Source organism: Pan paniscus, chromosome 7 (genome assembly GCF_029289425.2).
Source record: "Pan paniscus chromosome 7, NHGRI_mPanPan1-v2.0_pri, whole genome shotgun sequence".
In the NCBI taxonomy this organism is placed as follows: Eukaryota; Metazoa; Chordata; class Mammalia; order Primates; family Hominidae; genus Pan; species Pan paniscus.
The window spans coordinates 31,106,698-31,250,876 of NC_073256.2; the positions used below are offsets into that span (position 1 = coordinate 31,106,698).

General features: G+C 42.4%; 2 protein-coding genes, 2 long non-coding RNA genes and 2 pseudogenes across 5 annotated transcripts in view; 1 reads left to right on the top strand and 5 right to left on the bottom strand.

The window, feature by feature from the left end:
• Positions 1–7,520: 7,520 nt before the first annotated feature.
• LOC117981342 (olfactory receptor 7E24-like) lies at positions 7,521–18,389 on the bottom strand. The gene is made up of 3 exons (XM_034965658.3): positions 18,266–18,389; positions 15,520–16,430; positions 7,521–7,916 (listed from the first exon to the last, which is right to left on the bottom strand). Exons 1-3 carry the CDS (start codon positions 18,387–18,389, stop codon positions 7,521–7,523), a joined length of 1,431 nt encoding a protein of 476 aa, XP_034821549.2.
• Positions 18,390–28,146: 9,757 nt separating this feature from the next.
• Positions 28,147–29,164, bottom strand: LOC100991414 (olfactory receptor 7E24-like; annotated as a pseudogene).
• Positions 29,165–32,232: 3,068 nt separating this feature from the next.
• LOC129398544 (olfactory receptor 7E24-like) lies at positions 32,233–40,386 on the bottom strand (annotated as a pseudogene).
• Positions 40,387–53,698: 13,312 nt separating this feature from the next.
• Positions 53,699–87,307, bottom strand: LONRF1 (LON peptidase N-terminal domain and ring finger 1). Of its 2 annotated transcripts, none has more exons than XM_034965667.4 (12): positions 86,481–87,307; positions 74,943–75,061; positions 72,648–72,770; positions 69,781–69,930; positions 68,686–68,926; positions 68,487–68,550; positions 67,071–67,185; positions 63,526–63,647; positions 60,973–61,131; positions 60,700–60,862; positions 57,526–57,678; positions 53,699–55,053 (listed from the first exon to the last, which is right to left on the bottom strand). In XM_034965667.4, the coding sequence occupies exons 1-12, from the start codon at positions 87,199–87,201 to the stop codon at positions 54,895–54,897; spliced, it is 2,289 nt and encodes a 762-aa protein (XP_034821558.1). In that variant the 5' UTR covers positions 87,202–87,307; the 3' UTR covers positions 53,699–54,894. The 2 variants fall into 2 exon arrangements, with proteins under 2 accessions (XP_034821558.1, XP_034821557.1); XM_034965666.4 differs by having other exon boundaries at positions 68,487–68,583.
• A 10,854-nt stretch (positions 87,308–98,161) lies between these two features.
• The window catches only part of LOC130541735 (uncharacterized), a 46,243-nt gene continuing 225 nt past the window's right edge, over positions 98,162–144,179 (bottom strand). The window contains exons 1-5 of the long non-coding RNA XR_008955830.2: positions 143,990–144,179; positions 120,644–120,756; positions 110,550–110,653; positions 100,042–100,226; positions 98,162–98,909 (exon numbers count right to left, since the gene is read on the bottom strand). The exon at positions 143,990–144,179 is cut by the window's right edge and continues 225 nt beyond it. This is a non-coding gene — a long non-coding RNA (uncharacterized LOC130541735). The remainder of the gene's footprint in view (positions 98,910–100,041; positions 100,227–110,549; positions 110,654–120,643; positions 120,757–143,989) is intronic.
• The window catches only part of LOC130541736 (uncharacterized), a 24,348-nt gene continuing 6,715 nt past the window's right edge, over positions 126,547–144,179 (top strand). The window contains exon 1 of the long non-coding RNA XR_008955831.1: positions 126,547–126,724. This is a non-coding gene — a long non-coding RNA (uncharacterized LOC130541736). The remainder of the gene's footprint in view (positions 126,725–144,179) is intronic.

Consider the following 144,179-nt stretch of genomic DNA (forward strand, 5'->3'; position numbering starts at 1 on the left):
GCTGGCCATGATGGCACCCGCCTGTAGTCCCAGCTACTCGGGAGCCTGAGGAAGGAGTATCATTTGAACGCAGGAGGCAGAGGTTGCAGTGGGCCGAGATCATGCCACTGCATTCCAACCCGGTGACAGAACTGGACTCCATCTCATAAAACAAAACAAAACAAACAAAAAAAAGTAAGCTTTTTTTTTTTTTTTTTTGAGACGGAGTCTCGCTCTGTCGCCCAGGCTGGAGTGCAGTGGCGCGATCTCGGCTCACTGCAAGCTCCGCCTCCCGGGTTCACGCCATTCTCCTGCCTCAGCCTCCCGAGTAGCTGGGACTACAGGCGCCCGCTACCACGCCCGGCTAATTTTTTGTATTTTTAATAGAGACGGGGTTTCACTGTGTTAGCCAGGATGGTCTCGATCTCCTGACCTCGTGATCCGCCCGCCTCGGCCTCCCAAAGTGCTGGGATTACAGGCGTGAGCCACCGCGCCCGGCCAGTAAGCTTATTTTTAAGCCTGAACAAGTGTAATGATTTAGGGGTTCTGCAAACACCGCCCCAATCAGGCTACAAGATGTTGTGGCAGCAATATTTACAGCCAGTCACTCCTGGCCGGCTGAGCCACTTTTCAAAACGCCCTTTCATGGCTGTGCAGAGTGGCTGGCTCCACTGGCAGCCGGCAGAGCCATAACTCACACTGTCACCACTGCCCTCAAACCTCTTCGGTAAGCGTTTTGTTTTTTTGAGACGGAGTCTTGCTCTGTCATCCAGGCTGGAGTGCAGTGGCACAATCTCGGATCACTGCAAGCCCCGCCTCCTGGGTTCATGCCATTCTCCTGCCTCAGCCTCCCAAGTAGCTGGGACTACAGGCGCTCGCCACCATGCCCGGCTAATTTTTTGTATTTTTAGTAGAGATGGGGTTTCACCGTGTTAGCCAGGATGGTCTCAATCTCCTGACCTTGTGATCTGCCTGCCTCGGCCTCCCAAAGTGCTGGGATTACAGGCTTGAGCCACCGCGCCCGGCCTGGTAAGCACTTTTAATCAATGCAACAGGAATAAACATTTGCTGCAGAGCGGCAATGTGCAGGGAGGAACATGCTTCCACTCAGGATCAGAAAGCAAAACCTCCTGGCTGTTTGCATCTATGCAAGAGCTCACAGGAAAAGCCCTCTGTGTGGCTGCCAGCCTCACACACTCCCCCCAAGGGCTGAGTTTCTCTTTCCATGTTAATCTATGCTCTGACGTGCCATCTGTCAACCACCACACCATTCTCAGTTGACATTTCAAAGCATCTTTGCCCTGAGAATGGTCACCAGCCCTGCCCTGCAAGCCCCCAGGTGACGATGAACTTAAATGAGAGAGAAAACAGGTTTCAGGGTGGATTTCAGTTCAGCATCTTGGAGTCTCTGTGTGGACATGAAATCTGTCTCCCCAGCTGTGGGCTGCATCCTTGTTTGTCATCTGGTTTGGTTCTAGGGGACTTGCAAACTCGTGGGCACCTTTGCAATTTGTCAAGAAGCTGCACGGCCCTTCCAACAAAAGCAAGGAATAGGAGCAGAAGCCCAAGGCTTCAGATCAAGGTGCAACTTAAAGCAGCCTCAGTGTAAAAGCAAACAAGAGCCAGAGGGATGCCTAAGGCAGAGTCTAGACCCCAGGGCAGCTATAAGTCAAAGAGAAAAAGAGAGAGAGACAGAGACAGAAAGACAGAGAGAGATGGGAGGAGACATGAGGCACCCAGGCCTCTGGATCAAAATCCCTACAAGAGGGGCCTCCTAAAAATGCAGGAGGCTGAGGTGGGTGCACACAGAAGTTCAAGACTAGCCTGGGCAACACAGCAAGACAGTGTTTTTACAAAAAATACAAAAATTAGCCGGGTTTTGTGGTGTATATCTGTGGTCCCAGTTACCCAGGAGGCTGAGGTGGGCGGATGGCTTGAGCCCAGGAGGTAGAGCTGCAGCGAGCTGAGATAGCACCACTGCACTCCAGCCTGGGCAACAGAGTGAGACTTCATCTCAAAAAAATTTTAAAAAATTTTTAAAAAGGATCACCCCGGCTACTTGAATGGGTAATAAGAAGGTAAGAGCAGAAGCAAGGAGACCAGCAGGGACATTCTGCAGGTGGGAGTCCACAGTGACTCAGACCAGGCTGGGGTTGAAGACTGGCTGAATTCTGTATATATTTTGATGATGAAGCAACTCACCGACTCTTGAAGAGTGGGCTCTAGGAGACTGTATTTTTCACGGGCTCTCAGAGGATTCTAATGCAGGCTGAAGTTGAAGAACTGGTTTAGGTGAAGCTTCTGTTTCATCCTTGGGGAAGTACCTACTGACTTTTCTGTAAGCCACCTCAAAAGAGGTGCTAGACAAGATGTGCTCCAATGTCTGAACATGTGTGCACAGCTCTAGAGCCAACCTCAGGACACTGAGTCAAAGGTTAGGAGTAAAACAGTGAACAACCACTGTCCTCTTTTCAATGAGCTTTGCATTTAATGAGATAAATGAAAAGCAAAAATAAAAAAATCATTTTCAACTCAGAATGGTAAGAGTTATGGTGACAGTATGCCTAGGGCAATGGGAGCACATAGAAGGGGCACCCAATCGGCCAGGTACAGTTGTTCATGCCTGTAATCCCAGCACTTCGGGAGGCCAAGGTGGGTGGATCACTTGAGGCCAGGAGTTCGAAAACAGCCTGGCCAACATGGTGAAATCCTGTCTTTACTAAAAATACCAAAAAAAATAGCCAGATGTGGTGGCGGGCACCTGTAATTCCAGATACTCAGAAGGCTGAGGTGGGAGAATTGCTTGAACCCGGGAGGTGGAGATTGCAGTGAGCCAAGATCATGCCACTGCACTCCAGCCTGCATGGTCAGAGAGAGACTCCTTCAAAAAAAAAAAAAAAGAAAGAAAAAAGAAAAAGCCCGGAGGTGGGTGGGCGTGCAATCTATATGAGGTTGTGAGAAATCCTTCTCCACCACAGGACTCCTTAGTTGAAGACTAGAAAATGGTAGGAACTAGCCAGGTCGATAGGAGAGGTGTGGAAGGTCATTCCCAGCAGAGGGAAGAACAGGTGCAAAAATCGAGACGTGAGAGGGTGAGGAGCTGAGAGATGTTCATATAATTGTAAAAAGTGACTAATATAGAGGTAAGTTGGAGCCAAATCTTAAAGGCTCTTTGTCGTGTCTATCCTGTAGACAAAGGGAGACAGTAGATGTTTTTAGGCAGGGGAGTAGTGATCCACTTTGTGCTATAAAAAGAGCAGCCTGGCTGGAGGAGAGTGGGAGGTGAGTAGACCAGGTAGGAGGCTGCAATACACCAAGTGAGACAAGATGGTTGGCTGGACCAAGGCTGTGGCAGTGAGGATGGAGAGGAGAGAGTAGACTAACTTGACTGAGAAAGAGGGAGGAATGAAGGAGGAGGCCCAGGTGTTTTGGAAGCTGGCTGGATGGTGATGTGAATCTGACGTGGTGAGCCCAGGCAGAAGAGGAAATCAGGAGAGGCAAGGTAAGATGAGGTCAATGCAAGACAGACAGCCAAGTGGAGATAACAACTGGGCCGTTGGATTCATCAGCCTGGAGTTATACAGAGAGCTCTGGAATGGAAATAAAGAGGAAAGGACTTTGGGAATAGGTGAATCCTCCCAGAATAATGTGTAGAGAAAGGAGAATAGAACACAGGGGACAGAAAAAGGGAAGAGATTTGTTATTAAAACCAACCATCCATCAGACATCTTCCAATAAAACACTTGTTAGAGGTTTCCTCAGTGTGAGTTATTCAGGACCAGAGCTAAAGACCATATTCCCAATAAAATCACTGGTGGGAAGGTCTTCATGAAAACATTTAATTCTGCTTTTAAAACAACAACAACAACAAAAAGGCTTTAGCTACCGCACAGACCCTGGAGCAATGTTTCGGCAAGAGTCTATCAAACACGAATCTGATCTGACTCAAGGAGGTGTCATATCAAGTGTAAAAATCCAATTCCAATGTCCTTAAGAGCCTTTCTGCCAGGTACAAGACCCTAATCCAATTGAAGTGATTTTCTATTGATTAATAGGCTGGGAATACACAGGTTGTTTGTTTTTGAGATTTCCCTCCCTGTGCCTTCATGCCAGCTGTGAAAGAGTCAAAAGGCTCCTAACTGTCAAAATAAAAGTGACACTTGGTCACAGAGGAAACAGATTATAGGTCAATCACATTGATGACTTTTTAACTATGAGAAGCCATTAATGTTACTGAATAAGCAAATCTGTTTACATAACCAGATTTTTATAGGCTAATGGGAATAAAGGTTTTCCTAAGTGGGTGATTTGTACAACGATAGCCTTTGGGTCTCTGATGGAACAGCTCTGATGAGGAAATGTTCCTTTAATTATGTGGAAGGCGGAGACACCTGAGGCACATTAGGCTGGAGACAAAGATGTTTTGGCGAATTCAATTTAAGCTTCAACATTAAAGTTATTTTCTTGAAAAAAAACATATTGCAATAATGAGCTTGTGTATGTCAACTCTATAGTGGAGGTAATAATATCTAGAGAGAGCATGTCCCATCTCCTCTTTTTAATGCTCATTCGAGTAATACATAATGCTATAGAGAGAACCTTTCTCTAATATGTGCTTCATCTCAGGCTAAGTGTGTTTTGGGCAACTGTGCTTCATGGAAAAAAAAAGGTAAAGGATCTAATTGGGGAGCCATTCACAAAAGTGTTACCACTTGATGTTTTTTTATACTCTGAGATTTCTTATTCCCAGTGCCTACCAGGAAAGGACTTTCTGGAGAAGCTCAGATTAATCACTCCTTATGAAAGGTGACAGCATGCTGGCAGCCCTCACAGCCCTCATTCGCTCTCAGTGCCTCCTCTGCCTGTGCTCCCATTTTGGCGGAACTTGAGGAGCCCTTCAGCCCATGGCTGCATGGTGGGAGCCCCTGTCTGGGCTGGCCAAGGTTGGAGCTGGCTCCCTCAGCTTGCAGGGAGGCGTGGAGGGAGAGGCGTGAGCCAGAACCGGGGCTACACATGCTGCTTGCCTGCCAGCTGAAGTTCCAGGTGGGCATGGGCTTGGCGGCCCTGCACTAGGAGCTGCTGGCCGGCCTAGCCTGCCCGGGCAGTGAGGGGCTTAGCACCTGGGCCAGCCGCTGCTGTGCTCGACTTCTCGCCGGGCCTTAGCTGCCTCCCCATGGGGCAGGGCTCGGGACCTGCAGCCCGCCATTCCTTAGCTTCCCCCCTCTGCGGGCTCCTGTGCAGCCCGAGCCTCCCCGACGAGCACCTTCCCCTGCTCCACGGTGCCCAGTCCCATCGACCACCCAAAGGCTGAGGAGTGTGGGCGCACAGAGAGGGACTGGCAGGCAGCTCCACCTGCGGCTCCTGTGCGGGATCCACTGGGTGAAGCCAGCTGTGCTCCTGAGTCTGATGGAGACTTGTAGAACCTTTATGTCTAGCTAAGGGATTGTAAATACACCAATCGGCACTCTGTATCAAGCTCAAGGTTTGTAAACACACCAATCAGCACCCTGTGTCTAGCTCAGGGTTTGTGAATGCACCAATCAACACTCTGTATCTAGCTACTAGGGTGGGGACTTGGAGAACCTTTGCGTGGACACTCTGTATCTAGCTAATCTAGTGGGGACGTGGGGAGCCTTTGTGTCTAGCTCAGGGATTGTAAACACACCAGGGTGTAAACGCACCCTGTTGAAACATACCACTCAGGCTCTCTGTAAAATGGACCAATCAGCAGGATGTGGGTGGGGCCAGGTAAGAGAATAAAAACAGGCTGCCCAAGCCAGCAGTGGCAACCCGCTGAGGTCCCCTTCCACACTGTGGAAGCTTTGTTCTTTTGCTCTTTGCAATAAATCTTGTTGCTGCTCACTCTTTGGGTACACACTGCCTTTATGAGCTGTAACACTCACCGAGAAGGTCTGCAGCTTCACTCCTGAAGCCAGTGAGACCATGAACCCACCAAGAGAAAAGAACAACTCCAGACGTGCAGCCTTAAGAGCTGTAACACTCACCGTGAAGGTCTGCAGCTTCACTCCTGAGCCAGCGAGACCACGAACCCCACCAGAAGGAAGTAACTGCGAACACATCTGAACATCAGAAGGAACAAACTCCAGACACGCCACCTTTAAGAACTGTAACACTCACCAGGAGGGTCCGCGGCTTCATTCTTGAAGTCAGTGAGACCAAGAACCCACCAATTCTGGACACACTTATACACTTGGAACTGGGAGGTCTGTATGGAGCAAGTGAAGAAATCAGCAGAGTGAAGATAGAGGGAGAACAACATGATGGGGGAAAGCAAAGTTACTGCCATGTGGGTTTCAATTCTGCCACTCATGACTGAGACCCATGACCTCCTCTCTCTAGGACTCTGTTGTTCTTATCTGTAGAGTGGAGGAATAGAAGGGTCTTTCAAAGTATTAACATTTCCTGACCTATCTGTAAAACACTTTCATTCAAACTGATGGGAATCTTGACTACTTTGCCAAAAGGACATAATAATCATCAAGCTGAATGCACCAAACAACATTGCCTGAAACTATCTAAGCAAAAACTGAGAAAGTTACACAGGACAGACAAACCTCCTATGAGAGTAAGAACTCTTCAGCACATGCTTAGTGTGTCAAAGACAATGCTGTGTTCACACCATTCCTTTTCCTCTACATGCAGAAAGACTACATTTCCCAGCCTCACTTGCAGTTAGTTTCGAACCACGTGACTGCATTTCCACCAGTAGGAATGTAAGAAATCACTTCTGGGCCAAGGTTATCAAAGGCAAGTGTGAGCTATGTTCCCTCTCTCCCTATCCATATGGCTGCAATTGAAAAACTCTGAGATGGCAGAATTAAAAGATGGAAACCTGCAGAATCTCTGAATCACTGTTGGACAAGGGCCCCCAAGGAGAACCCCTGCCCTGCACCAGACTATACTATGGGTGCCAAACCACTGAGAGTTCAGGGTTTATTCGTCTCAGCAGCAGTCTATTGTTACACTGACTAACATCCTAAGGTTTGAGAGATCTAGCATATTGTTAACTGAAGCTAGATTTCAATTACACTGAGAACCTTATCTATTTAAAAATAAAAACTCTCCTAAAAAAAACAAATAATCCACATTCCTTTTAACCACATGTGGAAAATTTGCAAAAAAAAAAAAACTGGCCACATATTAGGCCATAAAGAAGTCTCAACAAAATCCACTATACGATTGACATTGTCCAGACCACATTTTCCTGACCATAATGCAACAAAATGAGAAGTCAACAGCAAGAAGATAGCTAAACACAAGCACACATTTGGAAAATTAAAAATATCCTTTCATCAGTTAAATGAAAAATCACAATAGAAATTACTAAACATTTACAACAGACCGAAAATACAACTTTATGTATATACACATATATACATATATATATGTATATACACATATATACATATATATATGTATATTTATATATATATATATATATGTATTTTTCTTTGTGAGTCTTCCAGCTTTGTTCTTCCTTTACAAGGTTATCTGGGAAATTCTGGGTTTCCTGCAAATCCTCATACAGTTTTATGCTGTTTGTTAATTTCTGTGGCTGGTATGAACTTATCGTAGTTCTCATAGACCAGGGTTTGCATGTCGCTGTCTAGAGCCCGGATCTGCTGCACCATGTCCGTCTCACTGTCCTTCAGCTGGGCCAGAGGGCACTCTCTAGGCAGCTTGTCTAGGTAAACTTCTGGGTCGAACTGCGCCCCGTTCCGATCAGTGGGGTCCAGGGGGTCTGGACTCGCGGGGAGTCCCACCGCCTCCCCTTCCAAGAAGCCGTTGTAAAGCTTTAGCATCCTGTGCACCTTCCGCCGACACTCCGTGAGCCTCCCACTCGGGCCCTTCTGGGAAGTCCCCAGGTCCACACCCCGGGCTAGGCCCAGTGACAGCTGCCGCTGCCATAGGTCCAACTGCAGCCCATGGGCGTAATTTTTATATTTTTAAGTTGGATACATGGAGCTACTTGGCTTTTGCTTTCATCCCACTGTTGAGGAAAGAGGTGGTTGCTTATGGTACCCCTGTTTTTACTGCAACCTGTAATGGATGAGAACCTCCCTGTTGCAGAGAGCAAAACACTGAACTAAATTGTGCTGTAACACAGCTCTGTGTTGGCGGATTGGTAGTGATCATGCAAATGCTTGCAAATTTGCACAGTGACAGACACAATCGTTTGGGCAGCTGTTCACTATAGGAAAAGGCAATTGACTAAAAGTCAGTTACTGAGCTATCTCAATACTTTCATTTCATTTTAACTTTTGCAGTAGGGTGCAATTAAAGGAGAGAAAGAAAACAAAGTGATAAGTGTAAGATAATGTACACACATGTGTAAAAAAAGTGACAAGACAGGATGACTATTTGTCTCTTGGTTAGCTCCTTGGGCTCTATGTCTCCTTCCTCAGAAAACCTCGTTTTCCTTTGTCCACATTTGTTAGGGTGGATAATCCAGGCGCCTGATCCCCCATGATGGAAGCCAAAGACGTCCCTGGAGGCGCCTCCCGCTGCATCCCTTCCTGCACTGCCCACATGGACACAACTCAGCCGATTAGACTTCCTCTCAGAACTTTAGTCTTGAGCAAAGAGATTAAAGGGTGAAGTGACTGAAGGTATGCCCTTCCAAAGTGGTACGTGAGCTAATGGCTAAAGTTTGCCAAGCCCATCCAATCACATTTTTTCGTAATTTTTATATATTTATTTTTTTGAGAGAGATTCTTGCTCTGTTGCCCAGGCTAGAGTGAAGTGGTGTGATCTCGGTTCACTGCAACCTCTGTCTCCCGGCTTCAAAGGAGTCTCCTGTCTCAGCCTCCCCAGTAGCTGGGATTACAGGCATACGCCACCATGCCTGGCTAATTTTTTTTTTTCTATTTTTAGTAGAAACAGGGTTTCACCATGTTGGCCAGGCTGGTCTTGAACTCCTGACCTTGTGATTCGCCTGCTTCAGCCTCCCAAAGGGCTGGGATTACACGCGTGAGCCACCACGCCCAGCTTCAAAAAGTTTTAAGCAAAGCTCAGAGGTCTTAACCACAGGCACATCGGAGGAGCATTTTTGAAACACTTTCCAGCTTCCTCAATAGGAATGGAAGCCAAACTCCGAATTGATGACTCCTTTGAGGAAGTCGAGAGCTGTAAGGAAAGCCAGGAACAGGGGCAAGGGAGAGATGCGTCCCGAATGATCCTGTGCCAATTCTTTCTGGAATCCTTGATGTGATCTCAGCTGCCCTTTCTATACATGACACAGTGATTGTGGCACCCACTGGTCTAGCTGTGGTCTCCAAGGGACCCCCAAAGGGAAGGGCTCAGGGAGCAGGGCCATCAGCCTGAGTGACAAGGATTTGAGAGGGCAGGTTGGATGCAGGGACAGGACTGGCCAAATGCCACGTGTCTGGACTTAGACTGCCTGGTTCAAATTGGACTTTGCCCTTTTTGACTTCGTGATCTGGTACAAGCTACATGAAAATCCGTTGCGCCTTTTCTAGTCCGTAAAATCATCCTGAAATGTGCACTAATAACGTGGAGACTATGCAGATGAAATGAAACAAGCTGCATAGAGCACAGAGCTCAGACTCTGGCCTTTAGGAAGCCCTCAGTAAGGGTTCATGATGCCATGGTGTCTGTCGTCATCCTCTTTATCCTCATCATCACCTTCATAATCTCTTTGTTGTTCTTAGGGAATAGTTTAGAGGGACTGATCCCCTGCTATCATGGGTGAGATGTCTATGAAAAGGACAACTAGTGGGGGAGGAAAGCAAAATTTTGAATAAGATTTCTGAGACCCCCACCACAACCAAGAACAGAAACTGCACAGTCTGCTGAGCAGAGAGTTGCATATTGGTCTCATCCCATCCGCCCATCACACTGTCCTGTTTGTCCTGAGGATGAGGAAACAAACAAGACTCCAGACCATCCCTCAGTGTTCACTTGAAGGGGTGACCTGCCCCTCCACACCTATGGGTATTTCTAGTCGGGTGGGATGAGAGACTGAGAAAAGAAATAAGACACAGAGACAAAGTACAGAGAAACAACAGTGGGCCCAGGGGCCTGGCGCTCAGCATACCAAGGACCTGCACTGGCACTTGCCTCTGAGTTCCCTCATTTTTATTGATTATTATTTTTATTATTTTAGCAAAAGGAATGTAGTAGGAGGGCAGGGTGATAATAAGGAGAAGGTCAGCAACGAGCATGAGAGCAATAGAATCTATGTCATCATGAAGTTCACGGGATGGTACTATGACTGAACGTGTACGTAAGCCAGATTTATGTTTCTCTCCACCTAAACATCTCAGTGGAGTAAAGAATAAAAAGGCAGCATTGCTGCAAACACGTCTCGCCTCTCACCATAGGGCGGTTTTTCTCCCATCTCAGAACTGAACAAATGTACAATCAGGTTTTATATCGAGACATTCAGTTCCCAGCGGCAGGCAGGAGACAGCGGCCTTCCTCTCTCTCAACTGCAAGAGTCTTTCCTCTTTGACTAATCCACCTCAGCACAGACCATTTACGGAGGTCAGGCTGGGGGACGGTCATTTCTTTCTCCTCCCATGAGGCCACTTATCAGACTATCACATGGGGAGAAACCTTGGACAATAAGCCTCTTTCAAGGGCAGAGGTCCCTGCGACTTTCCACAGTGTATCTTGCCCCTGGTTTATTGAGACTACAGAATGGCGATGACTTTTACCAAGTATACTGCTTGGAAACATCTTGTTAACAAGGCACGTCCTGCCCAGCCCTAGATCCCTTAAACCTTGATTTCATACAACACATGATTTTGTCAGCTTCAGGTTGGGTCAAAGTGGTTGGTTAAAAGTGACTGGGGCAAAGCTACAGATTAACAACATCTCAGCAAAGCAATTGTTGAAAGTACAGGTCTTTCTCAAAATGGAGTCTCTTATGTCTTTCCTTTCTACATAGACACAGTAAGTGTCTGATCTCACTTTCTTTTGCCTACATTCACTGAACTGCCCTTCCCCTCTGCTGGGCCATGACCACGGAGAACAGGTCCACTGTTCTCCCTGCGTGGTGCACCATGGAGGCTCAGACTCCATCCTCAAGGCTGGCAAGAAGACAGGGTGAGACATCAGCCCCCTCATACAGGTGACAGGAGTGGAGCCCACAGGACGGCAACCTCACACTGCAGGGCTGGAGGGACAGACTATTTACTATCCTGTGGCCTGGGAGGCTCAAGGCACAGAGCTCCTCATTAGCCAAAGTCGCCCAAGTTCCCCAACCTCTAAGGATTTCCTCATAATATTGCAAGAAGAAGAAGAGAAAAGTGAGTGCCTATAGAAGCTTTGGGGCTCTTCCTCTAATCAGGAGAAAGCTGGTGGGTATTCTTCGCTTCTTTCATTTCTTTTTAAACATCCAACTGCTTCAATTTTTGTCTTCTATTATGGGAAAATATACCACGTATAAATATTAAAAATTATATATACATATTAGTTCATATAGAATGGCCACTATAAACATTTACAATTTCCACTCTTTTTCAGTTAACAGTTTAACCACATTAAGTACGTTCACATTGTTTAGCAACCATCACCGCCATCGTCTCCGGAACAGTTTTATCTTTCAAAATGGAAATTCCACCCATTCACCAAGCTCTCCATTCCTCTCTCTTGTCCGCCCCTGGAGGCCACCTTTCTAGTTTGCAAATCTATGAGTTTAACTACTCTAGACACTTGATAGATAAGTGGAATCATACCGTGTTTAATTTTTTTGTTTTGCATACATAGTCTTTCTCTGTCGCCCAGGCTGGAGTGCAGTGGCGTGGTCTGGGCTGACTACAACCTCCACATCGTGGGTTCAAGCGATTCTTGTGTCTCAGTCTCCTGAGAAGCTGGGATTACAGGCGTGCGCCACCACGCCCTGCTAATTTTTGTATTTTTAATAGAGACGAGCTTTCACAATATTGGCCAGGCTGGTCTCGAACTCCTGACCTGAAGTGATCCGCCTGGCTCAGCCTCCCTAAGTGCTGGGGTTACAGGTGTGAGCCACTGAGCATGGGCCTGTTTATCCTTTTGGGATTTATTTATTTCACTGACGATAATGTCTTCAAGGTTCATCCATGTTGCGGCATGCGTCAGAAGTGCCTGTCTGTTTTTTGTTGTTGTTGTTTTTTGTTTGTTCATTTGACTTTGTTTTGTTTTGTGTTTCCATGGAGTCTCACTCTGTCTCACAGGCTGGAGTGCAGTGGCACAATCTGGGCTCACTGCAACCTCCGCTTCCCGGGTTCCAGCGATTCTTGTGCCTCAGCCTCCCGAGTAGCCGGGACTATAGGCACAGGCCACCATGCTCACCTAAGTTTTTGCATTTTCAGTAGAGACAGGGTTTCACCAAGATGGCCAGGCTGGTCTTGAATTCCTGACCTCAGTTGATCTGCCCACCTCGGTCTTCCAAGACGCTGCGATTACAGGCGTGAGCCACTGCACCGGCCAGAAGGGCCTGCCTTTTGAAGGCTGAATAGTCTTCCATTGTATGAAGGAACTGCAGTGTGCTTTTTTCATTCATCTGTCCACGAACCCTTGGGTTGCTTCCACATTTTGGCTGTTGTGAATAATGCTGCTATGAATATGGGTGTACACAAATCTGTCTTCCACTCCTGTCTTCTAATTCTTTTTGGTAGGTACCCACAAATGCAACTGCGGGAACATCTGATCATACTCTTTCTAATTTTTCCAGTAGACGCCATACTATTTTCCCCGTTCCTTCACGGTTTCACTTTCCCTCCGATCATATGCGAGCATTCCTATTTCCCTCTAGTCTCACCAATGCCTGTTTGTTTATCATATCCATCCTAATGTGTGGTGTCACATTCTTGGTTTGATTTGCGCTTCCCTATGATGAGTGATTTTGAACATCATTTTAGATGCTTATTGGCCATTGCGATATCTTCTTTAGGGACACGTCTTCTCAAGTCTTCTGACCATTGTTGATGGGATGCTTTGGGTTTCTTGTTGTTTAGTTCTAGCTGTTCTTTATATACGATGGCTATCAGCCTCTTTTCAGATATATGCTTAGCAAATATTTTTCCTAATCCATGGGTTAACTTTTCACTCAGATCGCAGTGTTTTTTCCTGTGCAAAAGTGTCTGTCATTTAGATGTAATCCAAGGAATCTAATTTTCTTTTGTTGCCTATGCTTTTGGTGTCAAATTCCAAAGAACATTGCCCAATCTGATGTCATGAAAGCGTGGCCAATGTTTTCTTTTAGGCGTATGATACGTTTAGTGCTTGGGGTGAGGTCTTTGATCCAGTTTGTGTTAATTTTTGCACCTGGTGTGACATAGGGTCCACCTTCATTCTTCTCCATGTGGAAGTCAAGTTTCTCCAACACCATTTCTTGAAAAGGCTGCTTTTCCACCAATGAGCTTTCTTAGCACTCATGTGAAAAATCATTTGAACATATAGGTGAGAAGTTATTTCTGGGCTCCAAAGCAAACAAACAACAGACAACAGATAAGGATACAGCGTGGGTCGGGCGCGGTCGCTCAGGCTTGTAATCCCAGCACTTTGGGAGGCCGAAGCGGGCGGATGATTTCAAGAGCAGAAAGAGAAGAGCTTAAAAACCATCATAATGAGAAAGTTAGGAAGCTTCTTACCAAAGCATCTGGAAATATGCAAGCAATTCTTGTGAACTAAAATTTTCATACTGTACTATCAAACACTAGCACTCACTTATTCCATCTTTCTGTATTTTGGGACCCAATTATCCACTTGTCTTCATTCCCTACCCACCCCTTTTCTTCCTAGCGTCTGCTAACCACCTTTATACTCTCCACCTTCCTGAGATTCCTTTTGTGTGTAGGTGTGTGTGGGATGGAGTCTCTTTTTGTTGCCCAGGTTGGAGTATACAGGCACAATAGGGGCTCACTGCAATCTCCGCCTCCCGAGTTCAAGCGCTTCTTGGGCCTCAGCCCTCCGAGTAGCTGAGACTAGAGGCACGCGTCACCATGCCTGGCTCATTGTTTGTGTTTTCTGTAGAGACGGAGTTTCACCATGTTGGCCAGGTTGGTCTCGAACTCCTGGACTCAAGTGATCCGTGCGACTCGGCCTCCCAGACAGCTGGGATTACAGGCCTGAGCCACCACACCTGGCCAAGGTTTCCTTTTTTCTTCCTACATAGAAGTGAGGACGTGAAATATTTGTCATTCTATGCCTGGCTTATTTCATTTAATATAAAGACCTGGAATCTCATCCATTTTGTCTGCAGCGGAGAGAAGTTTCTTCCTTTTTAGGCTGACTAATACTTCATTGGGTGTGTGTACCACAGTTTCTTCATTGAAACTAATTTCTGAAGAGCAAATATTTTTAAAATGTCTCGGAATGTGAAACTTCAGGGATACTGTGCCTATTTTATTCTGTTCTGTTTCCCATCTTATGTATACGCAAGTGTATAACAAAGCAGCAATCAATGTGTGTATAAATCTATAACTTCAACAAATGTAAAATGTAAATGCTAAGTGGTGGCTGGGCGCGGTCGCTCATGCCTGTAATCCCAGCGACTTGGAAGGCTGAGACAGGAGAATGCTTGAATACGGGAGGCAGAGGTTGCAGTGAGCCGAGACCGTGCCATTGAACTCCAGCCTGGGCAACAAGAGTGAAACTCTGAATCAAAAAAAAAAAAGGAAAAGAAAGAAATAGAAAATGTGAAATGGTAAGAAAAAACAGCATAATAAACATTTCTATGGTGTTGATGGACAATGCATTTGAAGATAATATTTGAAGAAATCATATTACAATTAATTTCTGTTCTTACTCATTGGAGCTTGATGCCTCTAAAAACTTCGTCATTGGAACCACCTCTGGTGCTTTAAAAGAAAAAAAAAAAATCCACACACTCACACAGGTGCAAGGAAATCAGAATCTCGCGTATTGAGACCCAGGCCTCATCATTTGTAAGCTCCCCAGGTGATTTAACTCAAAGCCAAGATTGAGGAACGGCGACATGGATCTCTACACAGAACCTGCCTATATAGATTCTCTAGAAGCAGTTTATAAAGAAATTCCACATGAACTGTGGAAGAGGATATGAATTTGATGTACAGTATGTCCTCACTTAACATCTTTGAAAGTCTCTTGGAAACTTCACCCTGAAGCAAAATTATGTATAGTGAAGCCACTTATTTTTCTTCAACAGTATAACTACACAACTTTGAACAACCAATGCTGTTGGAGGACCCCCTGTACATTGTTTCCATAAAGTCAGTTTTCAGGGAATTCCAAAAGGAAGTGAGGACTTCGTGTATATAAAAAGATGGTTGTGATTCCACCTGGATGACAGGGTTATTCCTCAGAAACTAAAAGAGGCCGCCTAGTTATAGAGGATTCTGTCATGAGGTTTCTGCTAAACCAAGGATCTCAGAATCCTCACCCATTCCAGTTAAAGGCATAACGAAGAAAGCAATATTCACAAAGGAAATGCGGAAAGGAATAAAAGGCATCAAGGCCACAAAAATAATGTGACTAAGGGACAGGATTTGCAGATGTAGAGATTTAATGTGGTTGCCCTTTCTCACCCACACAAGAAAAAGGATGGAACAGATCATGAGATTCGACTGTTCTGCTGCGCAGCCTCCGCAGGGCACTTTGTATGTCCCTGTTTCTCAGGCTGTAGATGAAAAGGTTCAGCATGGGGGTGACCACAGCGTACATCACTGATGCCACCACACCATTCCTGGGGGGTGGTGAGACGGCTGAAGCCAGGTACATGCCAATGACTGTTCCATAAAACCAGCAAACAATTGCTAGGTGAGAGCCATAGGTGGAGAAGGCTTTATACTTCCCATCTGACGATGACATCCTTAGAATGGAGGGGACAATTTTATAGTAAGACAAAAGGATCCCTGAAATGGGAAGAAAACCAAACATAGTACTATCGAAATATATGAATATGCTATTGATGACGCTGTCAGAACAGGCAAGGTTGAGAAGTTGAGAGGGGTCACAGAAAAAATTAGAGATTTCCACATTCTCGATGATGGTGAATTGTAACACAATCCAACTGTGCAGCTGGGAATCCAACAGGTTAAGGAAAAAGGACACCAAAACGAAGAAGACACAGAGGTGGGGATTCACTATGACTGGGGAGTGCAGAGGGCGACAGATGGCTACAAAGCAGCCATAGGCCATCACAGTCAGGAGCATGCCTTCTATACATGCAAAAAGGAGCAAGAAAGACATCTGTGTCAGGCAGCCCACATGAGAGATGACTCTCCTATGCGCCGGCATGTACACAATCACCTTGGGAACCTTGGCCAAGGTGAAACCGATGTCAGCCCAGCACAGGTTGGAGAGGAAGAAGTACATGGGGGTGTGGAGGGGGGAGTCAGAGCTGACAGCCAGGATGCTGAGCAGGTTCCTCAGCACCGTGACCAGATTCAGGGACAGGGACAGGGACAGCAAAGCGAGGACCGGCTGCAGTTCTGGATCCTCTGAGAGTCCCAGGAGGAGGAATTCTCAGACCCCTGTGAGATTCCGTGGCTCTGTGTGTCTTGGACACCTTGAGAAGGAAAGAGGATTGGAAAAATAAAAGATAAAAACGAGCCCTTAATGCTGGATGCAAGCAATTCACAAGGAACATCTTCACACTTGCGGATCATACACCGCCAGCAATGTTTCTCAGTTGTGACAATTCCAAAAATCTCAGAATTATTACGTGATTTGCTTTTTTGCTATACAAGGCTTTCTGTACATACTACTTTAGAGAAAATCCACCGAAGAATATTAGAAGACCAAAACGTTATATATAACAAATCCATGATCTCAATAAAATACAGCCTACTCTTTTCAGAAAAAGTATAATGCAATGAAAATGTCCTTCTCTCTTTTAGAAAAAGATCTCAGTCTAATTGAAAGAAATTAAGAAGACGTGAAATACACTCCACTTTATTCTGACACCGTGCTACAACTTCCACTGATGTAGAATATGTAAAAGGACGACACAAGAGCAAGGACCCCATTATCTGAAAACGAAATCGAAACTTATAGTTCTCAATCGGAAGACCTTTTCACAAGCCTGTTACTTTTCATATTTATTAACATCCTTCGGTTTTCTGACATCATTTCTTCATAAAAGTACACGCACACTCAAAAATGGGAGCTGTTTCCAAATGAATTGAATCTATAACTCTTGGCCCAGCACCATGGCCCACACCTGTAATCCCAGCACTTTGGGCAGCCGAGGCTCATGGATCACCTGAGGTCAGGAGTTCCAGACCAGCCTGGCCAATAGGGTGAAACCCCGTCTCCAGTGAAAATAAAAAAAAATTAGCCGGGCGTGGTGGCGGGTAACCCTAGCTATGACAGCAGAGTGGGTGTACACCCTGATATTATTTGTAATATCCTAGAAAGATATTGCTCCTAATATCACGGTGTCTCTACACCCTGTGATATTAATTGTAATATCCTACAGAGATATTACTCCTAATAATACAGTGGGTGTACACCCTGTGATATTATTCATAATATATTACAGAGATATGACTCCTGATATCACAGTGAGTGTACACCATGTTTGTGCACCCTGTGATCTTATTTGTAACAACTTAGAAAAATATTACAGCTAATATCAAAGTGGGTGTACACCCTGCGATGCTATTTGTATCTACTAGGTAGATATTACTCCTAATATCACAGGGAGTGTACACCATGTGTGTACAGACTGTGAAATTATTCGTAATACCCTAGGAAGATATTACTCCTCATATCACAGTGGGTGTACACTCTGAATGATATTTTTTTCTAATATCCAGCGGGGAAGAGGATGATATTGCTTCCAATATCACAGAAGGTGTACACCCCCCAGTGATATTGTTCTTAATATACAGGGAAGGAGAGGATTACATTATTCGCAATATCACTGGGGGTGTACCACCTCCCACCGGGATATTGTTCTTAATATCCGGAGGTGGAGAGAATGATGTTACTCCCAATATCACAGGGGGTGTACACCACCCCTGTTTGTAAACACCCCTTGTGATATTGTTCCAAATGGCCTATGAAAGAGTACACATGACTCCCATTATAGCGGGGGGTGTTCAGCCCTGATGATATTGTTTTCTAACATCCAGGGAAGGAGAGTATGCTATTACTTCCAATATCGCAGGGGTTGTACACCCTTTTGCGTTTTTGTGCCCAATATCCGGGAAAATAGAGGATGATATTGCTCCCAATATCGAAGTAATTGTACAGCACCCCTGTGATATTCTTCCTAATATCCAGAAAGGAAAATAATCATATTACTCCCACCAGCGTAGGAAACGTATACCCGCGCTGTCGTATCTTTCCCAGTATCCAGGTGGGGAGAGGATCATATTACTTCCAATGTCGCAGGGTGTGTACAGCCCCTCTGTGATCTCGTTGCTAACATCCAGGGTTGGGGAGGACGACATTACTCCCAATATCGCAGGGGTAGTACAACCCCCGTGACCTTGTTAGTCATTTCCTGGGTGGAGAGGATGATCTTACTCCCAATATCGCAGGGGGTGTACACATCCCTGTGAAAATCTTCCTATATTCAGAGGGAGAGAGGATGATATTACTCCCATTACCACAGGGGGTTTCCACAGCCCTGTGATACTTTTCCTAATATCCACAGGGAGAGAGGATGATATGACTCCCAATATCGCAGGGGGTGTACACAACCCTGTGATATTGTTCCTAACATCCAGAGCGAAAGAGGATGGTATGACTCTCAATATCGCAGAGGGTGTACACCCCTCCTGTAATATTGTTCTGAATACCCTGGGAGGGAGAGGACAAGGTTACGTTGAATATCGCAGGGAATGTACACCCTCCCCCTCTGATACCCTTCCTAATGTCCAGGGGAAGAGAGGAAAATTTCACTCCCAATATCACAGAGGCAGTACACCCCACCTGTGATGTTGTTCCCAATATGCAAGGGGGGACAGGATGATACTACTCTCAATATCGCAGGGCTGTTCACATCCCCAGTGACATTTATTCCTAATATCTAGGGGAGAGACAATTCTATGACAGCAAAGGTCGCAGGGTCTGTACATCCCTTCCTGATATTGTTCCTAATATCCAGGGGGGAAGAGGATAATATCAAATACGAAAGGGGGTGTACATTCCCCACCCCTACGATATTGTTCTTAATAATCGTGAGGGGAGACGATGATATTACTCCAAATATCGCAGGGGTTGTTCACAACCCCCTGTGATATTGTTTCTCATATCCAGAGGGGGAGAAAAGCATATTACTTCCAATATTGCAGGTGGTGTATACCCCACGTGAAATATGGCACCGAATATCCGAAGAGGGAGAGGATGGTATTCACACCAGTATCGAAGTGTGTGTACACGCCCCTTGTGATATGGTTTTTAATATCCAGTGGGCGGGAGGATGATATTAGTCCCAACATCCCAGAGGGTGTGCACTACCCCTGTGATATTGACCCTAACTTGCAGAGGGGAGAGGATGATATCACTCCCAATATCTCAGAAGTTCTACATCCCCCGTGACATTGTTCGTCATATCCAGGGAGGCGCAGGATGACATTCCATTGAATTTCGCGACAGGCCTACACGCACAGTGTGATATTGTTCCTAATATCCATGAAGGGAGAGGATGATATTACTCCCAATAAAGCAGTGGGTGTACATCATTCCTGCGTTATTGTCTCTAATATCCAGGGCCAGGGGAGGGGGGGAGAGGATAATATTCCCTCAAATTTAGCAGGTGGTTTGACGCCCCTTGTGGTGTTGTTTTAAATATCCAGAGGGGAAGGCAATAGTACTATTTTTGATAGTCCGATTCATCCGCTCCACCTTTCCAGAACTCTGAGGCCAGGAGGCGGCATGCAGTTTCCGTGTGATCCCCAATACCCTTGCCGTCTTCTGTACCAAGGCAGCCAAAAACGCAGGCCCATTTTCTGAGCCGATCCGTAAGGGCGGTCAAAATCTAGGAATCACATCTCAAAGAAGCACAGGGGTTACTTCACGAGCTTTCTCAGTTCGTGTTGGATAGGCCTCCACCCACCCAGAGTAGGTATGCCCAGGAACTAGTACATACTTGTTACCGCCACACTTTGGCATCTCTGTGAAGTCCACCTGGAGACCTTCAAAGGGGGCTGCTCCATAAGCTCGTATGGCGGGCGGAACGGCTGGACCTTGCCTCGCCTCATGCTGTCGCAGGTAACACAGCGCTGCCTCACCGTTTTGGCAAGGGCTGAGAAAGGCGAGATGTAGAAATACCGGCCTAACAACTTTTCCAGTGACTCCTGACCTCGATGGGTGGTTTCTTGCACAGCCAGTACAACTGCAGCTCCTAGCAGCTGTGGCACAGCTACTCTCCCATCTGGTAACCGAATCCATCCTTCCTCCATCACTTGTCCTTCCCACTACCTGGAGAAAGTCCTTTTCTTCTTTAGAAGAAGTATGTCCAAAATCAGGTGCTTGAGGAAGCACTGATGCCCAGAAGGGGGCAGATGCTGCTTTTCGAGCCTCTGAGTCAGCGCGGGAATTCCCCAAACCCAGCAAGGTGGAAGCTCGCTGGTGTCCTCTGCAATGCACAACTGCCACCTTGTGGGGTTTCCATACTGCTCCTAATCATTACAAGATTTCTTCTTGATATTTTCTGTCTTTTCCCCCAGAGTTCAGTAGGCCCTTTTCTTTCTATCACGCTCCATGCACTTGAAGGGTTAAAAAGACATACCGAGAATCAGTGTAAATGTTGACAGTCTCACCCTCAGTGGGTTCTAAGGCCCGAATGAAAGCAATGAGTTCAGCTTTCTGGGCTGAAGTGGCCTGGGGCAATGATCTGGCTTCAACAACAGTGTCCAGGGTTATCACTGCATACCCTGTACCTCTCTCTCCTTGGGGGTTGAAGAAGCTGCTCCCATCCACATATAGTTCCCAGTCTACTGATGCCCAAGGCTGGTCCCGGAGGTCAGGTCTGCTAGAGTCAATTGAGTCCAACACTTCTACACAATCAGGCTTGACAGGGCTCTCTGATACCGGGAGCAAGGTGGCGGGGTGTAGGGTGTTACAAACTTCAATGGTTATACGGGCATTTTCGCAGAGCAGTTTGGTACTTGGTGAGTCTGGCATTCATTAGCCAATGATGTCCTTTAGTACTCATTAAAGTCACCACAGCACGGGAGGCCTTTATGTTCAGATTTTGCCCAAGAGTCAGCTTATTTGCTTCTTATACTGGCAGGGCAGTTGGTGCCAAGGCCCTCAAACAGGGGGGCCATCGTTTAGAAACCCCATCTAGTTGTTGAGAGAGGTAGGCCACCGGCCTCGGCAAGGGCCCCACAGTTTGGGTTGAAATTCCAGCTGCCATCTTTTCTCTCTCTGATGCATACAATAGAAAAGGCTTTGTCAGATCGGGTAGCCTCAGGGCTGGCGCTGCCAGAAGTTTTTCCTTTAACTCATGAAAGACTTGCTGTTGTTGGGATCCACATTCCAAAGGTTCCCTGTCCCCACCCCCTTTGTGACCTCATACAAAGACTTGGCTAATAGTGCAAAGTTTGGGACCCACAGTCTACAAAACCCCACAGCTCCTAAGAATTCTCTCACCTGCCTTCTGCTCTTAGGCTTTGCTAGATGGCAAATGACCTGCTTTCTTTCTGATCCCAGGCTGCGTTCCGACCCCTGTCGGATAGTAAATCTCAAGTAACGTACCTGCTATCAGCAGTTCTGAGCTTTCTTCTTGGACACCTTCTACCCACAGTCCTCCAGGTGCCGGTGTAGGGCATCTGTTCCCTTGGCACACCCGACTGCCATGGGGTGTCCCAGCAGAAGGTCATCAACCTACTGGAGCAACACGCAGCCTAGGTCTCTGCTGGGAAACTACTGGAGGTCTCGAGCCCATGCCTCCCCAAAGATGGTGGGGGAGTTCTTGAACCCTTGGGGAAGCTCGGTCCAAGTGTACTGAGTAGTGACACCTGACTCCGGAACTTCCCACTGAAAGGCAAACAGCTTCTGCCTCTCAGGGGCTAATGTGATAGGAAAGAAAGCGTCTTTCAGGTCCAAGCAGGTGAACCAGCTGTCCTCACCTGGCGGCAACCCCAACAATGTGGACGGGTTAGGTACTGTTGGATGTAAAGTCAGTGTAGCTTAATGAAGCAAGCGCAAATCCTGTACCAGCCGGTAGTCCTTGGTCCGTGGCTTGGGAACAGGCAGGAGGGGAGTGTTCCATGGAGACTGACAAGGAACAATCGTTCCAAAAGTTCTTAGGTGCCTTGAGATGGACCTGGATACCTTGAAGGGCTTCTCTGGGGACCGGCTCCTGTTTTTGCCTCACTGGCAGGGCCCCAGTCTTAACTGGCCAATCCCGGAGGGTTGTCTTCTGCCCGTACTCTTGGCCAGAGCTGGTCTTCTCTCTTGGCCCAGCTCAGTTCAGAAAAGTCTCCATTCCACCTTTCGGGGGACCGTAAGGGTCATAATGACTCCCGTTCTGGGTAACCTTAGCAGCGAAGAGGCGTGCGCTGTCAAACAGATAGTGGTTCTCAGCTTGCTGAGCAAGTCCCTTAACGAAAAGGTCAAGGGACAGTCAGGCGTGTACCAAAACTGATGAATGACTTTATGTCCTCCTACAGTACAAGTCCGAGGCAAGCAGAAAGCTTGCTTTGCTGAAACCCCCTTGGCTCCAATGACGTCAATAGTCTTTTTGGATAAAGGGGTGACCGGGGCGGTTACTATCGAATGTTCAGCACCGCTATCTATAAGAAAGTCAATGTCTCCACCCCCGACTGTCATTCTGACCGGAGGCTCTTTGGGGACGCTTGAGCCCGGTCTCCCTCAGTCCAAGAACCCTTCTGCCAGGTTTAGCAGGGCCCCCTCTTCCTTGTCCGGGGCGTCCTGCTCTGAGTCACCTTGTTTTCTTTTCAGCTCAGGGCATTTGTTCTTCCACTGTCCTATTTCTTTAAAATCAGCACACTGGTTACGCTGCAAACTCTCACAGCCAAGCTGAGTTTCTTTCCCAGGGCCCTCCTTCCCTTGCCTCTTTGAGGGGGAGCCCTCTGATTGATGCAGCTGACACACAGGTCGGCGTGTCGCCGGGCCTGACTTCCATTCTCTTTGTTGTTTTCCTTACGGCTTACTGCATCCCTGTTTACAAACACCTGGCTAGCTATTTCTAGTAATTGGGATGGATTCATCCCTGCAAGCCCAGCCTGTTTCTGCAGTTTTCTTCTCATGTCTTCTGCGCTTTGATGGACTAAAGCCATGTGAATCATGCGCTGATTTTCAGGGCTATCGGGATCAAAGGGAGTATACATACGATAGGCCTCCAACAATTCTCTCTCGTAGAATTGTGCTGGACTTTCTTCTTCTCCCTGAATGACCTCAGAGACCTTGTTAACATTTGTGGCCTTCTGAGCTCCCCTCATTAATCCTTCCAAGAGAGCTTCCCTGTCTCGGTTTAGCCTTGGCATATCCTCTCTTCCATGTGGGTCCAACTGGGGGTCGGTTCCTGGCAACTGGGTCCTTCCATACTCTTGGGGGTTTTGATAATCAGCTGGTGCATGTTCCTCTAGCCACTTAGTTGCTGCTTGGAGGACTCTCCGCCTTTCTTAGCTGTTAAAGAGGAACATCAGCCACTGGTGCCAATCAGCCCAGGTGTGGTTTTGGGTCTGGATAACAGCTCGGAGCAAATCAATTAGGGATTGTGGCTTTTCGGTATAGGGCGGTGTATTGTTTTTCCAGTTGAGAAGGTCGACGCAGGTGAAGGGCTGGTACCCAAAAACACGCCTCTCCACCACGTGACCATCCTCATCTATCCCAGTCTACCGCTGCTCTCTCAGGGGAATTTGTGTCCCCGTTTAGGGTCATAAACGAGCTGCCGAGGGAGGGGTGCAATGGCGCAATGCGACCTACCGCAATTAATAATCTCAATTATTAATTCACACTAATATTTATCAATATTAATAACCCATAATATAATTTTTAAAATCAATACTGATAATGATAATTAATATTAAATATTTATGCTAACGATAATAATACACGGTTACCATTAATGACTAATGAGGCCTGATATTAATAACTTGATTTTATCCATTAGAAAACATTAATAATAGCTCCTAATAATTCGTGTTAATATTAGTAATCTGAAAACTATATTAGCAATTATTTCTTAATATTAATATTAATATTGGTCATTCATATTGATGTTAATAATAAATGAGGTATAATTCATGCTCATATTACACCCTAATACCTGAGTGGGTGTACACCCACCTGCGATATTGCTCCTAAAGTCCAGTGAGGGAGAGAGTATGATATTAAGTTCAATATCGAAGTAGGTGTACACACAGCCGGTGATATTGTTCCGAATATAATCTCCAGGGGGTGGAGTATGACGTTATTCCCAATATATCACTGGGTGTGCATCAACCCGTTGATTTTGCTCCTAATATTCACTGAAGAAGAGAATGCTATTACTCCCAAAATAGCAGAAAGTGTACACCCCCGAGTGAGATGGTCCTTAAAAATATTCCAAGGCGGAGGGGGTGATATGACGACATATACGGCAGAAAGTGGACACCCCCAAGGATATTGTAGGCATGATCCTGGAGGGAAGAGAATAATATTACTTTCAATATCACAAAAGGTGGACATGCCCCCAATGATATTGTTTCTAATTGCAACGTGGCACAAGAGGACATGACACCCGATATCCCAGGGAGTAGAAACAGCCCTGAGATACTGTACCTAATATTCAGGGAGGAAGAGGATGATATGACTCCCAATACAGAGGAGTGTACAACTTCTGTACATCCAGGGTGTACACAGGTCTGTGAAACAGTTCATAATCTGCAGAAGGGGAGATGATATTACTCACAATATGATAAACAGGCTGAGAGACCACCGCGAATCCTAAGAGCCAGGGGGGCAAGAGGGGCTGGCTCTTACTCCCCGCGTCGCGGGGGGCGCCTCCCCCCCTGCGACGGGGGTCCTAAAAGAGCCAGGGGGGCAAGAGGGGCTGGCTCTAACTCCCCGCATCGCCGGGGGCGCCTCGCCCCCCTGCGACGGGGGTCCTAAGAGAGCCAGGGGGGCAAGAGGGGCTGGCTCTTACTCCCCGCATCGCGGGGGGCGCCTCGCCCCCCTGCGACGGGGGTCCTAAGAGAGCCAGGGGGGCAAGAGGGGCTGGCTCTTACTCCCCGCATCGCGGGGGGCGCCTCGCCCCCCTGCGACGGGGGTCCTAAGAGAGCCAGGGGGGCAAGAGGGGCTGGCTCTTACTCCCCGCATCGCGGGGGCGCCTCGCCCCCCTGCCATGTGGATCGTCATATCCAGGAGGCGAGAGCGGGGTGATATGGCTCCCCGCATCGCGGGGGCGCCTTGCACCCCTGCCATGTGGATCGTCATATCCAGAAGTCGAGAGCGGGGTGATATGGCTCCCCGCGTCGCGGGGGGCGCCTCGCCCCCCTGCGATGTGTATCGTCATATCCAGTAGGCGTGAGTGTGGTGATATGACTCCCCGCATCGTGGGGTGCTCCTCGCCCCCCTGCGATGTGGTTCGTCATATCTAAGGGGGGTAGTGGGGAGTGATATTGCTCCCCGATTTTTCTTTGGATTCTTTCTGTACTGCCACCCTCGTTTCACGCCCTGGCCCATTATCTTCCACATTCTAGCAAGATGCGGCTGCTAAAGTCGCAGGGGGTATACACCCTTCAATATTTTTCGTAATTTTGTTGGGGATTGTTAAACCTGATATCACAGGACTCTTTACACTGTGATGTTATTCCCAATATCCTAGCGGGTCATTAATAATAATGTCACATTGTGTGTACACTTTGTGATGTTACTCTTGTTCTCCTAAGCGGAGGTTACTTTTATTGTCACATAGGGTATGTTCCCTTTGATAGTATTCATAACATCCTAGAGGGATGTCACTTCTTATGTCACAGGGTTTGTACACCTTGTCAAATTACCCGTATTATCCTCATAAGATGTCACTGCTCATATCACAGAGGGTGTACACTCTGTGATCTTGTCGTCATATTCTAGGGACATGTTACTTTTAATGTCACAGAGGGTGCGCCCCTTGTGAAATTATTCGTTATAATTTTGTGGGATGTTACCTCTAATGTCACACGGTGTGTACACACAGTGATGTTTCGTGCAATATGCTATGGAAATGTTACTCGTAATTCACAGGTCCTGTACACCCTTTAATATTCTTCGTAATCTTCTAGGAAAATGTTACTTTTAATGTCACAGGGCCTGTAGACCCTGTCATAATATTTGTAATATCCTAGCGAGAGTTCACTACTAGTTTCACAATGCGTGTACACCCTTTGATATTATTCGTAATGTCCTGAAGAGATGTTACTACTGATGTCCCAATGCAGGTACGTTCTCTGATTTTATTAGTTATATCCTCAGGGGATGTTACTTCTAATGTCACACGGGGTGTGCTCTCTGTGTTCTATTTCGTAATATCCTGGGGCAATATTACTTTTAATGACACAGGGGGTGTACACATTGTGATTTTATTTGTGGTAATCTAGAAAGATGTTACTCCTAATGTCAGAGGGCTGTACACCCTGTGATATTATTCATAATTTCCCGGGGGTCTATACTCCTATTGGCACAGTCGATAACACCCTGTGACATTATTCGTTAACATTCTAGCGAGATGATACTCCTCATGTCACAGGTGGTGTACACCCCGTGTTATTATTCTTACTATTCTTGGGGGATGTTACTCCAAATGTCACAGAGATGTACACCCTGTGATATTATTCATATTGTACCAGAGGGATATTAGCACTAATGCCACGATGCGTGTCCACCTTGTGATGTTATTTGTCATATCCTGACGTCACAAGGGGTGTGTTCCGTGTGATATTCTTCCTAACATCCTAGAAGGATATTGCTCCTAACGTCACAGGGTGTGTACACCTCGTCACTTCATTCACAATATCCTAAAACTACGTTATTCCTCAGGTCACAGAGGGTGTTTACCCTGTGATATTTTTCCTCTTAATTTTGTAGGGTTTTACTCCTAAAGTCACACGGGGTGTACACAGAGTCACACAGTGATATGAGTTGTAATAGTCTATAGACATGTTACTCGTAAATCACAGGGTCTGTACCTGCTGTGATATTATTCATAATATTCTATGGGAATGCTGCTACTATTGTAACAGGATTGTACACCCTGTGATATGACTCGTCATATCCCAGAGGGATGTTACTACTGATGTCACAATGCCTGTACAGCCTGTGATATTATTTGTAATATCCTAAAGAGATGTTACTACTAAGGTCACAATGCATGTACACCCTCTGATATTATTAGTTATATCCTCGGGGGATGTTACTCCTAATGTCACACGGGGTGTAATCCCTGTCATATTATTCATAATATACAAGGGGGATGTTAATTTTAATGTCACCGGGGGTGACATTACGCATTAAAAATGCGTATTCCACGCCTGTGACACTATTCCTAATAAGCTAGGGGCATGCTCTTCTGAATGTCACATGGGGTGTACACCATGTGTGTACACCTGCTGTGATATTATTTGTAATATCCTAGGCAATGTTACTCCTGATGACACAGGCGGTGTACACCATGTGTGTACCCCTCCTGTGTCATTATTCACAATATCCTAGGGGGATGTTTCTTTTAATGTCACAAAGAGTGTACAAAACGTCATAGGAGGTGTACACATTGTGACGTTATCTGTAATACCCTAGAAGGATGTTACTCCTAATATGTCACAGGGGCATACACAGTTTGATGTTATTTATAATCTCATAGAGAGATATTACTTCAAATGTCACAGTGGATGTACACACACAGTGTATACCCTGTGATAGTATTCATAATATCCTAGGGAGATACAACTCCTGATATCACAGTGCGTGTACCTCGTGTGTGTACACCCTTGATATTAGTCATAATATCCAGGGTAAATATTACTCCTCATATCACACAGAGTGCACACTCTGTGATATTTTTCATCATACTTTAGGGAGATATTGCTTCTAATATCACAGTGAGTGTACCCCATGTGTGTATACTCTATGACAGTATATTCTATATCCTAGGGAGGTATTACTCCTAATATCACAGTGGGTGTTCACCCTGTGATATCATTCTTATTTCACCTTGCTGCCTTTTTTAACCCACACTGCAAAAGGAATGGAACAGATAAGGAGATATTGACATTAGACTGTTCTGCCGTGCGGCTGCCGCAGGACACTTTTAATGTCCCTGTTTCTCAGGCTGTAGATGAAGGAGTTCGGCATGGGGGTGACCACCGTGTACATCACTGAGGCCACTGCAGCCTTTCTCGGGGAAGATGACACATCTGAACTGAGGTACCCTCCAACGCATCTTCCATAAAATCAGCAAACAACTGACAGGTGAGACCCACAGGTGGAGCAGGCCTTATGCTTCCCACCTGATGATGAAACCCTCAGAATGGAGGAAACAATCTTATAGTAAGAGAAAAGGGTCCCCGAGATGGGAAGAAAACCAAATATGGCAGCAGGGAAATACATGATTATGTTATTGGTGAGGGTGTCGCAACATGCAAGATGGGGGAGTTGAGAAGGTTCCCAGAAGAAATTAGGAATTTCCACATCCTTGAAGCAGGTCATTTGTAAGGCAATCAAGTTGTGCAGCTGGGCGTCTAAAAGACTGAGAAAAAAAAAAAGACAACAAAACTAGAAAGCCACAGAAACACGGGTTCATGATGGTTGAATGATATATAGGGTGACAGATGGCCACAAACGGGTAATAGGCCATCACACTCAGGAGCATGTCTCTCTTCCATGCCTCCAAAAATGGCAAAGAGGGACATCGGAGTCAGGCAGCCTGCCTAGGAGATGAGTCTGCTGTGAGACTGGATGTCCACAATCATCTTGGGGACCATGCTGGAGGTGAAACCGATGTCAGGCAAGGACAGGTTGGAGAGGAAGAGGTACATGGGGGTGTGGAGGTGGGAGTCAGGGCTGACGGCCAGGATGATGAGCAGGTTCCCCAGCACTGTGACCAGGCACATGGACAGGAACAGCCCAGCAAGGACAGGCTGCCGTTCTGGATCCTCTGAACTTCTAGGAGGAGGAATAAAGCAACATCTGTTAAATTCTGCGGGTATGTAGAGATTGGACACCTTTTGCCTAGGAAAGAGGGTTCAAAAATCGGAAACAAGTAAACCAACACCCAGCATCGTGTCTGCATTTTGGATAGAAGCAATTCACAAGTAATGTTTTCAGATTTCAGAGCAATCCACACTCAGCAATATTTTGCGGTTCTGACAAACTCAATTGTCTTCTAATGCTTTCATCATTGATTTTTGTGTTATTCACTTCTTGCTGTACACACCTGTCTTAGAGACACTAGATTCAAGAATGTTCCAAGAACCAGATCATCATATAGAACAAATTCACAATTACTAGAAAATACAGCCTATCTTTTCCGAAGAAAACTCTGTAATGAAACCATTTTCCTCACTTTAAGAAAAAGGTTATTCTAATTAAAGGAAATTAAGAACTCATTTTCTTTGATTCGAATACACTGATACAAATTCCCTTGATGTAGAAGATTTATAAGCACTGTATAACAGCTGAGACGATGCCATCTGGAAATGAAATGAAAGTTGATAGTTCATAAGCAGAAAATAGTTCCACAGGCCAGATAGGTCCTAGTGATTTTGTCATTATGTTTTCTGACTTTTCTCCTTCCAGAGAGTAATTGCTTCCTCAAATCGGTGGGTCTTGTTTTAAAATTCATGGAAGCTCTAACTCCTGTCCTTAGCTTCGGTGGACTTAGAGTTTTCATCAGAACATTTGGCCGGACGCGGTGGCTGACGCCTGTAATGCCAGCAGTTTGGGAGGCCGAGGAGGGCGGATCATGAGGTCAGGAGATCAAGACCATCCTGGCCAACGTGGTGAAACCCCGCCTCTACTAAAAATACAAAAACTTTGCCCGGTATGGCAGCGCGCGCCTGTAGTCCCAGCTACTCGGGAGGCTGAGGCAGGAGAATGGCTTGAACCTGGGAGGCAGAGGCTACAGTGAGCCGAGATCACACCACTACACTCCAGCCGGGGCAACAAGAGCAAAATTCCATCTCAAAAAACAAAAAATAAAAAACACGCACTCTGTCACACTGATGTCACACTGATGACAGCCAATTTTTGTGAACCAAGGAAGTGTCATTTCAATAATTCACATAGATTTTTACTTTTGCTGTCTCCTATATCCCAAGCAAGATATCGGCTCTGGGGAATCAGAAACAAAAGAGACTCACTTGTTCCTCTCACAGTACTCAGTACTTACTGAGAGAAGGACAAAAAAAAAAATGTCCTGCCTGGAAGGCAGGGAAACCAGAGCTTCAGGTCAGGGGATATTTCTGTTGAACTGTATGGAGCTTAAGCTTAAAATATTAACGAAGGGCACCCACGATCGGTTTAATCATCGCTCACTTCTATTGGATCAACTAGAAATCAACTCAGATGAGAGTGCTGAGTCCCAGAGGATGGACATCTCACCCCTTGCCATACAGATAAGTAGAAAGGGTGGTACTGAAAATTAATGGGCAGACTCTAAGTCCCAGGTACTATACTTGATAGTCTCCCAACTCTCAAAAAGTTGTGGGTTTTTTTGGGGGGGTTTTGTTTTTGTTTCTTTGAGATGGAGTCTCACTCTGTTGCCCAGGCAGGAGTGCAACGGACAGATCTCTGCTCACTGCAACCTCCGCATCCCAGGTTCAAGCTGTTCTCTTGCCTCAGCTGAACACCTGACCTTGTTATTCACCTGCCTCAGTCTCCCAAAGTGCTGGGATTACAGGCATGACCCACCGCGCCCAGCTTCAAAAAGTTTTAAGCAGAACTCAGAGGTCTTAATCACAGGCACATCGGAGGAGCATTTTTGAAATGGTTTCCAGCTTCCTCAATAGGAATGGAAGCCAAACTCTGAATTGATGACCCCTTTGAGGAAGCCCAGAGCTGTAAGGAAAGCCAGGAACAGAGGCAAGGGAGAGAGGCATCCCGAATGATCCTGTGCCCATTCTTTCTGGAATCTTTAATGTGATCTCAGCTGCCCTTTCCATAATTGACACAGTGATTGTGGCACCCACTGCTCTAGCTGTGTTCTACAAGGGACCCCCAAAGGGAAGGGCACAGGGAGCAGGGGCATCGGCCTGAGTGACAAGGACTTGAGAGGGCAGGTTGGATGCAGGGAGAGGACTGGCCAAATGCCATGTGTCTGGACTTAGACTGCCTGGTTGAAATTGGACTTCACCCTTTTTGACTTCATGATCTGGTACAAGTTCTATGAAAATGCGTTGCTCCTTTTCTAGTCTGTAAAATCATCATGAAATGTGCACTCATAACTGGGAGACTACACAGATGAAATGAAACAAGCTGCATAGAGCACAGAGCTCAGAGCCTGGCCTTCAGGAAGCCCTCAGTAAGGGTTCATGATGCCATAGTGTCTGTCGTCATCCTCTTTATCCTCATCATCACCTTCATCCTCTTCTTGTTGTTCTGATGGAATAGTTTAGAGGGACTCATTCCCTGCTATCATGGGTGAGATGTCTATGAAAAGGATAACGAGTGGGGGAGGAAAGCAACATTTTGAATGAGATTTCTGAGAGAGACCTCCCCACCACAACCGAGAACAGAAACTCCACAGTCTGCTGAGCTGAGAGTTTGCACATTGGTCTCCTCCCATCTGCTCACGGCACTCTCCTGTTTGTCCTGAGGAGGAGGAAACCAAACAAGGCTCCCGACTGTCCCTCAGCACTCACGGAACCGCCCTTCCCCTCTGCTGGGCCATGACCACGGAGAACAGGTCCACTGTCCTCCCTGCGTGGTGCACATTGGAGGCTCAGACTCCGTCCTCAAGGCTGGCAAGAAGACAGGGTGAGACATCAGCCTCCTGATACAGGTGACGGGTGTGGAGCCCACAGGACTGGAACCTCACATGCAGGGCTGGAGGCACAGACTGACTATTTACTATTCTGTGGCCTGGGAGGCTCAAGGCACAGAACTCCTCATTAGCCAAAGTCGCCCAAGTTCCCCAACCTCTAAAGATTTCCTTGTAATTATGAAAGAAGAGAAAAGTGAGTGTCCACAGAAACTCTGGGGCTTTTCCTCTAATCAGGAGGAAGCTTGTGTGGATTATTCGCTTCTTTCTTTCCTTTTGCAAGATCGAAGTGCTTTTGTTTTCAACTGTTATGATGGGAAAATATACCACGTATACATCTTAAAAATTATAAATATATATTATTTCATATAGAATGGCCAGTATCAACATTGACAATTTCCACTATTTTTCAGTTTACAGTTTAATCACATTAGGTACATTCACAGTGTTTAGCAAACATCACCGCCATCATCTCCAGAACAGTTTTATCTTTCAAAATGGAAATTGCACCCATTAACCAAACTCTCCATTCCTCTCTCTCGCCCACCCCTGGGGGCCACCATTCTATTTTGCAGCTCTATGAGTTTAACTACTCTTGACCCTTGATATAGGTGGAATCCTACCGTGTTTAATTTTTTTATTTGTTTGTTTTGGAGACAGAGTCTTTCTCTGTAGCCCAGGCTGGAGTGCGGTGGCATGGTCTCGGCTGACTGCAACCTCCACATCGTGGGTTCAAGCAATTCTTGTGTCTCAGTCTCCCGAGTAGCTGGGATTACAGGTGTGCGCCACCACGCCCAGCTAATTTTTCTATTTTTAATAGAGACGAGCTTTCACCTTATTGGCCAGGCTGGTCTCGAACTCCTGACCTTAAGTGATCCGCCTGCCTCAGCGCCCCAAAGTGCTGGGGTTACAGGTGCGAGCCACTGAGCCTGGTCGTGTTTATCCCTTTGGGGTTTATTTATTTCACTGACGATAATGTCTTCAAGGTTCATCCACGTTGCGGCCTGTGTCAGAACTTCCTGTCTGGTTTTTTTTGGTTTCTTTCTTTCTTTCTTTCTTTCTTTCTTTCTTTCTTTCTTTCTTTCTTTCTTTCTTTCTTTCTTTCGTCTCTCTCTCTCTTTCTTTCTTTCTTTCTTGGTTTTGTTTTGTTTTGTGTTTACATGGAGTCTCACTCTGTCACACAGGCTGGAGTGCAGTGGCACAATCTGGGCTCACTGCAACCTCCGCCTCCCGGGTTCAAGCGATTCTTGTGCCTCAGCCTCCTGAGTAGCTGGGACTATAGGCACAGGCCACCATGCTCGTCTAATTTTTTGCATTTTCTGTAGAGACAGGGTTTCACCAAGATGGTCAGGCTGGTCTTGAATTCCTGACCTCAGGTGATCCGCCCATCTCTGTCTTCCAAGATGCTGGGATTCCAGGCCTCAGCCACCACACCTGGCCAAGATTTTCTTTTTTGTTCCTACATATAAGTGAGGACATGAAATATTTGTCATTCTCTGCCTGGCTTATTTCACTTCATATACAGACCTGCAATCTCATCCATTTTGTCTGCAGTGGAGAGGATTTCATTCCTTTTTAGGCTGAATAATACTTCATTGTGTGTGTATACCACAGTTTCTAAATTGAAACAAATTCCTAAAAAGGAAATATTTTTAACATGTCTCGGAATGTGAAACTTCAGGGATATTGTGCCCATTTTATTCTTTTCTATTTCCCATCTTATGTATATGTGAGTGTATAACAAAGCAGCAATCAATGTGTGTATAAATCTCCAACTTCAAGAAATGTAAAATGAAAATGCAAAGTGGTGGCTGGGCGTGGTCACTCACGCCTGTAATCCCAGCACTTTGGGAGGCTGAAGCGGGTGGATCACCTGAAGTCGGGAGTTGAAGACCAGCATCACCAATATGGAGAAACACTGTCTCCACTAAAAATACAAACATAAATAAAATAAATAAAAAATTAGCAAGGCATGGTAGCGCATGCCTGTAATCCCAGCTACTTGGAAGGCTGAGACAGGAGAATTGCTTGAATATGGGAGGCGGAGTCTGCAGTGAGCCGAGATCATGCCATTGCACTCCAGCCTGGGCAACAAGAGTGAAACTCTGCCTCAACAAAAAAAAAGAAAAAGAAAAGAAATAGAAAATGCTAAATGGTCAGAAAAAACAGCATAATAAACATTTGTATGGTGTTGATGGACAATGCATTTGAAGATCATAGTTGAAGAAATCAGATTACAATTAACTTCTGTTCTTACTCATTGGAGCTTCATGCCTCTAAAAACTTCTTCATTGGAACAACCTCTGGTGCTTAAAAAAAAAAAAAAAAAAAACCACATACTCACACAGGTGCAAGTAAATCAGAATCTCAGGTATTGAGACCCAGGCCTCATCATTTGTAAGCTCCCCAGTTCATATGACTCAAAACCAAGATTGAGGACCAGTGACATCGATCTCTACACACAAACTGCCTAAATAGATTCTCTAGAAGCAGTTTACAAAGAAATTCCACATAAACTCTGGAAGAGGATATGAATTTCATGTACAGTATATCCTCACTTAACATCTTTGCAAGTCTCTTGGAAACCTCAACTTTAGGCAAAATTCTGTATAGTGAAACCACGGATTCCTCACCAATATTATAACCAAACAACTTTGAACACACCAATGGTGTCGGAGGACCTGCTGCACATTGTCTCCATAAAGTCAATTTTCAGGGAATTCCAAAATGAAGTGAGGACTTCGTGTGTATAAAAAGATGGTTGTGATTCCACCTGGATGACAGTGTTATTGCGCAGAAACTAAAGGAGGCTGCCTAGATATAGAGGATTCAGTCATGAGGTTTCTGCTCAACAAAGGATCCCAGAATCCTCACCCATTGCAGTTAAAGACATAACAAGAAAGCAATATTTGCATAGGAAATGTGGAAAGGAATAAAAGCCATCAAGCCACAAAAATAATGTGACTAAGGGGCAGGATTTGCAGATGTAGAGATTTAATGTGGTTGCCCTTTCTCACCCACACAAGAAAAAGGATGGAACAGATCATGAGATTCGACTGTTCTGCTGCGCAGCCTCCGCAGGGCACTTTGTATGTCCCTGTTTCTCAGGCTGTAGATGAAAAAGTTCAGCATGGGGGTGACCACAGCCTACATCACTGATGCCACGACACAATTCCTGGGGGGTAGTGCCACAGCTGAAGTCAGGTACATGCCAATGCCTGTTCCATAAAATCAGCAAAGAGCTGCCAGTTGAGAGCCATAGGTGGAGAAGGCTTTATACTTCCCATCTGATGATGACATCCTTAGAATGGAGGGGACAATTTTATAGTAAGATAAAAGGATCCCTGAAATGGGAAGAAAACCAAACATAGTACTATCGAAATATATGAATATGCTATTGATGACGCTGTCAGAACAGGCAAGGTTGAGAAGTTGAGAGGGGTCACAGACAAAAGTAGAGTTTTCGACATTCTTGAATAAGGTGAATTGTAACACAATCCAACTGTGCAGCTGGGAATCCAACAGGCTAAGGAAAAAGGACAGCAAAACTAAGAAGACAGGAAGGTGAGGATTCATGATGACCGGATAGTGCAGGGGGTGACAGATGGCCACAACTCTGTCATAGGCCATCACAGGAGCATGTCTTCTATACATGCAAAAAGGACCAAGAAAGACATCTGTGTCAGGCAGCCCGCATAAGAGATGACTCTGCTATGTGACTGCATGTCCACAGTCATCTTGGGAACCGTGGCCGAGGTGAAACCGATGTCAGCCCAGCACAGGCTGGAGAGGAAGAAGTACATGGGGGTGTGGAGGTGGGAGTCAGAGCTGACAGCCAGGATGATGAGCACGTTCCTCAGCACCGTGACCAGATACATGGACAGGAACAGCCCAGCGAGGACGGGCTGCAGTTCTTGATCCTCTCAGAGAGAGTCCCAGGAGGAGTTTTTAGACACCTGTGAGATTCCGTGGCTCTGTGTGACTTGGACACCTTGAGAAGAAAAGAGGATTGGAAAAATGAAAAGATAAAAACCAGCCTTAATGCTGTGTGCACATTTTGGATGCCAGCAATTCACAAGGAATATTTTCACACTTGAGGACCATACACCGTCAGCAATATTTCTCAGTTGTGACAAACCCCAAAATCTCAGAATTATGACATGATTTACTTTTTTCCTCTTCAACTCTTTCTGTACATACTACTTTAGAGAAAATCCACTGAAGAATGTTAGAAGACCAAAAGGTAATACATAAGAAATCCCTGATCTCAGTAAAATACGGCCTACTCTTTTCAGAAAAAACAAAATGCAACACAAATGTTCTTCTCTCTTTAAGAAAAAGATCTCAGACTAATTGAAAGAAATTAAGAAGCAGGGAAATACACTCTATTTTATTCTGATACCGTGCTACCAATTCCTTTGATGTAGAATATCTCAAAGGATGATACAAGAGCTAGGACCGCATTCTCTAAAAACGAAATGGAACCTTAGAGTTCTTAATCGGAAGACCTTTTCCCATGCCAGTTACTTTTCACATTTATTATCATCCTGAGGTTTTCTGACATCGTTTCTTCATAAAAGTACATGCACACTCAAATATGGGAGCTGTCTTTCCAAATTAATTGAATATAGAACTCTTGGCCGAGCGCGATGGCTGACACCTGTAATCCCAGCACTTTGGGCAGCCGAGGCTGATGGATCACCTGATGTCAGGAGTTCCAGACCAGCCTGGCCAACGTGGTGGAACCCCATCTCTAGTGAAAATAAAAAAACATTAGCGGGGCGTGGTGGCAGGTAACCCTGGCTACTCGGGAGACTGAAGCAGGAGAATACCTCAAGATATTGCTCCTGACATCAGAGTGGTCGTACACCCTGTGATATTATTTGTAATCACCCAGGGAAATACGATCCCTAATATTACAGTGGGTGCACACTCTGTGATGTTATTTGTAATGTCCTAGGAACATATTATTCCTAATATCAAAGTGGACGTACACCATGTGTGTACACTCTGTGATCTAATTCGTAATATCCCAGAGAGATATTTCTCCTCATATCACAGTGGGTGTACACTCTGTGATATTATTCGTACTATCCTAGAGAGATATTGCTCCCAGTATGACAGTGGGTGTACACCCTGTGATATGATTCATAATATCCTAGAGAGATATTACCTCTAATATCACAGTTTCTGTACACCCTGTGGTGTTATTTGTAATATCCTAGGGAGATATTATTCCGAACATCACAGTGCATGTACACCATGGGTGGACACCCTGTGATGTTATTCATAATATCCTAGGTGGATATTACCCTTAATGTCACAGTGCGTGTACACCAGGTGTATACACACTGAGATGTTACTCGTAATATCCTAGGGAGAAATTACGCCTAATGTTACAGTGGGTGTACACCATGTGTTTCTATTCTGTGATGCTATTCATAATATCTTAGAAAGTTACTAGTCCTAGTGCCACAGTGGGTGTGTACCATGTGTGTACACTCTGTGATGTTATTCGTATTATCCTAAGGAGATAGTTATAATATCACCGTGGGTGTACATCATGTCTGTACTCCCTGTGGTGTTATTGGTTACATCCTGGGTTGATATTACTCCTAATATCACCATGGGTGCACAGCATGGGTGTACATTCTGTGATGTTATTTATAATATCCTAGGGAGATATCACTCCTTATGTCATAGTGGGTGTACAGCCTTGTGATATTATTGGTAGTATACTTGGGACGTATTACTCCTGTTATCACAGTGGGTGTACACCCTGTGATAGTATTTGTAATATCCTAGGGAGATATTACTCTATACCCTGTGATATTATTTGTGACCTTTTAGGGAGCTATTTCTCCTAAAGTCAAAGTGGGTGTACACCCTGTAATATTCTTCCTAATTTCACTGTGGGTGTACACCATGAGTGATATTTTTTCTAATATCCATTGGGGGAGAGGATGATATTGGTTCCAATATCACAGAAGGTGTACACCCCTCTGTGATATTGTTCCTAATATACAGGGAAGGAGAGGATGATATTATTCCCAATATCACTGGGGTTGTACCACCTCCCGCCGGGATATTGTTCTTAATATCCGGAAGTGGAGAGAATGATGTTACTTCCAATATCACAGGGGGTGTATACCACCCCTGTTTGTAAACACCCCCTGTGATATTGCTCCAAATGGCCTGTGAAAGAGTAAATATTACTCCCATTATCGCAGGGGGTGTTCAGCCCTGCTGATATTGTTTTCTAACATCCAGGGAAGGAGAGTATGATATTACTCCCAATATGGCAGGGGTTGTACACCTTTTTGTGTTATTGTGCCCAATATCCAGGAAAATAGAGGATGATATTACTCCCAATATCGAAGTAATTCTACAGCACCCCTGTGATATTCTTCCTTATATCCAGAAAGGAAAAGAATGATACTACTCCCAACAGCGTAGGAAATGTACACCTGCGCTATGATATCTTTCCCAGTATCCAGGAGGGGAGAGGTTCATACTGCTTCCAATATCGCAGGGTGTGTACACCCCCTCTGTGATTTGTTGCTAACATCCAGGTTTGGGGAGAACGACATTACTCCCAATATCGCAGGGGGAGTTCACCCCCCGTGACCTTGTTAGTCATTTCCTGGGTGGAGAGGATGATCTTACTCCCAATATCGCAGGGGGAGTACACACCCTTGTGAAAATCTCCCTAATATCCAGAGGGAGAGAGGATGATATTACTCCCAGTACCGCAGGGGGTTTACACAGCCCTGTGATACTCTTCCTAATATCCACAGGGAAAGAGGATGATATTACTTCCAATATCACAGGGGGTTTATGCAACCCTGTGATATTGTTCCTAATATCCAGAGTGAAAGAGGATGATACGACTCGCAATATCGCAGGGGGTGTACACCCCTCCTGTACTATTGTCCTGAATACCCTGGGAGGGAGAGGATAAGGTGACATTGAATATCGCAGGGAATGTACACCCTCCCCCTCTGATACCCTTCCTAATGTCCAGGGGAAGAGAGGAAAATTTCACTCCCAATATCGCAGAGGCAGTACACCCCACCTGTGATGTTGTTCCCAATATGCAAGGGGGGACAGGATGATACTACTCTCAATATCGCAGGGCTGTTCACATCCCCAGTTTCATTTTTCCTAATATGTAGGGGAGAGAAAATTATATGACAGCATATGTCACAGAGTCTGTACATCCCTTCCTCGTATTGTTCCTAATATCCACGGGGGAAGAGGATGATATCAAATATCAAAGGGGGTGTACACACCCCGACCCTATGATATTGTTCTCAATATTCTTGAGGGGAGACGATGATATTACTCCAAATATCGCAGGGGTTGTTCACAAACCCCTGTGATATTGTTTCTAATATCCAGGGGGAGAAAATAATATTACTTCCAATATTGCAGGTGGCTTACCCCACCTGAAATATCGCACCGAATATCCAAAGAGGGAGAGGATGGTATTAATACCAATATCGAAGTGTGTGTACACGCCCCTTGTGATATGGTTTTTAATATCCAGGGGGCGGGAAGATGATATGAGTCCCAACATCCCAGAGGCTGTACACTACCCCTGTGATGTTGTCCCTAACTTCCAGACGGGAGAAGATGATATCACTCCCAATATCTCAGAAGTTGTACATCCCCCGTGATATTGTTCGTCATATCCAGGGAGGCACAGGATGACATTCCATTGAATGTCGCGACAGACGTACACGCACAGTGTGATATTGTTCCTAATATCCACGAAGGGAGAGGATGATATTACTCCCAGTAAAGCAGTGGGTGTACATTATCCCTGTGTTATTGTCTCTAATATCCGGAGCCGGGGGAGGGGAGTAGAGGATAACATTCCCTCAAATTTAGCAGGCGGTTTGACGCCCCTTGTGGTGTTGTTTTAAATATGCAGCGGGGAAGACTTTAATACTATTTTGGATACTCCGATTCACCTGCTCCACCTTTCCGGAACTCTGAGGCCAGGAGGCGGCATGCACTTTCCGCGTGATCCCCAATACCTTTGCCATCTTCTGTACCAAGTCAGCCACAAACGCAGGCCCGTTATCTGAGCCGATCCGTAAGGGCAGTCCAAATGTAGGAATCAGATCTGGAGGAAGCACAGGGGTTACTTTACGAGCTTTCTCAGTTCGTGTTGGATAAGCCTCCACCCACCCAGAGTAGGTACGCCCAAGAACAAGTAAATGCTTGTTACCTCCACACTTTGGCATCTCTGTGAAGTCTACCTGGAGATCTTCAAAGGGGGCTGCTCCATAAGCTTGTATGCCGGGCGGAACGGCTGGACCTTGCCTCGCATTATGCTGTTGGCAGGTAACACACCGCTGCCTCACCGTTTTGACAAGGGCTGACAAATGCGAGATGTAGAAATACCAGGCTACCAACTTTTCCAGTGACTCTTGACCTAGATGGGTGGTTTTCTGCGCAGCCAGTACAACTGCAACTCCTACCAGCTGTGGCACAGCTACTTTGCCATCTGGTAACTGAATCCATCCTTCCGCCATCACTTGTCCTTCCCTCTACCTGGAGAAAGTCCTTTTCTTCCTTAGAATAAGTAGGTCCAAGATCAGGTGCTTGAGGGAGCAGAGGGGCTGTGACTGATGCCTGGAAGGGGGCAGATGCTGCTTGTCGAGGCTCTGAGTCAGCGCGGGAGTTCCCCAAACCCACCAAGGTGGAAGCTCGCTGGTGTCCTCTGCAATGCACAACTGCCACCTTGTGGGGTTTCCATACTGCTTCTGAGAATTGCAAGATTTCTTGTGGTTACTTTCTGTCTTTTCCCCCAGAGTTCAATAGGCCCTTTTCTTTCTATCATGTTCCATGCACTTGAAGGGTTAAAAAGGCATACAGAACATCAGTGTAAATGTTGACAGTCTCACCTTCACTGAGTTCTAAGGCCCAAATTAAAACAATGAGTTCAGCTTTCTGAGCTGAAGTGCCCTGGGGCAACGATCTGGCTTCAACAGGTGTCCAGGGTTACCACTGCATTCCCTGCATCTCTCTCTCTTTGGGGGTTGAAGAAGCTGTTCCCATCCACCTATAGTTCCAGGTCTACTGATGCCCAAGTCTGGTCCCGGAGGTCAGGTCTGCTAGAGTTAACAGAGTCCATCACTTCTATACAATCATGCTCGACAGGGCTCTCTGATACCGGGAGCAAGGTGGCGGGGTTTAGGGTGTTACAAACTTCAATGGTTATACGGAGATTTTCACAGAGCAAACTTTTGTACTTGGTGAGTCTGGCATTCGTTAGCCAATGATGTCCTTTAGTATTCATTAAAGTCACCACAGCACGGGAGGCCTTTATGTTCAGGTTTTGCCCAAGAGTCAGCTTATGTGCTTCTTGTACTAGCAGGGCAGTTGCTGCCAAGGCCCTCCAACAGGGGGGTCATCCTTTAGAAACCCCGTCTAGTTGTTGAGAGAGGTAGGCCACCGGCCTCGGCCAGGGCCCCACAGTTTGGGTTCAAAGTCCAGCTGCCATTTTTTCTCTCTCTGATGCATACAATGGAAAAGGCTTTGTCAGATCAGGTAGCCCCAGGGCTGGGGCTGACATAAGTTTTTTCTTTAACACATGAAAGGCTTGCTGTTGTTGGGATCCCCATTCAAAAAGTTCCTGGTCCCCGCCCCCTTGTGACCTCATACAAAGGTTGGCAAATACTGCAAAATTTGGGATCCACAGTCTACAAAACCCCAGGGCTCCTAAGAATTCTCTCCCTGCCTTCTGCTCTTAGGCTCTGCTAGATTGCAAATGACCTGCATTCTTTCTGATCCCAGGCTGTCTTCCCCCTGTTGGATAGTAAATCCCAAGTAATGTACCTGCTGTCAGCAGATCTGAGCTTTCTTCTTGGACACTTTATACCCACAGTCCTCCAGGTGCTGGTGTAGGGCATCTGTTCCCTTGGTGCACCCGACTGCCGTGGGGTGTCCCAGCAGAAGGTCATCAACCTACTGGAGCAACACGCAGCCTAGGTCTCTGCTGGGACACTTCTGGAAGTCTCCAGCCAACACCTCCCCAAAGATGGTGGGGGAGTTCTTGAACCCTTGGGGAAGCCCGGTCCAAGTGTACTAAGTAGTGACACCTGACTCCGGAACTTCCCACTGAAAGGCAAACAGCTTCTGCCTCTCATGGGCTAATCTGATAGGCAAGAAAGCGTCTTTCAGGTCCAAGCAGGTGAACCAGCTGTTCTCAGCTGTCAGCAACCCCAACAATGTGGACGGGTTAGGTACTGTTGGATGTAAAGTCAGTGTAGCTTGATTAAGCAAGCGCAAATCCTGTACCGGCCTGTAGTTCTTGGTCCGTGGCTTGGGAACAGGCAGGAGGGGAGTGTTCCATGGAGACTGACAAGGAACTCTAATTCCAAAAGGTCTTAGGTGCTTGAGATGGACCTGGATACCTTGAAGGTCTTCTCTGGGGACCGGGTCCTATTTTTGCCTAAACCGCTGGGCCCCAGGCTTCACTTCTATGAGTACAGGGGCTTGGTTGACTGCCAACCCTGGAGGGTTGTCTTCCGCCCGTACTCTTGGCCATCGCTTAGCCAGAGCTGGTCTTATCTCTTGGCCCAGCTCAGTGAAGAAAAGTCTCCATTCCTCCTCTCGGGAGACTGTAAGGGTCATAACGACTCCCGTTCCGGGTAACTTTAGCAGCAAAGAGCCGTGCTCTGTCAAAGAGATAGTGGCTCTCAGCTTGCTAAGCAAGTCCCTTCCCAACAAGCTCAAGGGACAGTTAGGCGTGTACAAAAACTGCTGAATGACAGTACAAGTCCGAGGCAAGCAGAAAGCTTGCTTTGCTGAAACCCCCGTGGCTGCGATGATGTCAATAGTCTTTTTGGATAAGGGGGCGACCGGGTTGGTTACTAGCGAATGTTCAGCACCAGTATCTACAAGAAAATCAGTGTCTCTACCCCCGACTGTCGTTCTGACCAGAGGCTCTTTGAGGACACTTGAGCCCAGTCTCCCTCAGTCCAATAACCTTTCTGCCAGGTTGAGCAGGGCCCCTTCCTCCTTGTCCGGGGCCTCCTGCTCTGAGTCACCTTGTTTTCTTTTGAGCTGAGGGCATTTGTTCTTCCAATGTCCTATTTCTGTACAATAAGCACACTGGTTACACTGCAAACTCTGACAGCCAAGCTGAGTTTCTTTCCCAGGGCCCCCCTTCCCTTGCCTCTCTCGGGGGGCCCCTCTGATTGCTGCAGCTAACAAACAGGTCGGTGTTTCCCCGGGCCTGACATTCATTCTCTTTGCAGTTTTCCTCACGGCTACTGCACCCCTGTTTACAAACACCTGGTTAGCTATTTCTAATCATTGCGGTGTATTCATCCCTGCAAGCCCAGCCCGTTTCTGCAGTTTTCTTCTCATGTCTTCTGTGCTTTGACTGACTAAAGCCATGTGAATCATGCGCTGATTATCAGGGCTATTGGGATCAAAGGGAGTATACATACGATAGGCCTCACACAGTCTCTCGTAGAATTGTGCTGGACTTTCTTCTTTTCCCTGAATGACCTCAGAGAGCTTGTTAACGTTTGTGGCCTTCTAGCTCTCCTCTGTAATCCTTCCAAGAGAGCTTCCCTGTCTCAGTTTAGCCTTTGCATATCCCCTCTTTCATGTGGGTCCCACTGGGGGTTGGTTCCTGCTAACTGGGTCCTTAGATAGTCTCGGGGTTTTTGATAATCAGCTGGTGCATGTTCCTCTAGCCGTTTAGTTGCTGCTTGGAGCACTCTCTGCCTTTCATCTCCGTGAAAGAGGAACATGATCAACTGGTGGCAATCAGCCCAGGTGAGGTTGTGGGTCTGGATAACAGCTTGGAGCAAATCAATTAGGGCTTGTGGCTTTTCAGTATAGGACAGGGTATTGTTTTTCCAGCTGAGAAGGTTGGCAGAGGTGAAGGACTGGTACACAAAAATGCGCCTCTCCACTACGTGAGCATCCTCATCTATCCCAGTATACCGCTGCTCTCTCAGGGGCATTTGGATCCCCGTTTGGGGTTGTAAAGGAGCTGCCAAGGGAGGGGTTTCTCCTAAGTCCTCACTTCCTCTCTTGTCTACTCTCGGTGGCCTAGGGATATGCTTGTCTTGCGGAGGCGCGAGCACTGTGGGCTCAAGAGTGGGGAGCCTCTTTCCCTGGTAAGGGGAGGGCACCACTGGGATCACTGGTGCCATCTCCTGCAGTGCATCTTCTGATGCTTGGTGGAAGAGAACTTCAGGAGTTGATTTCCCTGGGTGGGTGGAGCAGGATCCTTCCTTAGGTATCTGTCCCTTTGCTACTAGTACTGTTGCTGCCTGCCCTCTTAGCCACTGTGGGAGGGTCTAGCACCAGCCGTCACCAAGTGTCTATGTATACGAACTGGTCTAGGTATCCTTTACCAGTTACCTTGTGCCACAGCTTAGAAACAAGGGACCTGTCCAGGCTTCCTTCTGATGGCCGACCCACTTCTAATGGTGGGCAATCTATTTCTGACAAGGTTCTGAGTTCCCCTGGTGGTCTAGTGGTTGGGATTTGGCGCTCTCACTGCCGCTGCCCGCGTTCGATTTCTGATCAGGTGAACCATGAAATCAAGTAGGAGGAGCAGGGGACCAAGTCCCTCAGACAGCGGATTCAAGAAGAAAGAGGTTTTTTGTTCAGCCGGGAACGTCGGCAGACTCGCATCTTAAGAGCCCAGCTCCCCGAAGGAAGACAGAGTTCCTGGCCCGTTTAAGGGCTTACAACTCTAAGGGGTTCCACGTGAAAGGGTCGTGATGGATTGAGAGCACATGCGCTTAGAGTGGGGGTGGTTAATCTTTTCACCTCAGGCCGGCTCATCAGTGCCACCGGCTGGTCTTGCCACCGACTTCATTCCTGTTGTTTTTCAACTTTTACTTCCTCCTTCTCTTCAGAGACAGGAGACAGCAGAGAAATGGCTTCTCTCCTCAGGGCGACAGGATGATATTACTCCCAATATCGCAGGGGGCGTACACCACCCTGTGATATTTTTCCTAATATCCAGAGCAAAAGAGGATGATATGACTCTCCATGTCGCAGGGGGTGTACACCCCTCCTGTAATATTGTTCTTCATACCCTGGGAGGGAGAGCATAAGATGACATTGAATATCGCAGGGAATGTGCACCCTCCACCTCTGATACACTTCCTAATATCCAGGGGAAGAGAGGATAGTTTTACTCCCAATATCGCAGAGGCAGTACACCACCCCCCGCCCCGTGATATTGTTCCTAATATCCAAGAAGGGAGAGGATGATACTTCTCCCAGTCAAGCAGTGGGTGCACATTACCCCTGTGTTATTGTCTCCAGTATCCGGGGGCGGAGAGGATAACATTCCCTCAAATTTGGCAGGTGGTTTCACGCCCCTTGTGGTATTGTTTTTCATATCCAGCGGGGAAGACAACAATACTACTCTCAATATCACAAGAAATGTGCATCCCCCTATGATATTGCTACTAATATCCAGGGGTAGAGAGAATGATGTTACTCCCAATATCGTCAAAGTGTCCACCCCCTTCTTTGCTATTGTTCTTCATATATGGAAGGCAAGTATGATATGACTCTCAATATGAAAGGAGGAATACACACCCCTGTGATATTGTTGTCAGTAGGCAGTGGAGGAGAGAACGATATTACCCCCAATATCGCAGGAGGTGTACACCCCTCTGTGATCTTGTTCATAAGGTTCAACGGAAAAGATGATCTTGCTGGAAATATGGTAAATACGCTGTGTGTCCACAGTGGCTGCTAACATGCAGGGAGGGAAGGGGGTTGATATTACTCTGCGCATCAGCGGAGGGTGTCCACGCCCCTGAGATGTGGCTCCTAATATCCATGGGGAAGGGGGATAGATATTACTCCCCACATCACTGGGGGTGTCTACCCCCCCGCGATGTGGCTCGTAATATCGGGGGTGGGGGGGTGATATTTCTCCCCGCATCGCGGAGGTCGCCCGCCCCCCTGCGATGTGTATTGTAATAGCAAGGGAAGGAGAGGAGGATGACATTACTCCCCGCATCGTGGCAGAGTCTATCACAGATCAGGATACTATCCACCCCCTGGGATATGGGGAGTACACCTGCTGTCATATTGGGAAAAATATCATACTCTTCCCCCCTGAATATCAGGAACAATATCATGGAGGGGGTGTTCATCCCCTGCCATATTGTGAGTCACGTCATTTTCTCTACCCCTGGACATTAAGAACAATGTCACAGGGGTGGTGTACAACCCCTGCGAAACCGGGAGATATATTTTCCTCTCCACCTTTGGATGTGAGGGACAATATCACAGGGGAGGTCTACACCTTCTGGATTATTGGGATTAATACCGTGCTGTCCCCGCCCGGATATTAGCAACAAGACCACAGATATTAAGTGGAATGGCACGATATTACTTATCGCAATTAATAATATCACTTTTAATATCAATATTACTTATCGCAATTAATATCAATTTCAATATCAATATTACTTATCGCAATTAATAATTAATAATAGTAATGCAATTAATAATAATCTATAATATCCATTTTAATATCAATATTACTTATCGCAATTAATAATATCAATTATTAATCGATACTAATAATTATCAATATTAATAACTGATAATATAATTTAAAAAATCATACCAATAATAATGATAATTAATATTAAATAGTTATACAAATGATAATAAATGATTCATATTAATGATTAATAACGCCTGATATTAATAACTGATATTGATCTTATTCATTAGAAAACAGTAATGTTAGCTCCTAATAATTAATATTAATATTAATAATCTGAACACTTTATTAGCATTTATTAATATTAATATTGGTAATTCATATTCATGTGAATAATAAATGAGGAATGATGAATACGAATCTTACGCCTAATATCTCAGTGGGTGTACACCCACCTATGATATTGTTCCTAATGTCCAGGGAGGGAGAGAGCATGATATTCCGTTCAATATCGCACTAGGTGTACACCCACCCGGTGATATTGATCCGAATATAATCTCCAGGGTGTGGAGTATGACGTTACTTCCAATGTAGCCCTGGGTGTGCATCCACCCGGTGATTTTGCTCCTAATATTCATGGAAGAAGAGAATGCTATTACTCCCAGTATGGCAGGAAGTGTACACCCCTTCTGTGACATTGTTCCTAATATCCGGAGGGGGAGAGGGTGATATTACTCGCAATATCTCAGGCTGTGTACACCCACCCTCTGATGTTGTTCCTAGTAGCCCGGAAGCGAGAGGACGATATGACTCCCCACACAGCAGGAGGCGTACACCCATCCGGGGATATTATTCCTAATATCCATTGAGAGGAGAGGCATATATTACTCCCAATATCGCAGAGGGTGTACATCCAGTCTTGATGCTGTTCTTAATATTCAAAGGCAGAGAAGTTGATATTACTCCCAATATCACAGAAAGTGTACAAACCCGTGTGATATTGTTTCTACTATCCAGAAGAAGAGAAGATGATATCACCCCCCCACCCCCATCACAGGAGGTGTACACCCACTCTGTGATATTTTTTCCAATGTGCAGGGCAGGGGAGGATAATATTCTTCTTAATAGCACTGGGTTTGTACAGCCCCACTGTGATATGGTCCTTAATATTCCAAGGCGGAGAGGATGATCTTACTCCCAATACCGCAGAAAGTGAACACCACCCCAGTGATATGGTTCCCATGATCCAGGAGAGAAGAGGACGATATTACTTTCAATATCGCATGGAGTGGACACGCCCCCAATGATATTGTTCCTAATTTCATCGTGGGAGAGGATGATACTACACGGAATGCCCCTAGGGGTAAAAACACTCCTGTGATATTGTTCTTAATATCAAGGGGAAAGAGAATGCTATTACTCCAAAGAGTGCAGAGGATGTGCACCCGTCGGTGATATAGCTGGTAATTTCCAGAGGCGGAGAAGATATTACTGACAATAACGTGAACACGCTGTGTGACCACCGAGGATCGTCATATTCACGGGGGGAGAGGGGGTTGATAGGACTCCCCCCTTTTTCCTGGGATCTTTTGTCTACTGCCCCCCTTGGTTCACACCCTGGAACATTGTTTTCCATATTCTAGCAAGATGCCCCTACTAAAGTCACAGAGGATATACACCCTGCGATATTATTCGTCATATTGTAGGGGAATGTTAATCCTGTTGTAACACGACTCTACACACTGTGATGTTATTCCCAATATCCTAGCGGGTCATTAATAATAATGTCACAATGTGTGTACACCTTTTGATGTTATTCTTGTTCTCCTAAGCGGAGGTTACTTTTATTGTCACACGGGATATATTCCCTTTGATAGTATTCATAACATCCTAGAGGGATGTCACTGCTTATGTCACAGAGTTTGTACACCTTGTCAAATTACTCGTATTATCCTTATAAGGTGTCACTCCTCATATCAGAGAGGTGAGATTCTAGGGAATTCTAGGGGATTCTAGAGGTCGTATTCTAGGGAAATGTTACTTTTCATGTCACGGAGGGTGTACACCTTGTGAAGCTTTTCGTTATAATTTTGTGGGATGTTACCCCTGATGTCACACGGGGTGTACACAGAGTGATGTTACGTGCGATATTCTATAGAAATGTTACTCGTAATTCACAGGTCCTGTACACTCTTTCACAGTCTTCATAATAGTCTAGGAAAACATGACTGCTAATGTCACAGGGCGAGTAGACCCTGTCAGAAAATTCGTAATATCCTAGCGGGAGTTCACTCTAATTTCACAATGCGTGTACACCCTTTGGTATTATTCATATTTCCTGAAGAGATGTTACTACTGATGTCCCAATGCAGGTACGTTCTCTGATATTATTCGCTATATCCTCGGGGGATGTTACTTCTAATGTCACACGGGGTGTACTCCCTGTGTTCTATTTCGTAATATCCTGGGGCAATTTTACTTTTAATGACACAGGGGGTGTACACATTGTGATATTATTCGTGATATTCTAGAAATACGTTACTCCTAATGTCACAGGGGTGTACACCCTTTGATAGTATTCATAATTTCCCAGGGGTCTATACTCCTATTGGCACAGAAGATAACACCCTGTGACATTCTTCATCATGTTCTAGCGAGATGATTCTCCTAATGTCACAGGGGGTGTACACCCTGTGATATTATTCTTACTATTCTAGGGGGATGTTACTCTTAATGTCACAGGTGTGCTCCTTCTGTGATATTATTGAAAATATGCTAGCAGGATATTACGACTAATGTCACAATGCCTGTACACCTTGTGATATTATTAGTAATATTCAGGGGGGATGTTACTCCTAACGTTACAGGGGTGTACACCGTGTGATATTGTTCCCAGTATTGTAGGGGGGTGTTACTCATAGTGTCACAGGGGGTGTACACCCTTTGATGTTATTTGTAGTCTTATAGAGAGATATTACTTTAAATATCACAGTGGGTGTACACACATGGGGTACACCCACTGGGATATTATTTGTAATATCTTCGAGAGATATCACTCCTAATATCACAGTGGGTGTACCCCATGTGTGTACACCCTGTGATATTATTTGTAATATCCATGGTAAACATTACTTCTAGTAACCCACAGAAGGTACACCCTGTGATAGTTTTCATAATATCATAGGGAGATATTGCTGCTAATAACACAGTGGGTGTACACCATGTGTGTACACTCCGTGACATGAGATAGCTTATATCCTAGGGATATAGTCCTTCTAATATCAAAGTGAGTTGACACCCTGTGATATCATTCGTAATCTCCTAGAAAGATGTTGCTGCTAATATCACAGAGGGTGTGCCCCCCGTGACATTATTCTTAATATCCCAGGGAGATGTTACTCCTAATGTCACAGGCGGTGTTCACACTGTGATAATATTCGTAATATCCTAAATGGATGTTACTGCTGATGTCACCACACGTGTACATCCTCTGTATTTGTTCGTTATATCCTCGGGCGAGGTTACTCCTACTGTCACATGGGGTGTACTCCCTGTGATATTATTCCTAATATCCTAGGTGGATGTTACTCCTTGTGTCACAGGGGCTGTGCGTTTAGTGATATTATTCACACTATCCTAGAAAGATGTTACTCCTCAGGCCACAGGGGATGTACACCCTGGGATATTATTCGTACTACCCTACGGGACATTACTCCAAATGTCACAGAAGGTGTACACTCTGTGATATTTCTCATAATGTGTCAGGGAAATGTACTCCTAACGTCACAGATCATGTGCACCATATGTGCACAGCCCTTGTGATGTTATTTGTAATGATCTCAAGGGATGTTAATCCTAATATTCCATATGCTGTTAACCATGTGTGAACACCTTTGTGGTATTCTTCCTAACATACTAGAAGGATGTAACTCCTAACATCATATGGGGTATATGCCATATGAGTACACATTCTGTGATATTACTCATAACATCGTAGGGAGATGCTACTCCTAATTTCACAAGGTGCGTACATTATGTGTGTACTCCCCCTCTGATGTTATTCGTAATATTCTAGGGGAATGTTGCTGCTAATGTCACAGGGAGGGTACACCATGTGTATGCAACCCTGGTAATATTATTTCTAACAGCTTGAGGAGATGTTCCTCCTAATGTCACCTGGAGTGTACACAATGTGTGTACACCTTCTGTGATATTATTCGGAAATCACAGAAAAAGATTATGCCTAATGCAACAGGATGTGTACACCGTGTGCGTCAACTGCCTTTGATATTATTCGTAATATACCAGGGGGTGTGACTTTTCATGTCACAAAGGGTGTACAAAATGTCACAGGGTGGGTATGGCTTATGATATCATTCCCAATATCCAGAAGGATGTTACTCCTGCGGTCAAAGGGTTGTACACCCTTCGATAATATTTGTAGTCTTATAGGGAGATATTACTGTAAATCTCACAGTGGGTGTACACTATGTACACTGTGTTTACACTCACTGTGATATTATTTGTAATATCTCAGAGATATTACAGAGTTATAACTCTCTCTGTTATATTAGAGAGTTATATCTAAGACAGTACAAATAATACCACAGTGGGTGTACCTCATGTGTGTACACCCTGCGATATTATTTGTAATATCCATGGTAAACATGACATCTAATAGCACAGAGTGTGTACTCCCTTTGGTATTTCTCATACTTTCATAGGGAGATATTGCTTCTAATATCACAGTAGGTGTACACCATGCACATACATTCTGTGATATGATACCTTCTATCCTAGGGAGATATCTCTCCAAATATCACAGTGTGTGTACACCTTGTGATATTATCCATAATGTCCTAGAAGGATGTTACTACTAATATGACAGAGGGTGTACACCCAGTGGTATTCTTCGTAATATCCTAGGGAGATGTTACTCCTAATGTCACACGGGGTGTACACCCATGATATTCTTCGTAATATTCTAGGGTTGATGTTACTTAAAAAGTCACAGGGGGTATACACCCTGTGATGTTGTTCGTAACATCCTAAGATGTTACCCTTAATGTCACATGGGGTGTACACCCTGTGATATTACTCGGAATATCTTATGGGGATGCTACTCCTAATGTCACAGGCTGTGTACACCCTGTGATATTATTCGGAATATCCACAGAGACGTTACTTTTGATGGCACGACTGGGTCCGCGCTTTGATATTTTTTGTCATATCTTAGGGAGGTATTACTTCGAATATCACAGTGGTTGTACACCCACTGTGATGTTATTCGCAATACCCTAGGGAGATATAACTTTTAATATCACCGTAGGTTTACACACTACTACACAGTGGATCCAATAGGGGAGGGAACAGGTGGGAGCCCCACCCCCTACTGAGTTGGCAGGGCAGGAGCCCCACACTCATGGATGCAGTTGCAGCCACCCAGCTATGGCTCCAGACCTCGGCATGCCTGCACTTCTGGAAGCCCCCCTGGCCCCACAGGCTCAGAAGTGCCTGCTCCTGCTTCTCCCCTCTCCTGACACCTGCTCCAATTCTGGAGCAAAGTTGAGGCTGAACCCGGGTGCTATCTCAACCTGGCTGGATGTGTGCATGCTAGGGGTGGTGCTGACACACCAGTCCCACCACCTTGACCCCCTTTGAATTTTGGGCACCAACAAGCAGGGGTGGGAGGCGAAGGGGGCACTGAGGGCGGTTTGGCACAAGCCTGCCGGTGCCTCTTGGTAGGAACAGCCTGGTTGCTGTGGATGGCATGCTGATGGTGGCAGGATGGAAAAGGGTGGGTCCTGGTGAAACCTCACCTTCAAGCCAGGGATGGCCTGAAGCCTGGGGCCTGAGCTGCCAGTTCCAGCTGGAGTCCACTGCCTGGAGTGAGTACATATGGAGCTTTTTCCCCAGCCCACCCATGGCTGCCCATGGACCGATCAGCACACACTTCCCCTCCTGAGCCCATAAAAACCCTAGACTCAGTAAGACTCAAACAGACCCTCAGGACTACCAGCTGCAGGAAGGAGCTACCCACTGTGGGTCTCCTTGACTCTTCTGGATGACCTGCTTGTGGAAAACAGCTACCCACTTCAGGTCTCTTCTCTGCTGAGAACTGGACACTCTATGGGATGACCTGCCTGTGGAAAAGAGCTACCCACTGAGGGTCTTCTCTCCACTGAAAGCTGGACACTCATCAGGAAGACCTGCCTGCAGAAAGGAGCTACCCACTTCGGGTCTCCTGAGAGCTGTTCTATCACTCAGTGAAGCTCCTCTCTGCTTTGCTCACCTTCCAGTTGTCTGTCTACCTCATTCTTCCTGGATGCAGGGAAAGAACTCAGGACTTGCTAAATGGTGAAACTGAAAGAACTATAACACAAACAGGGCTGAAACACGTACCCCCCTTGCCCCCCAACTCACCACATTGTGGGTGACAAGAAGAGCTACAGCTATTTGGGGAGTCTAGACCTAAGGGGTGCCTAAGCCAGGGCTGTGACACCCTCTTTGGAGCTCTGTGGTTCCTGGCATCTCCAAGCTTCTGGGTGCCACAGTGTTCCCCTTGTCCAGATGTGGGTGCCTGCAGTGGAAGCCACGTGGTGCATCTGGTCCAGCTGCAACCTCGCACGAAGGTGCCCACCCCAACACAGCAGCTGGTGTGCCTGGCTGTGTGCAGTGTCTGGACCCTGCATGCACTTGCCCACACACCCCTCGCTGCTCCGTGCCTGGTTCGCTCTTGGCAGGTGGGGGATCTGGGCTGGTAGCAAAAGCCAAGCACAGCCTGCCAGGCTGAGTGGCCAGAACAAGCCCAGTGGGCATGAGCATTACTCAGGCAGAAGGCACCACCGGCCACAGACATTTCTGGCTGGCAAAGTGCCACCCCAAGGATCCTGTGACAGGAAAATCACTTGAGCCCAGGAGTTTGAGGCTGCAGCAAGTTATGATTGTGCTACTGCATTCCAGCCTTGGCCATAGAGCAAGATCCTGTCTCAAAAAAAAAAAAAAAAAAAAAAAAAAAAAAAAAGATGATTGACTGACATTTGCAAAATCCTAGCTGAGGAACTGGGGGCAGAAACAGTCCAGTCTGTGTAACCAAGAGAAGTCTCAAATGGTGAGGCATCAAAGAAAGAATTTTAGCCTTACCCTAAAGGGACATGGATTTTTAAAAGGTTGAAAAATAGTGCTTTAGGGATGATTCCGAGGCCTAAACCCTCAATAAATTGCTTTTTTTTTTTCTCAAAAAATAAAAATGGCCAAAGTTTTTGGAAACCATAGCATATATCTAATGCCACCAAACCATAAGCAAAACTCATCTGTTCTTTAACATATGCAGTTTGGTTCTTCTACTGACTTGTTTTTATAACATTGACCTACAATTTAAGAAAAAGTATTAGGAATTTAGCTTTTATTCAAAATTAAATAAGCAAAAGCAAAAATTTTAAGAAACTTTTACAAATTACTTACATAAAAGAAAGTTAATAAGGACAGTCACAAATTTGCAACAAATAATTACAAAAGTTTCTAGGGCAGCATGAATATAAACCATGTTGCAGCATGGTGATCTAACTGTGATATGAATAAGGCATAACTAACATTTGCACCGAGACCAGAATTAAAAACAAAAACAAACTTTAAAAGCTTAGTTCTATATTAAACTTCTTCTCTTTTCCCAGATCCTTAATGGGTTTATACTATGCATTTTTTTTAAAACAAACACATCATGTCAAACTATAAATTACATAAATGGGCAGTTAATGTGAAAAGCCCCCTAAAATGTACAAACTAACTGGTACTGAATTGAGTTCTCCCTTTACCTTTATGTACAATTAAATGTAAACCATATTTTCACAGTTTTGAGTGTTTTATGAATAGATGCACAGTACCATGTCAGGTTTACAATTGTTCCTGAAAACTGGCTCTAGGTTCTGCATCCAATGCCTGTCGGCCACTGTGATGCAAGTATTTACATAAATAAGAAACTGTGTCATAGTCAATGGTCAAGACAGTTCAGCAAGAGCAGTATTTCCAACAAAGAATGATCCTCAACACAATATTTTACATACTTGTGCAAATATAAGCATTAGGACAGATATATCTGAGGCAAATTCAATTTGCAAAAACTTGTATCGCTACTCTTGTAAACTTGGGCAATAAATGACCCTCGGCAAGTTCTGCTCTCTATGGCTTTTTTTTTGTTTGTTTTAAAATTTTAAAGCCAGAGAAAATGCACACACACTACCCAACCCCCACAAGCACACAAGCACACACGCACGCACACACGCACACACACTCTCTCACAGACATAAAGAGTTCTTATTTCATTTTAGAGTATGGTACATAGTGCAACTTCACAATGTAGAGGTTCAACACACATTCAGTGCGTGTTTTTCTGTGCAAGTTCTTAGTGGTCTCAATCCTAGTTGAAGGTATTCATTTGCAGAACCACATGATTCAGGAGGTCGAAGGAAAAAGAAAAGTTTCATTAAATTTCTGAAACCAGCACTAGATGTGCAAAGGCAGCAGACAATCTGGCCATCAATGCAGCCAGATTAGGGTAACTTTAAAGGGAGATCCAAAGAGTTAGTTACTTAGATTGGTCTCTAGAAAAATAGGTCAGTATATGCTGTATCTTGGTCAACCGTTCTTTCAAAGACTTCATTGACAAAACCGACAGCTGGTATCGTGGATCTACAGGGAGAACTGCAAGAAGCCACCAACACCATGCAGGTCCATTAGGGGCTGCCTAAAAACAATGGACAGTTTATACCATTAATAAAACAAGGATTTATGTAACAACAGTAGCAAACCACCAAAAAATTACTATTTATTGAGCACTTGTACTATGTGCCAGGTGCTATCTCCAATGTCCTTAACAATTATGCAAAGTATAAAATGGGGGAAACTGAAGCTCAGCAATGTAATGCAAATTGTCCAAGATCTCTTGGCTCATATGTGGCAGAGCCGAGATTCAAATCTAGACCTGACTCTCCACAGTCAACACGCGCTCTTTCCTCCTATTACACTAGCAAGGCTTCTCGACCTCAGGCTACTGACACTTTGAGCCAGATAATTCTTTGTTGCATGTGGCTGTCCTATGCACTAGAGCACATTCAGCAGCATCTCTGATCTCTATCCACCAGATGCCAGTAGCACCTTCCCATCCAGCTGTGACAGCCAAAAATGTCTCCAGGTAATGCCAAATATCCTGTGGGGGCAACATGCCCCTAGTTGACAGCCACTTTCTTGAGCTATAGATTTAAAGCATTAAGAAATGTTAATTGAGATTTAAAATTTCCTCAAAGTATTATGGAACCCTTGGAAAGACAGAAGAAAAAGGCCCCAGCTTCCAATGTTGTTCAAAAAAGAAACATATCTCCAGTGAAAAGGTCCTGGTAATGCTGTGAGGGCTGACTATTGGCTATTGAAACAACTAGAAATTTCCATAGAAGGACTTGTAAGCCACCTTCACTGAACCTTAAATTGCTATTTATCGGACTTAAAATATAAAGCTTCAGAATGACAAAAGGAGCTACAACATCAGTGCTGATCTCAGTAGGCCCCTCTAGAATCAGATTCGGTTTCTATATTTGTGTATTGTCCGCTGTCAGCTAAGCATTGCTACCTCCTCATCTGCATTCCACAGACATTACAAACTGTCTCCTAAAATCCCCTCTGCCATAGGGTTCCAGGTTAGAGTTGGCCGATGAAAGGCACTCTTGTTGGGTGTGGAAGCTGGAAGAGAAGCCATTATCCCCTGAAGATTGTTGCAAAGTGTGGGCAGGAACTTTCCAGAGAGCTCCTGGAAACCCCTTTCTCCACTGCTGTAGACTGAGATAGTGGTGCGGACTTGCTGGGATTCCTAAGAATTATAGCCACTTCCCCACTAGTTCTTCAGAAGCACGCTGTTGGCTGTTTCTGATGCAGGATCTCTGGTGGCAGATTCCCTGACTTCTGTAGGTGACATCCCTGACCTTCACTCCCACAGCTCTCCCAACTACTATATGAAGTCTACATCCTACATCAAACCCTTCATTCTGGGAAAATGAAGGGTGGTTGCTTTTGCTTTCCTGCCCAAATCCTAACTCACACAACACTGCTAACAGAAAGCAGTGATAGAAGACAGGATAATAAAAGGCAAGGGTGGTGAAGGTGATGGAAAAGTTATGCTGAATTTTTCTATAAGCTGTTTTGTTATTTAAAATTTCTTATTCAATATTGTTCTTATCAAAGCCCATTTCTATGATGTTTAATCAGATTCAAGTAATCAGTTAAAACAAATAGATGGCAACTGATAATATGCTAAACAGAATGAATACTAAATTTGGAGATGGCCTAATGTTGGTGTTTCAAGTTCAGGTGAAGGATTCAATTGGGATTCTGACAAATGTAGACCAACCCTTGAAAACGGGAATGAGGCAGTGTGCATTACAATGAGATCTATTATCTCTCCATCTTCACATATTTACTGACAGCCATTCCTTTGTAAAATCTATCACCTTCTAATCAAAAACATTTAATTCAATTCAAAATGCTACGATGCCTAAAACATAGTGCTTTAGTAACTCTATGATTAGATTTTCCAGGAGCCAGACCCTTCTTTTATGCCTCCTGCAGTTTTGCTTGCACAGAAAGTAACAGATACACATTCATTAGACTAAGCTTAAGTGTAAACCCTAAGTACCAGCAAGACTAAAAGAATAATAGTTTCATGAGAAGCGAGGTATTAAACATGAAGAGACAAAAATGAATTGAAGTGGTTGGGTCAAATGTTGGGAGATACAAAGAAAGGTGAGAAAAGATGTTTCAAATATATAGAAAATGGTAAGTCTCTCTGCTGTCAAAGAATAACAGCAACAGGCGATGGGCTCAAAGGCATGGTTAGTTGTCCCACAGTCACAGTTTCTAGATAGTAATATCCCGTTTTTAATTCCTTACCCACTCCTAAAAATCCTCTTAAGGACTTGCTCCCTCTCTGGCACTCTCTCCTACAGGCATCTCAGCTGACACGTATTTCCAGCCTCTATCTGTACGGAATGTAGTGGAGACCACTGCTCTAGAGAACTCATGATTGCAAAGATGAGGTGGGGCTGGGGCGGGGGAGGGGACAGTCAAAGAAAAAGTAGTGCAGAAAGGACAATAAGAAAACAAATGTAGAAGTGTGCAAATTTGGGTTTATAAAAAAGTGACTTTTGGAAGAACAGAAAAGCCACCATACCTGAAGGTTTTCCTCCCTCTCGGGCATTGATCCGAAGTGCTGAAGAATTTGGCTTCGAAATCTGTCTCTTAAATTCTGAAACCAGCTGCAGGCTTGAGAGTAAACCAAATCATGAAGCTCTCTGAGATTCTTAATCTCATCTTCATTCTCAACCTAGAAATACAATAGTCAGTAAGACTTCTGTGTCTAATCCCCCGTCCATATGCCATATGCCAACCGACACAAATGGAAAAAGGAATCAGAAGAACAGGGCAATACCTGTTTCAGTGCTGACGTCCCAGAGAGTATTATTCCTATGCTTTTAATACATATTTCTGTCTCATATAGGGCTGACCAGACTAAAGAAAGACAGCAAGGCCTGACCTATGCCTAACCTTGCTGACTTAGCAGTGCAATATTGCAGAACCCTACAACAGCCCCCAAGTGGGAAGAGTAAGATTGAGAGTGAGTTCTGGTTCAGAGGTCTAATTTGGAATTCCATTTGTCTTTATGGATCAATGGTTTTTAAAAGCAGTGGAACAAAAAAGTGGATGATAGTTGCTACAAAAAAAGAAAAGATAAGTAGTTAGGGTGTAGATGACATGACAGAAAGTAGTAACAGGAGGTGTCCAGGCACAGTTACATCTTTTACTAGGGAACTGGGTCAAAACACAAAAACAAACAAAAAGCTACAACAAATAAGTTAGCATATAAAGCCAGTACGTCAGAGAGTCAATTACACAATGATGAGCTTCTGCTGGCAAAGCCCAAGGCTATGGCTACCTCTGGAACCCCTCAGTGTATTCTTTAGACTACTGGGTCACCAAACTGCAAATGTAAAATTAATTGCATCAGGCTTCCAGCCTGAGATAGAAGAGTAGTCTCAGAGAACACAGGTGGGAAGATCTAAGTTTAACTCATCCATCTTATATTGATTTCTTTAATGCACACTTACATCCCACTTGCTACGTGCCAGGTCGTGCTCTGTCTCATATGCACAAACTCATCTGAAAAAATACCAGGCCTGACTCAGCCTTTCATACTTCAAGGATGACTCATTTAAAAACAACAAAGGGACTCGGAAAACATTTCGAAATATAAAAATAAGACTACAGCACACCAGAGACAAAAAAACAAACTTTTTACTTTTGAAAGATTTGAAATGAAAACTAAAGTTTAAAGAGCATCTGTTTTTTGCATAACAATGTGAATGTACTTAATGCCACTGAAGTGTGCACTCAAAGATGGTTAAAATGGTAAATTCTATGTATATTTTACCACAATAAAAATAAACTTTTAAAAAAGGTAGAGGAGCCACACAATTGAAGAATCTTGGTCCTGAAATGACTATACATGATTCAGGCCCTTGCTAACATACATTGATAGGAGCAAGAAACAAACTTATGCCTTGTTAAATCTTTTTTTTTTTTTAAAGCATCTGCTTTGTACCCTCACAAAATTCAAGAAAACAAATGACAGGATCTGGTAAACAAGGAATGATAACAATTATAAGCGTCTGTGATGAAAAATGGAGCTGGCCAAAAAGCAGGCAGAGACGCTTTTAAAGTCTCTGCCTGCTTTTTGGCCAGCTCCATTTTAAAAGCAAGCTTTTAAAGTCAAGGAACTTTACTGTGATAATTTTAACAGAACTTAAAATTTCATTAGAAGTCACAGAAAACAGAATTAATATAAGAAGAGGAAAATTTGCTATATAAAACAAATTTGAGAAGGTTTTCCAGAATGGACAAGAAAATCATTATATAGATGAAGACATTATGATGAGAAAAGATTTCTAGACATTCCGAGGACCAAAGAGGACTCGTTTATAAATATCATATCTGTAATACTTTTAGAATGTGATTCTATTGCCTACATGTTTATAAGTATTAATACATATAGTCATGTAATTTAGCCATATACTCAAGTGATTTTGTCATCAAATCCAATATGTGAAGACATAAATTTACACAAAACTGAAATACAGTTATTAACTTTACAAAGAAGAACCTTTAGCAAGTGATTCCATTAACCAAGTATGCCTAAGGCATAGATTATATCAATCAACTCAAAATTTCAACTCACACAATACTTTCAGCCAACTGCACAAGACAAAGTACCCCCATAGCATTTTTATAATAAGATAGGACTGCCAACGTCAGACTAATCAGGTTTATCAACAGAGAGCCAAATGGCATAGTGATAAAGCTCAGAGTCTGAGTCAGAGTTTGTTTTAACCATTTTTGTTACATTATCTATAGGCTCTCAGGCAAATTAATTAACACCTCTGAATTGTACTTTCCTCATCTACTATTTCATAGAGTTGTGAAAATTCTATGAGTTAATGTTTGTGAAAATACCTAATGCCAATATCCAATAAATGTTGAGGAAATGAAGGGCCTAAACAGATCAATGAACAAGTGAAGGGATAAGATCTATGTTTTTATAATGCCTTTCCAAAAGAAGTTGCCTTCAATTTGGTATTTGTAGCATCATAAGTCACTTTTCCGGTTCCTAAACTAACTGCAGTAGGTAAACTGGGTATTGCAAACATCAAAAGGGCCACAGTAACCCTATTCTAGAAAGACATCACAAAAACCCTACCCTGTTAAGATATCACCAACATGTACACTGGCAGTGCTTTCTATGTCTGCCCCAGGGTCTTCACACAGCATTCAACTCTATTTTATCATTAAGGTTATCTTAGGCACAAGAACAATCTTAATATATAAAACAATTCTTATAAGATTTGATGTGTTTACATTTACATCAAATTTCAATCTACTAATTCCATCAGCTTCAACTACTAATACCTTCAATAAAACAGGGCAGAAATGTAAACCTTTCAAAACTTAGATGGGTTGGAAGTTCAACTTACTCAACCACTATTGTTAAGTACCTATCAGGTGTATACACACATGCACATGTGTACATATACACATACATTCTAGGCACTGGGCTGGTTGTTAAGCCTGCAGAAATAAAGAGAATCTATGTTCTAGTCTTCCAAGTTCTCTTAGAATGTGCAACAGTTTCAGAGCAAGATACGAAAAACGTAACTTGGAGCACATTCTCATCACAGTGGTAAGGCTGTCTGATAAGAACTGGTTCATGCACCTAGACAATAGCCTGCATGCCTGTACCAATCCCTGGAACAGGATATACGAAAGTATGCTGGCAAAGCACATTTTAAAATACCTTAACATCTTCCAGATATTCAATGTCGGCAGTGCAATATCCATCTTTCATTCCTCTTTTTAAAACCCTAAACCGCTTTCCTCCAACTGTATCAACCACAGACCTTCCATCCGGTAAGAAATGCACGTTTCTAATTTGTAACATACAACCATAATCTGCAAAACTAAAAGAAAACCTTGATTAGTAACAAAGTTGAAACATAAACATGCAAGTTCTCATCCATATTGAGAGGTCTAACATAAACACAAATATTTAGGTTCACAAAAAGCATACCTATTTTGTGTATCACTGACACACATGCCAAACTGTTTGGTTCCAGTCTGTATACTTCTTCGAATCATCAATCTATATCTTGGCTCAAATACATGGAGAGGGCAAGGCACAGTGGGGTAGGCCATAGTGCAAACAAATATTGGAACATTCTTGGTCAAGCTAAGGGAAAAACAGTTTAATTATTAGAATTCATACAAGAAAAATATTACCGAACACACACAAAAAATGAGTGAGGTTTATAACAGTAATGAACTAATGTAAAGCAAAAAAAGAATTAGTTCTAAATAAGGTGGTTTTCATTCTTGGCAAGAACAAGAATCAGCACCCCGTTCATTAAGCTCACACTGATGAAATATTAATACTAAAAATCTGCTGTGATCCTCTTATTTATAAGAGTAAACTGAATTTTAAGATACCAGATTATCTTACAGAGCTAAGTATGTTTATGAATCAAGAGAATTTATAAGTAATATTTTATATTAAAATCTGTTTTAAATATTTATAACATGACAATAAATACCTTTCATCCAAACACTCATAGTTACTCTTAGATAACAAGAAAAAGTGAACTCCCACAATAAAGAGCAAATAATTAAAAATTCTTAGCCATTATTTTCAAACGCAAGGATAAGAAAACATATTTTGATGAGATAACATTTTTTCCAAGTAATTAAAATGATATAACATTTTTCATTGCCAGATTGGTAGAAAGAAAGAGAAGGATAAAGGCAAATGCCCAGTTCTGTCTGAGGTATGGGGAAAATGGCAGCATGGGGGCAGTCTGAAACAGCACAGGCACGCTAAAGAACATGGCTACAGACAGCAGAAACCTTACATTGTTGGCAGGAAATGTTCATGTTCTTGGAACCAACCAGCTTATTTTCAGACATAAGCAGGCAAGTGCTATATGAATGTTCACTGTAGCAATGTGGATAGTAACCAAATTGTAGAATCATAAAGAGGAGACTAGTAAGATCAATTATGGTACATCCATAAAACGGAATACTATGTTTCCATTAAAAGATGATGTGTATGAACTGAATTAGAAGAAATGCTTATATTAATGAGAGGAGCAGGTTTTAGATACTGATCATGAATAACATGATCCCATCTTTGTTTAAAGCCTATTTATACATACTACATTCAAGTTTGGAAATATGTATGCCAAAATGCCAATAGTTGATTCCCTTTGGGTTGCAGATTATGGCTTTTTTTAAAAGCTCATTTGTATTTTTGAGTTTTTTTCAAAATGACCATCAATTACTTATATAAACATAAGGTGAAACATGTTTAAAATATGTGTTTTAAGAAACAGCCCCATTAGCAAGCAGCTGGACACCCTGTCGCTTCTCTTCTCTCCAATGCGCAGCTCTCTCTGTGTGTCTCCCTCCTCTGTCCTTTGAGTCTACCACTCTTCCGTGGGTGGGCTGGTTGTGTCACCATGTTTAAATTTTCAAAAGTAGAACTGCAGTTTTCTTAAATCTAGATGCTTCAGCACTGATCAGAAAGGTTCATAATTGTCACATCATTTTATAAACCACACAATAAAATATCAATTCTGTGAGAAGACAAATCAATATCTATTTCTATAAAGAGTGGAAATCTTTCTTCTGTGGAAGGCACCTGGCTCACTGAAGACATCTGATGGGCACATGTTGATAAAGGAGTCTACAAGCACAGCTTTTCTTAGAAAGTGACATACAAAATGTTCAATTTATATTTTGAAAATCAATGGAAACAAAAAGTTGTTAAAACAGCATATACAAATTATAATTTTGTTTTTTAGTGTGTTCAATTAAAAGAGAGTAAAAGAAATAAAGAAATTAAAAACCCGTTAATAAAATTTAAAGAGACCCAAGTGACTGCACAAGAGGGAAAGACATTTAGGGAAAAGAAAGGGAGAAAAACGGGAAAGAAAAACAGAAAAGGGACAACAAGCAATGCCTGGCCCTGCCTACCCAGCTCCATCAGCTGCTGTGTTCTTTGCAGAGTGGTCTTACCGAATCCCATAGTTACCTCCGAGATTTTCACCCTCCTGACACCAACTCAGTTGTGCTCCCAGTCAGTATCTTCATTAATTGAGGATTTGGCCCTGAACACCCCTCTTGCAATTTCAATCTCAGATCTCAAAGTTTGGAAAGCCCCCTTCCGGGCCTCCATGTGACAGAAAATCCCCTGCTAATCTAGGCTACTGACCCTCAACCTTCCTCTTGCCCTACCATGACACATGAGAGCCGCCATCACCACCAATGTCACTGTCACCAGCGCCCCCTCTCTATTTCCCATTCCACTGCCTGATGGCACTGTAGGAAATTCCTCCCCCGCCTAAAATACTGCTTTAGCCCACAGAGCTGAGTCAATAACTCCCTATAAAACATCCGGCTGTTACCAAGTGAAGTTTTATAAGATTCTGTCTGTTGAGGACCACGGAAACAGACCAATACTTCTTGACTAGACTGAGATGAACTAAAGACAGGATCCAGCTTGCGGTGAGGTTTTTCCTTACTATTAAAGGGTAGTAGTTCATAATTTTTTTTATGAGAAGAAACTTACTGTGAGAGTTCAGCAGTTTCTTCATCATATATTTTTTTTCTCTCAGACAGTTCATCAGGCAGATACTTCACTATTAATTCTTCCAACAGCTGTGTGACACAGTACCTCCTATCTGCTAGATACTAAAAGACAATATTATTTTACATTCCAGCAGTGGTTTTCCTACAGTATAAAACAGGCAACACAGTTAACTGATATATTAAAGCCTTTATTACATACTTATACCATCAATTCTGGATTAATTAGTGAGGGGAACATTACAATGGATGATGCTAAGCAAAAAAACCTGTCTGAGGCTTTGCACAAGAGCAGTAAAGATAGTTGGCTGCAACCTGAACCAAGCCCTGTACAGAAGAACTGCTTCCTGCTGTGACCACAGCTTCTCTATTAGCCGCAGAGGGCCCTGCCCCGCCGTCTTCCACAACAGAGGCCCTTTTCCACCTGACAGCTCATGGGCACTAAACTATCATTTTAACTGAGATACAAAAAGGGGATAAGGAATAAATAAAATAACACATTTGCCTTATTTAAGAAAAGCAAAACATCTGTTTTGTTCCCAATTTCAGACACAGTCTCTAGATAAATTTTCTTTCAGATTTTTCTTCCATTGTCACCCACTATTGAGTAGAGGAGCGGACCTCAACTCTGTCCTTGAGTGACCCAAGGAAGGTGCGTTTCTTGGGACACTATCACTCAGACCCTTATCAAGATATTGCTTTTCCTGTATGATCCATCCACCCCAGCTCTATATAAAATCTTACATTTGCGCTGACCCCTAAATACTCTGAAAAAGTACTATCCTCATGCATTTTTGTGTTATTCTCTATTCCAACTTACAAAAGCCATCTCTCTCACTCCTGCTTATGCAAAACATATCTATCCTTCAAGGTCTGACTCCAATTTTACCTTTTTCACAAACTCTTCCTTAATTATTTTTTTCTCTCCCAAGAACCCATATTTTACTATTTTTACCACATAGTAGGCATTGTAGCGTGTAGTATATGTACACAGATATATTACATCTCTGTAGTTAAACTAAAAATTGCTTAGGGTAGGGCCAGGGACATGGTCAGGGTGTATGCACAGAACTTTGTACAAAGAAAATGCCCAATACATATTTATTTCATAAAATTAGTGAGGAAAACCTCCTGGGAAACTATCACAAGATGAAGCCATCCTTGGATCTGCAGTCAGTAAAAGCAAGGGTTTTGTCATTATCCAATGAAGAGTAGATGGGGAAATGCGAGAGGTTGGGAAATTGGTGGTGGTTTTCAAAGTTTAGCATGAATCACGGCTTGTTAAAATACAGACTACTGAGCCCTACGCCAGAGTCTCTGAGCATCTGGGGTAGGGTCCAAGAATCTATGTTTCTAACAAGTTGTCAGGAGACAGATGCTGCTGGTCAGGGGAGCATGGGGAGAGGTGGCCTTGGGCAGGTAGTATATACACAGATAATAAGTGTTTATCACAAAATTAATCAAATTAGCTATCATAAAAGCAATTCCATTATCATTTTCTATTAAGTTAATAAAGATGTTTAAACATCTAGGGAAATACAGCCACTCTTACATTACTGATAAAAATCTCAATAAATGTAACATTTCTGGGGATGAGGCAATCCAACAATTGGTTTTAAGGGCTTTATAAATATATGGCTTTTGATCCAATAATTCACCTCCCAAAAATTTAACCTAAGGAAATGGTTATTGCCTTACTTAAGAAAAGCAAAACATCTGTTTTGTTCCCAATTTCAGACACAGTCTGCAGATAATTTTTCTTTCAAATTTTTCTTCCATTGTCACCCACTACTGAGTAGAGGAGCAGACCTCAACTCTGTCCTTGAGTGACAGATATATAATATCTGTCATAATATCTTCGATTACATAAAGATGCATAAAATCATTCATTTTAAATGATGTTGGCAAAAGCATAGTATATTAAAAAGAGAACAAGAAACCTTATATATCCAACAACAAAGCAATGTTAAATCACTGGACTATTATGCTGCTATAAAAACCATGTATCTAAAATAGATGGAAATGGAAAAATGAGCAAAATAAAATGACAAGTAGGAAAAATGTAAAACTGAACAGCATACCAATTTTTTTTTAAAGTATATGTATTTTGAATTTACAAATTATACTATGCAGGGTATCTTCAAAGTTGGAAACAGGATATTGCTAAATAGTATGTTAGTTATACTTTCAAAAAATATGCTTAGTATATATTTTTCAATCTCCAGACATTTTTTAAAGAGGGAATATCCCTAATCAAAGCAATAGATCTAATATTATGCCAAAAACCGCAATTACTTTTGCACCAACCTAACAGTTAATCTGGAAAAACAAGCATCATAGTTATCCTGGGGGGTATTTAAATGAAGTCTGGAAAAATAGCATGTTTACAGTACTTCATCTAAAAACATTGAGCATATTAGCTAAAAATGTAACTAACAAACTCTTTTAATAAATTTATCTGATGTTTCCTGACTTTGAGAAAATTCTAAATATGCTTTTGTTTTACATATCAGCTTGTTATATATGTAAGACACATATCAAATATAATAACAGACATGCTATTATGACATCCGTACTGAGTTGTTTTCTATACAGGAAATACTGTATGTATATTCATAACGGTTTTATGAATTTTTCAATTCATATTTGGAAGATACTTTTTTTTAAGCAATCCTGTCAATCATCAGAGACAGAATCACTTTCCCCAATCAATGCTACAAACTGCAGTTGCCTCTCAGAATCATAGGCTTTAGCCTGACAGTAGGTGATCTGCAGTCACTCAAGCATGATTAAGAGGGTGCTCTCTTCTCATCAATTAGAGAAGACATCCACTGAGATCTAGCTACTTTCCTATCATAGGTTATTAGCACTGATCACTGACTCTACAAGAAGGGGAATAGGAAGCTGTACCTCCCTCTCTTCTTTCCAATCTACCACTTTTCTAGAGCTGCATTGCCCAATGTCGCAGCCATTAGTCACATGTGCCTACTTAAATTTAAGTTAATAAAATGTAAATATAGTTCCTCAGTCACACTAACCATATTTAAAAGCTTAATAGGCAAACATGGCTAATGGCTAATATATCAGACAGCAAAGATATGGAACATTTGCATCAATGCAGAAAATTCTATTGAACAAAGTTGTTCTAGATGTTAAGGAAGCTGAAACAGTCCTCACATCTGGCTTATTATTGAGGGTTGGAGGCAGGGCAATAGGGTTTCCCCAATATAGTCATCACCAAAATTGAACTTATCCCTGACCAGATAACTAACCATACCCACTTTTGTTTAAAAAAAAAAATTAAGTACAAGGGGGTTGGTCTTCAGCATCTGTCTTCTCTCCCCCATCCTCTTCAAACTCACTTTTCTCCAGCATTAGCATATGGGTAATAAAACATTATCCTTGTTAGTCACTCAGAATATAGAATGTAATTCTGAACGTGATCATCACTATTTCTATGGCTGAACAGAAACTAAACCATGCTGCCAAACTTAAGACCAACAAACAGACACATATACAAATATTTACCTCTTTTAAGCTTTCTTTGCAAAGAGGACAATATGGTGCATGATCTAAACAACGCTCAAGACAATTCTTACAGAACGAATGTCCGCAAGGGGTTGTTACTGGCTCAAAAAACAACCTGAAATCAACCAAGATACATGTCAGTTTTCACATTAAACTATCCACTGAAAAGGTTGTACTACTTTAGAACCATAACACTAATCTCTATTTAAAGGAGGAAGAAGGAGGGCCCAGCAGGCAGGAGAGGAGGGAAGGGGCAGTGGTAAGTGTAGCCATACCCTCCAGAATGTTTTAAAAGTTCTCCATCAACAAAGGCCTCCTGCCAAAGGCCTAGAGCCAAGGGCCTAGAGCTGTCCTGACTAACGCAACAGCCCCTGGACACTATGGCTACTAATCACTTGAAATGTGGCTAGTACAAGCTGATATGTGCAGTGAATGTAAAATACATACCAGATTTCAAAGACTTTCTGCAAAATAAATAATGTAAAATACATCATTAAAAATCATTAGTTAGCTTTTGTATAGCCTTTAGATTCCCATTTTAATATCAACTTAAAAATGATTCCTTAATAGGTTTATAAGAGCCTTATGATATAAAACTCATAAAAAGAATGATCTAATAAATAATGCAGTTGAATCCTAATGTTAGGCTTAATACTAAATGTATTATTCAAACATTACAGAAGAACTAGTTTTACTTATTTTCTGAAACATGATAGTTTTGAATTTGCTAGAAATAGATTTAGAGGTACTTTAGGGACTGTTTAGTATAATCCCCTCACTTCACAGATGAAGAAACCAAGGCTCAGAATTAAGACTTGCTCAGGAATGTAACTGCTACCAGCCTAGTGTGACCAGCACTAGGCCTCCTGACCCCGTATGAATCTTTTGATCCTACACAATTCATGTAAATGAGAAATGTTATTTCAAAACATTTAGTCTTATAGAATTATAGCATTCTGAATAATGGAAATCCTTATCCTTATGATACTTTAAAAAGACTTCATGGTTAATATACATTAATAAGATAGGATCATATACATAAAATACTAATTAGAATTCATACCCAAATTTAAAACCATGGAGATAGGTAAGTTTCAATAATAATATCACCTATAACTTTCTTAGTACTTTACAATTTCCCAGATTCCTTTTACACTGAAGCCATGTGATTCTCACAACAATGAGGTGTAGGCCACGCAAAGCTTGACCCCACTTTCTAAATTAGGAAACCTGAGGTTCAGAGATTCAGTTATTTGCCCAAGGCATGAAAGGTAAACCCAGGACTAAAATTCATGTCTTTTGATTTTTATTCCAGCACTGTGTTACTTTACATTGTCTATTATTACCTTTATCTACACGGTATTTTATGTACACTAACATAAAATATTCATCTTCTATAAAGTTTTATATGCTTACCTCATGCAGAGAGAACACTCGAAATCTGAGACATCGATTAATTCTTCTGGAATATCACCATAAGCTAAGGAAAACATACAGACTTCATTGGGAGTTTCTATTAAAACAAAGACATGGGGTTTTCTTCCTTAGGAAAAACTTTAAAGACTATTCTGACTAAATAAATTTATTTTATATAAGTGTAGAGCAAAATTTTTACCTCCTTGTTTTTTCAGCTTATTTCTTCCATCTTCATTTACAATCACATCCTGTTCTAAAAGAGACAACTTTCTTTTCAGCAGAACACCTTTTTCTTGAACTGACAGAACAGGTTCTGAGGACACTCTTTTTAAACAGTCCTCTCTGGCAGGCATTTCTGTTGAATTTATAGACTGTGCTGACTGAGCACGGTTTAAGCTTCCTTTGACAGGCTCTGAAGTGACCTCTGGTATTTCTTCACTCTACAAAAATACAATAAACAAAGGTAACTGTATTTCTTTACTATCCTTTATTCCTCTCACCAAGAATCAAACTGAAATGAAATTTCAATGCCTTATAATGCTCATTTTAATGTTCATTTAATAGCACTAACTTGATTCCAACACTGTGACAAGTAAATGATTTTTGCCAGCACAGTTGGCCCTCCGTATCCACAGGCTCTGCATCCGTGGGTTCATCCAACTGGGGATAGAAAATATTCTAAAAAAAAGCCTGAACATATATCGACTTTTTTCTCGTCATTATTCCCTAGACAATACAGTATAACAACTATTTACATAGTATTTACATTGTATTAGGTATTATAAGTAACCTAGAGATGATTTAAGTATACAGGAGGATGTGCATAAGTTATATGCAAATACTGTGCCATTTTATTAATATATCAGGGACTTGAGCATCCTTGGATTTGGTATCTGTGAGAGGTCCTGGAACCAATCTCCCACAGATACAAGGGATGACTGTACTTACACAGCCCTAGAAATCAAGGTGACTTATGTTAAAATGAGGTTTAAAAGTAGTTATGCTATAACACAGCTGTTACTACCCTGAGGAAACATAAATGCAATGTTCTATACATATTTTTAAAGAACTAAAAGTTTTCTTTCACGTGACCTAAAATTGTGATTCATTAGCAAATATTTTACATAAAAGATTTTAGTGTAAAATAAAGGCTATGGAAAAAATTCTACTAAGATAACTAACCAGGTTAAAAGTACTTAAGTAGGTGCTAGTACTTGAAACTAGGAAAGTGAAGCTCTTAACTCGTAAAGAAATGGATACGCTAAACTCATGATAACCTTGTCTCACCCCGTACCTGCTTTGGGCTAGGTTCATTGAGAGACTGAGACTCTTCCATCACTGAAGGAAAATCAAAAGGTCTGTTTTTAGTACATGGTAATGAACTCCAGGAAGATTCCTTCAGGCCTTCTTTTAAGTTTTCAGGTAATAATAAATCACATAAAATCTGTAAGAGAAATATTAAAAGTAGTAGAAAATATAAAATATTTGGTTAATTTTGTATAAATTTACCTAATAAAGAATAATTTGAAAGTTTGCAGCAGACATTTTTTTAATGAGCAGGAGGGGAACAAGGTAAGCAACACTGTAAGTTCAAAAGTCTTGCAAAATTAGGTGTGCCTCATGGGGTCAAATCACCCGCAAACAAATGATTCAAAACTTTGAAAGGAAAGCATGCGACTAGTAAGACTCAGGATAAAGGCCGATCTTTCAACACAAAGACTATAAAAAGATCTTAAAAGACATATTAAATATTTATCTCTGAATCTTAGTGAGCCCTATGCTATCAAAATAGTTCATGGTTCACCTCAATGTATATTTACGAAGTTGGCCTTGGGGCACTTATGTGAACTAAACTTGGACTTCTAACTACAAAACTACAAAATTCCCTGTACTTACACTCAATTTAATTTCTCACTGAATAACTAACCTGTGTGGGCAGTTACTGCTGCCCAATACTTGGTTAGGAGCACCCCATGGCAGCTTCCCTATAATAGCGAGGAAATAAGCTGGGAGACAGCTGGAGAATCAAATTTCTGGGTGCTTATCTCAGGAATATGCCTAAAACTCCAACAGAAACAGGTTAAGATAGGGGAAGAACATGGCTAGAATAAAATGAAAGGGATTCTGATATTTTTGGTGGTCAAACAATCTGTATTTATAGGTACAGCACATATTAAAGTCTAAATTGGAGGTTCGGTTTTTCAGCTGTTATCTTTCAAATACACAAAAATCAAAATAAATCACAAATCATTCATGGAAATATAAACAATGTAGATAAAAGCACGTATCTTTGGTAGGTGCTCAAATACTCCATTTAATAAGCAAACATTTAAAAATCTGTATATACACATTTACATTTCCTCTGTTTTAAAAAATATATTAAACACACATCCACCCTAGAACCCAGCAATTCCACTGCTAAGTTTTTGCCAAAGGGATGTAAAAACATATGTCCACAAAATGACTTGTACAAGAATACTCATAGCAGCTTAGTTTATATCAGGAAAAAATACTGGAAACAATCCAAATGAAAATCACTACTAACTGAAAACCACAAATTCCATTATGTTCATATAATGGAATACTTAAAAAACAATAAAAAATGACTAGATGTATCTAAAAAATATGTTCAGCAAAAAAAAAAAAAAAACCCAGACACAAAACAGTATATATTGTATGATTCCATTCCAATGAAGTTCTAGAATAAGCAACACTACTCTACAGTGACAAAAATCTGAACAGTAGTTGCCTCTAGGAGCAGGGGATGGAGGATTTACTGGAAAGGAGATGAAGGTACTTTCTAGGGTGATGGAAATATTCTCTGTTTTGATTGGGATGCTGTTACACAGGTACATACATTTTTCAAAACTCACTGAAGTGTAAAATCCATGCATTTTATTATATGTAAATTATACCACAACTTAGAAAAAGTATATTGGAGAAAAACAAAACATTGTAAAGCATTATTTGTTTTGCATCTACCTGATCCTATTAACCAGCAAACAAATAGTTACAGAAATAGAAGGATGTCTGGCAGCATGCAAAATGCAGAAACACATGCTCTTAAAATTAAAGTTTGCAGTCTTACCAAGAAGATAACACTAATGAACATGGAACAGTCAGAAAACAGACAATAGTAAACATTTTCTTCTTAAATCAGTGGGCTAGAATGTATATGCAAACAAACCTCATAGAGGCTATACCAATGCCAGCTGGATTCTTAAGGGGGCTGAGATCTGAGAATAATCTCAAAGTTCTCATGCTTCAGGGTACAAAAACATCTCCTGGGATGCTTCTTAAATGACTGCTCCAATTTTAGAGATTCTGAATCAAAGACTTGTAGTTGGTGGGCCCAGGACTCTTTAGGTTTAACATGATCCCCACATGACTCTGACAAAAAGCCACACTCTAAGAAACACTGATAAATAATGTGGCATGTTTTGAGTATGTGCAGGAGAGCATCATGACTGGGACCCTGAATTTGTATTAGCACAGATTTTCTCAAAGAATTTTTCGAAGATATTCTGTGAATAAGTCTTGCAAGAGCTGAGTGCTATTTTATTTCATGCTGGCCTATCAAAAGCTATGAAACATTCTGGAGAAACCTAATTAACTTGGCTTAACCCAATGCTTCCCAAAGTCACTTCATCAGACAGCTCCCTTCCTTCCTCCATCTCCTATTTTTAAAAATTAATTACTAACACACCACAAATAGAACAAAGTATGGAAAGTGACATACGGAGTATTGAAAAAAATAAGGCAAAACAAGTGGACTGAGCAATACTATTGGCAATCCTGCGGAGTAAGCAAAGGTTAGACCTGAAGTAAAAGGCAAAAGGCAGGTCAGTAAGGCTTCTGAGCAGGAACATCGTGATAGTAATGCTTAATTAAGGACCATCAGTCTGGCTCAGATTGAACAAACTATTAGAATACTAACCAAAAAAAATGCATTGAAATATCTGTGAATGAAATGTTTCGATTTCACTAAGAACTCAATATAATACGTACATGAACCTGAAAACCACTCAAATTATCATATTTGTTCCTAAGTTAGATTTATTTACTACTTATGTTCCTATTCCAACTTTTATTAGCTTTTTTTTTTAAACCTGTCTGTCTCTTAGCCCTACCATGAACTGTAATTGTTGGTAAACTGATTACCTTTTGTACTTGCAGCTTTGCAGGTGCAAAATCTTCATCAAGGGCTAAGCACTGAAGAAAGAGTTGTAAGGCATCACCTAAAAAACCGGCATCGCAGAGTACTTTTCCTTTCCTGAAGTAGACCTTCAATAAAAGCACATATATCAAACCTTTGTGGTAAGAATTGCTTTTTAAAAAATCATTATCCAGTAAAGAAAAACAATAGTCTGCTCAGCAGTGCTGATTTTGGGCCGGGTGCGGTAGCTCACGCCTGTAATCCCAGCACTTTGGGAGGCTGACAAAGGTGGATCACTTGAGTTCAGGAGTTCGAGACCAGTCTGGTCAACATGGTGAAACCCTGCCTCTACTAAAAATACAAACATTAGCCAGGCGTGGTGGCATGCACCTGTAATACCAGCTACCTGGGAGGCTAAGGCACGAAAATCACTTGAACATGGGAGGTGGAGGTTGCAGTGAGCTGAGATCACACCAATGCACTCCAGCCTGGATGACGGAGTAAGACTCTGTCTCAAACAAACAAAAAAAGGAAATGCACATTTTGAAATTCTGAATAATTGAGGCCAAAGCATTTTAAAGGCATACCTACACACCACCCTGGAGAAGCACTAACTGGGGAACTGAGGCCCAGACAATGACTTTTTCACCAAAGTTCCACACCAAGTCAGAGCTTGGCAGGATCAGAAATACCATGTCCCCACACTTTAAGGAAATTACTGATTTAAATATTATTGATTTAATAAGAACTGTTTGAGGGAAAAGGAAATTATACGTAAAATTATACTGACTTTAAGAATCCATCAAAATTAAAGAAATATTAAAATGTGAAAAAAATTTTGTCTTAGATTTAGGGCAGTATGGTAAATTTCTTCCAAGTTATTAGGAATGTATAATTGCCCATGCAATTTTTTAAGACAGTACTTATAGACATGACACTTTTCATAAATCCCTTATTTTGTCTTTCACTTTTCTCCTTCATAATGTGAGTTCAGCAAACTCTATGACAAAAATTAGAGTCCTACTAATTATCACTGATAAACCCAAAATTCAGTCTGTGGGTTGGTCCACCAACAAAGTATCAACTGGTAAGCTTTAAACGTTCCTTGCTTATGTGATTAGAATGAAAGAGATTCTTAGTATTAAATAATATCAGAGGAGCCTAAAGAACGTTCTAGCCAAACAGTTTTTTAGCTACCACTTTAATGGCTGAAGAAAACCTTTCTGATTACATCACTTCTGTGGCAAATCCAAAAGATTCCTTTTCAATAGTTTTAAAGCCATGCACACTGACCACTGCCCTCTTATTCTGAATACATCTGCTTTGTACTAACCAGTCATGCCATCATGAGATTTCGTATCATTTCTCTAATTAATTTATACTTTTTAGAGCAGCCTTACTACACTGTCCTCAAAGACACAGTTTTGAATGGAGGGAAAAAGTCACTTAAAAGAGTAACTTATATCTTAAAGAACACATTTGGACTAATTTGCCTTGACAATTTGATAAAAAGGAGAATCTGTAAACTGACTGTATGTTATACACATTCCTAAGTCTTTTTAAAAGCCACATGGGCAAGGCAACTTCCTTTGTCCCTATCTTCTGAATTAAATCACTGCCTAATCATCTAGTTACCATATAATACCTCAAAAAGTTTCCAACTTTAAGAACCTATTCTCTTTCCATTAATAAATCTCATTCAATGAAGTCCAGTTTGTATCCATCTTCACAATATGGCAAGTTGTATTTCTTTGCAGACATTTTGTATAATAAAGTCTTTTTTTTCCTGTACCATGAATTGTTTGTTCCTTATTTATGAAAGAAAAGTCTCTTATAATTTAAAAAATTGTGAGATGATACTCATCCACTCAAAATATTGAACCTAGATTTTTTTTGAGACAGGGTCTGACACCAAGGCTGGAATGCAGTGGCACTTCAGTGGCACAACCTCAATCTCCAGGGCTCCAGTGACCTTCCCACTTCAGCCTCTCGAGTAGTTGGGACTACAGGCACAAACAAGCATGCCAGGCTCATTTTTGTGTTTTTTGTAGAGATGGGGTTTCAACATGTTGCCCAAGCTGGTCTCAAACTCCTGGGCTCAAGCAATCCGTCCAACTCAGCGTCCCAAAGTGCTAGGATTATGGAAATGAGCCATTGCACCCAGGTGAACCTATATTTCTAGAGCACTAGGTATTTTATTTGGAGTCAACCATCTACTTTGTTAAAATTCCTGTGAATGAATGCATGTCCCTTATAGTTAAAATTTTACAATTTATGCAAATATAAAACAGTAATTTTACCTCAGGCCAATCTGGAAGTTGAAAAAGAACTGCATTTAAATCTTCTATGGCTGCTTTAAACTCTTGGAGACCAGCATATGATTCCGCTCTGTAAATTTTTACAATCAAGTCACTGGGCTCTGAAATAAATATTTTATAAGGATATGATTATTTTAAAAAGATTATTACATAATCTACAAAATATGATCATACCAGATTAAGAAATGACTTAGTGATTCCAGGGTTAATAATCACCAAACTAAAGTCTATAAGCCAAAGGCAGTATAGGCACAACCCATTTTACGTGTTGAATCTTATCTAGAAGTTGTATCAAATCATTGTAAGTAGATCATTTTAGTGGAGGAAACTGTTTTCCAGAATATTGTAAATACTTTTATAATATGAATAATCACTCCTAAGAAAACTTTTTTTTTTTAACAAAGGGTAGTCTATAAAGATTTTAAAGACATATTTCTTAGATGTTTAGATTTGCCTTTTTATAGTAAATCTTATATTTTTACCCTACTTTCTAAATCCTCATTTATAAAAATAGCCATACGTGTAACTATTACATATGGAATTCCCACAGTGACAAGGGACTGATAAAGGCTCAATCTTATGAGCATACACAGTAGTCTTGATTCTGGAGGAAATGGGTTAATAAGAGTCAGCTTTTAAGAGATCGAATTTTAATTCCTGCCATCAGCAAAAACAGTATTGGCCCAATTCAAAATATATTTAATTTAAAATACTCCTGAGAAAAAACGCTTTGTGATTCATTTCACTATCATCCACATCTGTACTTAAGAAGCCAAATTATTATCCTATGGCATTCAGAATTTCAGACACTTAGCTGGTTCACTGATATTACTGCAATCAATTACTACAGGTACACAGATTCTAAAACTGATGTCCAAGCAAGAAATTAATTTATAACATAGCAACAAATGACATTAACTTGACTCTTATTTTAAAGCTATCTTTGAGATCTTTCAAAGCATAAAGTATTCATTGTAAGATGGGCATAAAGACCTTAATGCCTCTAAATAAAATTTAATAAAATTTATCAATAGCTGCCGGGTTTACTCTAGTTTTTAGATGATTGCTTTTCTATTGAAAACTCTCACTTGAGCAATTAATTTAGGAAGGCCTCTTTCAGTTGCTGGTGCCTGAGAACTGGGATTACAATGTTCCCAGAATTTTATATCAACGAAAACATTTAAAGAATAAAATTAATATTTTATAAAAATGTTTTACTTGTTAAAAAAAGACATGTCTAGAATATTGTGTCTTGTGCCTCTTAAAGCAATGAAAAATTATCTCTAAACAAAATGCATAAGAATTAAAAGTTCAATATGATTAATCAATCAAGAATTAAGAGTTCCTAGCACAAACCTAGACCCTGTAGGTATTCAAAAATGTTTTACATTATTCCTGTTTCTGAGGAGCTTATAATCTAGCTAGAAAATTTTACTGTCAAACAGCATCATGCAATACTGACTTGTCAAGTACAACTGGAGGTGAGAAAACAGAGCAGCGTATGGCAAAATAGTCTAAGAACAAGTAGTAAAAGCATCAGCATCAAAAACTCCAGGCTATAAAAGACTAGGCTCAGAAAGTGCAGTTTTCCACCCACAGCTGGGGTGCTTCCAATAGCATCCTTGAGACAGACTCCGCTCTAGTACCTCCAGCGAGGAGTTCACTACTGCAACAAGCAGCCCATTCTTGGATTTTTATTTTTTTTTAATTTCCATTTTTTCTTATACATCAAGTTCTCACTCCTTTATATTTGATGACATGCACGTTCAGAACTGCTGAATATTTCCCCTTTTATCCATGCCTTCACTGCTCAATCACCTTTATACAGTTTCTTTACGGCAGCAGTGAAATAAGTGACTCAGAAGACCCGTCTTTGAAAAAACAAACTATAAAATGTATCCACTCTGACCAAAGCAAAAAAAGACATATTCCTTCCCCTCTCCACACAGAAAAATTCGGGATATTGAGATCTCCCTAAAGGAGGTCCTAAAAAGTCAGTATATGTTGGGGTAAGAAGAGAAGATGCACGCCCTAAGTAGAGATAAAAAGAGCCAGATTTTAAAACTCTTTGTTCCCCAACTCCTTGTATGTAATGCTCTTATTGAGAATTTCCAATGTTAACGGATTATTTTGAATGATTATTTTTTTGGTGGCGAAAAAAAAAAAAAAACCAACCCCATCAGGTGAGTTCAAACTTCCAATACTTTTAAAAAAAGATTAGGACCATCACACTTACTGATCTCAAATTCTTAAGGGCCAAGTGCGCTAAATGAGCCCTTTTGAAAAGCATACACAAGGTCTGCCTTCCACGTAAACTTTCAAGAAAGACAACAAAATGGCCATCAGTCCTGACTGTATCATTAAGTTTGAAAGAGTCAACAAGTATTTACTGTATGCTCTCTACGTGACCTTGAGGACACTACAGACGAGTCACCTCACTGCACACGCCATCAGGGAAGATGCTGGTGCTCACTCCATTACTGCAGGCATCTGTATTGCCCAGCAAGTGCCTGGCATATTATGTACTTTCCATTTTTGAAATCGACAAAATTTCAAAAGTTGTCAAAATTTTGACAACATTGACAAAATCCAAAGACAACATGGTTTGGGTTAATTGTATTGAATATGACTGTGGTACTTAACTCTGTGACCTTATTCTAAATCACTTAATATCTCTGGTCTTGTACCCGTATCTACCAGAAGCAGGGACAGACGTGCTAGTTGTCATGATTTAATTAACTCCCTGATCTTTATCTTTAGTCCTGATTTTTCACCCTAACTTTAGATTCATCAAATTTCCAACTGCCTGCCATAATTTTTCTAAACTCAGCATTCTTCACCAAAAAAGCATTTTTCATTGTATTCTCTATTATTGACACCACTAACTTCCCAAATCAGAATCAACTTTGTAAATGTCACCTCCTATGATATTCCTCAAATCTCCCCTTTTCCAATCCTATCTCTAGTAACCCTGGGTTAGGCTCCCCAAATCTCTCTCTAATACTATTGCAATAGCTTGCTCACTGATCTCCCTGCCTTCAGTTCTACTCTACCTACATCCTTACCATTCACAAGGTAAAACAGGTATTATTTAGTACAAGTTCCTCCATGCCTGGCTCCTGCCCATCTCTCCAGCCTTAATTATCATTATGAACCTTCCCACTCACTCAAAGTCCCAACCATACCTAACTACCCACACTGCCCCATGCACACCATTCTATTTCATGCCTCCTTCCTGTGCTGAGCTCCTCCCTTATCATACCATTCTTTATCTTGATAACTTTTTATCATCCAGCAAGACAGCTCACCAGTCTCCTCCCAAGATGCTTTGCTTTGGGTCTTCCTCCACAATTTATGATAACCACTAGGAGCATGATCTGGCTCTTCCACCCACTCACTGTGACTTGGGGTAAATTATAAGTAATCTCTGTACTTTAATTTCCTTAGCTTTAATATTCCAGGGCTTTTAAAACATTATTAACACCACTATGTGCTGTTCTAAATGATTTACAATCTTCAGCACAATTCTACATGGATCTAGGATTGTCCACATTTTTATAGAAAACAGTGAAGAGTAATATGCAGCTTGCCCATGATCATACAGCTAGTAATTGGTGGATTCGAGATTCTAACTCAGGAAGCCAGCTCCAGAGTTCTAGCTGTTTACCTCCATGCTATTAATATGTTGGTAACAGTCTCTAACCCAAGGCTTACTCTAGAGAGTAAGTTAATGGGTGCATAGTACTTAGAACAGGGCTTGGTACATTGAAAGCATGGCGTGTTTGCTATTATGATTCTGTGCCTTCATCGTATATATACATTATTTATTAAAGTAATTTAATTCAAAGATGTTTGAACTCCCTCCGTTATTTCCTGCCTTTTATCCTCAGATCCTGGCTTTGATAAATGTTTCCTGAATTAGAGAAAATTCATTAAAATTTGATTCCTTAAGCTCAATTCATGTTCCCATTTTCTCCTTTTATACCCAGTATTATTTGTAAGTCATTCGGCAAGTAAAAAGATTTAAATAAGACTCTGCTCCACCATCTGAGGAATCTAGTCTTCGGCTGTCCAAAGCATTTATTTCATGGGTTGAAGAGAGAGTTTTCTATTCTAGAGTCATGGTTTTCTATCTTTGTTCCAATCATTAGAGATCCATGGTTAGTAACAGGTCTTAAAGTTGTTTCTTTAGTTCACCTTCAAGAAAGTTTTTTTCAAATCACAAAAGCTTAAAAAATGTTTACTCATACAATTTGAAAAATATAGAAATAAGAGGTAAAAACTATCTTTTTCCCATCACAAAGAAATAGCCAGTGTTGGTATTAACAAAAGAAAAAATTAGCACAAATTTAAGGTTCGAATTGACTTTTATTTGTGATTCTAGAAATGGGCAACAGCTCATTCTATAAAATGGGTCTTCTAATGAGCTAAGCAGAGGAGGTTAGCCTCCTAGGCAGAAAAGGTTTAAAGAAAGCAGAAATAAGGGACAAAAAGTAGATTGGTTGTTTTAAAGTTGAAAACTTTCTTTACAGGTTAAAACAGAGAGGACTGTCTTATTTCACTAACTCAGGTCAACTGAAATCTCTTTTTTTTTTTTTTTTTTAGAAAACTGGCTCATTTCAGTTCAAATTCAAAGTTCAGTTTGATTATGTGGCACTCAGCACAAGAGCCTCCATTCTAATTCTGTCTGGTCTGCTGGTGCCTAGTGCAGGTCAGTCTAAAACAAACGGCTTCCCATACATTTTTGTTCTTTATGTGTAAAGTACATTTTTAACATGTAGTTTTATAAAATATACTATATATGCTGTTTATAATCTGCTTTTTTTCCCATGTAATACTAGTCCACATGATTTTTAATAGTTGCAAAATATCCTACTATATATACAACCTATTTAAAAATTTCCTACTCTGCAATTAACTTCCAACTTTTGGCAGTATAAAAAGTATAACAAACGTCTATCTTTATGTACCTGTTTGCCTTTTTAGTTATTTGCTATACAGTATGTAGAAAGTTATTTATTGCTTGTACTTTATTTATTTGAGAAAAGATCTAAGATCTCACTCTGTAGCCCAGGCTGGAGTGCAGTGGCATTATCATGGCTCACTGCAGCCTCGACCTCCTATGCTCAATAGATACTCCAGCCTCAGTAGCTGGGACTCCAGGTGCATGCCTCCACACTTGGCTAATTTTTAAATTTTTTGTACAGATACGGTACCACTATGTTGCCCAGGCTGGTCTCAAACTCTTGGGCTCAAGTGGTCCTCCCTCCTTGGCCTCCCAAAGTTTTGGCATTATATGCATGAGCCACCATGCTGGGCCTAGAAAGTTATAAAGATATACAACATTTCCAACACATTCTGCCAACCCTTCTTTTATAAAGACTTTATTTTATACTCCCACAAGCTGTGTTTTTTCTCTTTGCTAGAAATACATAAATTAAAAATAGCATCGTAATTTTAACAACCTCCATTTCTTCATTAAGTTTGACCTTTAAAACTTTGTGTTTATTCAGTATTTGGGCTGTGTATAAAGTTCTCTATTCATATTCCTTTTCTCATTTTTCTGAGTGTCTTTTTCTGAGATTTATATATCAAGCTATCGAAATTTTCAAAGGCTAACCAGAATATCAATTTTTTTTTTTTTTGCTTCTATTGCTTCATTATGTTCAGTATAGTATGACTTGGTTACCAGGGTTGAGCTCAAAGCTGCCAAGTGATAAGCTGTTGATCATTGATTAAGAATGTTCAGGAGTAGGAGTTTGGGATAGTAAGATCATTAACACTAGATTCAGAAATTGGGTTCAGATCCCCTTTTGGTAGTTTAACTCTTTGAACTCTCCTGACCTATAATATGCTTACCTCTAAAACACCTACATTTTATAACTGCTGTGAGGATTGAATAAGATAATGCATGTTCAACAGTTAACACCAAACCTAAGACATACATGCTCCATCTATAATAATTGTTGATAACATTCCAAAATATCTCAAAACAAAGTGATGAAGATATTAGATTAACCCTTGATACAAGATACAGAAGAGTATTTTCTACCTTGTCTTTTACCCACATCAATGGTACCCTAGATAAGAAACATCTTTAGGGATCAGGAGAGCAGACTGGACAACAGACAGCACAAAGGTGAGTCAAGGGGATGGGAAGCAAAAGACCTTACCAAAGGGAAAGAAAAAACCAAACAGAAGCTTCCATCTTGCATTTTAGAGTTCCCTGAAGTCATTCAACTTCAATAATAAAACAATTCCAATTTTGAGAAATACCTTTGGAAAGATGCAGAACACTATACAAATTCATTTAAAATTTTACTCGAGATTTTCCAAGCCTCTTAGAAATATTCCAACAAACAGAAAAATGATTCTGAATAAACAAAAAGTTAATATATAAATAACTAGAAATCTAAGATAATTCAGTTTTGGTAAATTCTGCATTTGATGAATGAAAAACAGTTAAAAAACAAATTATTCATTTGAAATGGGACACTTGAATCAGTTTTTTTATCATTTATATCAATAGCCATTACAGTTGATCTTTTTAGTAACCCTGAGGCACTAAGAAAAAAACATCCTTAAAGTACCTTATGAATCAAAGAAAATAATTAGAGATATAGTCTTGGTTAAGTAGAAGCCAATTAAGCAGTAAACCCCATTTTCTAGGGATTTTCAATTTGCTGCAATTACAAAAGAAACAAAAAATACAAACTCTACAAGGACAGGGACTTTATTTTACTCCTTTTTATATTTCTAGCACCTAAAACAATGCCTGGTATATAGTAGCTACTCAATAAAAATTTGTTGAATAGTAAGAATATTTTAGATTTATGTTTTGCGTGCTAATTTTTAAATAAACTTTGTGTTTTGAATCAATATGCACATATTTGGGTTCTGCTTTCAGTTTTAACTTGGTCACTTACTTCCCTTAAGAAAGTCACCTAAAATTCTTGCAACTTTTCTTAAATCTGTGAATTAGGGATATTAATACTTGCCCTCCTATCTCACATGAGTTTGTGTATGGATCAATTACGATAATAGAAACGAAAATAATTGTGAACTATAATCACCATACAGACATCAGTGTTTACTGTTTCAAGTCCTCTGCACAATAAGTAAGGACATAAATAAATTAACAAGAGCCTCCCTTTACCCGAGGGGGATACGTTCCAAGACCCCCACGGATGCCTGCAACTTCAGATAGTACCAAGCCCTATATATACTGTGATACCTGTGATAAACTTTAATTTATAAATTAGGTGTAGTAAGACATTAGCAACAATAACTGATGATAAAATAGAACAATATAACAATATGCTGTGATAAAAGGTACATGAAAGTGGTCTCTCAAAATATTTTATCATACTGTACCATGTGGGTAACTGAAACCACAAATAAGGGGAAACTACTGTATTGTTTAAATTCAAATTTCTTCATTTTAACCTAGTTGAGTTACTAAAGATAATAAAAACCCTCTACATTTTCTTTAAATGTATTCAGTATTTACCTATAATTTGATCTTCTGATAGCTAAAGCTTTTAAGTATCTATAGTTTATTGATGAATGCTAAACTGCTAGTTAACATGTGTAAACTAAAATCGGGATGTAATCGTTACTCTCTACCAAGTGATAGAACAGAACAGGATGTAAAATTGCAAGGTTTAGATTCCACTTTCAGCAAAATCCCCTTCTAGCCGTAACACACTTCTACATTTTAAAAATATTGAATTAATATTTACTGGGCATTTACTCTGTGTCAGGCACTATTTAAAGCACTTAGCATGTTCTGACTCATTTGATTGTCACAACACCCTATGAGGTAGAGACTATTCTCATTTTTCAGATAAGGAAACCAAAACACAGATAGGTTAGGCAACGTGCACAAGGTCGGAGAGAGGCGAGGGCTGCGTCAGGATTGGAACCCAGGTGTCAGCTTCCAGCATGCAGAGCTTTAATCACTAAGCCACACTGCATGTCTATCCATAGGTGCCTCAGTTTCCCTCTGAGGATAATATTACAGTACTCCATAGAATTCTCTGTGAAGATCAAATATATTAATATAAATAATGTAAAAATACTGGGTAACAGTCAAGGATCATATTTTTATTTTTATGTTTTTTTTTTTTTTTTTTGAGACTGAGTCTTGCTCTGTTGCCCAGGCTGGAGTGCAGTGGTGTGGTCTCAGCTCACTGCAACCTCCACTTTCCGGGTTCAAGCAATTCTGCCTCAGCCTCTGGAGTAGCGGGAACTACAGGCAAGCACCACCACGCCTGGGTAATTTTTTGTATTTCTAGTAGATACGGGGTTCCACCATGTTGGCCAGGCTGGTCTCGAACTCCTGGCCTCACGTGATCTGCCCGCCTCGGTCTCCCAAAGTGCTGGGATTACAGGTTTGAGCCATCATGCCTGGTCAAGGATTACAGAATTAATATTAAAGACAAAATTTTCCTTACCCAAATATTTTAAAACAAAATATCACCCCCCCACCTTACAACCTTTATTTTTTTTTTTAACCTGTACAAACTGTAAATTATACTGTTCTGTTGTCTTCCTCTGGGGGAGAGGTGAACACATGAAGGAGATAAGTCAGTGTAAAAAAACATTAAACACAAAAGGCAGGCAGCATGGCTTAGTGGGATCATTTCAATAGGCTCAAGCACAGAGATTCAGTGCAGGAAAAACTTTACATAATATCCTTGAATACTAAAAAGACAGAAAGTTATGAAACATCTGAGAGTTAATACCAAAAGATCAATGGTTTAAATGTTATCTAAATATATTTCAATTCAACAGAAACTTATGTAATCTAAATGGGAAACTTCTGATTTTGGCAAAGGTTTTCAAGCTTTCTTTTGCTGCTGGCAGAGATAAGTTTGGATGTGTGTGGGCTAACTGCAGACTAGATTTTTTCTAGTTAATAGTATTTACTTGTTTCATTATAAGAATTATACGAAGAAATTATAGTGAAGATCTTTTTTCATTATCAACAATAATGACAAGATCATTAATAACTACAACCGTACAGTTATATAAATACATGTCAAATGCCTAGCTTGCCAATTCCAAAGAAGTTAAAGCCTAAGGATTGTACAAACAGCTTATGACTGTACTAGTTAACATTTTGATTTACACCCATAAATTGTGAGACACTTATAAATCGGCCCTTTACCAACTCTAATTTGTTAGCTCTGAGATTTTTTTCCTGTTACTTCACATTAAGAATTCAAAAGATTAAAAAACTTATCCTCATTAGTGCCATTCAGACATTTTCAAGCATGGAATTAATGATTCTTGAAAGAACTAAAAATGAGGAAAAAATAAGCTAATGCAGTGAAAGTCAGAAGACTTGGGTTCTATTCCTGCAAAAGTAGAATGAAGTTGCTAAGTGGGCAAAATCCTCATGTGCAATCTATGCAACTTGAAAAAAGGAGAGATTACATCTTTCAGAGCCTTTTCCTGTTAAACATAATATCCTCGATCCAAGAACCAGAATCTCTGTTAACTAAAATATTATTGGTCACAGAATGTTAAGCTAGACCTCAATTAGCAAAAGTGCTCACTGTTCTTCCATGGACCAGGACCTGGATTCTTGTGAAACCCCTAATTCAAGGTCAGATCAGTAAATCAGTAGTACTGTCCATAAGGTTCAGCCTCAGTGACCAAAAAAACTTCCTTGGATATGTATACTAAACATGTGCTATAAGGCAGGATGAACCCTAGACCAACGTTTAGGAGAAGCGGAAGATACAGCACTGCCTCTCTACCAGTTAACAGTGTGACGGTGTGCAAGTCTTCACTGCCTGGCATCTGCTTCCTCGCTTTAAAAATCACACCATGGTCAGTTACTAGGTGGTCTGTACAACTGAGTCCAGTTTCTCTTCTCTTTATTTACCCAGAGAGGCAGAGTCATGTGTATCAGAATTCTGTATTCCAAATACTTTTCTTTTGTTCTGAGCCTATCTTTCTATTTTATACCTGCCTACTCCTCACGAAGGCACTGAAAGAATACAAAAATCTCCGGGGTTTGTGCTTCGAACTCTAAAGATACTAAACAACGCAAGATCTTGACATTAGTTCAATATGACTAAGCACTTGGGACAAAAGATGACCCGAAAGATGATCCTTTCAGTTACACAGTCTATAAATTTACCTGTAATACCTAAAGTCAGTTGCTATTCTAGATGTCTGTTTTCTTGGGGATTATTCCCCTATCATTTCATGCCAATGGATAGACACTAAGATCCTGAAATACGCGTAACACAAGGTTTATCAACAGTGGCACTTGGGGCCTGATAATTCTTTGTTGTGGGAATCCTGCTGTGCCTAGTAGGATGTCTGAGCAGCACCCCAGCCTCTCCCACTAGATGTCGGTACCAGCACCACCCCCACAAGAGGTGGCAACCAAAAATCTCTCCAGATATTGTTCTAAATAATGCCCCCTGAGAGAGGGGAGATAAAATCCCCCTGGTAGAGAACTACTGATTTATATAGAACAACTCTTCCTTTTACATAAGAGAAGCTTGAAACTGCCCCCTTTCAGCGCCTAAAACCACCTTAAGAAGAAAGTGCTAACCTAGGTTAGGAGGCCGAGGCTGCTTCTTGGAGACTAAGAAATGCACTCAAGACCTACAAGGCCTTTCCCCACAGCCTGATCCTAAGTGGAAAGGCCAGGAGAAGCGTGGCAGAGAACTATGGATCAGGGAGCCCCTCTCATCTTTACCATAAGCTAGGTGCACTGCAAAGTACATAGGAAATAAGCATGATCTGAAACAGGCCAGCTAAAACTTTCAAGAGGAACCAGTTCAGGCATTTCCAGGTAGCAAGGGACCACCCGGGGCAGCTCCGCCCCAAGCCCCAAGCCCCAAGCCCGGCGGCCTGCAGGGCCTCCCGGGGCCGGGCGCCCGCGCGGAGCTCCCGCCACGCCCACCGGACGTCACCCGTTACACAACGCCCCCCGCCCCCAGCTTATGCAATTCTGCCCTCCCGCGGTTCCCAATTGTCCCGGTGACTTTTGTGGGTGAGGAAGGGAGACGCCGCCTGCCCGGCCTAGTTGCCCTCGCGGGGGCAGTTGCCCTCCCCGCCCCGGCAGTCGTTTCCCCGCGGCGGGCCCGGCCCGAGAGCCAATTCCCGGAAAGCGCGCGGCAGGAAGCGAGCGGCCGCTCGGGATAGCCCAGCTACCACCCATCCCGCGCCAAGGCGGCCTCGGTCCAGGTCACCCACTCCGCGCCGGGAGCGCGCGCCCGACAGCCAGGCCGCGGCCGAGGGAACCCCGCGCCGAGCGCCCCTCCCCGCGCCGCGTCACAGTCGGCTCCCAGGGCGATCCCCATTATGACCGAAGCACCCCGGGGCGCCGCCCCCTCCCACACCCCCCAGCACCCCAAGACCCGACACGCCAGCGGCCCAGCGGCCCCGGGGAAGCAGAGGAGACTCTCGGGGCGCAGACAAGCTCCGGGTCCCCGGCCCTCGGGGCCAGGAGGGTGCGGTCGGCCCGGCCCCGCCGCATCCCCGCGCGGTCACCTGCTCGCAGCGCCTCGCAGGCGGCGGCCAGGGCCTCCCGGTAGCGCCCCTGGTGCAGTAGCTCCCCGAGCCTGCCGGCCGCCCGGGCCCGCTCGCGCTGGCCCGGAAACCACTTCTCGGCCAGGTGGTTGAGGACGACGCTGGTTCTGAAGTCTGAAGCGGCGATGGCGGCGGCCAGAGGCGGCGGCCGCGGGGCGGTCCCTTCAGCATCAGTGGCACTGGCGGTGGCGGGCGGCAGCCGGTCCCGGCAGAGGCGGCAGCGGGCGCGGAGTTCCCTCCGCAGGCAGCGGCGGCAGTAGCTGTGGCCACAGGGCACGGTCACCGGCTCGCTCAGGAAGCCCCGGCAGCCCAGGCATCTGAGGAGCCCGCCGGCGCCGCCGTCAGCGCCTGCAACCGGGGCCGCGCTCCAGCCCAGCCCGTGGCGGAGCCGGTAGTTGAACACCAGGCAGTCCACCAGGGCGCCCAGGCACTCGGGCCTGGCCGGGGCCCCGCGGCGCAGCGCCGCCGCGAACGCCTCCAGCGCGCCCTTCAGGTGGCCGCCCAGCGCCAGCAGCTCCCCGCGGCGGAGCAGCAGCTCCCAGCGCTCCGACTCCGCGGCCGCGCGCTCCAGCCGATGGCCGCTGCCGCCGCCCACTTCCCAGAACCGGCCTCGGCCCTGCGGCGCTGGGGCCATCTCCCGACTCCCTCCTGGGGAGCTCCTCGCCACCGCCGGAGAAGACATGGCCCGCGGAGGGCTGCGCCGCCGCCGCCCGCCGCCACGGTCCCGGAGCCTCCCGGGCGCGCGGCTCCGCACGCGGCCCGCGAGCAGGGGGGCGTGGCGCGCGGACACGGCGGGGCTGCGCGCGCCCGGGAAGCCCCGAGGGCGGGGCCTGGCGAGGGCGGGGCCGGGCTCGGCGACGGCGCCCGGGACTCCCCCACGCCGCCCGCGACTCCCCCACGCCGCCCGCGGCCGCGCTCCCGAGGAGCCAAGCGCTGGGCCCCGCCCCTTCCGAGCCCCCTCCGGGTCGGGGACGCAGGTCGGATGATTCCTCCGTCGGAGATCTAATTGGCTTCTCCGGAAAGGAGGGCTCGGCTCGTGACGAAACAAAGCCCGAAGGACCCCGGAGCTTCAGTCCCCACTTGCCTGTCTGCCAACGCCGCCACCTGCGGTGGCCCTCGCCCCTGCCGGGGGTTGGGGGACGCTCCCCTGCCGCGCGGATCTCAGGGTCACCACCCCTCCCCCGACGCCCCCGCCCAGGCCGGACCTGCCCCAACTCCTGGCGGGCGGGGGTCTCCCGGCGTGGCCTCGCGCTTGTGCGGGTCTGCATTTTCATAGCTCTACGCCCAGGTTCCAGGTGGGCGCGCCCAAGCAGGGGGCCTGGGAGCGCACCTTCGGCAGATGACTGGGACTCTTCGGTTCTAGAGGACTCAACTTTAAATATGAACAAAAAACCCACGTTCCTGGGGCGACTCCCTCCAGAGGGCAAGGAGTTTTTCCTGGTGCCAGGTGACTGCTTGCCCGTCTTGCTTAAAACTCATCGTGGGCCCACCTCGAGGGAGAAAGCCCACAGCTTCCTCAGGTGTCTCCACACCTCAAGCACTGCCTTACAGCTGGTTAAGGTCGATATTTGGCAGTTTTAAAAGAAAACACCAAGAAACATGTGTTTCACATGGCGGTCACCGTATTACTACAACCCAAGCTGGCTCTGCAGTTTTGCCGACAGAAGAAAATGATCGGGTTGATATATAATGGGTGCTATTTCCCTTAAACTTCACAGCAGCAAGTTTAAAGCTCTCAGCTGAAAATACAGATTTGATGATAGGGTATTAGATTGCTAATGTTGGAAGTCACTTAGGACTTTTAGTCCTTTTTCAAATGATTGGAAACACAGGGGAAGTTATTTGTCAAAAATCACACAGCTAATACAGATTTTAAGATCACGTCTATTCCACTATTACTACGTTAGACTAATATGTAATATTTAATAAAATATGTAATATTTCATAGAAATATATGAGATTTTCAAAGTAAAAGAAGTTGCTAATTGGAAAGTTCACCTGAGCATGCTATGTTTGAAATTGGTAAACGTTTAATATTTCTCTTTATAAGGAACAGGCAATTAAGGCTAAAAAATGTTTTGAGTTAATGTGTTTTCACTACACAATCAACAAGTCGTGTAACGTCAGAAAAGATAGAGTTATTTTACCCTAAAGAGAATGAATAAAAAAGAGGTGCCTGAGAAAAAGCCAAGCCTCCTGTTCCAACAGGATGCAGACAGAAACAAGTTCATTTATCATTCACATTGCACCTGAAGCAAATTGCAGCTAGATCCAAGGAGCACCTCCTAAGCATTTGGCGTGGGAAGCATTGGGATTAAGTCATGAGCATAACCTTAAATCCAATCCTAACCCCCTAAATTACTACCTTAACAAGCAGAACAGTGACTTTCAGCTGATGTCCACATACTCCCTTGAGACTTGAAATCACAAATAGTATAACAAATATCCATGTGTACGCGCACATTCATTTTTGTAACGCATCCTTGTTCTTAATGGCAACTTGCAAAATTTACAATAGTAAATATTTAATCAATGTGTTCATGTTTATTACAAGGAGCATAGTAAATTAATAAACACTCATAAACTTCTTTTCAAATATAAAGTCAGGTTCTATTATGGGATTTCTGCCAAAAGTACAATATGTGGTTCAGAAAATAATGTGAAGTATTATTTGTCCTTTGGAGTTCCTTTCCCTAATAAATATGACAACCACATCTGATTCTGATGTGAAATAAAATGGCACAATTATGATAATGTGCGGGAGAAAAAAATGGGACCGTAGGAGGAATCTTACCGTGTTCTCCTTGGCATTTGTGAATGGTTATAATTCATGTTTGCTGGTTTATACATTTACATAACTTGTTCTCATTTATGTAACTTATTTATGTAAGAGGCTGTACTGCCGCTGTGGCCTTTGTGTGCTGCATAACTTCCCTTTGAATCAGGAAGTCTAGGCAAAGCAGTCACTGGCACTGTCACAGGTCACCCTTCCATCATTCTCTGCCATCCAAAAGTTGCACAATAATGTGACTGCTTGTTTAAATTCAAAGGCGAGAAAAATTAGTGTCCTTCTTCGTTCATTTCCTAAAATTTAGACAGGTCTCTGAGTCACCCAGCAGGCTGTGATGGAGAAGAGGGAATCCTGCTAAGCTGCCCCTGGCTAGGAGAAGTATAATGGAGTGAAGAGCCCTCCTTTTCCTTCCGCATTACTTGCTCGTGTCATTCTTTGCTAACAAAGTAGTAAAATCATGAGATTTGTATTCTGTTTCGGTTTTTGAGTGTTGTCTTCTAAAATAGATCAGTTATGTAAGAGAGTCAGAAGAAAAGCGTATCTGTTTCCTAATTTGGAAAATGCTTATCACCATCATTGCCTGCTTATCCCTGCCTCCCACTGCCACACCATAAGACTTTTCCTGATATAGTTTGGTAAACTCCTATTTAAGAGTAACATAACACAGTGCTTTTCTTATATACAACTCAGCTGAAGATGTGTATTTGAACCTCTTTTTTTTTTTTTTTTTTTTTGCTGTGGGTGAATTTACCATTTGTTTCTTTACATTCTTATTAAAAAAGAAACTGAATTTGTCAGTCCAAGCAAAATATGTCCCATTCCTGATTCATTTCAGTTGATAATGTTCTATTCAAAGAGAGTAAACTATAACGTTTTATATAAACAGTACCTACCCAATAGATTTTTTTTTTTTTTTGACACAATCTAGCTTTGTCACCCAGGCTGCAGTGCATAGTGAGTATATAGCTCACTGCAGCCTTGACCTCCTGGGCTCAAGCAATCTCCCACGTCAGCCTCTCCGAGTAGCTGGGACTACAGACGCATGCCTCTCTGCTCAGCAATTTTTTTTTTTTTTTAACTTGTTGTAGAGGCGGGCCCCATTATGTTGCCCAGGCTGGTCTCAAACTCCGGGCCTCAAGCAATTCCCCTGCCTCAACCTCCTAATGGGCTGGGATTAGAGGCATAAACCACCACGCCTGGTCCCCAATAGCATTTTTGTACAGAATACACAGATGGAGGGGTCTCTAGAGACCACCTTTTCATACCCCTTTCTCTCTCTCTCTCTCTCTCTCTCTCTCTTTCATATATATATATGAAAATTGGGATCTGAGAAGCTGCTAGTTTCATAGAAGTCATACCAGCGAGGGAATCCAGACACCTGGTGCTGACTGTATTTATGCCTCTATGCCAGGGAAGAAGTCACCTGGGTTCCCTAGGCCTCATTTGCTATCTGTAGAAAGAGGGAACTGCAACTACCTCTAAGGTGCCTTCTGCCTCTGGAGCCAAGCCCCAGGGCTTGGTTTGAACACAGTAAGAGGAGGCAGAGCATCTCCCAGACTGAGGAACACAGCAATGTGATACCTGCTGAAAATGTAACAGCAGATGAGGGCTGAGAATAGAAGAGAAGGGTATCAAGAACACATTTTGTTGGTACATACCCATCCCTGTTTAGAGAAGGGGAACCAGTCTCTGAGACCTGAACACCTGCAGTCACCGTACAGGGATCCCCTATTGCACTCACACCTCCTTGCCCCTACTGTAAAACTGTGGGAAGCTGAAAGAAAGCCGGGGGTGGGGGGGCCGAGGGAGAGCTGATTATATAACTTGGGCATTTGTGCGAAAGTTTATGTAAGATGCTAAAAATACCATATATGATTGCTATAATAGCGTTCCAAATGAAAAGCCCTAATGAGGACAACCTGAGTAGGTTAAATAGAGCTGATACGAAGTGTAAGTCTAAAGCCAATTGCCTGCAAGGACTACCATCTAACCAAGTACCGTTTACTGCTTATTCTTTGTTATCCTTACAGGGTGCACAAAGTGCACAAGGGCCACTACCCTTACAAAGGGTGCTATGCTTCATTCTTCATTTCTAATACTCTGAAGAATCTAGAAATACTAAGTGTGTGACCCATGGCCTATTTTGCTGGTAGTCAAATTGATTAAATGAATACATTTTCCTGTATCAAGCTGTTTAAAAAGTAGACATAGGAATAAACCCCATATATTATTTAACAAATTCTAAGAATTTAATACATATGAATCCCCCTGGTACTTTCCATCCTCCTTCCTTGCTGCCCCCCCACCACACACCCCCCCACCTTTAGTACTTATCATCTGACGTATTACATACATATTACTTGTCTCCACCCTCCAGAATGTAAGCTCCTTGAGATTTGGGATTTCTGTACATCTTGTTCACTGTCATGTCTCTAGCACCTAGGCACCAAGAAGACACTAGAAAATCATTGTTAAATGAGCCCACCCACAAAGATATCGTACTATTTTTCATTCTTGTTAGTGATAAAAATCTGGTGGGGCACGGTGGCTTGTGTCTGTAATCCCAGCACTTTAAGAGGCCAAGGTGGGTGGATCACCTGAGGTCAGGAGTTGGAGACCAGCCTGGCCAACATGGTGAAACCCCATCTCTACTAAAAATACACAAAAATTAGCTGGGTGTGATGGCACACTCCTGTAGTCTCACCTACTCTAGAGGATGAAGCATGAGAGTCACTTGAACCTGGGAGGCAGAGATTGCAGTGAGCCAAAACTGTGCCATTGCACTCCAGCCTGGGTGACAGAGACTCTGTCTCGAAAACAACAACAAAAATCCACTTACCATTAATACATTGGGGCAATTTATTTTCTTTATTTCTCCTCTGTTATGGATTGAAGGTTTTTGTCCTCACAAAAATTCATACGTTGAAATCTGATCCCCCGAGTGATGATATTAGAAGGTGGAGCCTGGTTGGAAGTAATCAGGTCATTAAGGTGGAGCCCTCGTGAATGTGATTAGTGCCCTTATAAGAACAGGCCAGACAGCTAGCTCAGTCTCTTTCCATCAAGTGAGGTTACAACAAGAAGTAAGCAGTCTGCAACCCAGAAGAGACCCCTCGCCAGAATCTTACCATGCTGGCACCCTGATCTCAGATTTCTACCCTTCAGAACTTTGAGGAATAAATTTATTGTTTGTAAGCCACCCAGTCCATGGTATTAGGTTGGTGCAGAAGTAATTGCAGTTTTTGCCATTACTTTTAATCACAACTGCATCAACCTAATACTTTGTCACAGCAGCCCAAGCTGACTAAGACGTCCTGTCTTTCTCTGATACTTCCCATTCGGTGTGTCAGACAGTCCTCTTGACCACTCTTACCCCTTCTCCCCCACCACCACCCTGGCCCAAGACAGTTGTATCTCTTGTTTTATTTATTTATTTTTATTATTATTATTTTTTGAGACAGAGTCTTGCTCTGTCACCTGGAGTGCAGTGGCACAATCTCAGCTCACTGCAACCTCTGCTTCCTGGGTCCATGCAGCTCTCTTGCCTCAGCCTCCCAAGTAGCTGGAATTATAGGTGCCTGCCACCACACCTGGCTAATTTTTGTATTTTTAGTAGAGACGGGGTTTTGCCATGTTGGCCAGGCTGGTCTCGAGCTCTTGACTTCAAGTGATCTGCCTGCCTTGGCCTCCCATATGCTAGGATGACAGGTGTGAGCCACTGTGCCCAGCCCACATCTCTTGTTTTAAAATTAAGACAAGTTTGGGTATTCTTTAGGTAAGAGAAATAATTTTACACATGGAAACAGATATAAAGAAAGTTATATTCGGTAAACTATATATACCATATATGTCAATCAAGAAAGCAAAGAAATAAAGCATTAATAATTTGAATATAGACTCCAGCACGTTGTTAGCATTAGTGTTTTAAAGTGCTTCCTAAACTCCTGGGAATATCAGCAAAGTCTGAAGATTTTAGATTTGGTGGGATGCCTATATGGGTCAAAAGATCTCAGTTATTCCTGACTCCTCTCTTTCTCTCACCTGGCATCTGATCTGCCAGAAAATCCTTTTGGGTCCACCTTCAGAGAATATCCAAAATATGACCCCTTCTCATCTCTCCCTGGCCACCACCCTCCCTGAAGACACCAGCATCTTTCTCCTGGATCCATGCATCAGCCTTCTAAGCAGCCTTTGCTTTGATCATTGCACCCCTTCTTTCCTCTACAATAAAAGAGTCATCATCTCAAAACTTCAACTAGGTGCTCTTCGATACACAGCATCTGCTTCCCATTGCGCTCAGAAGAAAATCCGAAGTCCCAACTGTGACCTGGAAGTCGGCAGTTAAATGTGCCCTCACCCTGCAACCTCACCTCTGGCTGAAAGCCCCAGTCTTCACTAGTGTCCAGGCACGCTGGCCTCTCCTGGGCCTTTGTCTTTTCTGTTCTCCTTGCCTGAAATGCTCTTCTGATACACAGCCCCAAGCCTCCTTCCTTCCTTCCTTTAGACTTTTATGCAATGCCACCCACTCTATGGTGACTTGCCTGGTCTCCCTATCTCCTTTTCCTGTCTTTTTATCTTTAGCATCTATCCCTAATATACTGTATATTTAATTTATACTATATATTTGGTTTTGCACATTTTGTATATTTGATATTATTTATTATTTGTCTTCTCCAAATAATATAAATTTCACAAGGGATTTTAACTTCTTTGTTCACTGCTGAATATTTGATGCTTGGGACACATAATTGATCCTCAATTTAAAAAACGGTTGTATGAACAAATGAGAAAAGGGCTGTGGTGCTACACACAGAAACGTGTTTGTTTTGATGCTCAGCACCTGACTGTAATGGTTGTGGTCACTTGTGCCACAACTAGAAGGGAGAGTGAAGCCCGTGGAATTAAGGATGTGGTCTGGAAGCTCTAACATGGTTTCCTAGGACAGGATCTAACAAAATGTTAATTATTTGTAAGAGAGATAGGTAGAAATAAAGTTGTAATATCCAGCTTCTTGAAAAAAAAATCACTAGCTCTAGTGACCAACACTAAGTGACTTTACTGCTTTGGAAAGTTCCTGAAGATAGTGGCAATCAGGTAAATCCCCCATGCCCGTCAAATATAGAGGAGCCCCTGCCACTGTTCTCCTCCCATGTGGTTTTGTTTTAGACAGTCCTAGGATTATACAGAGAGTTGGGCTGTCACCTAGTTTAGAGGGAGAAGGCATGCAGTGCAACTTTACCTGGTACATTTTCAGCTCCTGTGTTATTTTTAAAACTCTGAGTTATGCCGAGCCCAGTGGGTCACACCTATAATCCCAGCACTTCGGGAGGCCATGGTGGGTGGATCACAAGGTCAGGAGTTCGAGATCAGCCTGACCAACATGGTGAAACCCTGTCTCTACTAAAAATACAAAACATAGCCGGGCATGGTGGCATGTGCCTGTAATCCCAGCTACTCAGGAGGCTGAGGCAGGAGAACTGTTTGAACCCGGGAGGCAGAGGTTGCAGGGAGCTGAAATTGTGCCACTGCACTTCAGCCTGGACGAAAGAGTGAGACTCCGTCTCAAAAAAAAAAAAAAAATCTGAGTTATTAGGTAAATTGTAAAAGGATTCAGGATTGCAGTTCATAAACTAATGAGTGACATGGATAAGATAAATACATCTATCATTTTGTTTAAAAGACTGGAGTAAGTTAATTGGGTAGGGAGGATGTTTGGTGAAGGAAGTCAAGCATGTTAAGTAGAAAAACACCTGTGACTAGGTTAGACTAGATGATCTGTATTCCAATATAGCCTACAAGTTCAGTGTCAAACAAGGAGACGTGATGACTTCAGATGATGGAAGAGTTCATGACCAGGGGATGAAATTGTATAGATCACAGTCAAGACCAGGAAGAAATGGCAGAACAACCAACCAGGTTAGCAGCTTAGAAAGTCAAGAGAAAAAAAAGGAAAAGCAAGATGTAAAACACATCAAGTCAATGTGCATTACAGAGGAGTTTTAGTCAGTGTCTAGTACGTGTTTTAGGACAGGTCTTAACTGTCCTAAAACAGTTAAGGCACAGGTCTTGGACTAGAGAAGGACCTTGGATGAAAGAGAAGGACACACATCTCTTTTTCCGATTCTGAAGTAGCTAGAGGAGGGGACGTTATTTTCAAACTTAAGTGAAATTAATTAGGTAGAAAACATGAAGGACTCTTTTCTCTAGCATAGAACACTAATGTCTCTATTTGGATGGCTATGACAAAAATACCCTAGACTGGGTAGTTTATAAACAACCAAAATTTATGGCTCACAGTTCTGGAGGCTGGGAAGTCCAAGATCAAGTCACCAGTAGATTCTATGTGTGGTGAGGGCCTATTTCCTGTTTATAGAGGGTGCCTGGTTGCTGTATCCCCACATGGAAGAAGGGAATGGGAGGCTCCTTCACATCTCTATAAAAGAGGCACTAATCCCATTCCAGAGGGCTCCACCCTCATGACCTAATCACCTCCCACACCACTACTCTTAATACTATCACATATGTAGGTGCCAACATATGGGGGACGCCAACATTCAGATCACAGCAAATAAATATCACAAAAGTTAACAAGATATAAAAGGGTTCCAAGGAATAATGGATACATTAAAATACTACTAAGGGGACGGGTGCGATGGCCACACCTGTAATCACAGAACTTTGGGAATGGGAGGTGGGAGGATCACTTGAGTCCAGGAGTTTGAGGCCAGTCTGGGCAGCATAGTGAGACCCCGTCTCAACACAAAATTAAACAATTAGCTGGGCATAGTGGCTCATGCCCATAATCCCAGCTGCTTGCAAGGCTGAGGCAGGAGGATCAATTGAGCCCGGGGAGTTGAGGCTACAGTGAGCTATGATCACACCACTTCACTCCAGCCTGGGCAACAGAGGAAGACCTTGTCTCAAAAAAACAAAAATCTACTACTAAGGGAAGTCACGCTCTACTGAAATTCAGGTTAGTCAAGAAAAGCAATGATGTTTTTTCATGATCTATCCTTTGATATTTCTGTCAATAAAAAATGCCAAGCTGGATGGTCCAGAGGGCTAACACAGTAGGATGGTTCCCACATTCTTGTTTTTAAATAAGTATTTAAAAATTGCATTAGCTTTGGGGGTACAAGTAGTTTTTGGTTACGTGGATGAACTAGAGGGGTGAAGTCTGAGACTTTAGTGCACCTGTCACTGGAGTAGTGTACATTGCAGCCAATATGTAGTTTTTAATCTCTCAACCCCCAATATTCTTCTGTCTCTACCTAGTTAATGCCATCAACTCCCTTATGAAACCAAATCACAAACATGTGACAACTTGGAAAAAAACGCCTTGCAATCGGAAATATCTTGACCAGACAAGTCTAAGTAAAATGTGGAGCGTAGAAAGATGTTCCAGCACATGTCAGCATATGGTGACTTTTTCCACACGCAGCTGCTATTCATATGAGCCTTCAGAATTCTGATCACCAGTTTAATCTGATGCTGACCCTGGTCTTTGTGAAAATTCCAAACAACTCTTCTAATCCAGTGTGGGGGGAACCAAAGTTCCCCATGGACATGTTATTCCCAGAGTAACCTCGCTACAAGTGCTTTCGGCTTTAGAGGATTTATGAATCCAGTTGCCACCATATCATTGTCCGCAATGACATCAACTCAGGCCTAAAAAAATTCAGGTCTCTCCCATGTAAAGTGGCTTTCCTACATTTAGATCAAACCTTTCTGAGCAGCATGGGGCCATTCTGAAACACCTACTTTTTTGTTTTCCCTAAATTTGATGATTCTAAATATCAGAAGATAGCTCTAATACAGCCAGCAGTTACTGAGTGTACTCAACTTTCATTTGTATCAACTTACATGAACAGCTTGCTTAAAAGAATGCTTTGGAATTGCTTATATGATAAATCAAGCTTGTTTTGTGTTTTTATGGAAACAAAATAGATCCCCATATGTGCACAGGAAAATTGGCAACTGCCAAGATGGTATTGTTACCTGGAATCCTGCCTTGAGATGGATCCTTTAACCAAGGAGATCCAACAAAGCCGGACCTCTGGACCAGCAGTCTTGGTTCTTGTGATAGTGAGCAAAGAATTGCGAACTAACCCCGAAATGCAAGCTCAAAACAAGGCTTTCTGAAGCACAGTAATGCACTCTCAGAGGGAGAGTGGGGTAACCTCTGCGAAGTGAAATCAGCCCCTCTTTATAGAGCTCAGGGTGCGTTTATGCAGTTTGTGGGGAGGAGTTGAGGCTTGGGCTGTGTTTGAGTGACAGGATTGTGTCATTTGATTAGCAGTTTATGCTTATATCACTGAACTTAAACTGAACGTCTTTACTTTGTTAAGGAAAGCCCACTCAGAGGGGCAAAACCACATGTAAATTTTATTATAATGACTGTATAATGAGGATGAGGTTACCCGGGTTTATGGCCTAGATGGACTGGGCATGCGCCACGTTAGGGGATTTTTATCTGTGCCCAGTTCTTCTTTCTCCAGGATGTGCTGGCCACAGACTTTACCACAAGCTCCATCTATCAGGGTGGAGTTAGGGTGGTCTTGGGGGCTGAACTTAGGTGGGCCAGGGCCTGTCTTAGTGACAGCCCTTCTGCCCTCCTCTCTCGCCCCCTCCCAGCTGCTGATGTCTAACTACCTAACATTATGGCTGGGACACTATGTTCCTGCAGTAATGCCAAAAACTGTAGTACCAAAGGGTAAGCCTCCTTGATTCTGCCCAGCCATGGGTGAAATTTCTCCAACTCTATGTAGGAGGAGAGTGTTGTAATAGACCGTTTCTAAAGTCCCTTCCAGTTCAGGGAGACTACAATCTCTGAACAAACACATTCCTGTCATCCAGTGGAAAAGAGGCCTTCAGGGCCCACAGGTGATAACTTTTATTTTGCAACTTAAAAAAACCCACCCCTCAGTCGGCCCTCGGAGGAGTGCGCCAGCCCTGCGGAGGCAGTGTCTACACAGGCCTCGCAGCTTCCGTCTAGCACTCCGCAAGGTTTCCGTTGCATTGTGGGGCAGGGACCACCGCGTTGTGGGTGTGGGGAAGGAGATGTGTGGACAAAGGGCGGAGTGATGGGTTACAATGTGCAGAAGGATGGTTTAGGTGGAGACGTCGGAGGAAGGCGAGCAGTGGCGGATTAGGCTCAGGCTGCTGTGAATGGGTGTCAGCCTGGGAGGCCCGGTCCAGTGCGCCCCCACATCTGCCCGCTCTCGATGGGATGGGCACAGTCTCGATCCTGGCACCAGTATCGACCTCAGCTGACACCAAAGGCCCGAATAGAGAGTAATCGGTGTCCCCATTCCAGCCCAAGCCCCGCCTTCCTGGGTGTTCTGGAGCAAAATGGGGGCCTGCGCAGGAGCCCCGGGTTCCAGGGAGACCTGGCTCAGCAGGGCAGCCTGTGAGATGTGGTGAGAAAGGTGTGGAGCGGCCATCAAGAACTGTCTTAATGAAACATTGCCATGAGCCGTGAATCTATGTAACCATATTACTTTGTGGAAAACAGCCAGCGAAGGGCAAGTTTAACAGCTCCACGGGGAAGCTCCAGGGACAGCTGTGCAAGAGTGTACTGTTTTCAAGTACACATCGTTCTGTTGAAAGAAAAAAAACTTTAGACAAATTAAATTGAACAGAGTTTAATTGTGCAAAGAATGATTCATGAATCAGGCAACACCCAGAACAAGTGGAAGTTCAGAGAGCTCCCTGGGCAGGGATTATTTATAGACAGAAAACTGGAAGTACCCTACAGAAATAGCTTGATTGGTTACAACTCCGGCATTTGCCTTTTTTGGACATGGTCTGATCAGTGGGTAGCCTGTGATTAGCGGAAGTTCGGTTGCTATGACTGGCTGTGACACAGCTATTTGTTACAAAAATATGCTCCTAAATTAGGCTTTCGGTTTGTTTACCTACTGAGTTAGGTTGTGGCTCCTGACACAGAAACTCAAGGTATGGAAGCAGCCTCAGGCCAAAAATAAGTTAATTTAACAGATTTTTGAAAGAGACTTTTTCCAGATAGCAAAAGAAGAGCGATGATCCATCTATACACCACAGGAATGGTGGCTGTGGACCTTGTATCCACCAGCACCAGCCGGGAAATACCTGACGCCATGCTGCTGGGCTGACCAGAAGTAGCTGAGAGGCTGGGCATGGTGGCTCACACCTGTAATCCAGGCACTTTGGGAGGCTGAGGCAGGTGGATCACCTGAGGTCAGGAGTCCGAGACCAGACTGGCCAACATGGTGAAACCCCGTCTCTACTAAAAATACACACACACACAAAAACTAGCTGAGCATGGCAGCAGACACCTGTAATAGCAGCTACTTAGGAGGCTGAGGCAGGAGAATCACTTGAATCCAGGAGGTGGAGGTTGCAGTGAGCCGAGATTACACCACTGCACTCCAGCATGGGTGACAGAGCGAGACTCCGTCTCAAAAAAAAATTAAAAAAAAAAAATGGCTGGGCTGAGACATCCAGGGTAGAGGCTGTAGGACTGTAAAGACTTTCGAGGCAACAGGGCTGCCTCCTTGAGGTTTGTAAAGACAGCCATCCACAGTCATGACAACAGTTCCAGCTGAAGCTTGCCAATGGCCACTCATTTCACCTGCAGCCGTGCCCCTGCAGATGCAAAAGATCTGGAAAAACCTTGTTTATCCCCTAAGACCACCAATGGAGGCTTAAATCTGTACCCAGGCCATCCCACTGAGGACACAATGGGAATACCTGTGTGGAAGGCAGAGCCCAGCGGCCATGGTGCTCCGTGGAGAAGAGAATCTGCATCAGGCCGGCATTAGGAACTTCCCATGGTCTCTGAGGTGCTTGGGGTCACCTCCTCTGATTATGCTGAGGGGGAAGAAATTCAACACGTCTCCAGCACATGTGTTCATGGAAGGGCACTCTTCTTCATTCTAATTGCAATGCAACCAGTGCTCAATGAAGGGGCAACAGCAGCGGTAACAACAGGCACCAAAGCAAGTGCTATGGACACACAGGCCACCAAGTCTGCAGACTCAGAGCACATTAAAACAGGACCAGCAAGAGCAGCCTTTGTGGATCCAGTAGGACATGGAACCAGCAGGTCAAGGCAGGTGTGCTCAGAGGATCTTTAGGTAGTTGGAGCAACTGCTTACAAGCACTTCCCTGTGCTCAGAGGCTACGTCCTGCATGCCAGGAGGAGCTTCTGGTCTCTCCCCAGAGAGCAGCCCAAGTGTGGTGGCTGAAGGAGCAGAAATGACTGGCAAGCCTGCTGCAGAAACAGTTAAAGGCCTAATGGCAGGACCCCTCGTCTGGGCCTTGCCGATGAAGGATACGCGAGTGAATGGATGAGATGGAAGCCAGAAAGTCTCCCATCCCAAGACTGAAGCCCAGAGAGAGAGAGAAAGGTAAAGGACAGAACTCCCACAAGACGCCATTGCCATCACCAAAGGACTGGGGCACACAAGTCAACCCTATGAGCATTCATCTTCTGGTCCTGAGCAGAAGATGATCCCTACAAGGGACCAACAGGGATGAAAAAATGAAAAGGCTAGAGCAGTTCGGGAGGCTGAGGACGCAGCTTCTCCTCTCTATGAAAATGCCAGTCCCGTTCTCACCACAAAGGAGTCTAGGTTATCTCAAAAACTGCTGGGGAGCACACACCTATACTGGCAGCTACTCAGGAGACTGAGGCGGGAGGATCCCTTGAGCCCAGGAATCCAACACCAGCCTGGGCGACATAACAGTACCTGTCTCAAATAATAATAATAAGAAGAAGCAAAAGAAGGGAGAGTCAAACTATGACAAGTTTAGGGTCTTAAGCAAAAATAACTCTTTGCGAAGTTCAGAACCTGCTTTACTCACCTGGAAGAGAGTAGAGAGGTGGAATCAAGTTTGAGACAGTAGAAAAGGGCAGCACGGAACACCACACAGTCAGGCAGAGTGTGGCAGGGGCTGGGGATCACTGGGACCATAGCCGAGATGAGGGGGACAGTAACTTTAAAGCCCATCAAAAAAGGAATCAGAGCATGGAGACCAAGGGGTTTCTGATTTAGGTGGCCTTGATTTAAGTAAATAAGTACAAACAAAATACATTCTTAGAATGAAAAAAAAAAAAACCTGTTAGCTATCATCCAAAGGCACGTGTCATTTCAGCATGAAACTCACGTATATGCATTGGGAAGAAGCATTGTTTGAGGTAGGGAAGGAAGAGTCGCACACCTGAGTGAAAGGGTGACCATGGCCTGTGCTGGTCAGCAGGAGTTTCTTACCTTCCTTCTCTTTCTCCAAAAGGCATACATTTCACTATTGAGCTTTGTGATTCCTAAATTGTAGTGGGTCTAAGAATCATCTGGGGTGCTTTTCTGAAATGCAGATTCATGGCCCTGAACAAACTGAACCAGGATCTCATAGAGTGGGACTATCTTACATGATCCTCATGAGATGATCCAAGGTGTGGACTCAAGGCTAACATTGGTACATGGTCCAATGTAAGAAGTGGCCTTGAGAGTTAACAAGTAGGTTTTCGTGTAAATGTGCCCATCCTTTTGGACTATGCATTGGTTCATTTCAATCACAGCTACTGTCAACATTTATTCATTAGTTAACCAATATTGGAATAAGAGTTTACTATGTGCCAGACACTGTTTTAGCTGCTTTATTAGTTGAACCTTACATTTCTTGAAGGTCTGGTTTTTAGAATGCTACATGCAGATTTGCCTGATGCTCTTTAGCTGCTGGCTGGCATGTCATTGTTTGAGTGAGTGCTATATGACCAACCGTTCCTCCTAAGGGAAAGGGCATGGGAAAGAGAAAAGGGACAATGACCCTCTTTATCCTTTTCCTTCCGACAATAACCTTTGCAAAGTATAGAACATTCACTGACTTTCCAAGGCTTTATAATGTTTTATTTATTTAGAAATATAAATAAATACACTGTGAAATATGTGATGGGGGAGGTTGTGAAGCAACCTTCACATAATACATAAGAAATTATAAATCTTTCTATTTTGAGACAGTGTCTGCATTGAGAAACAGATAAATCTATCTACCCCTCCTTTTAATCAGTAATCTTATCTCCAGTAACACTGGAATGCACTTGCAGTAACACTTGCTAGGCTGGAAAATAGGTTAATGAGTAGAACAGCATACATATTTCAGGAAAAGAAATAGAATGCTTTATTGCCTCGCGATACCAAATAATTGCTTCTTTCTCAGCATTGTCTCGTCTCAGCCTTGTGTAGTATGTAGGAGAAAGAAAAAGTCTTTCATCGAACGATAGTCACCTTTAGAACATCGTTCTGCTCTGGTTATATAAACCAAGAGAATGAGAGGTCTGCCATCTTGACATGTGTGGTCTAAGGTCTAAAATTAAGGCCGAGTGTTACGTGCTGCCTTGACATCTGTTGAAACTGGGAGGCCTTGAATGTTCTCACTGCAATTTCCCCTCCTTGCTCTGCTCTTGTGGATAAGGTCCCTTGGCTGAACAACTTTCCTTTCAAAGGTAGCAGAGGCAGTTCCTGCTTTTCCTGGAGTATCCTGGGGTTTCAACTTCCTGCTACTTTTCCGAATTGTTCAAACAAGCCAATCACTTCCTCCTATGAACCAAGAGACACCTCACCCTCTTGATATTACAAAGCCTGCCTCCCGCAGCCCCTGGTTGTCCACTCTGTTCCTGAATACAACCCTACTTGGTCTACGGTGTCGACCCCACTCCCCGGGCAGTGAGTATATCTGACTAATAAATTGCTGTTAATCTAACCTTTCCGTTGTTGGTAGGAGCATCTTCAGCCATCCTTATAACCCTAGGACAGGAATCCCTCCCTCACCAACTGAATGAATAGGTGATTAAAACATGTTTAATCCACTGAAACAGGATCTTTCTTAAAATAAAATATATATGTGTAATTTTAGAAAGCATTAAAAATTAAGTATTTTTTTCACCAATACTAAGATAACCAGCAAAAGGGCTACTTGGATATTTTCTTTTTACTGTAGCTTGTCCTCTTAATAGTCTGGAAGCAAAAATATGAAAGGCAGGCCAATTGCACGGTGTCTTAAAGGACCACAGGTTATCACGGTCACTAGTGAGCCCAGAAATTAGCCAATACTGGATGAAGGAGGAAATTCTCAGGAAGCTAACTAGGCAAATACAAGAAACAAGGCCTCCCACAAGTTTATTTATATCTGGATTAGGAGTATGATAACACCTATGGGTTGACTCAATAAAAATAAGAGCTCACGTCACAAGGCTCATCTAGGACAGCAGGCATCATGGCTCTAGAAGAAAGGTTTGATGGGAAAGAAGGGAAGAGAGTCCCAGGAGGTATTACCATCCAATCACTTCTCTGACTCTACTGTACATGCCAAGCAGGGGCAGAGCAGCCCTTCTTGATTTCTACCCAGGCATGATTTTCATGCCCTAGTGCCAGGTAGCAAGGCCATGAAGGCCCACGCAGGCTCAGTAAGGATTACGTTTTGTAAAGGATAACCTAGGAGTTGAAGCCAGCAACAAGGAAGAGGGCTTTGACCTACTGAAGGCAGCACTTGGTTTGGTGGTTGCCTTCGCTTGTGTTTGTGACTGCCTTCGGAGTGCAGTGCTGAAGTGAATCATACAACTTATCTGCACAACATCAAATGCAGCTGGCTTTTCTAGTAACAAAGTTGCTACCATTTATTAGCAACTACATGGGTGCTAATCACACACTGGTTTATTATCTTCTTTAATCCACTTAATTTTTCGAGTTAAGTACTCTTATCTACCTACATCTTGCAAATGAGGAAACGGCATTAAGCAACTTATTCAAAGTTGCATAGCTCTACAAGGAGTAGAGCCTGGACTCAAAGCTAGACCCAGGGTTCAATCTTTTTTTAAAATCAATTTCATTGTATATATTTGAGGTTTACAACATGATGTCATAGGATACATATAGATAGTAAAATGGTTACTATAGTGAAACACATGAACATATCATTTCACAGAGTTACTGCTTTGTGATGAGCAGTGAAAATCTACTTATTTAACAAACATCCTTAATACAATTTTATTAACTATAGTTCCCATGCTGTACATTAGATCTTCAGACTTTTTCATCCTACGTATCTGCTACTTTGACCTACATCTCCCCATCCCACCCTGCTGCCTCTTGACCTTTTTGTTGTTGTTGTTTAGATTCCACATAAAAGTGAGATCGTGCAATATTTTTCTTTATATGTCTGGCTTATTTCACTTAATATAATGAAAGTTGTGTGTCCGTATACACGTATATATGTATGTATGTATTATATATAATGTATATATAATGAAATATTATTCAGCCTCAAATTAGAAGGAGATTCTGCCATTTTTCATAGCATGAATGGACCTGCAGGATTCATTCTTAATAGCACCCAGGGTGTGTCTGCGAATTTCTGGGGAGAAGGGACTAGAGAAAGAAGGTTACCTAGGACTATCAACTCCAAGTACAATGCTACTAAGAAAATAGGCCATGTCTTTAATACAAGTATAGGCAAGTTTGTTTTTGACAGAAGAAAAAAAAAATCAACCAGGTGTCCCACAAGCGTATACCATTAGGACCCATTCATTGTAGACTAAATTATAATAGACTAGTCATATAGAGCTGAATCCTTTAATAGAAAGTGATGTTATAATTAAATAACATGAAACAAACACATATTTACATTGTGTGTTTTCCTGTCACTTCCAAATAGTTTGCAACTTATTGTACAAATTTATTGAAGGAGTATTTTCTGTTCTACAGAAAGCACAATCCAAAACATGGGTGCTCTGAAGGGCACCGTTCTGCACTGGTTATGTGTTTATCTCTCTTTTCCTTATGTAAGCGTGTTTATATTACATAACATCAATACCCAGAGTAGTAGCCAAATGATGTTATGCTAACTGATGGGAACAGAAAAGTACTGCAGAGCTCAGCACCTCACAACAGCCCTTCCTTCTGATGGTATCTGGTAATTAGAAGCTACTCACCTTGAGAACACACCCCTTGTAGATCTGTAATTAGTTCAGTTAGTTTTACTGCTTCTTTGACATTGATCATAGTCTCCTTTGAAGTACCAAAAAAAAAAGAAGAAGAATAGGAAAAACTGACCCGGTTCATACCTGGTGACTTTTATCAATGTCTCTTGTATGAATCTATTGTTATGAGGCATTTTAGACATACTGATTTATAATGGCATTTACAGAGCTTAATGTTAGGTCTGAAAGATTCACTTGTAAACTACATAACTTCAGTACATTCATGCTAATTGTGTTGGTTCAGAAAAAATGTTTAAATTGACTTCAAATCACTATGTTTTGGAGACACTGCCTTTCATTAAACCTGCTCATGGTAAAACCAGACTACTTTAGTATCCTTCACTACTTCAGTAGTTATTGTAATTAGTATTTATGTGCACTATTTAAATATATAATTATCTGCACACATATGCTCTATCACCTCTAATTTGCTTTGACTCCGTTGTTGGTGTTGTCGTCGTCGTTGTGGTTGAGACAGGATCTCTCTCTGTTGCCTGGGCCTGGAGTGCACTCAAGTGCAGTGGTGCAATTACAATTAACTGCAGCCTTGACCTCCTGGGCTCAAGCAGTAATTCCTTTTTAGCCTCCCAAGTAGCTAGGACTATAGGCATATACCACCACACCCTGACTCTTCCTTAATACACTGCAAGTTTTATGTTAGGATGGATATATGTCTTCTGCCTCCACAGGCTTCAAAACTCCAAGCAGAATTATCTGAATATTGTGAAGACACACACACATACACACACAACAGGATGTTGTTGGACAATAAGAGTTTCAAGTCAATTTCAAGTCAATTAACAATATTGTAGCTTTGTAAGTATCTCACAGGAATCAAACCTAAATGACTTTTCCCAAATACAAGCCCTCTCTTGGGTAGTTTTTATCTTAGAGTAAAACACTTTCAAATTACTTGTTTGTAGTTTATATAATCAAATGGCCGAATGCTTTGCTCCTCTGAGAGCCAACATTAAAAGGAAATTCAACATCTAAGTATTCATTTACAAACCATCTTACTGTATCTAAAGACTAAAGATAGTTTAAATGTATATCCTATTTCTAGGTTACGCCCATTTATCTACTTACCTTTTTCCCAGCTTTTTCATTCAGATCCCATCAGTAATATTTTATTTTCCCAGCCCATATATGCAAGTATTTCTAGATCCATCAGTTACCTTATAGGTGTTCCTTATTTAATAAAGTCATATATATATATATGTCCAAACTTCCCCAGTGGTTAAATTGGGAGAGATATAATTTTACATTACAAATAATTTTTCACTTTATAAAAAGGAGCTCTCATCCCTTTTTTCTATAAATATCATTGATTATATTTGTAAATGAAGAGTTCTGTGGTTGGATGGTGGTGATGATAGCACAACAATGTGAAAGTATTTAATGCCCCTGAACGGTACACATAAAAATGGTAAAGATGGCAAATTTTATATTATGTGCATTTTATCACAATTATATATACATAATTATTACAATTATATATATATAAAATCACAATGATATATATGCATATATATGTGTGTATATTTGTGTGTGTGTATATATGTGTGTGTGTGTGTGTGTATATATATATATATATATATATATATATATATATATATATATAATTGAGGCATCTCTGTGGGCCCGCACCGTGCTGGGTGCTGGGGCCAGGGCACTGAGTGAGGCAGAGATCATCACTACCCACACGGAGCCTGCAGTCTAGTGGGACAAACATCTAGTCCACTGACCATGTAATCCAGCAAATGTGGCCTAGTGCTATCAAGGCAGGAGATCAGCAGGACTTGTTTTTAGAACACTGGTCATGACCCCAACCAATCATGACCCCGCTGATTGGAGCAGGATCTCGTCAAAACAGGGTGCAGTGAAGCAGCTGGCCAAAACCAGTAGATGGTGATGAAAGCAACCTCTAGTTCCCCTCACTGTTCATTAGCATAAAGACACTCCCACCAGTGCCATGACAATCTACAAATGCCATGGCAATGAACCATGGCAATGGCCCATAAACAGTTACCTCTTATGGTTGCAGAACATCCCTGCCTCATTTCCAGAAAGTTCTGAATAACCTGCCTCTTAATTAGCATATCATTGAAAGTGGGTATAAACACAGCTGCCAACAGCCCATACATTGCTACTCTGGGCACATTGCCTATGGGTTAGCCCTGCTCTGCAAGGAGCAGTCCTTTGCTCCTGCTGTACAATGCTGCTTCAACAAAAGCTGCTGTCTAACACCACCATCTCACCCTCGAATTCTTTCCTGGATGAAGCCAAGAACCCACCCCTCTCAGGGAGGTCATGTGAGAGATAGCCTAAGCATTGTGATCTTACCTAAAAATTTCCAGCCCTTTCTCCAATGTCTCTACATGCCTGCCCAGATTCAGCAATTCTTAGAAAATAACTGAGAAGTTAAGTGTAGACGAAGGAAAGTGTATATTGGTAAAAGCATATTAACTTTTGAAACAAATGAATCCTACCACTGCAGTTAACACAGCACACGTTGTTTTCTGCCTCAGTCATCCAAATGAGAATGTGGTGCTGCCTGCTCCTCAGAGTCATTCAAGAATCCAGGTTGCCAGAGCCCTGCCCTCTTAAGTAGTTGGCTTCCAAAATTGTGCTAACCATCAACATCCAGCAAGCAGTTGTTGGAAAGGAATAGATTACATGTGAGAGCTTTCGCTTGCTCAGACATAGACAAAGTGTCCATCACTTTCACTCACATTCCTCTGGATAGAATTCCACCTGCAAGCGAACTTAGAGATGTAGCCTGGCTGTGTGTCCAGGAAGAAGAGGAAACAAGTTTGATGATCACTTAGCCATGTCAGTCTCATCAAAGACGCTGTGGTTCTCATATACAAAGAGTTATAAAAGTAGGAATGGAGGACAGATTTTGGAAACTGTATTTTATTTACTCCTTTGCTTATAGTTACAGGGATCAGAAATTAGGAGTCAAAAAACAATAATTTATTGTTTTATAATAGAAGAATATGTATCAGAAATTTGGAATAGTTATCAACTTCCCTCAACTAAAGATCTGGAAAAGGAACTTGGTTACAACCTACATTCAGGAAGGGGCTCAATAGTGATTCATATATATGTTGGCAAACATTAAATTAGTCTCTACTTACAAGTAAAGATAAGAAATAAATGGAGCCTATAAAAATTTGCTCAGATGAAATGAAATATCATATGAAGACAAATTAAAAATGCACCCCTGAATGTGACTTATTACAGAAATCAGAAGAAAAGCACCCTCAGTAGACTGTAAGACTGCAAAGCCTCCAGGAAATAAAAGGTGTAAGTACAAGCAATGAAAAATCAAGATGAAAGAATGGTCATGTAGAGAAAAGGAAAGGAGAGGGTTATTTATGACATTGGACAGGATCAAAAGGACACTAAAAATACAATGGAATAATTCACTGTTGAAGATGTGTAAGGCACAATTGGAGTGGATGAAAATGAGTTAGGGATATGGAAACAAAGTTGAGTTCTTACAGAATGAAAATAGAGTGGATGGATGTGAAAAGATGAAAGAAGGAAGGTAGCTATGATCAGAGAACTCAGAGCATCGTACGGGTAACTTAGGTTCTGGACAAAAGGTCAGAGAAATACTCTGCAAAAGTGATCATATATACATACACATATATATGTGCATATATATATTTTATATATATAGAGGGGGGGGGTGGAGAGTTTAAGAATCATTTAATTCCAGGCAAAAATCAAGTACAAAGAGATACAAAGAGCTACATCCTGGCACTCATTTTGAATTATAAGGATAAAAAATTTAAATCCTATCCAGACTAAAAGACAAGGTACTTAGAAAAAAAGGATAAATGGACTTTGAGATCAGCTGGGACAGTTCTATCTAATACTAAGACAAAATTATTTCAGATCCAGCTCTTCATAGGCAGCCAAATTGTCCTTCAGGTGAAATAAAGATGTGTATATAAATGCCATAGCTTAGAGAAAGTATCATCCATGTACAATTTTTGAAAAACTATTACTTGATTATATGATCACGTTGACTACGAATGAAGCAAAATTATGAGCTCAGGAATAGGGAAATAGTGGCGCAAGAGTACTTGGAGTGAGCACCAAAAGCATTTGTATGTAGGTTTAAATCTAATCCATGTGCAAAACTAAATGATCTGAACTATTTCTTGAAAGAGAAAATATATAATGTAAGATAATAATTTTAAAACAGTAATATTAACCTATATTCTCAAGTTATACTAATAAAAACTGAAAAATCAAAGGGATTGTGATTGTATTTATTTCCTTAGCTTAGCTAGAAGATGACCCAAAGGATTTATTTTGGTTCAGATTATTAGGGAAATAAAAATCAAAGAAGGCTTTTGAATCTTAAAGCAAACCATAAATAGTTTAACATAGAGCTTGTATATCCCAAATCAGCAGAAAAGATAAAAATAAAACCATGTCTGCATTTTTAGCAGTGAGAAACAAAATGGAGTCGCTGTGAAAAAAAAAAAGGGCACAAAACAAGATGACATAAGTGAGACCACATGATAAGGCATAAGGAAAGATGTCAGAAAATATGTCAGAAGTTAGACTAACCTTATTAGTTATAACAATAGATGGAAATGTACAAAAAATAAAAGTAACAAAAGCAACATTGAACGGTCAAAGTTCCCAATTTAACCTCTACAGATCATTCCCGACTTAGGATAGCTGGACTTACGATGTTTTTGACTTTATCATGGGGCAAAAGCAATATGCACTTAGTAGAAGTCGTACTTTGAATTTTAATTTTTTCCCAACTGTAGGTTAATGTCAGTATTCTGAGCACCTTTAAGGCAGGATGGGATAAGGTATGATGTCTGGTAGGCTAGGTGTATTAAATGCATTTTCGACTTACGAGATTTTCAACTTATGATGGGTTTATGGAGATGATAAGTTTATCATTTATGCAAATAAAGAAGTTTAAAAGAAACGTAAAACAAAACTATGGAAAACAAAATTATGGAATTCATAAAGATAAAAGCAGAAATTCAATAACAGAAATACATTACATCTTAAACATTCTCATAAACCTTATAGATGTAACACAAGAAGTTCTTAGATACAAGTTATCTCAGGGAAACAATATTTACCTAACGCCATATAAACCAATGTTATGTTCACTTGTAATGTGTCAATATTTGCTAACAATGACGGATTATGACATTTTCTTGTCAAAATGGCTTACCATCACCTATGTAGGTCTAGAGTGGCTTTTAAAATTCAGATATTCACTAGTGCAGATGTGTGAAAAGACTCACCTATGAGGATACTTCTCATGATTTTTTTTCACTGTGAAAAATTGGAAAACATAAAAGGCGGATTTTAATTTAATAAATTATTCTATCCATATGGACTAACACTGTGCAATCAATAAAATGGTACTACAGAAAAATATCAAACAACATTGAAATGCTCCCAATACGTTAAGATTCCAAAAAGCAACTCGTAAAATGTAATGCAATCTCGTTTGTTTAAATACACACATGCACAGAGCAGAGAGAGAAAGGGAACACTAGATACTGTAGATAAAAATTACAGTGGGGAGGGGAGGGAACTTAGAAGACAGGTCAATAGGTGCAGCAAACCACCGTGGCACACGTATACCTACGTAACAAACCTGCATTTTCTACACATGTATCTCAGAACTCAAAGTAAAATAAAATAAAATAAATCTTAAAAAAATTACAGTGGGGTTGCTAGTGATCTCTTTTTCTTTGTGTTTCTCTGAATCTTTCCATTTCTAACATGAATTTATTTTATACTCAGAAAAACAAATCATAAATGTTATATTTTTAAAAATATTAATGCCTTCCATAATATTTTATGAGAAATTCAAGTAAAGTAATACCAAAATTAGTCTTTTTTTTTTTTAACTTAGCATGTATTTATAGAGTGTGTGCTAACTGGTAGGCACTGTTTATACACTGGAGATACAACAGTGAACAAAACCAAGTCCCCGCCCTCCTCTCACTATAGACAGAGGGAAAGACAGAAGATAAACAAATATATGTAATAACATTTGGTAACAATGTCATGAAGGAAATTATAGCAGCATAAAAAATAAGGAGTAATGAAAGACAGATGTGTTATTTTATAGTATAGTATTGGCTTTGTTTATTTTTTCCTTTTTTGTTTTTGTTTTTGAGATGGAGTCCTGCTCTGTTGCGCAGGTTGGAGAGCAGTGGCTCGATCTCATGTCACTGCAACCTCCACCTCCCAGGTTTAAGTGATTCTCCTGCCTCAGCCTCCTGAGTAGCTGGAATTACAGGTGCCTGCTACCATGCCTGGCTAATTTTTGTATTTTTAGTAGAGATGGGGTTTCGTCATGTTGGCCAGGCTGGTCTGAAACTTCTGACCTCAGGTGATCCACTTGCCTTGATCTCCCAAAGTGCTGGGATTACAGGCGTGAGCCTCTGTGCCTGGCCTATTTTTTCCTTTGATTTTCAGTTGACACACAATTGTACATATTTATGGAATACAGAGTGATATTTTGATACATGTATACAATGTGTAATGATGAAATGTATAAAGATAAAAATAACAAACACCTCCAACGTTCATCATTTGTTTGTGTTATGGACATTTAAAATCCTCTCTTCTAGCTTTTTGAAAATACGAACTAAATTATTGTTAACCATATTTGCCCAACAGTGCTACAAAATACTAGAACTTATTTCTCCTATCTAGCAGTACAATGTAACTTTGTATTCATTAACCTCTTTCCCGATCCTCTCCCTCCTCCTATCATTCCCAGCTTCTAATGACTACAATTCTTCTTTCCACTTTTATAAGCTCAGTATTTCTTGGCTCTCGTATATGAGTGAGAACATGTGGTGTTTATTTTTCTGTGCCTGACTTATTTCACTTAACATGATATCCTCCAGCCTCATCCATGTTACTGCGAATAACAAAATTTCATTGTTTTTTATGGCTGAATAGTATTTCATTGTGTATATATTCCACATTTATCCTTTCATCTTTTGACGGACATTTAGGTTGATTCTATATCCTGGCTATAGTGAAGAGCGCTGCAAAAAATCATGGGAATAAAGTTTTCCCTTCGATATAGAGGTTTCCTTTCCTTTAGATTAATTCCCAGCAGTGAGAACACTGGATTCTATGGTCTTCCTATTTTCAGTTTCTTGAAAAACCTCCATACTGTTTTCCATAATGGCTATACTAATTTACATCCCCACCAACAGTGTATGAACTCCCTTTTCTCTGCATCCTTGCCAGCATTTGTTATTTTTTGTCTTTTTGATTATAGCCATTCTAACTGGGGTAAGATGATATATGGGTATGATTTTGATTTGCATTTCCCTGATGATTGGTGATGCTGAGCATTTTTTTTCACATATTTGTTGGCTGTTTTGTATGTCTTCTTTTGAAAAATATCTCGTGCCTATAATCCCAGATACTCCGGAGGCTGAGGCAGTAGAATCGCTTGAACCCAGGAAGCGGAAGTTGTGGTAAGTGGAGATTGTGCCATTGCACTCCAGCCTGGGCGACAGAGCAAGACTCCATCTCAAAATATATATATATATGTATATATGTATGTGTATATATACGTATACATATATACGTATATTCAGCTTCTTTACCCATTTTTAAATTGGATTATTTGTTTTCTGTGGGGTTTTTTACCTTTTTTTTTTAATGTTTCTTGTACATTCTGGATATTAGTCCCTCGTTAGATGACTAGTTTCTGAATATTTTCTCCCATTCTGTAGGTTGTCTCTTCACTCTACTGATTGTTTCCTCTGCTGTGCAGAAGCTTTTGTGTTTTATATAGTCTCATTTGTCTTCTTTTGTTTGTTTTTGATGCCTGTTTGTTTTAAGTCTTACCCGTAAAATCTTGCAATGTCCTGAAGCATTTCCTTTATGTTTTCTTCTAGTGGTCTTACAGGTTTGGGTCTTCTGCACTAGTCGTTAATCCATTTTGAGTTGATTTTTGTATGTCGTGAGATATAGGGGTCTAGTTTTATTCTTCTGCATATAGATATTCATTTTTTCCAGCACTATGTATTGACAGGGTGTCCTTCATCCAATGTAAGTTCTTGCCACCTTTGATGAAAATGTGTTGGCTGTAACTGCATAGATTTATGTTTATGTTCTCTATTCTATTCCATTGGTCTATGTGTCTGTTTTTTTATACCAATACCATGCTGTTTTGGTTACTATAGTTTTGTATGTATTTTGAAGTCAGACAGTATGATGCCTTCAGCTTTGTTCTTTTTGCAAAGGATTGCTTTGGCTATTTAGGGTTTGTGTGTGTGTGTGTGCACGCGCGTGTGTGTGTGTGTGATTCCATACAAATTTTAGGATTTTTTTCTATTTTAGTGAAAAATGTCATTAGTGTTTTGATTGGGATTCCATTGAATCTGTAGATTGCTTTGGATAGTATGGTCATTTTAACAGTACTAACTCTTCCAATCCATGATTATGCTATGTCTTTCCGTTTTTGTGTATGTATCCTCTTCAATTTCTTTATCAGTGTCTCTAAGTTTTCATTGTAGATATATTTCACATTTATTCCTAGGTATTTTACTTTTCTCATCATAAATGATATTGCTTTCTTAATTTACTTTTCAGCCAGTTCATTCTTAGTGTGTAGAATTGTTGCTAATCTTTGCATGCTGACTTTGCAGCCTGCATCTTTACTAGATTTTTCTAACAGTTCTAAGAGTTTTTTGGTGGTGTCTTAGGTTTTCCTATATATAAGATCATGTTGTCTGCAAAGAAGGACAATTTTACTTCCTCTTTTTCAATCTGGATGCCCTTTATGTACTTTTTTTTTTTTTTTTTTTTTTTTTTTTTTTTTTTTTTGCCTAAGTGCCGTGGCTAGGACTTACAGTACCATGTTGAATAACAGTAGTGAAAGGCAATTTTGTCTTGCCCTAGTTCTTAGAGGAAAGGCTTTCAGCCTTTCTGTATTCAGTATAGTAGCTGTGAGTTTGTCATATACGGCCTTTATTTTACTGAAGTATGTTCCTTCTATACATAACGTTTGTAGAGTTTTTGTCATGAAAGATGTTGAATTTTATCAAATTATTTTTCTGCATTTATTGAGATTATCATATATTTTTTGTCCTTTATTCTGTTGATGTGTAGAATTACAAGTACTGATTTGCATTTGTTGAACCATCTTCGCATCACTGGGATAAATCCTACTGGGTCATGATGTATAATCTCATTGTGTTGTTAGGTTCAGATTGTCAGTATTTTGTTGAGGATTTTTGCATCTATGTTTTCTTTATTTGTTGTGTCCTGGTCTGGTTTTGTTATCAGGGTAGTGGTGGCCTCATAAAATGAGTTAGGAAGAATTCCCTCTTCTTCAATTTTTTGAAATAGTTTGAAAAGAATTGTTGCTAATTCTTCTTTAAATGTTTGGTAGAATTTAGCAGTAAAGCCATCTGGTCCTGGGCTTTTCTTTGTTAGGAGGCATTTTACTACTGATTCAACCTTGTTACTTTGGTCTGTTATTGGTGTGTTCAGGTTTTCTGTTTCTTCCTAGTTCTATCTTGGTAGGTTATGTCTGTCCAGGAATTTATCAATTTTTTCTGAAATTTCCTAAATTTGATAGGATTTCTATTTTTTATATTTGTTGAGATTTGTTTTGTGGCATAAAATATGATCTATCCTAGAGAATGTTTCATGTGCTGATGAGAAGAATGCATATTCCATAATTGTTGGATACAATGTTCTGTAGATGTCTGTTTGGTCATTTAGTCTATAGTGCAGTTTAATTCTATGTTTCTTGATCGATTTTCTGCTTACATGACCTGTCCAATGATGAAAGTGGGATATTAAAGTCCCCAACTATTATTGTATTGGTAAGTATCTCTCTTTATCTCTAATAATGTTTGCTTTTAATATGTAGGTGATCCTGTGTTGGGTGCATATTCATTTACAATTGTTATATCCTCTTGCTGAATTGATCCCTTTATCATAACATAATGATCTTCTTTGTCCCTTTCTATTTATTTTTTTGACTTATAGTCTATTTAGTCTGATATAAGTTTAGGTGCTCCCACACACTTTTGGTTTCTGTTTGTGTGGAATAGCTTTTTCTAACCCTTTACTTTCAGTCTGTGTGTGTCTTTACAGGTGAAGTGCGTTTCTTGTATATAGGTGGGTCTTCCGTTTTTAAATCCATTCAGTGAGTCTGTAACTCTTAAATAGGAGATTTAAACGGTTTACATTCATGATTGTTATTGATAGGTGAGGACTTACTCCTGTTATTTGGTTAGTTGATTTCTGATTGTCTCATATATCCTTTGTGGCCTTTTTCCTCTCTTGTTTATCTTTGCAATTTGGTGGTTTTCTGTAGTGATAACCTTTTATTCCTTTCTCCTTCTCACTTGTGTATCTGTTCTACCAGTGAGTTTTACGCTTTCACGTGTTTTTTTGTTTTTTTTTTTTTTTTAATGGTAGATACCATCTTTTAGCTTCTGTTTGTAGGACTTCCTTAAGCATTTGTTATAGGGCTAGTCTAGTGGTGATAAATTCCCTCACATTTTGCTTCTCTGGGAAAGACTTCATTTGTAGCTTTATTCCTGAATTATAGCTTTGCTCAGTTTAGTGTTCTTGACTAGCAGTTTTCTTCTTTCAGCACTTTGAGTCTATCATCCCATTTTCTCTGGCCTGTAAGGTTTCTGCTGAGAAATCTGATATTAGTCTGATGAGGATTCCCTTATGTGTGACTTGATGCTTTTTTTCTTGCTATTTTTAGAATTCTCTCTTTACTTTTTGACGTTTGACAATTTGACAATAATGTGCCCTGGAGATGACATTTTTGGGTTAAATCTATTTGGGAATGTTTAAACTTCCTCTATCTGCATTTCTATAACTCTTCCAAGACTTCAGAAGTTTTCTGCTATTTTTTAATTAAATAGGCTTTTTATGCCTTTTCTCATCTTTTCTACTTCTGGAGCGCTCATAATTTGAATATTTGTTCCCTTGATGTTGTCCTATATGTCACACAGGCTTTCTTTATTCCTTTTTATTCTTTTTGTTTATTTGTTTGACTGGGTTATTTTAAAAGACCTGTCTTCAAGTACAGAAATTCTTTCTTCTGCTTGATCTAGTTTAATACTGAAGCATTCAATCATATTTTTTATTTTATCATCAAATTCTTCAGTTCTAGGATTTCTGTTTGGTTCTTTTTAATAATATCTATCTGATATGCTCTAGATTTGTGTCCTTACCCAAATCTTATGTCAAATTGTAATCCCCCATGCTAGAGGTAGGCCTGGTGGGAGGTGATTGGATCATGGGGACAGTTTCACATGGTTTAACACCATCCCCTTTGGTATTGTCATGATGAGAGTGGGTTATCACAAGATCTGGTTGTTTAAAAGTGTGTAGTATCTCCCCCTCTTTCTTCCTCCTGCTCCAGACATGCGAAGTGCTTGCTCCCCCTTTGCCTTCTGCCATATTTGTAAGTTTCCTGAGGCCTCCCCAAAGGACAAGCAGATGCCACCATTATGTATCCTATACAGCCTGTGGAGCTGTGAGCCAATTAAATTTCTTTTCTTTATCAATTACCCAGTCTCAGGTATTTCTTTGTAGCAGCACAAGAATGGAATAATACACTATCTCTTCGAATTTTTCCATTCCCATCATGAAGTCTTTTTTAAAATGTCTTTGTTTTGTTTGTATTCTTATGCCTCACTGTTTCCTTAAGAAAATAATATTTTAATCATTATCTATCAATTCATTAATAATTATATTTTCATTAACATCAATACTATTTTATTATTAATACTACTATATTAATAATATTTTGAAATCCTTTTTAAGAATTTTATGTTTTTTTTCTTTAGGATCTGTCACTGGATAATTACTATGTTCCTTTGGTGGTGTCATGTTCCTGGCTTGTTCATGTTTTTTGTGTACATACACTGATATCTACACATCTGGTGTAATAGTCACTTCTTCCAGTTTTATGCAGTAGTTTTCATAGTGAAAGACTTTTTCCTGCAGATATATCTATACTGTCAGTTGGGTAGAGCACATTAGGTTTGGTTGCAGTGGGTGTCATAGTGTAGTTCCTATATGATTTCTTTGACTGTATCATTGTCACTGGTGTCTTGTGAGTTTCTTAGTAGCTTAGGTTACAGTTGTTTATGAAGGCTGTGGTGAGACTTTTCTGGAGCCTGGGGTGCTAGATGGGCTGGTTCTCAGGACCCTGGATTGTGCACATGAGCACAGACTATGGCATCAGTGAGCCCTGGTAAGGATCAGTTCCAGGGTCCATTAGCAGCACGTGCAGGTGCCAGTGGTGGATTGGCTTTTGAGTCTCTCGGAGGCACACTCGGGTCCGTGGCAGCCCTGCTTCTGGAGGGGGCAAGGTAATTGTTGGTGGTGGCAGCCCCTGGCAGGTGATTCTCAGGCTTTGGGGAGTACAAGCTTCAGCTCCATAAATCCTAGGGGCAGCCTCCCTAATATACAAGACCACCTGTTTCCCAGAGTGTAGGGCACTGTGTGGGCTTGGGTCTCTGGCATGCAGCCACACTGCTGGATCCAGCTGGTGTCATGATGCTGCAGCCCTCTAAGTGGATATGAGGGGAATGTTGGCTGGGCCTCAGGCATGTGGAAATGTAGGGGTTCTTGGACCCCAGGGCAGGATGTAGCCTGGTGTTTGTTCCATTCTTAAAATGGTGTCATGTGGCAGCAGCCTGTGTTCTGTAGGGTGAGTGGAACCCAGTGTGAATTCCCTCTTCAGGACAATGTAATCACATGGACTCAAAGCAGCTCCCTTTACTAAGCACTGGGCTTTTGAGGCCCGAGTGGCTTTCCTGTCACTATGACTGCAGGTGTGTGTTATGGGAATGTGGACTGTTGGAGATCTCTTGCAAAGGGAATCCTCACAATGGGGAACCCCTCCTGGCTCTGGCCAGCTGTTTTGCTGCCCTCTCTAGGCTATCATCTTGAGTTTCCCTCCTCAGAGGGTCCCTGTCACTTCCCTGCTGAATTCTAGTGTTCTCCCTTACATACTCTATTCAGCATACTCTACTCACCATTTTGGTCCTTCTTTGAAGAGGAGATTAGTGCCGGACACCTCTAGTCAACTGTCTTAATCACATAGGGTGGTATTGTTCTGCCTTTTATATTCTTGCAGAAAGTGCTATATGATGCTGGGCTCAGTGGGTCACACCTGTAATCCTAGCAATTTGGGGGGGCCAAGGTGGGAGGATTGCTTGAGCACAGGAGTTCAAGGGCAGCCTGGGCAACATGGTGAAACCCTGTCTCTACAAAAAATACAAAAATTAGCCAGGTATAGGTGGCATGCCCCTGTAGCCCAGCTACTTGGGAGACTAAGGTGGGAGGACGGCTTGAGCCCAGGAGGTAGAGGTTGCAGTGAGTTGAAATTGTGACACTGCACTCCAGCCTGGGCAACAGAGCAAGGCTCTGTTTCAAAAAAAAAAAAAGTGGTATAGGGAAGAGAACTATTTGCAGCTCTATTAAGCATTCATAGTCTTTTGATTCTTAATAGGAATTGACCATATGACAGAACCTACAAACTCAAAATTAGTTATTGATGCTTATATGGCACCTGTATTTTAATTTTAATACCATGGCTAAAACGAAAGTGAGCAGGAGGGATCCGCAGGTGTAGAAGATAAACCTTGAGTATTTAGAAAAAAATTCTTTTGGGCTTCTTTTGTAGTGATTTTAAACCATTTTTATTTATGTCGGTGCCAAGTCTTACTACCTAGTAAAAAGCAAATTGCCCCACCCAGGCCTATTGAATCAGAACCCTTGTTTCAACAAGGCCTCCAGGTGATTCTGATAAATACTAACATTTGGAAACAATTGCCATAAAGACTAGCACAATAAGTATCCTCAGAGCACTGGTATTATCTTTGGATTCTCACAACAGTGGTCGATTCTGACATTTAAGTATCTTCTGATCAAATAGTTTTAATATTAAGTGTGCCAATATTAAAAAAAATCATACCTCTGAAAACAATTTTCTAAATTCAATCAGTTCAAACACAGAAAAAACTTCACAGAACAGACTAAATCATTACATTGTTCTTTAAAGAAAACATGCAAAACGCCAACACAAGAAATGTATGAAAGTGAAGGGTTCTGGTTGAGTGATGGTGGGAGACCTTAAGTCTTACATCTTGACAAACTCTACTACTGGACCTAAATTTGGACCATTCTTTGTCTCTGTGACAGCCTCTGGGATGCCTCTCTGGAGGTTCCACAAGATGCACTTTGAAAATCATTAACTCTTGGATTAGTCACCTGACCCTTAATTATATACTGCCTTGGCCTTGTATCTTCTTACAGTTTCGTTCTGTGTTGTTTTATTATTTCCTTTGATTACTTACTTTTTGCATGCTTGTGGTCTGAGCCCCTTCATGTAGGAGACAGGAGAAAAAGCCACAAAGCCCTGAATGTCTTATGAATTGTAAAGAGGTACAGATAGCAGTCATATAATCAACCAATATAGCCAGCAAGCTAGACAGGAACTACAGGCAGGGGCTCTGTGTGCAGTATATTTCCTGTATTTTCCATAGTTTCTCAACTATATGGAAGAAGGAATACAACTGGCATTAAGAAGACATAGCCCAGAAAGATGACAGAGTTAACAGCTATTTATCTGGTTCTTGACTTCAATAAAAAATCAGTTAGGACCACTATTTTTCTCTTATGGACCCCATATTTAAGAAGATTTTCTCTATGAGAATAACTATAGTATGCTAAGTAATACATTAGTTTTCCCCATTTTACTTAATAGATTATGTATTCTCAATGGAAGCAAAAATTGGTTCTTGTGGTATGAGTGAATACATCTTACTCTTTTTTTTTTTTTTTTTTTCGAGAGTGAGTTTCACTCTTGTTGCCCAGGCTGGACTGCAAAGGCGCGATCTCGGCTCACTGCAATCTTCGCCTCCCGGGTTCAAGCCATTCTCCTGCCTCAGCCTCCCTAGTAGCTGGAATTACACGTGCCCACCACCAGGCCCAGCTGATTTCTTGGATTTTTAGTAGAGATGGGGTTTCATTATGTTGGCCAGGCTGGTCTCGAACTCCTGACCTCAGGCGATCCACCTGCCTCGACCTCCCAAAGTGCTGGGATTACACGCGTGAGCCACTGCGCTGGGCCCATCTTACTCTTTTATACATAAAGCACAGTGCATCTATTGTACTAAAATTTCAAGGCAGTCATTAAAAAAAAGCCTAAAAGAATTCTTAGGGGAAAAAGGTAATGATACACTCATATAAATGACTTCCAATTAGAACTTTTGATTTATGTGAACTTACCAGTATTCTCACACTGAGTTGGAATTTCAGTCAAAACAAAATAACATCATATTTCAGTCTGTGGGTAAATGTAATTGTTCATTCATCAGTGAACACTTTGCTTGCCAGTAGTGCTGAAAGCACGGAAGAAAAAAGAACAATTGAAAAACTACTGCAATAGTCCAAGTAAGAAATGGTGGAGACGGGACTAGGATGTTCAGATTTGAGATGTATTTTAAAATATGCCTTCTGAAAAAATTCAAAACAGCTCAATGCCCTCATAATAAAAGATTCTACGTTGGGAAATACTGTATGATGCCAAAGTTCTAGGCCTTATTTCAGGGGGATCTTTGCCTGTTTGTACACATGTTCCAAAAAAATTCTTCCTGGCATCATCATTCTTTAGGCTGGCAGAGAAAAACAAATCAGCAAATCTCACATTTTCCTTTATGGGAAAATTTTGTTTGTAGTTGGACCTAATTTCTATTCAGGTAAGGAGTGGCTCCTATTCAAAGACAAGCTTTGTATATTTTGTTACACAAATGACCTTTATTTTTGAAGCTGTCAACAACATTTTCATAATTGCAAATGGTCTAGGTTGATTAACCTGCTATATTTTGCAGATTTTACAGTGCATTTGTATTTGCACTGCTAAAAAATTACATAATGAGCATCAATAAGTCTTCCCATGCAATTTTTAGCTCACTCCTGGCATTGATCAACTGTTATGCTTAGTGTGGTGTAAATTTCTTCCTGATAAACCCAACTTTGGCCCTGGGCTCTATTTTTCCAACGGCTATTAATCAACTTTGCAAGCTGCTTTAGATTCTTTTTGGAGATAGGATGTCATAAATAAGTAAAAGTAATCATTGTTTCATCCAGGAAGTAAAGAAGTGCAAGCTAGAATACGTGCAAGACAGCATGGTTGGGTCATATGTGTGCAGATGAGAAAAGACCAATTCTCCTCTGTGGTTACATGGGTCATATTGCCTGTATATCACTCTCTTCTGCAGTCTACCAAGCGTTATAAACAGCATGTGATCCATGGGTCTGCTATCAAAACAAATACATTTCACGAGATGTGAAGCGTCATTTAACTTGAGCAATGACTTGAGATTATTACTTAGGGTTTAGATGGAATGTTTTCTTAATGGGCCAACGTCTTTTGCAAAAAATAGGACTCACAGAGGAACACATAACAAGACTTCTTATTTATTTTTTTGAGATAGGGTGTCTGTTGCCCAGGCTGGAGTGCAGTGGCATGATCACAGGTCATGCCTTAACCTCCTGAGCTCAAGGGATCCTCCTACCTCAGCCCCCTGAGTAATCCCAGCCTCCTGAGCTGCATTGCCCTATGTTCTCCCCATGTTGCCCAGGCTGGTCTCGAACTCCTGAACTCAAGTGATCCTCCCCGCTCTGCCACTCAAAGTGCTAGGATTACAGGCATGAACCACCGCACTGGCCCAACAAGTCTTTTTAAACAGAGACTTAAACTGGTTTCCTCATTCCTGAAGTCCAAATAAATTATATTGCTAAGTAATAAGTATATAATATATGTTGAGGAAGTATTTGTACTCTATATTAAAGATACCGTTTGCTATGTCTTTGTGTGAATTCAAATATATTTTAAAATATTTATAAAGGAAGAATAATTTGGCTCATCTTACACCTCAGATAGAAAAATTATCTGGCAGTCCTGAGACTGGGAATGGTTATAAAATGTTTAATGACCTACAGACCAGAAGATAAAAAGCTAAGAGGCAACTTACATTAAAAGTACTGCAGCGAGCACATCATAGGAAAAGAGCCGTGTCTCTCCCATTCTCTCTGGGAGTGTAGGGGACTGGAGATTTAGGGGACGAATTATGCATGTAAGGGTAAACTCACTTGAGCTCATGGTGCTCAAGAGAAAGTCTCCTGAACAGAAGCCAGCAGGGCAGTTTCTTCTTGCATGTAAAGAATTGTGGTGGATGCGATTATGTTTATGATCTTTGGGTAAGGACATGGAGTAAAGAAAGGTACAAGGGAAGATGGGATACTCCAAGATTTTGGTATACTCTTTGTATTAGTCTGTTTTCATGCTGCTGATCAAGACATATCCAAAACTGGGCAATTTACAAAGGAAAGAGTTTGGCCGGGTGCGGTGGCTCACGCCTGTAATCCCAGCACTTTGGGAGGCCGAGGCGGGTGGATCACGAGATCAGGAAATCGAGACCATCCTGGCTAACACGGTGAAACTCTGTTTCTACTAAAAATACAAAAAAATTAGGGCGTGGTGGCGGGTCCCTGTAGTCCCAGCTACTCGGGAGACTGAGGCAGGAAAATGGCGTGAACCCAGGAGGCGGAGCATGCAGTGAGCCGAGATCGCGCCACTGCACTCCAGCCTGGGTGACAGAGCGAGATTCTGCCTCAAAAAAAAAAAAAAGAGTTTTACTGGACTTACGGTTCCACATGACTGGGGAGGCCTCACAATCATGGCAGAAGGCAAGGAGAAGCAAGTCACATCTTAGGGGGATGGCAACAGGCAAAGAGAGAGAGCTTGTGCAGAGAAACTCCTGTTTATAAAACCTTCAGATCTCCTGAGAGCCATTCACTATCACGAGAACAGCACAGGAAATACCCAACCCCATGATTCAATCATCTCCCATTGGGTCCCTTCCACAACAAGTGGAAATTATGGGAGCTACAAGATGAGATTTGGGTTGGGACACAGAGCCAAACCATATTACTCCTGTTATGGCAACTAAAAACAGAAGGCAAAATGCTTTCTGGCCACTAAAAGAACAAATCCCTAAATCTTAAGTTTTAACTGCATGTCTAGTACTTAAAATCATGTGAGGGGTTTTACATGGGATAGCCCTAGAATCTGTGGCATGTAACTATTTTATTTACAAATGAAGTATTTGAATTAGGAAGCAATCACCATAATATTTCACAATAATGTAATACATGCATGGGTTGTAATTTAAGAATTTCAAAAGAATATGTTAATAAGTAATCAAACCACCTCATAGTTCAAATTTTAAAATACAGTTTTCAAAAACTAAATAAAATAACCTTTTCTAAAACAGCATGTGTTGGTATAAAACAAAATAAAATTGTCATTAAGGTCAAAGGATAAAACAAGCCCAATATTCAGATTTTTTTTTAGACCTCAGAGAGCTAAAGACTTTTTTTGAAGACTTCCAACATCCAGACTTCCAGTGTTTGCAAATCAGCTATTCTGTGCACAGTCCAAGATGTGGTGCCATTTATAATAGCTGAAAACTTAATGTAAGTATTAATTAAACTTGAAGCTCTAAAAATAAAAAACGTACACTAAAAGCTGTTTTAAAGTTAGCAAGGCCGAGTATTTGCTTAGAGGTCTTCTTTTTTAACTCTTGCTCTTAAGTAAATCTTGATAACTATTTGTGGTTCTCCATATCTTCACATGGAAAAAGAATGCATTTTGCTGGAGAAAAACAAAAATAATGGTCTAGATTTATGACTGATTTCTCTCAACTATCTTCCTCAGTAACACCTTAATCTAAGAATATTTGGTGAAATAATATCCCAGTTCTAGAGAAAGTTGCTAGAATTACAAACATGTCATAGGAAACAGATATTTCAGTTTTAGCATGCATATTGTAACATTTAAGGCTGCCTTCTTTCCATCAAGATCTGAGCACTAAGTTTCTTTCTGAGTGAAGAATCAAATGAAGCAGATGGGAGGTGATGATAATATTATACTATTTATTATCAGATTTGGTGGCTGTTTTATGGTTATATAAAAGAATACTTTGGTTTGGGGAAAGGCTGAAGTATTTAGAGTTAATAAGGTTTCGTAACTACAATTTACTCAAATGGTTCAAGGGAAAAAAAGCAACAAAGAAAGAGAGAATGACAAATCAAATGTCATAAAATGTTAACCACTGGGTGAGCAAATGAGGAGTCTTGTATTATATTCACAACATTGCTGTGAGTTTGAAATTTTTTCAAAATAAAAGTAGAACAAATGAAAAAGGACACAGTGAGTTTGAAGGGCCTCCAACTGGCCAAATTTACGACTATTCAAAACAATAATGACTGTAATTGATTGTAATCCAATGAATAAGTAAGAATTCATGAGTCCACATGATACTATAAAAACAAGAAAGAAAAAGAATAGTAGCCAGAGGCTACTATTATGCCAACAACTTACTCTGAAATGTTTTAGTGAAAAAATTAAGCACTTATCCTGTCTTTTTGAGAATAATTATAGTCATTCCCAGTTGTATATTAGTCTGTTCTCACACTGCTATAAAGAAATACCTGAGACTGGGTAATTTATAAAGAAGGGAGGTTTAATTGGCTCATGGTTCTGCAAGCTGTATAGAAAGCATGGTGGTGTCAGCTTCTGGCGTGACCTCAGGAAATTTACAATCATGATGAAGCTGAAGAAGAAGCAGGCACTTCACATGGCCAGAGCAGGAGGGAGAGAGACAAGGGAAGGGCTACACACTTTTAAACAACCAGATCTCACAATAACTCACTATCATGAGAAGAGCACCGAGGGTGTGGTGCTAATCCATTCAGGAAGGACCCAACGCCATGATCCAGTCACCTCCCACCAGGCCCAACTCCAACATTGGGGATTACATTTCAACATGAGATTTGGGTGGGAACACAGATTCAAACCATATTATTCTGCCTCTGGCCCCTCCCAAATCTCATGTCCTTCTCACATTTCAAAATACAATCATGCCTTTCAAACAGTTGCCTAAAGTCTTAACTCATGCCAGCATTCCCTCAAAAATCCCCTTCAAAGTCTCATCTGAAACAAAGCACATCCCTTCTGCCTATGAGCCTGTAAAATCAAAAACAAGTTAGTTACTTCCAAGACACAATGGGGGTGTTGGCATTGGGTGAACATTCTCATTCCAAAAGGGAGAAATGGGCCAAAAGAAAGGGGCTATAAGCCCCAGGCAAGTCGGAAACCCAGCAGAGCATTCATTAAATCTTAAAGTTCCAAAATAATCTCCTTTGATTCCATGTCCCACATCTGGGGCACACTGGTGCAAGGGGTGGGCTCCCAAAACCTTGGGCAGCTTCACCCCTGTGGCTTTCCTGAGTTCATCCCCAGCAGCTGCTCTCACAGACTGATGTTGAGTCCTTGCGCCTTTTTCAGGCTGAGGGTGCAAGCTGCTGGGGGTCTACCATTCTGGGGTCTGGAGGACGGTGGCCCTCTTCTCACAGCTCCACTATTCAGTGCCCCAATGGGGACTGTGTATGGGGGCTCCAGCCCCACATTTTCCATCTGCACTGCCCTAGTAGAGGTTCTCTAGACTGAAGCCTCCACCCCCATAGCAGGCTTCTGCCTGAACATCCAGGCTTTTCCATACATCTTCCAAAATCTAGGCAGAGGCTCCTATGCCTCATCTCCTGCATTCTGTGCACCTACAGGCTTAACACCACATGGAAGCCACTAAGGCTTCCAGCTTGCAGCCTCTCAAACAGCTGTCCAAGCTGTACCTGGGCCCCTTGTAGCCATGGCTGGAGCTGGAGTAGGTGGAATGCAGGTAGCAGTGTTCCAAGGCTGCACAGCGTGAGGCTCTGGCCCTGGCACATGAAACCATTTTTTTCTTCCTGGGCCTTCAGGCCTGTAACGGAAGGCGCTACCATGAAGGTCACTGAAATGCCTTTGAGGCCTTTTCCCCATTGTCTTCATTATACAATCATTATAATAAACTTTACGTGTGGTTTTGCCCCCCTGAGTGGGCTTTCCTTAATGAATTACAAATTATGGGTAAAAACACGCACAGTTTAATTTCAATGATATAACTATAAATGCCAATCAAATAACATCAACTTGTCACTCAAACACAGCCCAAGCTCAACTCCTCCCAACGAACCCCATGAAAGCACTGAGCTCTGTAAAGAAGAGCCAATTTCACTTCACAGAGATCAGCCCGCCCTCCCTCTGAGAGTGTATAACTGTGCTTCAATAAGCTTTGTTTCGAGCTTGCATTTTGGTGTTAGTTTGCATTTCTTTGCTCACTATCACAAGAACCGAGACTGCTGATCTAGAGCTCCGGCTCTGTTGATCTCCTTGGCTGAAGGGTCCATCCCAACTCAGGATCCCAGGTAACAATACCTGCTTCTTGATATAAGGATTCAACAATTTTTTAAAGCGCTGAGACCATGCCTGTTACATAGTAGGCACTTAACACACGCTGATTATTTACATCTAAATCTTCACAACCACCCTAAGAAGTACATGTTATTATTCCCATCTTACAATAGAGAAATTAAGCTCAGAGTAATTAATTTTCTTGGGTCTTACAGCAAGTAAGTGATGGTACTGGTATTTGTACTTATATTGAATGGTTTGACTCTAAAATTCTTCTTTTCTCTATATCAAATAGTCCCATGAGGAATATGTGTGTGTGTGTGTGTGTGTGTGTGTGTGTGTGTGTGTGTATTTTAAATGAGAACCAAGCAAAAGCTTATGGTAGAGACCAGGCTATCTGAGTCATGTATGATCGTTATTACTATTTTGGTCAAAATATCTGGAAATTAGATTTGACAAAAATCACTTTCAGCATATAATGATGAAGATGATGAATTGTGCTCTAAATGTTGAGAAGCTATTTTATAAGATGTGGGAAAACCTGTAACACCTGTGTGGAATGTCGCCTTGGAGTTTCAAGTTTTATCACAAACTGACAACTCGTTACTGTCTCTGTATGAACAAATTTAAATCTCTACCTAATTTCTAAATTACCTACTGCCTATACCATAGCTTTGTTCTTTTAGTTTACTTCTACCTATGTGTAGCAAACACTAGAAAACTTAAACTTTTTTTTTTAAAAAAAGAAGAAGCAGAGATGCTTTACTTCTCTAAGCAACGGAGCTGTTGAAATGGAAAGAACTGAGCAAGTATCAACAATGTAACATACTTTGCTTTTTTCCCCATGCTGTAGATAACTGGAATAGTTCAGGCACCACATCTAAGCTCTTACATAAGTCTTACGCAAGAGTTGTGAGCCAGTTTTTTCCTGAATCAGTGTCAGAGCTAATTCAGATATTTAAGGACCTTTGCTTCCTAATATTCTTGGTAAGCATGGCATGCACTTACTTAGTTCACTTCCGTTATTTTTAAATTACTTGGGTAAACACACACACATTTACATTTATAAACATCCTTGCCAACACAATGAAAGCTCACATTGTGTTCCTCCTAGTATGCTCAGCCTGGGTAGTGTAGGGGAAAGGGAGGGAGAGTTTCTCTATCGTGAACGCTATTTTCTGAATCTTTCCTAAAAACATATACATGCACTGGATACACTTTTAAAGCAAGCTATTATTCACCAGGCCTTTTGTAGAGCATAACTCCAGCATAGAAGGCTAACGCATCTATTAACTGGCTCAGTGATTTGATTTTTCTTTTTTTTAATGAGGGAATTGAGGCAGCTAAAAGTTAAGCCACTATGCTTCAGGACAAAGAGAAAATTCGAAACAGAGGTTAGGTCTCAAAGATCCTGTTTGGACCACAAACGTGAAGAGTAGCAAAGAGGAAACATAAAAAAAATCAAAAGATACAATTGAAGGAAACTCCTAACCCCTTCATTCTAAGTACAGCCTTCCAGGACAGCCCTCTTATTCTTTGTCTTAGCAGTTTATCTCCACCTTAATGCAGAATTATAAGTGATTATTTTGCTCTCCAGATGGAGATATTGGCTCCTTTTTGCCAGTCTTCTTAGAATATAAATTAGCTCAACACTGACTCGGGCAGCTACTGTACTAAAGGCAGGAGATAGAGCATTAAACAAGCTGTCTGGGTTCACGCCTTTATGGAACTTACCAGAATGATATTGAGAGGTGACAGCATGCTGGCAGTCCTCACAGCCCTCGCTCGCTCTCGGACCCTCCTCTGCCTGGGCCCACCGCTGCACTGTGGGAGCCCCTTTCTGGGCAGGCCAAGGCCAGAGCGGGCTCCCTCAGCTTGCAGGGAGGTGTGGAGGGAGAGGCGCGAGCGGGAACCGGGGCTTTGCGCGGCGCTTGCGGGCCAGCTGGAGTTCCGGGTGGGCGTGGGCTTGGTAGGACCCGCACTCGCAGCAGCCGGCCGGCCCTGCCGGCCCCGGGCAATGAGGGGCTTAGCACCCGGGCCAGCGGCTGCGGAGGGTGTATTGGGTCCCCGAGCAGTGCCAGCCTTAGCTGCCTTCCCGCGGGGCAGGGCTTGGGACCTGCAGCCCGCCATGCCTGTGCCTCCCACCTCCTCCGTGGGCTCCTGTGCGGCCCCAGCCTCCCGGAAGGGCGCCGCCCCCTGCTCCACGGCGCCCAGTCCCATCGACCACCCAAGGGCTGAGGAGTGCAGGCACACGGCGCAGGACTGGCAGGCAGCTCCACCTGCAGCCCCGGTGCGGGATCCACTGGGTGAAGCCAGCTGGGCTCCTGAGTCTGGTGGGGACGTGGAGAACCTTTAGGTCTAGCTCAGGGATTGCAAATACACCAATCAGCACCCTGTGTCTAGCTCAGGGTTTGTGAATGCACCAATCCACACTCTGTATCTAGTTACTCTGGTGGGGACTTGGAGAACCTTTGTGTGGACACTCTGTATCTAGCTAATCTGGTGGGGAGGTGCAGAACCTTTGTGTCTAGCTCAGGGATTGTAAACGCACCAATCAGCACCCTGTCAAAACAAACCACTGGACTCTAGTCATCTGCAGGATGTGGGTGGGGCCAGATAAGAGAATAAAAGCAGGCTGCCCAAGCCAGCAGTGGCAACCCCTCCGGTCCCCTTCCACGCTGTGGAAGCTTTGTTCTTTCGCTCTTTGCAATAAATCTTGCTACTGCTCACTCTTTGGGTCCACACTGCTTTTATGAGCTGTAACACTCACCACGAAGGTCTGCAGCTTCACTCCTGAAGCCAGCGAGACCAAGAGACCACTGGGAGGAAGGAACAACTCCAGACGCGCAGCCTTAAGAGCTGTAACACTCACCGCCAAGGTCTGCAGCGTCACTCCTGAGCCAGCGAGACCACGAGCCCACCAGAAGGAAAAGACTCTGAACACATCCCAACATCAGAAGGAACAAACTCTAGACATGCCACCTTAAGAGCTGTAACACTCACCACGAGGGTCCGCGGCTTCATTCTTGAAGTCAGTGAGACCAAGAACCCACCAACTGCGGACACAATATGGTTTAGCATAGTGATTCTCAACTCTGGCTGCAATTAGAATCAACTGGAAGCTTTTATAAATCTTATATCTGGGTCCCACTCTCCCAGGGATCCTTATTCACTTGGTCTGGGGAAGAGGCAGGGTGCAGCTGTGGTCAAGAACTATTGGTCAGAGAAATACTACTGTGGGGCAGACAGCTGCTATGCAAGGTGTTAGGTGATCATATTCTTTATTTCTTTATTCCAGCTGTTTACCCAGTGTATATTCACATGGAAGATGAGTTTAAGTAGTTCAAAGATGAACACTTTCTATCCATATAGTTAAATATGTTTTATGTGCACTTAAAAATACATAACGGGAACGTCAAACTTATGAATGCACAGATAATTTGCTCAGTACTGAAGGAGAGGCAAAATTGTACTTCTGCCTTCAGGGTTTTTGGCTGGGCTTGAGGATTAAATTGACCAAAGACAGATTAACTGGAGAAATGCATACACATTTATTTAAAATAAGTTTTACATGACACAGAAGCCTTCAAAAGACCCAAACAGGCAGTTGGGGTAGAGCACATATATAGAATTGGACAAAGAGGAGTAAATTATGAAAGTGTGACAAATGGAGGGGGCTTGGGCTGAGTCAGTTATGGTGGAAAAGTAACTAGGAAGATAAGGATTAGTTTAACAAGGTTTCTACAGATTGGTCTCAATTGTGACTCCCCGTTTCTAGTGATAAGAATGTTACTTTCTTTGTGGTATATGAAGGACATCTTCCATATGGGGATTTATTTTCTTCCTTTAGGAGGAAAGAGGGAAGATCAGAGGGTCCTTCTCATACCTACTATTTTTTCAAGTGCCTTCAGCTCAAAATAATCCTCATGTCACACTGGCATACTTTGGATTGGCACAGTCTGGCAGTTTTCAGTACAACAGTATGAAAGTTCCCTTTAAAATAATGAATGAAAAATGACAGCTGTGTCAGATTCAAGAAAAATATTAAATACATAATAGTATAGGTTCTATGAGGATATTGCAAAAATCATGAGGTTGGTGTGAGATTGACACTTAGGAAACAAGGTATGGGGAAATCATTGTGCTGGTATGAACAAGTCATGGGTGATCTGTATTATTCTTGGTGATGGCCCATACATCACTTTGAAAATGAGAAAGAAGTGAATCTGACTGTATTCGATTCCCTAAGTCATCATTTAACTAATGGCCATCTCACTGGATCACCCATTTGCTAAAAGCCAGTTCATTGAATAATTGGCTAACCAATCAACCCAAAGAATACTGATAGACAGATATCTTAAACCAGATCTTTTAGTGTTTTGCTTTGAGAAGTGGAAGCAAATGCATGGGAAATAACTGGGATAGGACATAAACTCTCAAAAATAAAGAAGAGAGTAAGTTGCAGTGAAGTTGGGCTCATCCTGTCCCACTGTTACAGGATCCCTGGGCTGTCACTTTGCCAGCTGGAAACCTCTGTGGCCAGTGGTGCCTTTGCCTGAGTTTTGCTTGGGGCCATCTGGGCTCATTCCACCGCTTGGCCTGACAGGCTGCACTCAGCTCATGGTACCAGCCTGGATCCCCCAGGCCTGCCAAGGGTGAGCCAGGTGTGGAGTGGCAAGGGGTGTGTGAGCAAGCATGGGGTCTGGCCACTGCACATAGCCAGGCACACCAGCTGCAGCAGGGCAGGCAGCTCCAGTTGCTAGCATGAGCACTGGCTCCCTGTGAGGCTGTGGCTGGACCAGGTGTACCACAAGCAGCTTCCACAGCTGGCACTGGGGAACATGGTGGCACCCAGAAGCTTGGAGACACCAGGAACTGCAGAGCCCCAAAAGGGGTGTCACGGCCCTGGTGTGGGGAGCTCTTAGGTCTGGACTCCCTGAAGGGCCACAGCTCTTCTCTCCTTCTCTCTTCTCTCTTTGTCACCCGCAATGAGCAAGGGGCATGTTTTAGCCCTGTTTGTGTTACAGCTCTTTTAGCCTTGCCATTTGCAGGGTTCCAAGGTCTCGTCCTGCATCCAGGAAGAATGAGGTACGTGAACAAGTGGAGGGTGAGAAAGGTGATGAAGAGCTTTATTGAGTGACAGAACAACTCAAGGAGACCAACACTGGGCAGCTCCTCTCTGCAGCTGGTTGTCCCATCATCTTCCCAAGTCTGGCTGAGTCTGGGGTTTTTATGGTCTTTAGAGGGGAGGAAGTGCGTGCTGATTGGTCTATGGGCAGCCACAGGTGGGCCCGGAAAAAGCACCACAAGTTCCCACTCTGGTCCCTGGGACCAGCAGCCTGGCCCCCAGGCTTCAGGTCTTCCCCAGCTTGAAGGTGGGGCTTCACTGGGGACCCACCTCCTTCTGCCCGGAAGCCTCTCTGCCTCCTGCTACCATTCATGATGCCCAGGCTGTTCATGTCAAGGGGCACCTGCAGGCCAGCCTCAAGCTGCCCTCAGCCCCCCTTAGCCTCCCTCCTGTGCTCGTTGGTGCCCAAAGTCCAGAGGGGGCCAAGGTGGCAGGGGGCTGGCATGTCAGCGCTGCCCTTGGTGTGCACACACCTGGTCAGGCTGCAACAGCAACCAAGCCCGGCCCCAACCTTGCTTCAAAATCAGAGTGGGTGCCAGGAGCAGGGAGAGGCCAGGCAGCGTGAGCAGACACCCCTGAGACTACAGGGCTTGGGGGGCATTCCCAGGCAGAGATGCCCAGGTTTACAGCCAGAGCTTGGGCAGCTGCAGCTGTGCCCAGGAGGCTCCTGCTGGCTCCCTGAAGTGTGCAGCCCTGCCCTGGCAGTGCCTCCCCACTACAGTCAGTGTCATGGCAGTGGCCTCTCTAGATGGGCTGCTACTCCCATCACCATTGTACCTTAAGAGAAGTTTTTTCTAGTGTCTGAAATTTAAAAGCCAACTGAACCACTTGAAATTCACATCCAACTGAGCCGAGTTTAGAAATTCATGATGAGATGACTCTGTGATGCTGAGGAGAAACTAAAACAAAACAAAAAAACCCTCAGTAATGTAACAGTGGATCACAGTGAATTGATTTTTGCTGAAATGGCTTTTTGTGAATTAGCTGCTTAACAAACTAGCTTTCCACAAAATAGATTTGCTTTAGAATAGCAGCTACTGTACTTATAGAAAACTGGAATACTTTTATTTTAGGCAAGTCTTTCTATATAAGTCCCCTTCTCTAGACTGCTAACTTCTGGAAGTGTATCACATCTCTATTCTCCCCAACAGCTTATTCAATGTATTTGCTGGTGAAACAGCAACAAGCCCTATTAAGATATATTTGGGCCGGGCGCGGTGGCTCACACCTGTAATTCCAGCACTTTGGGAGGCTGAGGCGGGCGGATCATGAGGTCAGGAGATCGAGACCATCCTGGCTAATACGGTAAAACCCCGTCTCTACTAAAAATACAAAAAATTAGCCGGGCGAGGTGTTGGGTGCCTGCAGTCCCACCTACTTGGAAGTCTGACGCAGGAGAATGGCGTGAACCCGGGAGGCAAAGTTTGCAGTGAGCCGAAATCATGCCCCTGCACTCCAGCCTGCATGACAGAGCAAGACTCTGTCTCAAAAAAAAAAAAAAAGATATATTTGGTACAATTTGGTACAGTGCCCATTTCCATTACAATTTAGGGCACACAATATCAAATCCAAGTATTAATTCAGTCTAGCCAATCCAAATATCTATCTATAACTAGAAATGATGAATAGGAGATCTATTTATCTTTGAATATGAGATAACTGTTAACTAGAATTTAAAGAAACAAATAATTAATTGAAAAAGACTAATTCACACTATAGATCATGAGCTATATACATTTAATCATAAAATTCAATTAACAATTTCGTTCAGCAATCTTTAATATACAGTAAGAATTCTGATATTGTTAGGTGGTTAGATATTGTTAGGTGCAGCTGGGAAGGGGTGAGAGAGGATAGCAGAAGGGCTGTCACTAAGCCAGGCCCTGACCCACCTATGTTCAGCCCCCACGACCACCCTAACTCTACCTTAATGGATGGAGTTTCTGGTAAAGTCTGTGGCCAGCACATCTTGGAGGAAGAAGAACTGGGCACAGATAAAAATCCCCTACAGTCATGAATGCCCAGTCCATCTAGGCTGTAACCCCAGGTAACTTCGTCCTCACTACACAGTCATTACAATAAAATTTACATGTGTGTTTGCCCCCTTGATTGAGCTTTCCTAAATGAATTATGGGTAAAAAAAAAATATGTGCAGTTTAACTTCAGAGATATAACCTTAAACTGCCAATTAAATAATATCATCCTGTCACTAAAACACAGCCCAAGCCTCGACTCCTCCCCATAAAACCCGTAAAAGCATGCTGAGCTCTGTAAAAAGGGGCTGATTTCACTTCACAGAGATCAGCCCACTCTCCTTCTGAGAGCGCATTACTGTGCTTCAATAAACTTTGCTTTGAGCTTGCATTTTGGTGTTAGTTTGCAATTCTTTGCTTACTATCACAAGAACTGAGATTGCTGATCTAGAGCTCCGGCTCTCTTGACCTCCTTGGTTGAAGGGTCCATCCCAATGCAGTATCACTGGCAACATCACCAATATATAATCCTTCCTTTCCAGTGAATGTTGACTTGTTAACTTTCTCCCTTCGGTGTGACAAATAGAATTGTTTCTGTTCTAGTCTGATCAGAACTCTCATATCCAAGTTCTATGGATCTTTTTTATGTGTCTTCTGTGCAATTCTGGTCTCAGGCTGTTTTATACCGAGATTGTCACTCTTATGTATTAAGTGCAGAAAACAGTCTCTTGTGTTATAAATGTTCAAGGTGCTGGTTTTAGATACAGTCTTTGCCAGGGGTATTTATAGGGGTTGATTTCCTCAAAGGATCCCTCTGAAATGCATGCCACACAATGGGAAAGTTTCTTCTATTAGGTGACCTTGGATTTCTCTCTCTGACTCAAATGTTTGCCCTATTACGGCAGTAGAAGCATTTAAACTTAGCAACTTCAGTCAGAAAGAGTAATTTCCTGATTAGATCTGAGGAGATTATGACCCTTTACTTCTGTAAGTCAATTAACACTTGATGTTTGACTGACACTCAAGTCAAACATCATTAAATGCTTTACCAAGCAGCAGAACCTCAAGGTTTTATTGTTTAACCATTCACTACTAGTATATGGACTGAACTAGCATTGTACATGCTGAATAAATAAACAAAAACTCCCCAAACAATATACTACTTTAATATAACTGCCATGTTTGTCTATCTCCAAAAATACGACCCTTCTAAGAAATATTTTGTTTTAACCTAGCCAATCAGTCAGCCAGAACAGAACTAGCCACAGATATTAAGGGAACTGGATAGCCACCCAAATAGTAGGCAGATCCCTGTCTTAGTTTGTTAGGGCTGCTATAACAAAACACTTGGCCAGGCATGGTGGCTCACGCCTGTAATCCCAGCACTTTGGGAGGCCGAGGTGGGAATCACCTGAGGTCAAGAGTTCGAGACCAGCTTGACAAACACGGTGAAACCCTGTCTCTACTAAAAATACAAAATTAGCTGGGCATGGTGGCAGATGCCTGTAATCGCAGCTACTCAGGAGGCTGAGGCAGGAGAATCGCTTGAACCCAGGAGGCGGAGGTTGCAGTGAGCTGAGATCGTGCCATTGCACTCCAGCCTGGGTGACAGAGGGAGACTCCATCTCAAAAACAAAACAAAACAAACAAAAACGAAAACAAAACAAAACAAAAAACCCCACAAAACACCTTAGACTGGGTCATTTATAAACAGCAGAATTTTATTGCTCATGGGTCTGGAGACTGGGAAGTCCAAGGTCAAGGCACCAGTATATTCACTGTGCAGTGAGGGCCCATTCCACTTGGTTGGTGCCTTCTGTGTGTCCTCACATGGCAGAGGGGGCAGAAAAGCTCCCTCAGGCTTCTTTTATAAGGGCACTAATCCCATTCATGAGGACAGAGCCCTCATGACTGAATCACCCCCAAAGGGTCTACCTCTTAATACTATCACCTTGGAGTTTAGGTTTCAACATATGAATTTTAGAAGGACACAATCAGTGCGTAGCAATCCTTACCCCCAGTTTTCCCCCTGAAATCCTATAAGGAGAGGCATCTCAGTCATTACTTTGAATTTGAAACTCGGTTATTCCCATAAAAGGTTTTATATTATGCTCGCAAAGGCTACCTCAACTGGGCTTAGTGAACAGATACCTTGAAACAAGACAGGTTACTGGCAGATGGCTTAAGAATGGAAAATTTGCCTTGGTGATTTGTAAAATGAGGTAAAGGGGCAGGGACTGGGAAGACAATTGACTTGGTGGGGAAAGGGACCCAGAAATAGGCATGTCTTATTCCCAGCACCCGGAAGGGCTGCCTGATCCTAGACATTTTATGACCTTTATGACATTATCAATAAAGCCTATAAAGAATCTCCAGGTCTAGACCTGCACTGCCCAGCAGAATGATCTGCAATGATGGAAATGACTTCCATCCACTCTATCCAATATGGTAACCACTGGCCACATGTGGCTATTGAGCATATAAACTGTGGCTAGTACAAGTGAGGAACTGAGTTTTTAATGTAAATGTGTAAATATAAATAACCCCAGGTGGCTAGTGCCCACTGTCAGAGAGTACAGGTCGGGACCATGTTCCCTATGACAGTTTTGCCTATATGTTGCCAAAACCACACGAAACTCAATTTTTTTTTTTTTTTTTTTTTTTAGTGACAAGGGTCTCCCTTTGTTGTCCAGGCTAGTCTTGAACTCCTGGGCTCAGGGCTTAAGCAATCCACCCACTTTGGCCTCCCAAAGTGCTGGGATTACAGGTATGAGTCACTGCGCCTGGCCTTATTACTTTTAATTCTAACAACAGACCTTCAAGATAAATATTAATTTTTTTTACACAATGAAGTTGAAGTTCAGAGAGGTCATGAAGATAGTACAGGACAGAGCTGGAATTTAAACCTAGACCTGTCTGACTTTGAAGTCTATATTTTTTCCAATACATCACACCAAAGCTACCAAACATATAAAAATACTTAAATTTTTTTATCTATGTCTGCTTTTGTAGATCAAGCCATACATTTATTATATTTTATTAGCATAAAGAATACAATTTTTTTCTCCATCATTCTCTGTACCTATTTCTCTTTATGTGATACAACAGAAGAGAGTGACTGTTGTCTATAGCAGAGGTAGTTATCTTAGGAAACAGATAGAATAATAAAAGGTAAGGACTAACTTATGACTAATAGAGGCATCAATTGCTACTAGCATTCTGAGATATAATTATTTTTAAAGTATATTAGGAAGAACAGTTGCATCTTCTCACTGCCTGTTATTTGAGGTAACTATTCACAGCTGAACACCGATATGGATTAATCCCGGTATGACTCAGTTCAAATCCTATGTTCTTATGATAGGCCATTAGCAAATTAAAGAATAAGAATCCTACATAGAGCTCAGTTGTAAGCTAACAACTTATTAGTTCAAGGAAGGTCTCAACCTTTATCTGCCGGTGTCATTATGAAAAAAAATACCAACTGCTTGAAAATGTAAGACTTATGAAAATCAAACAAAAACAAATGTTTATGTATTTCAATAAATTCATGAGAAGCAATGCTAATTTGAGAGAAAGCAGAAGAGTATGATACACTTGATAACACAGTTGTAGACAGAACCCCAATTAATCAGTTTTAAGTGCTCTTTGCAGTTATTGGATTTAGTCTTCTTGAACAAGACTTTAGAGGCTGTAAAATGAGCCAAAGTGAAAAAAGAAAAGACTAAGTATCCAAATAGACCCACAGCATTACGGAAGGCTATGCTTCTGAACAAGCAAGTAGGGTCAAGGGCCAGCTATTTTAGGAACAAATGGTACCCAGAGATATCAGCTTAAAGGGAGCGCTTAGAAACGAAGAGTTAGCCCTCAGAAGGAAACCAGACAATATACAAAGTAAAAGTTCATGGTATCTGGCAAACTAAAAGTGGGCCAGACATTCATAAAGAGCCCTTATGGGTGGGCAGTTGGGCATTGACAGGATAGGAGTCACTGCAAGGAAAGAGGTCAAAAACAGAACAATACAGCCACGAAGGAGGCTGCAGTGTAGAACAAGAAACACTATAGGAGGATAGTATAGGAGCCAGGCCACTGAAGAGCTAGGGCGTCAAGAAGAAAGCCAAGGATGGGCTGAGGATGCAGCCGCGAGTGAGCTCAATGCATGACCGACTCATCACTGAGCAAGAGAGCAGCTCCCTCAGAGTCCTTAGAGTTCCCTTAGGAACAATGAGGTGCCAGCTGGTAGGCATGAGGACTCGGACCAAGAAAAAGCTCAGTTCAGCCTTTAAAGAGGGTGAGACCACTTGATGTGCAATCTTAGTAGAAAGAGTGGCCCTTTGGGAATCATCATGAATCATATCTCTCCCTGGGGGCTGCTGAAAAAGATCAGGATGCCAGAGCCCTTACTTGCTATGGATAGATATGGACTTGGGCCACAGTACCTTGGAAGGTAGCAAGGACAGTAACCTAATTCTCTCAAGCTTCTGTTTCTCTACCTAAAGGCATAATCAGAGTTAACCCGAGATTTTCATCACCCCAATTGGCACAGACACACTCTCTGAACCACAGGTGTTCTCTGATAGCAGTGGAAGATGTTCCCCTTTTCCGTTTAATATTTTTTATTATTTTCACTTTATTCATTTTTATTTATTTATTTTTTAGAGACAGAGTCTCGCTCTGTCACCCAGGCTAAAGTACAGTGATGCAATCATAGCTCACTGTAATCCCAAACTCCTGGGCTCAAGCAATCCTCCTACAACTAGGACTACAGTCATATACCACCCTGCCCAGCTTTTTTTTTTTTTTTTTTTTTGAGATGGTGTCTCAGTATGTCACTGAGGCTGGAGTGCAGTGGTGCTCTCTCAGCTCACTGCAACCTCCACTTCCCACGTTCAAGCAATTCTCCTTCCTCAGCCTCCTGAGTAGCTGGGACTACAGGTGTGTTCCACCACGCCTGGCTAATTTTTTTATTTTTAGTAGAGACGGAGTTTCGACATGTTGCCCACCCTGGTCTCAAACTCCTGGCCTCAAGTAATCTGCCCACCTCGGCCTCTCAAAGTGCTGGGATTACAGGCATGAGCCACTGTGTGCACTCCCAGCTAGTTTTTTGAGAAATTTTTTTGTAGAGATGGGGTCTCACTATGTTGCCCACGCTGGTGTCAAACTCCTGGCCTCAAGTGGTCCGTCTCAGCTTCCCAAAGTGCTGGAAGAGCAAGCGTGAGCCACCATGCCAGGCCCTCTTTTCCACTTTAGTGTTTTCTTTCACCCCTGTAAGAACCAGATCCTACTATGTCTTTAGTGCCATCATTTGCACCCAGGAAAACTGCAAGAGTCCCTCTGTATTTGCTCCTCTGATGGGGGGGATTGTAAGTACAAAAGGCCATACTTTTCCTGCAGCACAGGGTACAATGTCACTGATTATCTCCACCATGCAAACCGGTAAAGGCATGCTTTGGAAAAACTCACATGTCTCGATGCTCTCCCACTAGAATCCATTTACTCCCTTTCTGTATTTACTGTGTTTCCCCACACAGTGTGCAAAAGTCGTGGCAGTTGCACTTCAGTGTTTAGCTTGTTTTCTTTATTTGCTAGGAGATTTGGCTTCTGAGAGGAGTAAAAAAATGGGGAAAAAAATGTGTGAACGGGTGTATCTTGAAGTCTACTGTCAAAAAGTTTGCAGTATGCCAGCTGTGGTGGCTCATGCCTGTAATCCCAGGAATTTGGTAGGCCAAGGTGGGAGGATTGCTTGAGCCCAGGAGTTTGAGACCACCCCAGGTAACATGGCAAAAACCCACCTCTACTAAAAATACAAAAAATTAGCTGGGTGTGGTGGCGGGCGCCTGTAGTCCCAGCTACTCGGGAGGCTGAGGCAGGAGAATGGCATGCACCCGGGAGGCGGAGCTTGCAGTGAGCCGAGATCGTGCCACTGCACTCCAGCCTGGGCGACAGAGCGAGACGAGACTCTGTCTCAAAAAAACAAACAAACAAACAAAAAAACATTAGCCGGGCATGGTGGTGCACTCCTGTGGACCCAGCTACTCGGGAAGCTGAGGTGGGAGGATTGCCTGAGCCCAGGAGGCTGAGGCTGCAGTGAGCCGTGATTGTGCCACTGCACTCCAGCCTGGGTGACAGGAGTGAGACTCTGTCTGAAAACAAAACAAAACAAAAACAAAAAACCAAACTCAGCAGTGAAATCTACAAATCTGCCTTTGCCTTCTCCAAACTTTATTTTCCATAGTCTCGCATATGTGTGACTCTCTCTCAGTTATCCTATCAAAATTCTTTGGTTTTAGTTTCTTCTTGAAACAATTAATTTGGGCTAGAGTCAACAGAACACCAGAGCTACTTGGAAAACAACAAATTAATCTCATAATTACCATAGAAAACATTAAAACCAGAAAAAATATATTAAGAATATGCCTATAGAAGTTTAATTTATTATTATTATTATTATTATTTTTATTATTATACTTTAAGTTTTAGGGTACATGTGCACAATGTGCAGGTTAGTTACATATGTATACATGTGCCATGCTGGTGTGCTGCACCCATTAACTCGTTATTTAGCATTACGTATATCTCCTAATGCTATGACAAACCCACAGCCAATATCATACTGAATGGGCAAAAACTGGAAGCATTCCCTTTGAAAACTGGCACAAGACAGGGATGCCCTCTCTCACCACTCCTATTCAACATAGTGTTGGAAGTTCTGGCCAGGGCAATCAGGCAGGAGAAGGAAATAAAGGGTATTCAATTAGGAAAAGAGGAAGTCAAATTGTCCCTGTTTGCAGACGACATGATTGTATATCTAGAAAACCCCATTGTCTCAGCCCAAAATCTCCTTAAGCTGATAAGCAACTTCAGTAAATTCTCAGGATACAAAATCAATGTACAAAAATCACAAGCATTCTTATACACCAATAACAGACAAACAGAGAACCAAATCATGAGTGAACTCCCATTCACAACTGCTTCAAAGAGAATAAAATACTTAGGAATCCAACTTACAAGGGACGTGAAGGACCTCTTCAAGGAGAACTACAAACCACTGCTCAAGGAAATAAAAGAGGATACAAACAAATGGAAGAACATTCCATGCTCATGGCTAGGAAGAATCAATATCGTGAAAATGGCCATACTGCCCAAGGTAATTTATAGATTCAATGCCATCCCCATCAAGCTACCAATGACTTTCTTCACAGAATTGGAAAAAACTACTTTAAAGTTCATATGGAACTGAAAAAGAGCCCACATTGCCAAGTCAATCCTAAGCCAAAAGAACAAAGCTGGAGGCATCACGCTACCTGACTTCAAACTATACTACAAGGCTACAGTAACCAAAACAGCATGGTACTGGTACCAAAACAGAGATATAGATCAATGGAACAGAACAGAGCCCTCAGAAATAACACCGCATATCTACAACTATCTGATCTCTGACAAACCTGAGAAAAACAAGCAATGGGGAAAGGATTCCCTATTTAATAAATGGTGCTGGGAAAACTAGCTAGCCATATGTAGAAAGCTGAAACTGGATCTCTTCCTTACACCTTATACAAAAATTAATTCAAGATGGATTAAAGACTTAAACGTTAGACCTAAAACCATAAAAACCCTAGAAGAAAACCTAGGCATTACCATTCAGGACATAGGCATGGGCAAGGACTTCATGTCTAAAACACCAAAAGCAATGGCAACAAAAGACAAAATTGACAAATGGGATCTAATTAAACTCAAGAGCTTCTGCACAGCAAAAGAAACTACCATCAGAGTGAACAGGCAACCTAAAAAATGGGAGAAAATTTTTGCAACCTACTCATCTGACAAAGGGCTAATATCCAGAATCTACAATGAACTCAAACAAATTTACAAGAAAAAACAAACAACCCCACCAAAAAGTGGGCAAAGGATATGAACAGACACTTCTCAAAAGAAGACATTTATGCAGCCAAAAGACACATGAAAAAATGCTCATCATCACTGGCCATCAGAGAAATGCAAATCAAAACCACAATGAGATACCATCTCACACCAGTTAGAATGGCAATCATTAAAAAGTCAGGAAACAACAGGTGCTGGAGAGGATGTGGAGAAATAAGAACGCTTTTACACTGTTGGTGGGACTGTAAACTAGTTCAACCATTGTGGAACTCAGTGTGGCGATTCCTCAGGGATCTAGAACTAGAAATACCATTTGACCCAGCCATCTCATTACTGGGTATATACCCAAAGGACTATAAATCATGCTGCTATAAAGACACATGCACACGTATGTTTATTGCGGCACTATTCACAATAGCAAAGACTTGGAACCAAGCCAAATGTCCAACAATGATAGACTGGATTAAGAAAATGTGGCACATATACACCATGGAATACTATGCAGCCATAAACAATGATGAGTTCATGTCCTTTGTAGGGACATGGATGAAATTGGAAATCATTCTCAGTAAACTATCACAAGGACAAAAAACCAAACACCAGATGTTCTCACTCATAGATGAGAATTGAACTATGAGAACACATGGGCACAGGAAGGGGAACATCACACTCTGGGGACTGTTGTGGGGTGGGGGGAGGGGGGAGGGATATGCCTGTAGAAGTTTAGAAATATTTTCTGTAATAAAAAGAATGACATTTATATCCTATAGCATAGTATACCCAGAAGGAGGCAAAAACGCTATTGAACAGTGAGAAAGAACATTGCATATTCTCATTTTCAGTGGGAAAGAAAAGCTTTATCAGAGGCAGGCTGTTTTAAGGATTAATGTTCCTAGATGGAGATAAATCTTAACTATTGAAATAGTGTTTTCTCAGATCTAGTTTAAAAAGTGTTCGCTTCTGGAAATCTCATACTTGTTCCTTTGTTTATAATTATTTTGAACATTTGCTTTCTGTTATCTGTGAAGAGATTTGAAAAGAGCAGGTCTTTTGAATGGTTGCTTTAGGAGTGACCTCCCTTGGCTTAAACAGGCATTTGTTGGATAACATCTCTGCATGATTTTTAAAAGTTAGCAGAAGTGACAAGGGTAATTGAAGTTTCCAGAATCAAGAAAAACTACAAAAGAAGCTCATTTTTATAAATGCTATTGTCTTATATAACCCCCTGGAAGACACCCAGTTCTCACTTCTAAGAGCTCTCATGAGTCAGTTTGTCATTTGATATTTTGTAGAGTTTGCAGTAAATTGAAAGACGTGAATTCTTCTGCTTAACTTCAATGACAAACTATTTTGTACTTTAGTTCCTTAAGAAACTAAATAGAGGGAACCTTTTTTATCTCTTTCCTATCTATGTCCAACCTACTCCCAACTTCTAGAACAGTTTCTTGCATGTAGTGAGTGCCCCATAATTGTAGAATTAAATCGAATTTGGGCAATTTTTCCTTCTTTTGAAAATGAAACTAAAAAAATATGAAGCCAGGAAGTTTTACCAGTCTTCCCCACAACCACCCACAGACATCAGGCTCTCAAGCATCTGCCTTTCCTGGGCTGGGGAATGAGTATCCTGTCTTCCCTCCCCTTCCTTCTTCTCCCTTTGCTCTTCCTGCTCCTACCTCCTCCTCTTTCTCCCCTACCCGCTCCTGTTCCTTCCCTTTCTCCTCTTCCATAACCTAGAAGTTTCTAACCAAGAAATCTATAAACACAAAGAACAACTGCCAATGGGAAAACAAAATATCACTTCCTTAAGAGCTAGGCAAGGACTCAATCATCCCAATGCAACGCTCTCTAGCAAGAGAAATTTGGATAATAAAGTTGAAGTAAGGAAGCCTAAGTCCCTGTGCCTGACTCTAAGATTATCAGGAAGCCCACTTACGCTGCAAAACACATCAAAAACGATATAAGAAGGCCGGGCATGGTGGCTCATGCCTGTAACCCCAGTACTTTGGGAGGCTGAGGTAGGCAGATCACTTGAGATCAGGAGTTTTAGACTAGCCTGGCCAATACAGTGAAACACTGTCTCTACTAAAAATACAAAAATTAGCCGGGCGTGGTGGTGCATGCCTGTAATCCCAGCTACTCAGGAGACTGAGGCATGAGAATTGCTTGACCCCAGAAGGTAGAGGTTGCAGTGATTGTGTCAAGATTGTGCCACTGCAGACTGGCCTGGACAAGACAGTGAGAATCTGCCTCAAAACAAACAAACAAACAAACAAAAAAAACATGTAAGAAGATCTTACAGCAAGTCAGCAGGGTCCACCAAGGTCTTTGGCCAGAAGCTGAGAGTTTACCACGTGGACACAGGAAACAGCAGTAGAGTGACTCGGGTGGGTTTGTCCTTAACCACTCAGGAATTTCAGCAATTCCGACCATGGGTAAAACCCAGTGCAGTGACACTCTCATGTTCTCACCGACCAGGAAACCACTTAC

What these genes read in the sequence shown, in the direction of transcription:
- LOC117981342 (XM_034965658.3), bottom strand. Translation starts at nt 18,389, where the DNA reads ATGTCGTCCTCCCCAACCCTGGATGTTAGCAACGAGATCACAGAGGGG. An exon ending in GGAAAGATACGACAGCGCGG is followed by an intron (nt 16,431 to 18,265) that starts GTATACGTTTCC and finishes TGGGACTCTCAG; the next exon opens with AGGATCCAGAACTGCAGCCG. An exon ending in TGTTCCATCCTTTTTCTTGT is followed by an intron (nt 7,917 to 15,519) that starts GTGGGTGAGAAA and finishes CATGGGCTGCAG; the next exon opens with TTGGACCTATGGCAGCGGCA.
- LONRF1 (XM_034965666.4), bottom strand. Translation starts at nt 87,201, where the DNA reads ATGTCTTCTCCGGCGGTGGCGAGGAGCTCCCCAGGAGGGAGTCGGGAG. An exon ending in ATGAACCTAGCCCAAAGCAG is followed by an intron (nt 68,927 to 69,780) that starts GTACGGGGTGAG and finishes GTATTTTTGTAG; the next exon opens with AGTGAAGAAATACCAGAGGT. An exon ending in GAGTGTTCTCTCTGCATGAG is followed by an intron (nt 67,186 to 68,486) that starts GTAAGCATATAA and finishes GGTTGATTTCAG; the next exon opens with GTTGTTTTTTGAGCCAGTAA.